Source organism: Lissotriton helveticus, chromosome 2_1 (assembly GCF_964261635.1).
Source record: "Lissotriton helveticus chromosome 2_1, aLisHel1.1, whole genome shotgun sequence".
In the NCBI taxonomy this organism is placed as follows: domain Eukaryota; kingdom Metazoa; phylum Chordata; class Amphibia; order Caudata; family Salamandridae; genus Lissotriton; species Lissotriton helveticus.
Window position 1 is genome coordinate 164,388,395 of NC_136059.1, and position 144,179 is coordinate 164,532,573.

The 144,179-nt window shown below is 46.6% G+C and overlaps 1 protein-coding gene across 2 annotated transcripts; it reads right to left on the minus strand.

Moving 5' to 3' along the window:
- Positions 1-13,634: 13,634 nt before the first annotated feature.
- On the minus strand, positions 13,635-85,995 carry DNAJB5 (DnaJ heat shock protein family (Hsp40) member B5). 2 transcript variants are annotated; one of them, XM_078674683.1, is made up of 5 exons: positions 85,867-85,962; positions 65,150-65,391; positions 60,821-61,069; positions 40,355-40,947; positions 17,224-18,093 (listed from the first exon to the last, which is right to left on the minus strand). In XM_078674683.1, exons 2-5 carry the CDS (start codon positions 65,286-65,288, stop codon positions 17,860-17,862), a joined length of 1,215 nt encoding a protein of 404 aa, XP_078530809.1. In that variant the 5' UTR covers positions 65,289-65,391; positions 85,867-85,962; the 3' UTR covers positions 17,224-17,859. The 2 variants fall into 2 exon arrangements, with proteins under 2 accessions (XP_078530810.1, XP_078530809.1); XM_078674684.1 differs by lacking the exon at positions 65,150-65,391 and having other exon boundaries at positions 13,635-18,093; positions 85,867-85,995.
- Positions 85,996-144,179: the final 58,184 nt, after the last annotated feature.

Here is a 144,179-nt window from a genome sequence, read left to right on the forward strand (position 1 = left end):
ATAAAGGGATTGGCTATAGGCCATTGTCAATATCTCCTGCAACTTCTTATGTCTAAAATAATTTATGCTTATCATTGACTGTCACTCAACACTATGAACAACACACGCTTCTGAGTGCGGATGCAGGAAAAGAGCTAATACCCAGTGGTATGTCGCCTCAATGGTTTGGTTTAGTTTGTCAGAGCCACAGGGCACTCTCTGGACAAACCAGATCACTATCGGGGACTGGGGGTTTAGAATTTGAATTTGGGATCCAATTGTAATTTCTAACAGTGACCACTAAGAGCCATTAGGGTGGCTCCAAATGTTTTCAGGATCCTTGGTAATAGCCACCATTTCCATATTTACAGGTTTGTTTTCCATTTTGAGGTCAATGATCATTGGAGTTCTGTTTCCATCCTTTTTTTAGTGCAAGACAATAGCGGCAGTATATACCCTGGTTCATCGGTACTATCTCTACCAGTGTTCATGCAGGCGGCGGCTGACCTCCTAAAACAGCGCTTTTGGGCGGAATGTCGGGAGAAGAACCCTGGATTCTGAGAACGTGATCATTCTGTACAATTTCTAGCACCATTTGACTTTCGTGAGTCAGGCATGCTACCAGAGGAGCTGAGAGCTTTCCTTCCACTGAAGTATTTAGTAGGGGCAAAGTAAGAGTAGCTTTGCTTTCCTGCTGGGCACCGCCCCCTTGCTGGTTGTTACTGTATCTGTGGATGGTTGCTGCTGATATTGGGGAAAGGCTTCTGGTGTGTTTCCCAGAGAGTTGTTGGCAATAGAGTCCCTTGAGGGATCTCTATTTGACCTTGAGAAATTCCTCTCACTTTCCAAACCCAAGCGCTTATTTACAAGCCCAATGGCCACTGATGCATCAGTTTTTTGGGCTTCACGGCGGCGCAATGGGCTTGCCCATATTTACAAAGCCACGTAAGGTCTCCCTGGTGACTTTTAATAGCCTTCTAAACATGGGCCCCTTTCACGCATTGCTCTGCATGAAAACGGCATGTTATGGGTGTTGCTGTGGGCGTTCCCATGCAACATTCATGGAACTTGATGCATTCCAAAATTTACAACATTTGGTAAACTTAGGAATGTGTCAGAATCCTACGCCTCCCCAAGGAAGCCGTAGAAATGGCACAACGAGGAGAAATATTTTCATTTCTCCTCTTTTTTTCATCTTTCTATTCCCCAGCACAAAAAGAAAAATGCCATTAATAATTGTTTTTTGGCAGGAAGATGTCCCTTAAAGCACAAAAACAAACATCCCCGTAGCGCAGGCAGCCTTGCAACATGACGCAAGGGTGCCTGCGCTGGTGCATGGCAGTCAGTTGTGCACCAGCGCAGTGGAAAGCACAGGGATCCCTTGTATTATTGTTAATACGAAGCATCCCTGTGCTTTGAAAATGATGCAGCACGGCACAGCTAAATGCCTTGTGGCGCCGCTCTGCGTCTATTTCTTGTGGATGAGGCCCTCACTGTCTTAATGCTTCCTGCCCCTGTTTCCATATTTTGGATCTTTTCATTGGAATCAGATCAAAACAGGGAATCCACCATCCGCCACAACTCAAGGATCTAAAGTAGAAGTTTTGATTGGACAGGCAGAGCCATGAAGAGCACTTTGTGGTAATTGATGGCAGGTACTTCTGGTTTTAAAAAGCCACATTTTGGAGTTCACCTGTGGACTATTAAAAATCTTCCGACCTTTTGCATGGCATCGAATACTTAGCTCTTTATTAATCCATTTCCGTGATCTCAATGTTTCGCCGGCTGGTGTCCGGATACCTCTTTGAGTTCACTCTATATACGACTATTCATTCATTTATTCTTTCAGTCCATCAACAAGCTTGAATTCTTTTGGCTCTAGAGTTGAACAATGACCGCAATAAATATTTTGATCAGGAATGAGGCTCGAATCCATGGCATTGAGAGGCTATTGTCCATCCTTGAATGGAGTTTGTCTCTAAGCTAACGGTCTTCAGCCTAGAATTACTACAGATCTCGCGCTCCAATGCTGCTTGAGGATCTGCAGCATTACACTGCACCAATGGCAGAAAGTAGCACAATATCCTCGTTACAGTGTCGCGAGCTATTAAATTGGGTTGTTCCACCCTGTTACGTCCCCTTTGAACACTTATTTGGTGTTTGACACACTGTGATGCAATCGCATGTGATGTTGTGCTAACATTAAGTTTTGGTCATTGATCTCTTTAATGGCCATCTGCAGATAATTCACCCCATCAATCCAAAATCGCATCCAACTCTGTCACTATTAAGCACAGGCGGAGAAGTCTGCTCCGCCAGCGGAGTCTGCAGAGATTTCCCTACTCTGCGCTCCGCTGAGAATGCGGAGTAGAGAAAAAACTCAGACAACGGAGCGAAGTTATCCAGCCCGCTATCCCCGCTAAATTGGCTTCCCGCCTCTACCCCGCCTAATAAAATAATAGAGTCAAAGATATTTAAAAGAAATAAAAGTCACTTACCTGTATTGCGGTGTCCCCGGGCTGCCCTCCTCCTCATCGCCATACAACTTGCACAAACTGCACTTGCACATCTCTTTGTGAGTAACGTGCATGCGCAGTTCATGCAAGATGTACGGCAAGGAGGAGGGCAGCCTGGGGTCGCCGCAATACAGGTAAGTTACTCCGATTTCTTTTAAATTTCTTTGTCACTATTATTTTATTAGGCGGGGAGGCAGGTGGCGGAGCGGAGTTCCACGGAGTTTCCCTCCACTCTGTGGACCTCTGAAAGCTCCACACGGGGTTAATCACTATCTCTGGATCCCCTTCAATAACAGCCCTGCAGTTCCAAGCATTCATGGTCATTAGCCACTAATTCAGTCTCTACCTTAACTCCTGATCCGAGATCAGGGCCGGACTGGGAACCAAAACGGGCAATGGCAAAGGGCTTGGCCAGCCCCCTGGGGCGAGGTTGGGGGTGCGACCGAGCTCTTTGCCAGGGCCGGTTTTCGGTCGATTTTGTTACAGGGCCGATTTTGCAGCTATGCTGCATAAATGGCCCTGTAACAAAAACGGCCCCCAGGGGCACAAAACCGGCCCCCACCCTTGCGGCGCACCGGGGGATTGCCCGGTGCCCGCAACGGCCAGTCCGAGATTATCCTTTGTGAGTACGACCAATCCTGTCTCAGATGTTTCATTTTCTCTGCAGCACCCGATAATAAAGAGGGCTTAGGTAGATAGCTTGTAATAATTGATGAAAATAAACCTAAAATCCCTTACAACATTCTCACTCTCATGTCTTCCTTCCCCATGAACCTTCCCAATTCCTTCTTTAGACTTTCCAATCGAACCCTTGGCAATCTTAGCTCAGTTTACACTGTGTCCACCACAAAACCCAGAAACTGAGGGTCAGATCCATCAATCTTTCTCGAAGCGCTAAGGTAAAGGGCAGGAATGCGCTGAATTTATCATTTTCCAGTGCATTCTTGTCCTTTCCTAGGGCTGGAGCAATTTTAGCTGCCTAGCGCCAACGCGGCACCCTTGCATCATGTTGCAAGGGTGCCTGCATTGCGGGCAGGATTGTTTTTGTGCAGGAAGAGACACCTTCCTGCACAAAAACAATCTCCTGAGGCATTTTCCTCTTTCTATGTGTGCTGCAGAAGTAACGAGGATACATATTATTCTGTACTAAGTGCAGGCGGGACACTGTGCCTCCTGGCCGGAGTTGCCTTTTCTCTGAGCAATCAAGAAGAAAACTTGAAACACCTTCACAGCATCCAGTTCTTGACAGTTCCAAGAGGCTTTGCGACTAGAATTAGTAGTTTAAAAAAAAAAAGATTTTGACTGTGCATCTCTGAAAAACACTAATGTTCAAGCTTATAGGATATATGTCAACATGGAGTGCCCTTGCTTCTCAGAAGGTGGCCCCATAAAAAGTGACAATTTAGCCCACAGGGGGAATTTTTTTCAAGTATGGACTAGGACAACTGAGAGCAGTATGCTGCCCAAATAGAAACCCAGCTCAGATCTGTTCTGCTCTTTGCCATAACATATGTTTGGTATACAGGGTGTAATTTGCCTTAGGAGCGAGACTTGCCTCTCAAGGTTGAGGTTCTTGCAGCTAAGGTGCCTTTGCCCTTGGCAGACAATGATTTGTTGGGCATCCTTGTGTGATAAAGGAACCCCCACAGATTGCATTGGAGGAGCATGAATTGAGCCCTCTTCCTGAGATGTGGAGCCTTTGTGGAAGACCTTAGATGCCCTGATAAAGGTGTCATTGGCTTTTTATTTCCCCTCAGCCTGGTCATTGAGTGTCATCTTGATCAGAAAGGATGATTTGACATTGACAAGCTGAACAGTTTGTTAACCTAGTTTCAGCATTGAATCCCTTGAGACCCTTTATCTTGGCATCTGAAAGGAGCAACAATGTAGGGGATGGATGGGTATTTCTAAAACCCGGCAGTTTGTCTGAAGGACTGCAGTCTTTCAGAGTAGGTTACTGCCAAGTCCCATGGTGATGCTTTTGTCTTCAATGACCTCTTTGCCAGAATGGTATTCTAAAAGGAAGGTTATTTTATTTTCCTCAGAATTCCAAGTTTTATCTCTCCCTTTGTTCTCCAGACTTCTATGTTGCATCTTCTGTAACATGTCACACTTTTCAATAGTGTGAGATACGGCGAGGAAACCCACGTCTTGTGACATAAAAGATTCTTTAGTACTACTGGAAGAAAGTTATGAAAGAGAACCATCACGATGGCCGAAAAGGCAACAGAGGAAGTACTCTCCACTAGGAAACATTGCAGAGTCCTTCCTAGTTGACACCAAAAAGTATTTATATGGCATATTTATGACTGTTGCATAGTGCACAATGTGTAATTACAATTGGATCAGTTAAAGAATAAAATAGGAATGTTGCTTCAGAGGACTGTGTTTTAGATACTTTATCTTTGTAAATGTGTTTCGCAATCCGCAACAAGGAAGGGATTTTCTAGTGTTTATGAATATCAAAGAATAGGGCTTACTTGTAATCCTAGTTCTTCACAATGGGTATTCTCTCCGAATTCAAAGAAGGTAAAATATGTCTGCAAGTGTGCAGTATCCCGGAACACATTTTTCATGAAACTTTTTATTGGGCTATTTCAGACCTAAACATCAAATACATAAGATCTCGTCCAAAGTTTTGGACAATGAAAGTAAATCTTTCCCCCCCACAGAGCATCGATTGAGCATATGGAGATGGACCACTTGGAGCAGCATCAAGTACTTCTAGATCCACCCTTGGGGAATCACAGCTCAAAGTCTTGTAACTCATTCTCCGGGGATTGGTGGGCCTTTTAATAGGGTCAAGGATGATACCTCTAAATGGGGAATATTTCGCCTAAATCTAATCATCCCTTGGCCTCGTAAACCGGGCAGGGGCTCTGCAACCTTTCAAATCATGGCCTCGTAAACAGGGACATGGGTTCTGCAGCCTTTCAAATCATGGCGATATTTCTCTTGGCCACTACAAGACCAAGCCCTAACAGGCCTGTTGATATCCATCACAAACTTAATCTAAGGATATGTGGAGGAGAGTAACCTTTGGGCCCCTAGGGTTCCTCCAACCTCCCCCCCCCCGCAACAACCAAGCACTGTATTCCAAAAGGGAACCAGTCTCTCAAATGACCCACTAACGTGAAGGACATGTCCTGGCTGTCCGCCATGGCAATCGCACCCCTTTTCCCAAAACATTCCCTCTTGTAATAAGCCGGATTCAGGTATTTCAAATCGATGGCTCTAAACTGAGAGGTGATCTGTATCTCCCCATAGGAGCCGCATGCCACTCACCAGTAATCTTCCATTAGGGGACCTAGATTCTTCTTACTACGCATCTCGCAGTCAGCCGAAGGTGCCACTAAGAACTTCTACATTTTCGATATTTTACGGTGTGACTAGATGGGCCATCACTGGCAGGACGGGAGGGAGGAGCTGGGAACAGCTCCACTTACACTTGAACAGGCTTTGTCCTGTCTTCACACAAAGGGCCTAACGAACCTGCATTGTCACTTCAGCCAACTTGGAGCCATGGCAGGGGAGGCAGGAAATTCCATTCACTTCAAAGCCACTGTCTAGAAGCTTCTCCCACCTTCCAGAACTAGGGCAGCAGTGTATAAAAGGACTTCAGACACCACCACTTCAGTACACTTCTGAACCTGTGGATACTCTGCCAGGAAGGACTGCTGTGCTGGTCCAACTCTGCCAGGAAGGATTGCTGTGCTGCTACAAGGACTGCCACTCTGATGGACTAGAGCACTTTTTCAAGTAAGCATTATTTGTTAAAACCAGCTGACCTAACATAGCAGGATTCTTTCCTTTTGTCGAATGTGAGAAGATGAAAACCTGATGTTGTACCCATTCTGCACAGGATATGCCCTTTGCACTTTTTTGAACTACAACAGAAACTCACGGGTCTGCAAAAAACACAAAACAATGCTGACCTAGTCATGGTCGAGTATCCCTTTTAAAGGACGATTTCCCTCATCCACCATAGGTGGCATACCTCATCATTGGGGAACCTCCACGCACCCTCATTCCCAGTGCAGGGAATGAGGGTGCTGGCATAGTGGGCGTCATGGGCTCTGCTTGCCTTCAGGAGTGCTTGGCACTATAAAGACTGACGGTGGGTGCCGGGAGAGAACTGGGAGCAATTGAGGCCAATCACCGGAGTTGGCAGAGGAACATCACTGCCATTGGGGAAGGTGCTTGGTGGTCCCTGCTGACAATCTGTGCCCAGGGCTTTGCTGACTGATGAAGCTCAAAATGGCGCCTGCACCCGAGAAGAGGTGCTGATTTGGAAGGGCTGCGGGCGGCGATCGATCGGCCCGGGGACCGCGCTCGGCCTTGTGGGCGGCTCGGAGCCTGGGGGCATCATCGCGGCCCCCTGAGCACGTAGGTGGCCAGCAGAGTGCAGACACTGGTGGTGAGAAAAGTCTGCATAGCAGTGGGGGGCCCGATTCGGGGCGCCCTGGGTTGTGTTGCCCTGAGAGGTGGGCCCTGATGGTGAGCGGGCATGGGGTCGGTGAGGAGCACATGGAACAGCTCGTACCGGCCTTTCCCCCTCTTTTTGCAAGGCAATGTTTGTTGCCATTATATTCTTAGCCCGACCACGATCGTGCACCATTAAGTGCCTGACCCTAAGTTGGCGGCTGAGAGGAGGAATAGGCTCCATTACACCAAGGCGCCCCCAGGACAACAGTACCACTGACTCGGACTGTGTGCCATCAATGCTGCAGCAGTCCTGGAGAAATGTGTCATGGGAGTGCTTTTGTGTGTGTGTGTGTCTGTGCGTGTATGAGGGTGTGTGTGCGGACGCACGTGTGTGTGTGCGCCTGTGCATGTATGAAAGACTATGTTAACATTTGTTGTGTGCTTGTGCATGTCTGTGCATGTGATGTGTGGACATGTATTTGGGTGTTTTTGTATTAGAGCATGTGATTCTGTGTGTGCTTATGTTTGTGCGCGCAGATGTTTCAGTTTGTGTGCTTATGTCTGTGCGTGTGATGGTGTGTGTATTTATTTATTTGAGTGTTTTTGTATTAGAACATGGGATTGTATGAATTCTTGTGCGTGTGGATGTTTCTGTATGTTTCTGTATCTGCGCCCTCTGTTCGCGTATGAGTGTGCGCACATTTGTTGTGCTTGTGCATGTCTGTGCGTGTGATGGTGTGTGTGTGTGTGTGTGTGTGCATGTATTTGTGTGTACGTCCTTGGGTATTTTTGTTCTGGAGCATGTGATTGTATGTGTGCTTGTGTTCTTGATAGTTTCTGTATGTGCGTTTGTGCGTGTCTGCATGTATAGGAGAGTGAGCGCATTTCTGTGTGATTGTGCATGTCTGTGTGCATGTGATGGTGTTTTCGTGTGCATGTATATGGGTGTTTTTGCATTAGAGTATGGGATTTCATTTTATGTGTGTTTGTGTTCTTGGATGTTTCTAGCTTTCTGCTTGTCTGTGTGTGTCAGTGCGCATTGGAGAGTGTGTGCTCTCATTGGTGGGTGCTTGTGCATGTGTGTGCGAGTGATGTATGTGCACGCTGGATTTGTTATTTTATGGCGGCCGCTGTCCTGGATATTGACTTTAGCTGAGAAAAACCAAAGGAAATGATGGACGGAGCGTTGACAATATAAGCACTCACCCCCAGTCAACTGATCTGGGTTTAATCCATCACCGTTCTTTAGCCCACTCTGCCACCCCAGTTCAGACATGGCCATATGCAAATCAGTCTGACCCTGTGCCTCATGGGAACAGTCCAGCCCGAACTGCCAAGCCATGCCTTCCCTGGACCGGAAACAAGCTACCGAGGACCGGTTTCTGGCATTTAAGCCGTCTTCAGCCCGGCTTGCTTGAATCCAGTGTCAAAGTGAGCAAGGGACTCACGTCTGAGCATACCCTGCCAACTTATGGCGAACAAAGAAAAAACAAAGGAAATGATGGACGGAGCATTGACAATACAAGCAATCACCCCCAGTCAACTGATCTGGGTTTAATCCATCACCGTTCTTTAGCCCACTCTGCCACCCCAGTTCAGACATGGCCATATGCAAATCAGTCTGACCCTGTGCCTCATGGGAACAGTCCAGCCCGAACTGCCAAGCCATGCCTTCCCTGGACCGGAAACAAGCTACCGAGGACAGTTTCTGGCATTTCAGCCGTCTTCAGCCCGGCTTGCTTGAATCCAGTGACTTTAGCTGCCTGATGCCTAACCTTAGGATGGCCACCAGAGTACCAGTGTACAGTACAGTCCCCTGCCTGACCCAAAGATGGCTTCCATAGTGGTCCCCTACACGTTGTTATACTTCCCTGGGACAACAATTGGACATTGACCAGACCTTGAACCGATCCACTAACTTGCCTACACATCAGGACTTGGAACCTGCGGAACTTACCCCAGACTGTGGAGACCTAGCAATTTGGTTGATGCTCGGTAGAGCTACCATATAGCTTAAGAGGAGATAGGTTGTGGACTCCCAATCCCTGACGTCACCTAGCCAGCCGGACCTTGGGCAGATTTTCACCTCGTCTCTACATCCTGTTTTGCTCCTACCCCTTTACCCTACCACCTTACCCTTCCTGCTCCATTCACCTTGTCCCCTATGTTCTTTAAATGCTTTTCTTGATACTTATGTAATTTTTAACTGATGTAATTTGCCACATTATTGTCCCTCATGTAAAGCGCTCTGGTTCCATCGGGTCTAGCCAGCGCTATATAAGAACTCATTAATTAAATCTGTTCCCATTTAGTACTCTTTCTCCCTTTGTCTACCTCCCCAGCTCCTAGCTCCTATCCACTCTCCCCATAATCTCTCACCTTGCCTGCTAGTCTGCCTAGCCCCCTGTCCTTTGTGCCCTTTGACTAATTACTCCTTCTCCCCTTGTTGGGGAAAGATCCAATATTTATACTCTGGAGTCTCAGTGTACCCGCTGAGAGTCTACTGCTCCTAGGGAGCCACTCACCGCTGAGGTATAGTATGGCACCCCTTGCCAAAGCACTCCTTCTCCCCTTTTTGGGGAAGGATGCAGTATATAGGCTTTGGAGTCTCAGAGACCCCTCTGAGAGAGTCCACTGCGTAAAGGGAGCCTCCGGCAACAGAGATAGGGAAGCGATACCACTTCCCCTGGGATCACAGCTTACTGGACTTTGGACGTTGCTTTGACTCGTCTACCGGTTTGGGACCCCGTCGCCCTTCCCCATCTCTTTCCATGTGATGTCCTTCACCCTCAACCTCCTCTTCCCGCCTTCTTTACCCGTCTACTTCCCCAGCTCCTTCCCCCTCCCCTGAATCTTTCCCCCTGCCTGCTTTTCCCCTTACATATTTGTGCTTATTGTTTAACTTGACCTCACAAGTAACTATGTTGCCATGCTCTAATAACTGTGTAACCTATGTAACCTGTAACTATGATCTGATGCTCATGTAAAGCGCTCTGATACCTCTGGGTCTGTCTAGCCAGCACTATACAAAACCTTTAAAATAAATAAAATAAATACCTCGTAAATTTATGTAAATTGATACTTGTATAGCGCACTACTCACCCACAAGGGTCTCAAGGCGCTTGTATGATTACCGCTGTGTAACCCATCCTGGCTTTCCCTGTGAGGTGTCTACTCCTGGGCACCCCCAAGGTGGAGGCCAGGCATCCTTAGCGTTGTGGGGGCCGTTGTGGAGATTAAGCAAGCTATTGCCCAGAGTTGCAGAGTGGGACTCCATGATTGGAATAGGCACCGAGGCGAGAATTATCAGGTCCGTGGAATTTTGAGCCCAAGACCCGCCGAGGCGGGGAATTGAACCCTGGTCCCGGGCTAGACCTCTGCATCAGGGTCTGCCGCTCTAACCATTGAGCCACACTTCTCCTCATGCCTAGTCACGGTGTAGCATATAACCGCCTCTGAGTGGGAAGAACTAAGTGGTTTTTCTAAAGAGGAATAGTAAATACCTTTTAGATTAGCAGAGCAAAAAAAAAAGAAACTTGTGATGGTTAAAAATAGCTAAAGGCAAAACCAACAGTTGATGGACAGAATGCAGAACAATGTCATACATTCACCCCAGTACAGTGATCTGGGCCTAAATCCATCGTTTTTTTGCACTCCACACCACCCCAGTTCAGACATGGCCATATGCAAATCAGCCTTGACCTGAGCCTCATGGGAACAGTCCAGCCCGAACTGCCAAGCCATGTCTTCCCTGGACCGGAATCAAGCATCCTAGGATCAGTTTCTGGCTATCAGCCGTCCTCAGCCAGGATAGCTTGACTCCAGTGGTGTGGAGAGCGTGGGACTCACGTCTGAGCATACCCATCCCACTCGGGGTGACAAATGCAAAACCAACAGTTGATGGACAGAATGCAGAACAATGTCATACATTCACCCCAGTACAGTGATCTGGGCCTAAATCCATCGTTTTTTTGCACTCCACACCACCCCAGTTCAGACATGCACTAAAAATAGCTAAAGGGTCAACAAATACCTTTATGAGTGCCATACTCCACCACAACTAGGTCAATATTGTGTTATTTTTTATGTTTGCAGACCCAGGAGTTTCTGTTGTGGTTCATATTGATACATTAGGGGAGTTAACTCCTGCTGGTCTCTAAATCTCCTTCGGCCCCCATGTGATTTGGCAATATTTTGCCATTTGATAATGGTTGGTTACTGGGATACAAAACAGTGTGGTCAGGCAGATGGAACTACTGTTTCAAGTGAAGCCCGGCTGTCACAGCCTAATGTTGTTTACGGTCTGTGCCACAGAAACAAGTTTGTCTCTAAAAGGACTGAAGCTATTGTTCCTTCTGCTTCTACTATTGGCTGTTTCAGGAAGGAATGGGAGGATGCTTCCTGCTCTTACCAAAGCCCTAAAATGGAATTCTTTTCCAAGCCCAGTGATCTTAAGGTTTTTCCTTCTGTTTCTTATTCAGAATTTCCTCACAGTAGTCTAACAAGGGTGTCAAGAGCCTTTAAGAAAGCTAGGAAAGTGGGCCCCACCTGCACAGAATGGTAATTCTAGTATCATCTGTTGGCTTGTGGAGATAAAGGCATCAGCCTCAGCTACAAGAAGCATCAGGTAGACATCACATGTTAGATGTCGACAGTGGCAAGAGCCGCTGTATTCATCACAAGTCCTGTCAGATTATCAGAAGAGAACAGGTCTTCTTTAATGATGTCTCGGAAGTTTTCTCTTATGTCCCTTTGGTGATGCTTAACAAATTGGGTGAATGAACCCTTAAAGGGCCTGTAGGAACCACTGATGAGGACCAGAGAATTGGCAGCCCTGACCATATCAGCAGATGCCTGGTACATCTGCATCCTTCCCCCAAGCATCTCATTCCCTTTTCTCTTTCTCTCGAGGATTGTATAACATAGAACATGTTGAATGGTATTCTATTTGAAACCATCCAAGAATCTGTCCTAGGATGTTCTTTCTCTTTTAATAACGTTTGGTCAACGACCGCTGCTCGAAGTTTCTTCTCCAGACATATTTTAACTGGATGAACTGAAAAAGGGTTGAGGAACCAAAGGAACTGTTGTGTGTTCTTGTGGTTTAATTCAAATAATTTCAAAGATTACGATGCTTAAACTTCAGGCTTCAGATGTAATGGTATGGATGTTGAACTTTCTTGCAGTTCTATCAGAAAGTTCATGAAATTAAAAGAAATTGTCAATGGGTGAAATTTTCAAAGACGCAGATTTTACCAACACTGGAGACCGAGCATGCCAATCAGTGGAAGATATGGACCCAGAATCCAAATAAGCATATTGCGAAATACAGCTGTGCCTTCTACCTCTCCTTGAACAGGGAGACTCACTGTTGGCCGTCTCAAGCATTTACAACAAAAGAGTTCCTCATATTCATCATCTGAACCGCGAAGAGGACTTCGCTCTGGAAGGACAGCATGCTATTAACATGTGTACCATTAATGCCATCTTGAGCCTGAATTGTGGCTTTAACTTAAGGTTGCTGCACAGGAGTTGGGGACTGGACTATTATTCGTAGGCCTAGAACCTCAGCTGCTTTATGGTAAGGTTGAGTCCTCTGCAGAGAAATAGCAAGAGTTTATGCCATAGTTTCCTCTCCAGAGGGGTCAATAACAACCACATCTTGTGTCACAGGTTGAATCTGGTTACTGCAATAGTCTTCGTGGGACATTGTATTAAAAACGTTACAGTCCTGAAATTAGTTCCAAGAGACAGACCACACATACAGTAACCATCTTTGCTGGATATTTAATCACCATGCACTGGATATATAGCAAAACGCGAGGGCGTGTTGGCTAAAATGACATGAAGGCTATCAACCTTCAGTGATAACAGCAAAACTGCTACGTTTTCCGGATGTAAATAAAAGATACAAAAATGTTGAAAGACCTCATGCAATAGCAACTTTCTGTCAAAGGATGAAAAACATGAACTGCCGGTCTCCACGCTGGGCATGATGGGAGAGTGCAGCATACTTCAGTATTAGGACACCATTTCCTGCATTCATTTTCAATTTGTATTATATTGCAGGTGTTACCCAGCCGAATGTAGCCACTTGAGTGGATATAGACAGATAAATCATTCATTAGCAAAGCGACTGGGTCTAGCTTGCATTGGAGTCCTGACTAAAAAAGCATGCTAAACTGTAACAAAAATAGATTTTAAAAAAGTAAAACAAAAAACGATTGCTGTGCGAATATAAAGGCGCTAGCAGATGAAGAAGTTCATGTGTTGATGATTCATTGTTCTTTTAAAGTAGAGTACAGTACCACATGATTGGCAAAGCAAGCACTCGATAAAGCGCAAACTGATACACCAAACAGTTAACTGCACGAGGTGAGAGACCAAATGGAGCCAATGTCCACTTTCAGTATATTTAGTGAATTGGTAACACCAAGTCATGCAGACACGTATGCTGTCAATCCACACCTAGAAAGACAGTGGCTATTGCCTAATTGGGCATTTTGCTTCCTTGTGCTATTGGTTTTGGAAAACGTGTATTTCCTGTGATGCATTCTTGGATCTCGCACACATTTGAGCTTTTATGAAAAATGTTCAGGATCCCCATGGAGCAGAATAGTTATTCGGCACCGCAGATACAATATAGGCATGCAACCGGAACCCTAAACTAAGAGTTAGGAAAGTACAGTCCAACAAAGAAAAAAACAACCAAAATAACCTTAGCAAATATTTTAATTGTGCTTAGTTTACTTATACAAGTTACAGTCACAAAAATGACCTCAGTAGTGTGTGATCCCCATTTGTTACAGCCTTTGTGGAATAAAGGCCTCAAGATAAGAGTAAGGTCCAACTTAGAAATAGCACCCTCTAGGCCAGATGTAAGTTTTTGGGGGATTATTTTTGTTGAGAAGTGGCAGCACATATAATTTGAGAATTTAGCAATGTTGCTTATTCTACGAAACAAAATTATTAAAAAGTGGCAGCCTATTTGTTCATGGCTAATTCACAATATTGACCTAAGTATCTTGCAGTTCTGAATATTGTTGGGTGGGCCCTTAAAAGTGCAATGATCTGTACTAGTTGTGGAATGTTTCAAGGCTCCCACAAATTGAAATGGAAACATGGGCCATGTTGATTGATGATGTACGAGAGGATATAAGGCTTTACTTGAAGGGCCTTTAAACGAAGCAGTGCTACCAGAATTTCACACTTCTTAACACAAAATAAAAACTGCAGAACTTCACTTTGTTTGATATTTTCGAAAATTAAAAAAAGAAATCATACTTTTCACTTGAAAAGGGTTTTAATTCTTTAAACTGTGATGTCTTACCTTGGCCTCAATCCCATGTTTCACATCACAGTGACAGTGCTGCCAGGGAGGTTTCTGAAAGCAACTCCGGGGACTAGTCAAAACATAAATTTGGCAACTAAAACTGACATGTGAATATAAACAATCAATATTATTTTTACTTTTTGTCGTTTGCGTTTTGCCCCATCCAATATGTTTCTTCTGTGTTTTTCCTTTCCCCATAGTGTTTAGTTTTAAGCTAAATGTTTGCTTTGAAAGAATTGGCTCGCTCTAACCCACACTTAAAAAGAATTGAGCAACAACTCTTAATCCTATTGAGCAACAACTCTTAATCCTCTTCTGAACCAAAGACATACTTTCTAGTGATGGGTCTGGCCGGAGGGAGACTGTTGAGCTAACTGAACTGAACGAATACGTCTGCTTCTGCCATTCAGTCTCCTTCTGAGTGGAGGACATCACACTAAAAAGGCAGGGCCTGTTCCTCAATTGCAGGTTATATCTTGAGTTGTCCAAAGCATAGAGATGAAACCCAGAAAAGTGTAGTTGCTTATATGCGACTAAACTTTTATAAAACAAGGACGAAAAGTTGAAAGAATGGCTTCAGATCATAAATAAAATTGAGTAAATTAAGCAAAACTTTCCTTATAAATTAATAATATTGTCTGCAAATCAAGACATAAGATGAGTGAAAGAGAAATAGAGAGTGGCGTTCTGGTCTAACATAGTTTTGTAGTAGTAATACCTGCAGTACAATTATGAGACAATTTCCCCTTCTTGAAACAAGAGACTTTTATTGCCCGTAACCCTTGATAAAATACATGTGATAGCTTACCAGTCTCCCAAACTAAAAAGTATAAGCGCCCCTCCAACCCTCTGAAATTTCTTTTGAGCCACTTACCAAATAGAAATCTAACTTCCTGTTGCCGTTTACCATTTAACTCTCTTTTGTTTATAACTCCTAGTTTGCCTGATGCTCCCTTTCACTCCAGCCCGTCTCTCCTACTAATATTGAACTTACTCCTCCAATCACCCCCTTGTTAAAATGTTGTGCCTGGCCACAATAATTTACTATGTTTATCTCTCGTTCCTCCTCCCATACCGGTTTGTTATTCTAGCACAAACTACTCCATGGATGAGACTAGTAGTAATCCTGTATCCTAAGTACAAGGAGACAGATACAGACATAAACGAGGATGGTGAGGACCAGTATTTTGCCTTGCACACATGGACTATCCATCTAGTTATGTACATATCCCCACCAAAGTGGTGTATTACAGGAACAGAACCTCTTCTGGAAGAAGCCAAATCTAGGACACAATTTTTATTGAAGAGATTTGTCATACCTCACTTGGAGCCCTGAACCTCCAGTAACTTACCCAGCTCAGACCTACAGGATGCTACATCTAACTAAACACTTGCTCGCACCACAAACTTTCACCTCTCTAACATAGCACTTCACCTTTCCTCCAGACAGCACGGCTTCCGCCTCATCACTCTTCATCCTCTACACATCCCTACTCTACGTCACACAGGTCTCTTCTTTTTCCTGGTAACAATCTGGAGACTTGTAGGGCCCCCTCAATAAGACCACGACCAAGGGGAGCATACATACACAGCTAAGAGGTAGAGGTGGGCAACATACTTTCCTATTACCAATCCCAAAAAAGCAGCGTTAGGCAAACATGTAAACAAAACAAAGGCTGACAGAAAGGCAAACTGAGAAAATGAAAATATCCAGGGAAAACACAAGAGTATGTATGTACTAACTGATTGGTTCGTAGGGTGTGGGTTGCACAAAATGACGGGCCTACTAGGGGTGATTTTTGCTCCTTGTTTGTGTGCCGATGTGCATTGAGCACATTAAATTTTAAGATGTACTAGGAAGCAAGGTGCCGATTGCTGAGTGCTGACAGTTTGAAATGCGGTGACATAGTGTGCGCAACAGTGCAGAACATGTTAAATGCTCACAGTGTTTTACACGAAAAGGGAAAATAAGGAAATTAAGAGAAAATAAGGAAATTAAGGCGAAATGCACAGAAAAAATAAAAAGAGGGTCACATCTGTAGGCTGGGTTTCTATTTTTCTATGTTGGTTTCTTTTGCACAAGCAAATGTCCCGGTTTTCAGAAATGGGTCTAGCAGCGCTTAACCCTTCAAGTGAAAGGTTAGGAAAGGCCTTTGGAAAACCACAATAGAGGATTTCCAAAAAATAAGTTGCACTTTATTCTGTATGAAAGGAAAGTTAAGATACCCTTTAAATGCTCTCTTAGTTGTAAACGGCTTCCATTTGTTTTAGGAAACAACGCCAGTCAAACACTGTTTTGAGAAAATCAAGCATATTGCAGGTCTGCGGCTTAAAACAACATCAAGTAAATTGTGTGACTAGCATCTTAGCTACGATATAGCCACTGGATGAGCAGGCTTGCAATCATTCACTGTAGTCACAGTAGCCCACATCAGGAGCAAGATGGTTTCCTCTGGCCAGCGGCTGCAGGTAAGGGCACTACCAGCCTGGGCTACACCCTGAAATTAGTAGGTGAACAGATCCCCTCCTACCAGCCTGGCCCACTCTCCAACCCAAAGAATAAGAGCAACAGATATTCAGGGCTCCATTCTGCTACTGATGTGAAAGAACGAAGCGGCTTCAGTGGAGCTCTAGAGTGTCTTCAGTGTAAAAAAAAATGACAAGTTACTTACGTGCAATAATAGCATAAAAATGTGCATTACAAAACAAAATATCTAAGTTTGAAAATTAATACATGAGCTTATTTGCTTATAAATCCATCTTACTGCCCACTTTTCATCGTTGGGAGTAAAGCACTCCAGGCAGAAGCTGTAGCTTTGAATTGTTTTTCTTTTCATTATGTATATTTACCACACTTAGTGTTTAAGAACAGGAGCCCTTTGGCATCGATGACAGTATCTAAAGATAGTACCTGAAAGTACATTAATACTGATACATGTAACATGATCTGCATACAGCCCTTCCGGGAAATACGAGGAAAAAGCATTAAATTATGCTTTATTTTGTTTGTTCATATAAATTTAAAATTGTAGATTCTCATAAATTATATTTACAAGGATTATAAACAAACCTCTTTACACCGGCTTTCTTCCCTCCCCAACCCCCATTGACCCCCAGCCCCAAGGAGGTAAATCTCTGTCCCGCAAAAAAGGGGCTTAAAACGGCTTCAAAGTTCGGCGCGTGTATAAATAGGTGCAGGTAAATTGAGTGATTGCAAAATTGATGGGGGTCTTGGCTTATGCCTCCATTTTGTTACTTACTACAGTCCTATGAAACATGGTCACGGCAAAGGCTTATAATAAAAAAACTCAGCAAGAGACTGGGACCAGGAAGCAGTGAGACTAGTTTCAGAATCTGCCACGCTGTACGAGAAGACGCATACAACAGACTCAATAAAGTTCAGGTCAGTAGTTTGTGATTTAAAATAGGTCAATTTTAAAAAAATCCATTAGGACAAAACACTTCATTTTAGAAAAAATAAAATGAAGAGTTGAAGAGGTGGCTACACTGCTTTTCTTTACTTGGACAATATGGCATAGTTCTGATTACGGGCTTTCGGGTACAAGCTTCTGACGTATTGCTTTTGATACATCGGCTGAGGCAGTTCTAAGAAGAAGGTAGGTGCTGCTTGAGGATTTCCCTTGTCTGCAGAGGTATTCGGTCTGGAAATCGCACCTGGAACTCCACAATCAAGTCTCCTCGTTGGGTGGGCACCTTCGGGAAAGGCATGCCTTCACCCCTCAGTCTCTTCACTGTTCCTGGCCGGATGACATCGCTGCAGGGGAGAGGGATCACACGACCATCGATGGTGGGAATGTTAACTGTGCAGCCGCAGAGTGCCTGTAAGAAAGGAAAGGAGTCAATTAGCTTAGGTGCCCATCAAGTCATCAAAGTAATCGAATTAGGAAAGCAGAAGGAAGAAAGCAAAATCAGCCTTTGAAGAAAGAAACATTGCCCCCTCCCCATTACGTCAGCAGAGACCTCAGATTTAATGGTACAGCTTAAGTAATAGTATCCACTACCTCACTGCATGAAAAAGTATGGTAAGGTGCAATTTAGGCTTGGTAATTACTACTGGTATGCTAATACATGCAATTTCCAAGGAACCCAAGATCTAATAATCCCTATTCTCTTGATACTTTATACCCAAGCATTGTTGGATTTTTTTTTCAGGTACGATGAATATCATTCCAAACACCAGGCTATTTGTAATGAGGGCCTAGGAAGTCAATATCATATTATTCTGATGCTGAAAAGCCAGTTTGGCCATCTTGTATATTCAAACCTCATACGTCTACGTCTGCAGCTTTAAAGCATTCTTTATTTCACATTACACTGGACAGCTTTCAATTTTGCTTAAAATTAAACAAGTACTTGCCAAATTCTCGCTGGACAACCCAAACAAAATCCTTTTATTAAGCAGAACCTTTCTCTCTATACCGATTCACTCCTCTACTGGCCTACACATGGATGCTAAAGTCGTGCCTGCCTTCCACCAGTGCAAGCGGACTACAGAGCCAACAAATCATTGCTAATGCTGTGCTAGTCTGAATACACAAGCCATTTGAAGTTTATTTATTTAAAAAGGTTTTATATAGCGCTGGCTCCACCCTTGGGTATCAGAGCGCTTTACACAAGTTTGAAGATAGTACAGTACAAAATATTATAAAATGCACATAGTACAGTATATATATTTATATCAATGCTCGAAGGTGTCCACCTTTGAGTAGCACGCGAACAGCAGCTTGGTTTATGTATAGGTGAGGACGGGGATCCACTCGTAGACGCCGCTCCGTACGGGATCTGCCCGCCGCGTTTCAAAGCTCCATATGCTTCTCTTCAGGGGCTTTAACGGAAGCGGTGTACGCAACCGCCGACCCACTTCCACATTTTATATATAGCACACCCACCGATGGGAGCGCAACTCAAAGGTGGACACCTTCGAGCATTGATAGACAGACAGACAGACAGACAGACAGACAGACAGACAGACAGACAGACAGACAGACAGACAGACAGACAGACAGACAGACACACACACACACACACACACACACACACAACACACAAACACACAAACACACAAACACACAAACACACACACACACACACACACACACACACACACACACACACACACACACACACACACACACACACACTCTGCAGCATTCAGACAGGGCAAATAGAGAGAACACATTAAAAAATATAGTTTGCACTGGTAAATAAGTAACAGAGGAGTTATTTGCAAACAAAAAGTGGCAAAGGAAGTTACAAGTTGTATACAGAAACAGGAGGTAAACTCCGAAGTCTGTGTATAGCGGGAGTATGTTAGGTGCGAAAGGAGGGGTGGAGTAATGGAAGGATGAGACAAGAGGGGTGGAAACGGAGGAGAAAGTGTAGGGAAGAGGAAGGGCAAGAAAGTTCGAAGGGTGTGATGGGGTAGATAGGTGGGCAGGAGAGGGGAGAGGGTATAGCACGAGAGATAAGAGAAGGTTTAAGGGCCCCAATACTTGTTAAGCAGGTGTAGCTTGAGGTCTTTTTTGAAGCGGACGTAAGAGGGGTTACAACGCAAATCTGTAGGGAGGGCATTCCAGATGTTAGGAGCATTACCAGAGAAGGAACGAGATTGGGAGGCTTTCTTTTTTAGCAGAGGGGGGGGGGACGAGGAGGAGAGAGTTGGTGCTTCTCATCGGTCGGGATTAACCCACTTTTTTGAGTGTACTTGAGAGGTAGATCGGGGTCTTTTGATGTAGGCGGATCTACCGTTAAATGACTTTAAGGGCAGGGGAGATGCGGTCAAAGCGTTCAGAAAGAAGTTCAGTTTGGTTAAAAAATAGTTCATCATATCAGGAACAATATGGGTGAATGTTTAAATGTTGACCGCCAACAAAGGCAACTCAAAATTCCAAGGAGTATATGAACGCAGTGCTATTTAGTTCCTGGCATCTGGTTCACTCAGTCCATTGGAAAAAAAATGTATATTTTTATTATGTTGACACTACACGCAGTATTAAGATCTGCGCTGTTTAGACTTGTTAAGCATTCTAAGTACAGATTAGCACTACTCTTGATTGCCAATGGCAACACACCAGGCGTCTTTCCCATATGTAGAGAACAATTGTGTAAGGATTAGTGTAAAGAGCTGTCTTGGTGGTGGAGGGTTTGATGAGATGATGATGATGGGAGAGAGCTTGGGTCTGGGACCCCAGCAGGCAAAAACAAAAGTTGATCCTTTTCCTACAATCTAGCTACCTAAATCTCGGATAATATGCACATCTAGAGAAGGGAGGGCTCCTCCTTCACATCTTTAAAGTTCAACCCAAAAACCATCTGCTACTGACAACACCACACCACAGGAACTCCTGACCATCGGGTTCTCTCTCCTAATCATCCCGTGATTAAGCAGTAAGGCTATCAGTTTGACTCCCTTTTCCTTATGTTATGGCCGCACATCTTAATGTTCATGGTAGGCAGAGCCCTGCAGCTCAAGCACTTACTGCCGGAATAGAAACATCTTGCAACGGTCATCTTCGAAGCTAAAGTTCACAAGTTTGTACAACCGTAGGTAATAAAATGAATGGAAGAGCAAAAGGCAGGCTTTATATAGCCAGCACAGACAGCATTTCGTCAGTACAGAAAACACTGCATTTAAAGAAAAATGTGAGCATATTTCGTAGTCCAGGTAGACCGATAACAAGTTTTGGATTAAGAGGGATGGCTCTTAATAAATCCTTATTGCGACATATGATTGTAAAAGGTTCTTAACCTCTTCTATGCTCATGATGAGCTGAGCTCGTCATGAGGCACAGTGCAGCTGCACTCATGACGAGCTGAGCTCGTCATGGCCGTTGGAACGTTGCACGCGGTGATAATTACCCCGCTGTGCTGAAATTTCGAAAAACGGGTGTGGTTGTGACGAGCTCCGCTCGTCATGAGTGCAGCTGCACTGTGCCTCATGACGAGCCGAGCTCGTCACAAGCACAGCGGCGCCGCGCGCGGCCCCCTGCCCCCGTGCAGCAGGAGGAAAACACCCCGCAGTGAAGGGGTTAGGTATATAGGGCTGTGAGAAGACCCACAGAGCAGGCCCGGTTCTAGCGGGTGGACCGGGTGGGCCAGGCCCACCCAACCATGACCCTGGCCCACCCAAACAGGAGCCTTGGCCCTCGCAGTGAGGGCTTGAAGGCAGGCGCGCAACGCACACGTCGTATGTGTCAGCCCGGGCCCAGACAGCTTCCCGGGCGCCCACACACAGACAGTTTTAGAGACTATTGCAGCCACAAGCACCCCAGTACTTCACAGGTCTTTAACCCCCTGGCTGCGGCTGGAATTCCACGCCTGTGTGGGACATTCCGATCGCGGGCGTGGTCATGACGGCTCCGGCCGTCGTTAGCACACGCCCACCGTAACTCATGACGGCCGGGAGCCGTCATGAGTTACGGTGGGCGTGTGCTAACGACGAGAGCCGTCATCAGCAACGAACGGGTTAAAAGACCATTTACACGTTAATGAGGGTTTGCTTATTGTTTCACCCCTTCATCTCCACATGACAAATGCGACAAATCCTTTCTTTGACAATGGTAACCTTTGCCTACTGTTCTGCTTCGTGGATCTCTCTTTTACTATGCAGCTAGGAGAAAAGACGTTTGTTTATTCCTATTCGCCTTTCCTGACCCCTGCAGCTCCTCATCACATCAGGCTGTGACACAAAGTTTGACTAATGGAGTAGGTAAGAGAACGTGTTACTATTTGTTTTTCTTTTTAAAATCTGCACAGGCCCAGCAGGACACATACTTCGTGAGTGCTTCATTTAAACAGTTTTTATCAGAATCATGGCCGTAGCAGGACAACAATAAGAGAATACAAAATGCCCAGATAACACTAGTGATTAATGATCTTGCTGGAGAGAAATCATTTTCTGTTAGTAGCTTTTAAATGCAGATGAAGTATATTTTATGTGGATAGCTCAGTGGGTTACTGCCTTAGTCACAGGGGTAGGGGAGGGGAACAAACCATACTAAAAGAGCTGTACATGAACCACGACTTGACTAGACAAGGCCTAGAGCCTGTAGAATATTATGTTATGTTATTTTATTTTTATATAGCGCAAATTACCACTGGTCTCTAAGCGCTTAAGAGAAGGAGCAGAGCACTGCAAGGCTGCAGGGCGGAGGGCTAAACAGATGTCAGCGTTTCTCTGAACAGGTGTGTTTTTAGCAGCTTTCTAAAGGGGAGCAAGGCTGGTTCCCTGCGTAAGGACTCTGTTAGGTCATTCCAGATCCGTGGCAGGAGAACCGAAAACGCTCTGCCCCCTTTGGTCTTAAGGTTGTATCTGAAAGAGGCTAATCTGCAGGTCTCTGAAGAACGCAGGGCCCGTCCCGGCACGTACTTTTGTACTCTGTCTTTTATATATTTTGGGGCATCTCCATGTATGGCCTTATGGGCTAAACACAGGCTCTTAAAGTGCACCCGCTGTTCTATAGGCAGCCAATGCAATTTAAGCAGCAGGGGGTGGCTCTCGTGCGCCTCGGGAGGCTAAAAATTTACCTAGCTGCGTCATTTTGTACAACCTGCAGCCTCCTTAGTAGCTTCTGTGGGATGCCTAAATAAAGGGCATTCTCATAGTCTAGCCGGGAGAGGACCGTAGCTGATACAATTGATTGTAGGACAGAGGTGGAGAGGAGAGGGACAAGTTTCCGTAGTTGCCTAAGTAGGCCCATACATATACCCACCACTGTCAATACCTGGCTGGACATCGACAGCTCAGAATCGATCTTCAGGCCCAAGCTCTTTACTACTGGTACTGGGGTTGGTGCCGTACCTAATTCAGAGGGCCAGAACAGTTCGCACCAAGGGCTATTTTGAGCTGGGACAATAAGCACCTCGGTTTTATCCGGGTTGATTTTTAGCGAGTTAGCTGCCATCCAGTTAACAGTGTACCTGAGAAGATTTCTCACGGATTCTTGAGCCTGGCTGGTATGGTCAAGATGGACCAGGAGTTGGGTGTCATCAGCGTAGTTAAAGACCTGGCAATCCCTGCCTGTGAGCGCCTCCAACAAGGGCTGCAGATAGATGTTAAAGAGGAGTGGAGACAACGCAGAACCCTGGGGGACTCCACAGGTCAGGGAGCCCAAAGTCGACACCTGGTCCCCCATTTGGACCCTCTGGGAACGGTTGGTCAGGAAGGATCTTAGCCACTGGAGTGCTTGTCCTTTTATGCCCAGATTCGACAACCGGCACAGCAGGATGTCATAGCTGACCGTGTCGAATGCTGCTGACAGATCTAATAGAATCAGGGCACTCGGATGTTTGTTATCGGCCCTGCATCTAAGCTCATCCAGAACCGACACCATCACCAGCTCAGTGCTATGATGTGTTCTGAAACCCGCTTGTCTAGAGTGGAGCAGGTGATGGTCATCTAGATATTTTGAAAGGGATTTCAGGACATGTTGTTCCAATATTTTGGTAAGGAAAGGGGTCTGTAGTTTTTTAAGGCGGACGCATCCGCCCCTGGTTTTTTCAACAGGGGAGTGACCCTTGCTTCTTTCAACTTTCAGGTAAATAGCCCAGATCTAAGGACTCATTAAGTAGTTCCAGGCCCTGCTTTTCCACTCCCGGCAGGGCCATTTGAAAAAGGCCCGGCGGGCAGGGGTCCATTCTCGAGCCTGATTTAGTCTGTTTGGCCACAGTGGTTAAGGTGGCTTGGTCGAGTTTTGGAAAGCTGGCCAACTGACTACTCAGGCAGTGGGGGCGTGGTGGGGCATACTGGTCCAGGAGACTATGGTCTACGGGGTTTGCAGTGATTTCTGAGACAATATCCCGAACCTTTTGAAGCAAAAACTCCTGGAAGCTATTACAGGTCGGCAAGTCTCCCGTGGTGTTTCTGTCCCCTATTTGGCTCAGTTCCTTCAGTATTGCAAAGATCTCTTTGTTTGTTTCCCGCTAAGCTAATCCTAGTTTCGTAGAATGCTGCCTTCTTGTCAAGGATAACTGATTTATATGTGCCAAGGAGAGTTTTATAATTTATTAGATCTAAAGGGTCATACCTAAGTCTCCACCTCCTCTCGGCTTGACGAAGGATTTGTTTTTTTCCCTTAAGGACTCGTCGTACCAAGGGGCTCCTTTCCCTTTATCTCTAACCCTTTCTTTCCGTTCAGGTGCTAAGGAATCAAAGGCCTGTAATAATCGGGAGAACAGGGCTGCACATTTATGGTCCAGATTATCCTCACTAAGCACATGGACGGGAATAGAGTGGAGTAAGGCGACTAAGGAATCTGCCTCGACATTCTTCCATAGTCTAACTTTCCTCCACAGAGATGGTGGTCGCAGAAGTGAACTATCCATGGGGACCCAGCATTTCAACAGCGAATGGCCCGACCAGGCACAAGGACTGATGTCAGTTATCCGTGCTAGGGGTTTAGAGGACCAGATTAGGTCTAACTTGTGCCCTTTAATATGGGTGGGTCCCTTTACTAATTGCACCATTTCCATAGAGTTCATGTTTGACTCAAATACAGATTCCGCTGGTTCTTTATGCGGCCTGTCCCAGTGATAGTTAAAGTCCCCCACTACTAGGAGGTGTTTATATCTGGAGCATAAATCAGACAAGAGTTCCAGAAAACTCTCGTTAAAGTCCTGGGTGGGTCTGGGGGGACGATATGCTACTTTAGTGGGCTAAAGAACGGTGATGGATTAAACCCAGATCTTTTGACTGGGTGTGAGTGTTTGATTGATTCAGATGCTCCGTCCATCACCACCCCCTTTTGTACTGCTTTTAGCCGCCATAAGTGTGGCAGGGTATGCTCAGACATGAGCCCCTTGCTCACTTTGCCACTGGATTCAAGCAAGCCGGGCTGAAGACGGCTGGAATGCCAGAAACCGGTCCTCGGAAGCTTGTTTCCGGTCCAGGGAAGACATGGCTTGGCAGTTCGGGCTGGACTGTTCCCATGAGGCACAGGGTCAGACTGATTTGCATATAGCCATGTCTGAACTGGGGTGGCAGAGTGGGCTAAAGAACGGTGATGGATTAAGCCCAGATCTTTTGACTGGGTGTGAGTGTTTGATTGATTCAGATGCTCCGTCCATCACCACCCCCTTTTGTACTACTATTAGTATAAAGCAGGACGATTTCAAAAAGATTTTTATCGCAAAAATGTCAGCGCTATCGCTGGGACCCCACGGAACCACCCAAGGTAGTGGCTCAGGGGACCCACAGTGGACGCGTGCAGTGTGAGAACACAACTGTGAGCGCCGTTAGCTTCTATGGGGAAAGTTGCGGTTGGAAATTTAAAGTTTAAGGACACTTAGAGGTGGACTAGGGTCAAACCCTTTTGGACTTGGATGGTTCTAGGGCCAACACCCAAGGGAGCACCGGAGTACTCGTGTTACCTATCCCAGGGAAGCCAGGCGCATAGGTGTCAAATGGTGTCGAGTCGCATCGTCGTTTTCAATGGTGAGTTGCTGCAAAGTGCTGCTGCCGGGAAGAGGAGAAGTGTCCGAAGAGATCCAAGCCTGGATTGAAGATGTGAAGAACCTGAAAGCTGAGAGGACATAGTCGGGGTCACTAGCCCAGGATCAGGGGCATGATAGATGAATGCCCACCGATGTCAGGTGCTTTAGGTGAGATGAGGGGAAGCTTGACTCTTCAGCCATGAGGACCAGGAGGCGTTGACAACAACCAGGAGCTGGATTCGAGCTGTCTCACGAAGGATGTAGAGTCCTGCAGCGTTGGTGGCAGGATTCGAAACAAGCCTTGGCAACAGCAACCCAACCAGAAAGAGAACAATGGCTTCAGTGTGGACCAGCAAAGTCCGGGGGACTCACCAAGCGATGGAGTCAGGGCACGCCTGGAGCAACCAGGGAAGCCCAAGGAAAATCAAAGTTGCCTTCTCAGGGACCCACAAGTTGATGGACAAGGGATCGCGAAGGTACCTTGAGAGGAAACACTGGAGACCAGCCCACGGGACACTCAGAGTGGCTAGGCTGGTGATCTTCAGTGGAATCGCTGCTCGGTGTCTGGACTACACAAAGTCCAATGCAGAGCCTCGGGGATGCCGGGAAGCATGTGCAGCTGCAAAGTGACGCGGTGGCCAGGGGCTCGGGTTGCACAGTCGCCACGAGGGATACGGGCCTCAGACTTGCTGTGGGCACTGATCTACCTCTATGACCGCGGAAACCCACCTCCTGTGCTGCAAAAGTCTTCGGAGTCCCTAGGATCTTCGGCGATGCAGCCTGGTGAGATGCGCCTTTGGTGCCTGCCAAGGGGGGGGGAGGGGGGGGACTCCTTTACTCCCAAGGGAGAATCTTCAGTCATCTAGTCGTGTAGATCGTCGAAGTTCCAGGATTTGTCTAGCAGAGTTTCATCCAGGTATTATCTAAAGTCCTAAGGACAGGGGTTCCTTCTTTATACCCTAGAAAGGGGTTGGGCTAACTCTGGGGACCCACTTATGGGAGCGTTTGGAAAGAGGGGTGGCTACACCCATTTCCTTTGTCCAGTTTCGCGCCAGAGCAGGGGCAGGGGCTGGTAGCCCCTGTGACCGGTATGAACTAGACTATGCACGGCGACACTAAATGTTCCCCCAGTGCAGACCTCAAAGCACTCTTGGGAGTGCACCAACCCAACCCAATGCACTAAACACTGTCTGGGAGGTGGTAACATCTCCCTGTGACAGGAAACCTACTGCACAGGCCTCCCCTGCCGGAGTTTCGGTCAGCAGCAGGAGGCCAGACTCGTGTCTGTGGCTGGCAGCATCAATTTTGTGATGCCAGGGATCTGTAAGCTGGTATCGGATATACATGTGCGGTCCTGTCTCTCCCTCTAGAAGGGTGGGATCATGCTCCCACACCAGTTGCTGGTGTTGGGGTATGATTCCAATGTGTTTGACAACAAACACGACATGTTTCGTGCAGCCATGCCAAAGTTAGCATTTACCGCAAGGTTATAATGCACTAAAGAGTATATGGTCAGGCTGCAGAGGGGCTCAGCTCATGCATGGGCACCCTCTCACACAAAACCAAGCACCCTGCCTTCAGCATTGAGAAGGCCTGCCATAGGGGTGACTGATAGGTTTATATGTGCAGTGATCGAGTGAGATATAGTAAACTTATATCTCAGTAAGGGGTGCATGCACCACCTCACTCAGGCTGCAGTAGCAGTCCTGTGGTGTCATTTTGGAAGTCTTCCCAGGGTTGGCATAATACATGCTTCAGCCCCTGGTAGACCTCTGGGGTTCCTATGTCCTGGGTACATATAGTATACTAGGGACTTATAAGGGCACCCTAGAATCCAATCTGGAGTGTACCTAAGGTACTGGGAATCAATTGAGAGAGGAAGCAGCTAGGCAGGGGTCCTGGATAGCAGGGCCCCAGCCAGACTAAAGTCGAAAAACAGTGAAACATCAACAAAAAGTCAGGGTAACCATAAGAAGCAGATCCTACTCTCCTACAGTACTAACACACACTACACTGAAATGAGTAGCGCTATACAACAAATGAAATGCATATGAGAGAGATGCTACATAAAGATGAGGGGCACTATTGGAGGGTGCCAGTGAGGGAATCCGAAGAAGAGGTCATGGGGTGGATGGGGGAGCTATTGAGAGATGTGGGGCACTGCTGGTAGTGAGGGTGTCTGAGGAGGAGGTCATGAGGGGGATACGTTTCAGAGAGAGGAGGGGCACTGGTGAAGGGTGGCAGTGAGGGAATCCGAGGAGGAGGTCAATAGGGGGGCCATGGAGGGATGAGTGGCACTGTTGGAAGGTGGTAGTAAAGGTATTTATGGAGAAAGAGGTTATTAGTGCGGTGCCAAAAAAGACTTTCACATCAGCGCTGAAGGTGGCTCTGTCATGGCCTTTCTGTTTTTGTTTATTTAATTTAATTAGCAGTTGGGTCATAAGGGCTACTGTGGAACATACTTTAAAGTGTGTGCTAATTATATTTACTGCTATATTCAATGTTTTAAGTTTGAAGGTGATTTTACAGATGTTTTTACCAGGAAAAATGAAAGTGGAGCCCAATGGTGCCTGATATGGGACTGGGGCCCAAGGTCAGCAGTGAGATAAGGTGCACTGGAGAAGAGTAGTGGATCATCAAGGCTGGAAGGGAGTGTGTTGCAGAGTCTGGGGTCAAGTGGAGGCAGTAATGAAGAGGGATTCTCCTTGAAGGCTCACACAGAGGGAGCACGAGAAGTGTCACTTGCCTGATACTCCCACCTCAGAAACCTCCTCTTCCCAACAAAGGAACATTACGTGGAAAACACACTTTTTGAGAGTGATAATATTTAGAAAGAGATTTGGAAAAGAGTGCGTTTTACTGGGCCTTGTAAGACTAAGAAGAGACAAAGGACGGCCCTGAAGCAGGCCTGCCTAGACATATATGCGACAAATTGAGCCCGCAGTGCCCACCCAAATGCACCCATGGCCCACCCAAATAAAAATTACAGGAGCCGGGCCTGCCACAGAGGCTGAAAAAACAGACACATTTGTGAGCCCACCAGGTGATATCTAACCAGTTGGAAAAAGTAAAGGAGACCACAGAGGATACACTTAATAGCCTCACTGGAAAAAGCAAAGTATGTCTGACACATGTTTACTTGAACACGAGAATCCACTAAGCATCAACCTGAAGGCATGACATTTCTGACTATCTATTCACACTAGGTCTTCCAGAGGACCTGCTGGCAGAGTCCAAAACCAGCATTTTCAGATGTTCAAGATGCAAGCCCTCGTGAATCAAATTCTGCAGATAATGAGTAAAGAAAGGGACAGGGAATCTTGTCTCTTTGCTGGGCCAATAATCTGGAAGTAATGCGCAGAAGGTATTTATATGTTGTAAACCAGAAAAAAACCACAAAGAACAGAAATCAGTTTGCCCATGTTTTGCATTCATAATCAATTTGCAATTTGGGTTTTACCCAATTTCTCAAAGGAAGTGAACGAGAAAAATTGCAAGAACGACATAAGCCTTCCTGCTGACAATTCTTGCAAGCAAGGATCACTTATAAAAAGTACTCAGCCACCCAAACAGCGAAGAACCAACATTCTGTTTTTGATTTTAAAACGCATACTATTTAAAACCATAGGTGCTAAAAATGATGTCTGTAGGCAGGCTGGTTTCCTATTGGAAGGCTGTACTTTCTTAGTTTTGCTACATGAAGCACAGCCAAGAAGCTGTAATTTGAAACGGTCTATTCTGAAAACTCCAGTGGCGCAAGTGAGTGCCAGTGGCGCAAGTGAGTGCTAGATTCCGAACTGGATACTGGGCTGTCATACTGGCTATGAATAACTGAGTATTACCAATCATTCATTTTTGTGTCAGGCACTCCGAGATAAACACTTTCAGAAATTGCACCCACATGCTCCATGCATGTATTAGAATGCTATACTGGGTATATTGGTGGAGACACAGGAATTAACAAATAAAAGGACACTATAAAAGAAATCACCGAATTTAAAATGCACATTGAGGCGAACTTGGAGCACTTCACAAGCCCTACAGACAAGTTGCACAATGTTGGGGGCGAAATCATGCACCAGCATTTTTATTCTGGATTTTCATGATGTAATTTGGTTTTATGCCAGGAATCAAGGAATATTTAAAAAAAAATAAGGACTATATAAAAACAGTAGAAGTCTTTAAAACTAAAGGCCTTCCAGGAGTCCCAGAGCTCTTTTGGCACGATAGCGATGCTTCATGTAGAGCCATGTGGCCCTTTTTTGAGACATTTTCTAATCATTTCTGTCAATCGCCATGTACTTTGTATTTTGCATGTGTGATTAAAATATATTTTTTGATCGCTTCCTACGTTTTAAATGGCCTTGTTCCCGTCTGTCCTTTCAGATTGTGCTTTTATACTCTTAAGAGGTAAGTGCCGAATATATCACACGACTTGTTTAACCTAGATGACCTCTAGAATGTCCCAAGTAAAGTGAGGAGGCCTTCGTAAGATAATGGGATATGATCGGTTGTATAAGCAAGTGGACAAGAGCCTGCCATTATTTCCTGTGCATCGGAGTGACGAGTCCTCATTAAGCATGAGCGCTAAATCCGCTCCGATCGCGGATTTTGTGAATTTTCGGTAAATTCGCGATCCGCGAACTCTCGCGAATTTGCCGAAAATTCGCAATCCGCGAGCGCCGGATTCCGGGGGCAAAAGTTCAACCATTCCTGGTCTGTTGTAACTAATTTACGATGGCGCCGGCAAGCTGCCAGCGCCATCCTAAGATAGCTACTAAATTAGCTTCAACAGAAAGCTCTAATAGATAAGATAAAGCAGGTCATCGAGTGCCTGCTTTATTTAATCTATTAGAGCTTCCTGTTGAAGCTAATTTTGTAACTATCTTAGGATGGCGCTGGCAGCTTGCCGGCGCCATCGTAAATTAATTACTACAGACCAGGAATGGAATTATACCGTTGTGGAGGCAGGGCAGGTGTGCCTTCTTCCCAAATATACCGTCGAAAATCAGCTGTGACGCTGGACAAAGGCCTTTGCATCTTTGACCTTCACGAGCGCAATCCCCGTGCTGTTATGTGGCCAGGGGCTTCTGTCTCTACATCTGCTGCTCTGATCAGTCTCTGACCTTGTATACACACAAGAGCCATGTGCACTCGCATGGAAGCGCCGTCCGTTTGGCCCCGCACACACACTCGCGGTGTGCACCGTCTTCCCGCCATTTACCCACTATGATGGGCAGATCACTCAAGGGACCCCTGCGCCCTTCGGCGCGATTGCATAGTACCACACACCTGGCCGCTGTAGACAACTCTCTGCCACTTTAAGCAGCTGTAGTGTAGTAAAAGCACTATACATTTACCCAACGAGGTAGCACTTACTGATCATCCAGTAGAAAGTACTCCAGTTGAGTAGAGGTATGGCACAAAACGGTGGTGTCTTCTTGAATAAATACGAAGGGCAGGGTTCAATCTGGCACGATGGTCCACTCCTGGCATGGAAGCCACGCCCCCAAATCCGCCGATCCGCTAAATCCGCGGATTTTGCGGATCCATGATCCGTGAATCCGCAAATTCGTGAATCGTGGATCCGCAAAATCCGCCCATGCTTAGTCCTCATACATTTCTAGAAGTGCTGAATGCATCGAAATGAAACCTACTTGTCCAAGCACCTGAGACCTGGTGTAGCAACACTGAACACACAGAATGCAGCCTCAAAGAGTTTTGTTTACTCGTTCCAGGGTGTAAGATTTCAGGGGAATTGAGGGGAATTCTATGTTATGAGGATACCATTATGACGTTTTAAAATGCACCAACGGCCTGTCAAAGCAAGCTTCCAGGACTGAGGTCAGCTTGATAAGACATTTCACTGACATGTAGGTCTTTGTAGGCAAGCTAAAATACTCAAATTTCATACCAGCACAGGTGAATTGTGGAGATCTTTGACAGAAGAGTGTTTGCGGAAAGACATTTTCTGTTTCCTCACGTACATTTGTGTAGGGCTTAGTCTTTATTTAGTATGGCCTCCGTGCTAAAACCCACGGTGTGCTGACATGACAAATATTTTTTTTAATTTTCTTTGTGAAGTTTTTGTGCTCGATAGGAATCAAAGTACAACAGTCACAGACCAGTACAAGCATAGATACTGCATGTTAAAGGCCATTGCCTTCTAGGTGGCTGATACTTTTCTTATCGAGTATGAGGAGTGAGAGCATATCTAGTATGCACATGACAAAGCAAAACTGCCTACTCACCAGTCCTTGGACATCAACTTTGGAACAAATGACAGAGAAGAGAGTTCTGCCTTCAATGCCATTAAATCCTTGCCCCACTGTCAAGCATACATACTAGTTCTGAAAATCAATGTACACAGGCCGGCTGGCTGATAACTACCGATTGAAGTCAAATTAAAACACAGCCTAGAGTGGACAGGTAAGCCAAGAGCCATACTAAGGGGGCACCCAGTCCACAGCGCAGCTGCCAGCAGGGTACAGTGTGAGCAACTTTAGCCACAACTCTGTTTGAAAGGAACCAGTAAACATCATTCACGCACACACGCACTGGAGCCTTGGCTCCGCTGCAGAAAGTGCCAAAGCATTATTAACCAGCCCACCACAGGCTAGATTGCAAGAGCTATACCAGGTTTGTGACAAAAGGCCATCTGCCACCATGCCAATGTATTGAGCATTCCGGTATGTTTCTAGGGGTCGCGACCCCTACATATCTCTTTACATCCTTCTGTGGTACACTCTGAAGAATGCTGTGCCAGGCTGCACAGGCTGCCAGTTCTAGCAGCAGTCTCACACGGGGCCTCTGCACACCTCTCAATCAATCTGAGGGATGGGCAGATCCTTTGTGAGCCACGGGCCTTAGACCACATCCTTATCCCAGCTAAAGGCCGCTGGGTGGTACAGCATCTCCAAGCAGACTCAGCCGGGGGAGGTCTGGGACAAGAGGGTACCGGCCCGGCCTTTCCTGGAAGTGTGAGAACACTAAATATAGAAGGGAAAGGTGGCTGGCCTTGATGCACAAGCCCGGGTGAGGTCACTGAAATTCAGCTGAGCTGATGGTATATTTGAGTAAGCCATCAGCTGTCCAGCTTTCCAGAGTCCCGTCTCTGCCAGCTATGGGGGTGGGTGATTAAAAAGGCCCAGAGCCTTGAAGCGAGCCAAGATCCATCAGCACAGGAGGAGTAAGCTCGCTAGGCCAAGCATGCATGAATCTGTGGCTGCAGCCTTTAGCATGCCAGGCAATCAAGTATGGCCGTGCACTACAAAGACAACCGCTCTCATCCTTAGTACTCAGAGTACAACAATTGGACCACAACTGGTCACTCTGAGAAAACTGTTCATGGCAAGGACTTAATTCAGAGTTTTACCAGAAAGGAAGCCCTCTTGAAAGCAAGATTGCTCTTCAATATTTCTACATCTGGTTTTAATCTGTGTTCGAAAGAAGATCTGCATAAGAAATCGCTTTTAGACACACGACAGAACTAATATGCACATAGTAATAGGTCGTACAATCTGCTTAACATGTCAATTACATAAAACAAAAGCAGAGATCCAAATACATCTCACAGCAGACTCACAGATACACATCTAAGACTTTTTCAAGTCCAGTCATTATCACTGAACTTCCTACCTAGGGAATCTCCTCTCCAGTGCTAGCTTGCGCATAACAAAATATAGCATATGTGTCTTAGAATAGTTGCCTTTACATCACATCCATATGATAATTTATACCACGTCTAAAACCCTAGAATACCAGTTTTAACATCTTCAACATTCTCAGCCTTTGGTCGCTAATCTTTGCTCCTCGACCACTCCGTTTCCTCTTCCAATGCTATCCTACTTCCTAATGAATGGGCAAGCCCAGTGTTAAGATAGAGGTGAATGCACTTAAGATGGCTTGGCTGTGCACAGTAACCCTAAATGTTACTTGGGCACGCCTACTGGAAGCTGCTACTCAGCTCACTAATTTCACAGGGCTCAAACTTTATACATTTTGAAAGTTAGACTCGGCATGGTGTTTGATTGAAATAATCGGAATAGTGTTAAGGAGTTCATATCAGACTTCAAAAGTAAATCCCTATCTTTTCCCTTGCCAATCAATAGGGAACGGACACTAAAAGGGACCCATTAAAATTATGGGGACCTACTGGCACTAACAGTTCTACCAAATAGGATGACTACATTTGTTCCCGTCTCACAAGGATCATGATGCTCCGGTCCTGCATACACCATGAAACCGGATAATTAGAAAAAGTGGGTATTCAATTGTTAACTGAATTACTTAAAAGTCAAAGGATCAGAATACTACCAAGTTACCAAGGAGTATATTCCAGCAGATGTGGCCAAAAACAGAAACGCCTCAACCTCCTATAAATATTAATTTAAAGAGCATTTTGTAACCAAGAGTAGGAATCCATGGCAGAGGTGTAGGTATGATTTTGGCGGAGCAGAAAGGGGCCGAATAAGGGAAGTACTTGAAAACTAGACAGCCTGGCTTACATTTGATCCCTTCTGCATGTGACAGCCAATCCAATGTTTCCTATTTTCCGTGATGTAATCCCTATTCCTAAAACCAGAGACCAATTGGACAGCTGCAATCTGGGCCCTCTGCAAGCTTATGTAGCAGGGTGGCAAGCAGACCTGCGTTTAAAAGAGTGCAGTAGCCCAGGGAGATCATCATACCTGCTCTTACCACCCATGACGCCGCAGGCAATTAAGAGGACAAATGGAATTGAATCCTATCATTTGTAAGAAGGAGCTGCTTACCACTTCACTAACCTGGCGGCTGATGAACACGACGGCTCAAAAAACCTTCCAAGTTATTATACTTCTCTAATAAGCTGATGTGGTGGACGAAAAGGCCTGATGGTGTAAGGTCTTTCAAGTCTGAACTTGTTCCCCTGAAAATAAAAATCCCTGTGTAGGAAGTATTAGGTTTGAGACTTGAGACTTCTTTAACTCATCAGTATCTGACTTCTATGAGGGTCTTTAGTAGTGTACAGTTGGAACTGAGAACTATAGAGATTTTAACATGTACCAATGTATCAGTGGCATAGGTTGGTATAGAAGCTGATTGCTCCTTAATATAGAAGGAAGACTCACAGAAGGAGGTACTACTTTGGAAGTGAAACTTCCCACATTGACAATTGTAATCTCCCGGTAAGACTGGAACCAAGCCAGTGTCTGAAGATCAGCATGTATTACCAAGATCAATCAGGCACAAAGGATGGTATGTCCCATATTCTCAAAGTCAATAGAGAGATCAGATATCACCACCAGGCTAGCTTCACAAACTGCTGCAAACCTGTGAGCATCAAACGAGAAACCCAAAAGAGACATTTCATTTTCATACCTAGTGCAAAACCCCAATTATATGGGGGAAGGATACTAATGGTTATCCAGGCGGTCTCTCCCAATCCCCTAGCCAGGAATGGCAAGTTAGAAGTGGACCTAATATTAGACACAATTGGTATAGCTGGGTCGGGATTTTTCAGCAGGGTATTGACTTTGCCTCTTTGAGTTGTGACTGACAGTGCCTTCCGGGACGATCTTTGCAATGATTGAAGAGAGAAGAGTCACAAATCTGATCTTAATAGACCAGTGCTTTTATTTGTATTAGACGATTTAATAATGCTCCATGGAAGCAGTGCTTGCAACCCAGCGCCCATGTACACAAATGACTACTTTATATGTGAAGGAGAAACTAATAATGGTAAGAGACCGCACACATTACCCTGCTGAAAACCCAATGGCGTGTGAAAGAAATCTAAAAGTTGTCAGCAAACATCGCCTTCCAAGACCTGCAATGAGTTACTGGGTTACTTTTAATCTAGGATATCATAATTTGTTATAACTTTTCGGACATAACTAATAACTGGACTACAGCGTGCCTAGAGAGCTACCATCCCCCCTGCACACAGAGCTTCATTTGTGCATTCTTGTCAAGTTTGCTATCCATAGCTTCTGTTCCCTGGTCTTACTTTGGGCCTTCAGCAGCAAACTGGGGGCTATTTAGAAGTGAAGGGTTGGGAAAGGGCTTTATGTGCTGACAGCATGCGCTAAACGTCAATGTCATTGTGTGTGATGGGACTCCCAGTATCTTTGACATTTTTGTGAACCAAAGCCCATGTTTGTAAGAAGCTTGTATTTCAAGATCACCTATTACTCTACAGTAGACTCCAGTTCATTATAAAGCATATAAAAAGTAACCACTGACAATTTTCAGTTTGTCAAAAAGGTACAAAAAAACAAGAATTCTGGGCTGTGCATGTTGGTTTCAAGAAAAATTCAGTGTAAGGATTTTTACAAAAAACTGTCAACTGGGAGGCTGTGCCAGATTCTGGAGCCTGCCAGACAAACAAGAAACGTTTCGGTTTTCTTTTTAAAGATGCTTTAGGCACAGCTGCCGCATGATATTTTAGACACAACAAAATCACCTCTTCCCTTTTACAAAAACACCAAATGTTTCCGCCCACACAGGTGAGTCAGAACCAGTTCGATTGCCCCCTCAGTTCTCCATTTTCAAAACTCAGTCATAGAACAAAAAAAAAGACATCTGTCTCAGAGGGAATTAAGTTTGAGCTTCTTAAAGATTTGGTTGAGACAGGCACACAATATCTAGATTTATTGGTATGTTGTATGTGGCACTACAAATCGGTGGAATCAGGGCATATAAAATCACAAAGGACACTGCAGGTCCAAATAGATTTACATTGACTTTGTATCGGTAAAGATACATCTAAGAAAATGAGGAGTGAATGGATGAGGTATTAAGGAATACAGCAAGGAGTTAAGGAGAGTAATTTTGCTGCATAACTTATCAATCACCGAAGAAGTTGTGGATAAGGAACGTTTTTAGAGTTCTATGAAGGCCAGAATAGTGGGTCGAGGGTGGGGAGAGTGTTCCAATTTCTTTCCACAGAGCCAGATACTGGCAGTTTTAAAAGCTTCCCCGATCTAGGATTTGGTAGTTCGGAGTATCGGCGAGGTGTTACTTCTAACACTTTGTGAGCCTGCTTGGATAGTAAGAGATGAAGATGCAAAGTTTCTTGAGGAATTAACTAAAAACTTGTGAGGAGTGCAGAGAAGCAATGGTGGATGGGGTAGGATTACAATGCTACGGTTTCTGAAATATATGAGGCACAAGAAGGACACAGATGGCTTATTAGATGTCAATAAGTAGAGTCGAGGGAGTAAGTGTCTGATTTTCATCATTAGGTGGATTCGACAGATTCCTTCCTCGATGCAGGCATCCTTTGTGAACGGAGTATCAATGACATCCCTAGAGTTTTTACTTCTTTGAGACTGTCAACTTAAAGAATCTTTGCAACCATTGATCAGAAATTATGTTTTAATTGGGTGGAGCATTAAGGAATTCATAGATATGCTGTACGTGATCTTCACCAGGAACAATTTAGGAAGAGCCATGTTGATTATTGCTTAACTACAGCTGGGGAGTGTCTGTTTAGATAATCCCCAGCTCTGCTGAGGGAGATGATAATCCATCATAAATCTTGAGAGTTCCAAGTTCAAAGTGAAAAATCTAGAAGCAAGATGGAGCTCGAAGGAACACCTCGGTCATTTTGACAGCCTTAGATTTTCATTTACAGATGCTTAACTGGTGCCTTTGTCCAAGAAGGAGGAAACTATCCGTCTAAGTCCTTACCAGGAAAGCCCGGGATTTATCTCAGGATCATGTGTAAGTCTTATGTGATCAAACTTATTGAAAGCTATAGGCTAGCCAGACAGATATGAAGACAGGACCCCAGTGTCAGTTTAGCAACACACTTCGAAATCTTTCTCTTGATGGCACAAGACCAACTGCTGGGTGAGCACTGGCTAGTATTTTAAGATTAAGTTTTATTTTATGAGTGAGTTTCATGTACCCATGACTTTTAATAGGTCATCTTTAGTGATGGGTGTGGACTCGGACTATCAACACCCGCACTAAGTAAGAAGGAAATCAGAATGAACAGTAATTTTGCTAAGTACAGTGGAGGCCGAGGTCTTGGTGAGGATAAATAATTTGCTACATTTTTTAGACAGTTGCCTGCTAAAGATGGTTATTTAATGTGATTGGGATTTGTCAACTGGGCACACTGTGGACCTGCTTTTATAGAAGGAATGACTGTTTGGCTCGGGTAATGTCAGTTTTCTACTTTTTTCTTGATTGAAATATTTGGAAGAGGAGCTGGGGCCATTGCTGATTCACGCTCGGTTTTTTGTAATCTACTTACTTGGTTACGATCTCTGAAACATGCACGGCTGCACCCTGAACTTTTTTTGTTTTTACTACGAGACAATATGTTGATTACATTTTCCATTTTACTATCGTTTCTTCTACTTGTGGGTTGATGTCTGTGATGAACAGGGTGCTGTCAAAATGTTATGTGTTTGTTCATCAGGGGGTCGATTCAAACTGATAGAGCGTTTTGATAAGCCGACTCTGCTTAAGGTTTAGAAGTTATAGGCTCAAAGTAAAAACACTGTGGTTGGACCAATCACCATTTATGGCAGATTACTGGGCCAAACAATATTATGCTGAGGATTCTGTTCCCAAAGTGCATGGGTTAAACGACTAGTGGCAATAAAAGTAATTCAAGACGGCAACTAGGCATGAAAAAAGTATGTATGTAATGTAAAGTATTTGCATACCACCAACCTAGCTTGTGACTTAGCATTTAACAAGGAAGTTGTGGCAATCATGATGCTGAAGGGGATACTGTTCGATAGTCTGGAACACATTACATTTGAGCTGATGTATTCCAAGAGGTGATTGATAAAATCTGATAATATTTTTTGAGTGGGTAGTCACCTTTTTTTTAAGAGATTTGGAAGTATTTAAAAGGTAGGGGGACGTTGTGGTTGGAGTTTGTTCTGATGTACGGCTACTAGACCTAATCCAGGTTAATCCTGCCTTTCCATAGGCAAGATGGAAAAACATCAGGGGACTGTGTAATCCTTGATGCACTAGGGAAATCATTAAACCATTACTTGGTTTTTATAGGATGTTGTGATTGTGTATGAGAAGCGGCCTTCAATTTCATCATAGTTGGAGTTGATGTATCTATTGTTCTAAAGTTTGCATTTGATGGAGAAATTGGAAACCTTTCTTGTTACGTATTATATATCTAGTCGGGTAATGCTGACGAGATGTAATTTCTTTGGGATTTTGCATACGTCAGATGCTGCATGTGGAGAAGTTCCTGAAGGTATTTACGTCCGTTTCTTATTAGAGGAAAGGGACATTTAGAAGGTGAGAGAATGGGTGAATAGAAAGCGAGCTATTGACAATCTAAGAAGAATAAATACACTGTCAGTAAGCTAAGGATGAATGCAGGGGAAGGTAGATCAGGATGGGGGAGTGCCGAAATACACAAAAACAGTGGCATCGATTAAACTTAGTTCTCCAATCCTTTCTAGTAGGTACCTTAAAGAAAATGATGGTGTCAAGTGATAATACTGTAAGTAGAAGGCAAAGGGGTGCAACTGTGGTGCTGACTGTAGGGAATAATAGGAACATTTTCAAGGTCTGGGGAGAAATTATGAGGGGGGCGGAGGATGGTGAGCAGTGCTTGTATTTGTATGCTGTAGTGGATGTATTCCTTTAACATATTCCATACAAAATGTTTTTCCAGCTCAATGAATGTCAACACAAAGTGCGGGTCCGATGTAGAGCTTGGTGGACAGGTTACTAACTCAGTACCCTTCCTGTTAAACCCTAGATCCACGTATCTTATTTCGTCGATGTGGCCCCTATTGGCTGGCTCCATTGGTAAAATACTTTCTCGGGTGGCCCCATGGAAAAGGGGCTGTTGGAAAAAGGACTATACACCACCCACCCTGTTTAATTTATACAGCTCTCAGGGTGAGGGGGCACTAGTTTTTTTTTTTTTTTTTTTACCATGCTTGGGTAGCTTTTTTGAAAAACAAAACTCGTTAGAACAGTTTGATTGCTGGCTGTTATGTCTGCCCGTACAGTCTTCCAAAACTGCTTCTACATGAATAGGAACTGCCATGATGGTGATTCCTGTCAATGCATAGAGTTATCTACGGGGCTGGCAGACAAGTCAAAATCTGGCAGGGGGGAGGTCTCTCGGGATGTAACATACCATTTTCCATTTATTAGCACAATGAGCCTAAATAATAGAAGTTATAACTTGTGGTTGGAAATTCATGAAAAAGTACACCATGCTGCTAAAAGACTGTGAGCCTGCACTGATGGCATTCTCATATTAGCGGTCCATGACATTTTTTTAAACACACTGATTTAGACTAAATGTAGTGATTAAATTGTAAAAAAATTAGCGCCTGTGCCCAAAGCTCTGCTCAGAAGTCCGAGATGGGTGCTACTAAATGTCGGCACATCGATTGTTAGTCTTTATTCCACCCCATGCGTCTTTAAGCTACTACCAGACACACCCTCTCCTGCAGGTACCTGCTTTTTCTCTTTGTGACGCTTTGCTCCTTTCTCTTGTGTTTGCTTTAATCTCTCTTACTCTCAGTCAATGAAGAAAAATAAGTGCCGTCCCAAAAATCAGTTTTGGGAACTCCACTGGCAACAACCACATCAAATTAAACACTTACTAAATGAAGCTTCCAAGAGTAGCAAATTGGCTTGACCAGAAAACAATTCCACTTACCTCTTTAAGACTGATCTTAGCCGTGTAGACCACGTTGGTTCCGTCCCTTTTGAAGTGTGCATGTGGCTTGTCCTTCAGAAGAAACACTATATCAGCAGGGATGTTGTCTGGTGTGGAGTCTCCTTCTTTGGGGAATGTGATTTTGGTTCCTTCTTTCCACCCTCTCTTAATGACAATGTTCAAAATCTTATCCTCTGTCCGCATGGATCGTCCATCTGGGTTGAGCCTGCGCCGTGTGATCTTCATCCGTTTTGTGCAGCCATGGAAGATCTCTTCGAGTGAAACCTTCAGCTCGTGCACTACAGGGGGATCCTGAACTTTCCGCCGTGAGTTAAGAGGTTCTGGGTGCCTCCGGTGAAATCCATTTACCCCAAAGCGTCCAAAGGCATTGAATGGATCATCCTCATCCTCATCAATATCCATGTCTTCGTGTTCAAATCCATTAGGCATTCGAGTACGACTGGATCCAAAGAAGATATCAAAAGGGTTGGAACCACCAAAGAAAGAGGCAAATGTAGCATGGGGATCTCCATGGAAAGTGTAGTGGAAAGTACTGCCGGAGTTGTTGGAGGACCCACCTCCAGTTTTGAGACCTAGTGCACAAAGAACATTAGAAAACATGTCAGTAGGTTTGTTCCATTCATGTATTTGTTTCTTGCAAAAGTAACTCAATATTTTAACATAAAAAAGTATCATTCATGGCATATCTTTTTAAAGTTTGTCTTGAGGGAAAGCAGCAGGCTTTTCAGAGCCTGAGTATTACAAAATACGGCTGATGCATGTCTAAAGATTTTAGATTGCTTCAATATGATGCTTGATGGTGAAGTTAAGTAGAATGTGTGAAGCAGGTGGCAGTAGATGCAGGAAAATACAGCCTGAAAGAACATTGTAAGCAAACATAATTGAGCAATATTGGTAACTCTTGAAATTGTCTTAAAGTAATTTATATCAAGCAAGGCACATAACAGAATTCTTAAAATTCTTAGATTCGCATATTAACTTTAAGAACTGTGAAATAAGACTCAAAGATCTGAGCACACAGACTCTGATCCCAAGCCCTGCCAGTCGTGCTCAAGATTGTGCTTAAGACAGAAAAATGAATGCAGAGTCCTTGGTCATCAGCACAACACCGAAGTACAACGTATTACTGCTCATATTTCCATGACAGAGGATGACACGAAAGCAATCTAGAGGATTCAGATGCCAAGTACAAGGTGAGACAGATGGTATAACAATACAGGAAAACTTCATAGAATGTCCCCCTCTTCGTTAAAGAATCTTCCAGACTTCTTGAAAATGTGATGTAGTTCTTAACAAAGAACGTTTTGCAGACTCAAAACTCAAGCCAACAAATTTCACACCCACTGCCAGACATTTCAGTGGACTTTCGGTGCAGTCTGAACTGAACTACACCTAGTGGCAGCCACCAGAGTACTCCAGGGGGTGGCATTATAATGTTGTGCTTCACTGACTCTAATGTCTCTGCATCTTTTAATATTTAGCACATGTCATGTTGGAATCAGTCATTTATGGTAGTTGTGTGTACTGTAGCCTTGGTTAAGCAATGTAGTGCTGAGATCGAGCATTATTTAATGTCATTCTCTGAACCTTTTCATTAATTTTGGAAGGGAGCCGCAATGTTAAAGAGTTGCCTTACTTGGGCAAACCGTACAATGCACAAACAGAAAGAAAGGGAGCAAAGTTATACTGCGGAGGGACGGTACATCAGCTCTCTCTCTTTCATAGCCATTTCTTCTTACACTTCGTAAAAGGGATTTTAGCTTCCAGGTCAAAAGCACAATGCCACCCGGCACAGGAAGTGGAGTGGGCCCCATGGGCTTACCTTTACTTCCAGCAGTGGCATGCTTCTCGTGCAAACGAGCAATATTTTGACAGCAGTGCCTAAGCCAGCTTCACCCCCCCCCCCCTGATTTGATAGCACTCTGAAATTAAATTGACAACATTGGCCACGGTAGCAACTGATTCTCCGGCCTAAAATCTTACCAAGAGAACTACAAAGCATAAACACTTGTTTTCTTAACTTCAACAACTGCCTCAACAAACAGGAAAGCCCTTTACTGCTCTCCCCTCGAGTCCAGTTTAACGGACTTTTGCCTAATATTTCTCATAAATTCACAACGTTAAGCCCAACTACTTTCTTTAGGTAAAAGGCACTGAAAGAAATGCACCAAAAGACAGGAGAGTTACGACCACCGTCAGCCTAGAACCTATTGCACAAAGTCACAGCATACTTTAAAAAGTTTCCCGTATTCAAGTACTTTTCTCTCCAACTCTTCAGAAACCTTCTCCAGGACTCTCTAAAAATTTGAATAGGACAAGAATCACTTACTTCTGCTGACTGGCCACTGGAGACATTCGTGAATCACCAAACAGGCTGAAATCTGCTCAAACCATAGTCGTGCATCTACCATTTGTAAATATCTACAGTTCTGAGAGTCTAGAATCTATTAAAAGAGAGTTTAATAAACAAAGATCTTAGAGACAGGCCTGTTGTAATGAAGTATTGAAAGAGGACACTGTACCAACGTCGCAGGACAGGGGTCACACACACAAGTTATTTCCACTGAGCTAAGAATAACCTGCAAACACTCCAGCGCAGAGGGATGATGGACAACCCAGTGCAGCCTGTAGCTGAAAGCTGTTTAATTGTCTGCTCTAGCTGGAACCGTTTCTGTAGGCACGATCACAGATTCATGATGGATTAACATTGTAAATAAAAGATATAACAATGTAATATGATTTGTGCTCGAAGGCAGCTGTCGCGAGAGCTTCAAAAAGTAAAAGATTTACCCCCCCCAGTCTCTTTAACTCAGTCTACCAAAATGACATGCCTAAGTCAATGAAACTAAATAATATCCCCCAAAAATTCTTACCGTCCAGAGGATTAGAAAACTCCTTTGAAGAACAGCCAAGCATTTTGAGGAATCGCCTCTAACAAGGCTACAAATAGTCCTGTCCGAAGTTCTTCTTTAAATCGGTTGACCCGAGATGTTAGTAGAATCCAAAATTATAGTGAAACTCGAGTTATCGAATGCAAATTTTTTGCCTGCCTCATATCCAATGTAGTTAAATTGCATATGCTAGGGGAGCTAGAGGGCGTGCAAACAGAATGGCCGCCTAACGGTTAGGCTCCTGCACCCTGGAACGAATATCCTGCATTTATCCTTGCCAACTGGCAGATACTAGCACTGAAAGTTGTCTCTAAAGGCAGCTTATGTGCTCAATTAGACTCGGTCTGATTTTGGAGTGAATGCTACCAGCGGTCCTCGAGTAATTGGCATCGGCAGCTTTCCCTGGGAGTGGCGCAGGAGACCCAGCACTGCGAGAGGCGGACCCGGCAGCTGGGAAAGTCAGAGGATTGTCCCGAGGCGGCAGGCCCGACACCTCCGGCGGCCTAAACACCTATGGGATCCCGATCTTGCGATCGGGCGGAGACAGACGCATACCTTTTTCTGGAAGCAGCGCTGCAAGCCTCAACAACGAAACTTCCTCTGAGGGGCTGGAATTGAGCGACGATCGTCCCTACGGACCTCACGGACGGCAGTGCGTATGCAGCGGGGCGTCCCTCCCGCCTTTGCCCTTGAGTGCCGAGTGGAATCGGGAGCCTAGTGGGTGAGACGAGCGAACGACTGGTCTGCTACAGCACACTGGACTTTTGTGCGATTATTGATGAATGCTGGGCGTTGCGACCTGACCATCGCCAGTTGGTGTCGATATATCCACGGGGCTGGGAAGTTGTGCGAGGAGCCGCAGCAGCATCTGCGCACTTGGAAAAGGCGCCAACATAGCACTATATGATACACGCACCCCAAGTAAGGACTACTGGCAGCAGCATAGCGTGCAGAGCAGCGCTCATAATTATTGGCGGAGAAGCGGGCATACGAAGCGGCCGGTCCGGGCGCGGCGGTCTAGCTTTCGCCATTGAGCAGCCTATGGTGGGATCGGTGTCGTAATATCCACTGGACCGTGAAGCGGCGTAAACGCACTTGGAAAAGGAGCCAGCGTAGCACTGCAAGCTACACACATCCCAAGTAAGGAATATCGGCAACAGCGCAGAGTGCAGGCCAGCGCTACTAATTACTGGTGGAGACATGGGCCCACGGGACGGTTGCTCCGGGCGCTCAGTGATATAGACACTGTGCATAGATTGCCCGCGCACTGAGGAATCGGCCGGCCAGAGACATCATGGTCAGGCAAGACAACCGCCAACCTAAACTGACATTCGAAGCTGCGAAAAAGGGGTCGAAAGTGCCGCAGACGGACCCAGTCATGAGTGGCGCAGGAGCGGCGTGTGCCGAATTGTCCCCAGGCGGATCGGACATCCAACGGGTCCTGCAGGAGATGCGCCAGGGGTTTGCCACGGTAGTGGACAAGGTAGACAAGATATCTTCGAGAATGGATGCCCTGGTGCACAAGGTGGATCAGCATGAAGAGCGCTTAACAGCAGCCTAACAGCGCATATCGGACGCCGAAGACACCACGGCCACACACACGACCCAACTAGCCCGGATGGACAATATTCTCCGAGTAATTGCGGCCAAGAATGAGGATTTGGAGGCCCGCAGTAGACGCAACAACATCCGCATCACGGGCATTCCGGAATCCACAGACACTGGCAGAATGGAGCTATATGTGGAGAAACTACTGAGGGCATCTGTGGGAGAGGACGCATTCTCGGCCCAATTCATTGTGGAACGGGCGCATAGAACATTGGGACCTGTCCCGAAACCAGGTACTCCTCCAAGGCCCATAATTGCGTGGCTGTTGAATTACCGCGATCGTGATGTTGCCCTGAGAGCAGCCCGTACTACCCAACAACTGACGTATAACGGCATAAACTTCTCGATTTATCCAGACTTTACCCCGCTTGTGCAGGAACAGAGGCGCAAGTTCCTTGACATCAAGAAAAAGTTGCGTGCCGTGCAGATAGATTATGCGCTGCTATACCCAGCGAAGCTGCGAGTGACGCACCAGGCAAAGCAGTTTTTTTTTTACAAACCCCCAGAAGGCGGAGGAATACCTAAAAACTGTCAGAAGAGCTCAAAGAGGCGCCCAGGGTAGAGCAGCTGCGAACGGGGCTGATCAGCCTGATACCGAAGAAGTTGCCTGAACCGCTATGTGGTGACACTGTCCTGAACACTACCGGATTATCGCTTAATCTTCTTAAATTTTCGCTGGATGCGGTTTGTGACTGGTACTGAGCGCATGCTGCTACATGAGAAATGGACATAACGGGCTGGAGCCAGTGGTAACGTATTCCAGGGGCCACTATCTCTCCCCAGCCGAACCTGAGGGCGGTACAGAAATCAAGGCTGGAGGCGGGGGTAGTGGTTGTGCGCTCTCGATGTGTTTCCCCTAGAGGGTGTAACCCACATGTGAACAATGGTTTTTGGGAACTGTTCAAAGTTATTGCAGGGCTGGAGGGTGGGGGGTGGGACGATGTTTCTGGCAAGTTGGGGATGCTCCAGTGGGTGGGGGTGGGAGGGGTGAAGCGACATCTACATAGATCAAACGCGGAATGGTTAATACACGCCTATATGGCTAGAGTTGGACAGGATGGGGAAGAAACACCTGACATGGTTGGGGTAGGTCAGGCAATGGGGGGCGGGGCGAATGGGAAGGTTTTGCAGAACAAGGCACGGCACAGACTCATGGTTGCAAGTATACGGAGGATCATATCGGCGTGGCACAGGTTGTAGCCTTCACAGACATGAGAATTGTGACAATGCTCGGTAATGGAATACCTTATCTGACTGTACTCTCCTGGAATGTCCGAGGGCTTAATGATGCCAGAAAGTGTAGAAAAGTCCTAGCTTATTTAGACCGCCATCAGGTGAACATAGCATTGCTACAAGAAATCACCTCGCACCCCGTTCGGCTCATCCCTTTGCGGGCCGATGGGCAGCGTTCAGGGTGTTCTCCTCATATTCTTCCTATTCCAGGGACACTGTTATTTTGATCAAGAAAGCCACTCACTTTACGAAATTTGGAAATTTCAGTGATGCAGGGGGAGATATGCTCTACTTTGGGGCAGGCGTGGTACTGATACGATTACCATAGTGAATTGCTATGTGGATATGCCGGAATTTTTTACAATCTTGTGGGGCAGAATTGTTGATATTGGCTCTACTCATGTACTTTGGGGTGGGGATTTCAATTTGGCATTGATACCTTCATTGGATAGAGCGGATGGAAATGTGCAATATAATACGAAGTCCAAATATGTTGTATGTGGTATTGTAGAAGAGGGGGGGCTTGATTGACAGCTGGAGTTGCCTTCACCCTGGGAAGAGAGAGGGCACACACTTCACTTCTCATCCCAACACATGGGCCCGGCTGGATTATTGCTTCCTCTCTAGAGGTCTGACTGTCGATATGGGCAGGGCCCTGCACTTAGCTAGGACTTACTCGGATCATTGCCCGGTCTTAGTACAACTGAAACCTCCGGGGTTTGATGGAGTTAGACCCACATGGAGATTGCAACCCACAGCGCTGTCGGATGCCGCCTTTAGTGCAGAACTGGGAGAGGAAATTACTAATTTTTTCCGTCGCAATAAAGGATCAGTAGAAAGCGTAGAGACAATATGGGAGGCATTTAAGGTTACTGTAAGGGGGTTCTGTATATCTAAAAGCTATGGGATTCTTCGAGATATTAGGGGTACTATATGCAAATTGGAGAAGGAGTTGAAAGCGCTGGAAGAACGTATGGCAGGTAACGGCGATATGAGTCTACATAAGGTTTTCAGACAAAAGCCGTCTGAATTTGAAGAGGAGGCGCATAGAGAGATGAAGTTTAGGGGGAAACATTGGGTGGCCCGCAGGTATTGTGAGGGCGAACGACCAGGACGTGCACTAGCGGAACTAATTAAACATCCTAAATTTGGTAATACAGTGCAAGAGATCACTACATTGGCAGGTGGACAATGCCGAAACACAGAGGGTATCCTATATGCGTTTCAGGCTCACTACAGTATACTGTACAAGACTCAAGGGCACTCAGCTGAAGGTACTGATAAGTACTTGGATGACATAGCACTGTGCTGGCTCAGCGACGTTCACAGGCAATTATTAGCAGCTCCCCTGGAGATAGATGAGATTAGAGATGCGATTATGTTGTTACAAAATGGCAAGGCATCGGGCAGTGACGGGTTGCCTGCAGAATTCTACAAGCAGTATATTGATATAATGGCGCCTGTTCTTAAGGAAGTGTATGAAGAATCCTTGGAGATTGGAATGTTGCCAGGGTTGATGCGTGAGGTGGTTATTACCTCCCTCTTGAAACCTGGGAAAGAACCAGAGAGCTGTGATTCTTATTGCCCATTGTCCCTTATGAATTGTGACGCTAAAATACTGGCCAAGGTGTTGGCCAGATGTCTCTCCTTGATCATGACTAAAATAGTGCTCCCGGACCAAGCGGGGTGCGTCCCAGGACATTCCACAAGCCATAATCTGCGCACCCTGTTTTTACTGATCCAAACTATAGCACCGGAACTGCCGGTGGCTGCTGTATTTCTGGATGCCACGAAGGCATTCGATTCGGTCGAATGGCATTACTTATTCACCATACTACATAGAATGGGATTTCCTAAACTATTTATCTCATGGATCCAATTGCTGTACACGCAACCTACCGCCAGAGTTCTGATTAACGGCCGGCTGTCCACAGATCTTTCGATCACGTGAGGCACCCGGCAGGGATGCCCCCTTTCCCCCTTACTCTTTGCTGTGGTGATCGAGCCATTGGCCTGCCGCATTCGGCAACTACACAAGACGAGTGCTTTTAATGGTTTCCAGCGGCAGTTGGGAATATCCAGACGACTTGACATTATATGTTAAAGATCCCCAAACAAATCTTAATCCCCTGTTAAGAGAATTCTTGGTGTTTGGTAGAATGTCAGGCATACAGATAAATTGGAGTAAATCGCAATTTTTTCCACTTACAGCAGCCGTTAAAGAGTTTCAACTAGACTACCCGCTACAATGGTGTAGCTCGGACCTCAGATACTTGGGAATACAGGTATCAACAGATAAGGACGAGACGCTAAGATTAAATTATGCGACTGCGATAACTAAACTGACAGACAATGTAACACGCTGGATTTCCTTGCTGTTGTCCTTGGCGGGTAGGGCCTCACTCATAAAAATGGTAATACTACCTCGTTTCATCTACCTATTCCTAAACATACCCTACTATCCAGGCGCTTTCTTCTTCGCAGCGCTACGGTCGGAACTGTTGCGACTGTTCTGGGGAGGTAAGCAGCCACGCCTCAGGTGGGCTACGGTGATACTCCCGTATGATAAAGGTGGATTTGACGTCCCTGATTTCGAGATATACTACATAAGCGCACAGGCACATTATGCATACCACTGGATGGTCCCAACGCCTTACATGCCGCAGCTAGCGGCGGAGGATTGGGTGGCGCATCCGCTTCTACTATCCGGCCTGATATATGGACCGGTCACAGCGATTGATACTAAACCCACCACTGTGGCTTGCACAGTGGATGCCTGGCGACGAGTAGTGAACAAATTACAAGTGAACCTGCTATATTCCCCGCAAATGCCACTTACGGACCATCCACTTATGCCTCTGCTACAAGAAACGGGTTTTCAGGTGATGTGCAGGAAACTCAGGATTACGAGGTGGGGTGATCCGTTTCAGGATGGGAAACTTCGAAATAAGGAGCAATTGTTCCAAGACGCCCAGCCTACCCCACTTGAAGTGTTTTATTATATACGCTTATCCCAGGGTTTGAAAACAATACTGCCGGATTATCCGATTGAACCAGTCCCAACTGCTCAATTGGATAGAATGCTACGCTCGGGAGGAGACGGGCATTTGGTGTCGAGGATATATAGGGACATAAGAACACACAGCCCAGAGACGGATAGGCCGGCTCGCATGAAGTGGGGGGTGGATATTGGAAAAGACATTACGGACGATCAATGGTACTACTGCTGTGCCATGACCGCTCACATATCAGCGAGCTGCCGGCTAAAAGTGATACATTATAAGTTCCTACAACGGCTCTACTATACGCCGGTACTGAAGCTCCGATACCGCTTGGCAGAGGACGATAGATGCCTGAGATGCAAAGCGGAAGGGGCAGGTTTCATACATTTGGCGTGGGAGTGCCCAGGTGTATGGACTTACTGGACGGACGTGCATAAGGCTCTCCAAGCCATAACGGGACACCCCTATGACAGAGACCCACTGATTATGTTGTTAGGTTATACCGAGCAGATTCCTAAACCACATCGGAAAATGTTTGATCTATCGCTGTTGCTTGCCAAACGAAGAGTAGCCTGTAGGTGGGGTCGAGGTCGAGCACCGAAATTTAAGGAGTGGATAGCAGATCTCACATACTGTCAGGAACAACATGCTGTCTATGCTGATACACTGCCAATGAAATGCAGACCTAGGGATATATGGGGACCCCTTCAAACATATTTGTTAGGCATCACTGCGGCATCGAGTAGTACGGAGGTCAATGCATAGGCTGAGACTGGCTCTCCCCCTTGAATTCATGTTGTGTTGCGCTGGTTCGGACATACTGTGTTGCGAATACCAATGGATGACTGCTGGTGTAGTCGATAATAGATGCTACACGGATGTGTAGGGGAGAAATATATGCTTAAGTATTGCTGCATCTTAATATGTCATACTGTAATGCAAATCTCGATAGTAATGATTGATCGATACCTTTGTTGAGTAGTGTTAACTAATGTTACGGAGATGTCAATGTCTGATAATAATTATGCCATGTTATAATAGATGCTGCGATTCGGCCCTCTTGATCCAAGACCACGTACTGCATTCTTTTTCCTTCTTTATTTATTCTAATGGTCTGTGAAGTGCCTTACCTGCACTATGTATTGTATTGATAAAAGTATAAATAAAGTTAAAAAAAAAATTGCATATGCTCCAACTGTAGGTATCAGGTACGGTACTACACATGCAGCATGACGACAACCCTTTGTTTTCTTAAAATGCGCGTTGGCAGTTCTTTTGCAGTTTTTGATGTATTTGAGATGAAGTATCAATAAAGAAGGTTTTCCAGTATTTCCATAGATTATTTATTATTGTTATGTCAAGCAATGCTGAAAGCAAGACATTCTTATGGATGCAGGGAACTTTAACACCTTCGCTGCGGCGGCTATTCCGGCGCAGCGCTAACGGTCGCGGGGTGTGCGCGGCTCCCCTGCGCTGGTGACAGAACCGTTCCGTCACGGCTCGCGGGTGAGCTGTGCTTGTGACGGAACGGTTCCGTCACGGCCCCGCCCGCTTAATGAAACGCGCCGCGCAGGCGCGAAATCAGCACTGCGCAGGCGCGGCGAGCGGGCCGTGACGGAACCGTTCCGTCATGAGCACACCTCATCTGCGAGCCGTGACGGAACGGTTCCGTCAATAGCGTCAAAGGAGCTAAACTAAACATAGCAGCGGGAACTAGTGTTGGTGGAAAAGGCACCAAGGTATAAATCCCTCCACCCTTAATTTTTTTTTATAAATGTGACATTGCTAAGCACACTTTTTAAAAACTTTTTCTTTATACAATTTCGTTGAAAAACTAAAAAAGAAGTACGAAAGGACAGATTATCGCTCTACATAAAAAGCAAAACGTCTGCCAATCGTATTACAGAGCTAACACCCTTAAAGATACAAACTAAATTAAATATAATAAATGCGGCAATGGCTAGTAAAAGAAAAGGCAGCTGAACAACAAGAAACAAAGAAGGCACATAGGGATGCCCACAGGAAAAAAGGAAAGCCAAAGTTGCCACATGAAAAAAACACATTAGAACACCGATAACCAGAAATTAACACTCACTCCGAAAACTCCAAAGAAGCCTCTGACCTTATGGAACACCTCCACTTCAAGTTACACACCAGCCCGATATCCACCATCAGGGGAACCATCATCTACTGCCCCCCCGACCTCCCACCGAGTCCATCACGGTCTGTATCTCCGCACAAGCCATCGCAGCCCCGAACTACACTCTGCTGGGAGACATCAACTTCCACCTCGAGAATCTACAAGACCCCCAACACCGCATCCCTCCTAGACAATCTCCACAACATAAGACTCCGACAGATCGTGACAGAGCCAACACACTATGCAGGACACAACCTCGATCCCATCTTCACTACTGGAACCTCCGCCACCTTCAGCCACACCACGTAACTCCCATGGACATATCACCGATGAATCTACTTCACCTTCAACACACCCACCATCACCAGACCCCAACTCCAGCCATCGCATAGAAACTGGACAAGAATAGCCGATGATCAGCTCACCGCCTCCCTCGCAATCGTCGCCACCACCATTGCACGCAACGATAACCCAAACACCGCAGCAAGCACCTTCCACTACTGGATCACTGACTGCACAGACACCTTAGCCCCACTCAAAAAGAACAACACCCACACAAAGAAAGCCAGCTGGTTCACCTCCGAAATCCGGGAATCAAGACGCTCATGTCGCTGCCTTGAGAACATGTGGAGAAACACCAAATCCCCAGAAGCCCACAGCAACTTCAGAGCCACCACCACTGCACACCACCAACTCATCAGAAAGAAGTCTATCCAAGACAGAATCTCCTCCTGACCTATGCGACAGACTCAACACCTACTTCCACCACAAAATCAAGACGATCTACAACAGTTTCAACAAGGACTACCCAAGCACAGAACCCCCTCTTCCAAACCCCGACACCAGCAAACCTACAATCTCCTCCTGGACACCCCAAAGATACCCTGGAAACTATGAAGTCCATACACTCTGTGGCCCCCCATGGACCCTTGCCCCCACATCTTCAACAGAGTTGCAGACACCATCGTCCCCAAGCTCTGCCTCACCATCAACTGCTCACTAGCTGCCGCCACCTACCCAGACGACTGGATACAAGCCCAGATCAACCCCCTCCTCAAGAAACCCTCGGCAGACCCTACCAACCTCAAAAACTTCAGACCCATCTCCCTGCTTCCATTTCCTGCAAAAGTCATTGCAAAAGCAGTCAACAGACAACTCGCCACGTTTTTAGAAGACCACAACATCCTCGACTTCGCCCAATCCGGATTCAGGTCTAACCGCAGCACTGAAACAGCCCTTCTGGACAAGGGAGAGACGGCGGCACTCACCCTACTTGACCTCTCTCGGCGGCTTTCGACACAGTCTCCCATCACACCCTGATAAGAAGACCCCACGAAGCCGGCATCAGAGACAAGGCCCTCGACTGGATCCAATCCTTCCTCTCGGGCAGAAACCAACGAGTGAGACTCACCCCATTCCTGGCAGATCCCACATCCACCACCTGCAGATTGCCCCAGGGATCCTCCCTCAACCTCAGAATCATCCTGGACCCCGACCTCAGCATGAACCATCAGATCAACTCAGTCACCTCCACCTGCTTCCGCACCCTCCGCCTCCTACGCAAGGCCTTCAAATGGATCCCCCTCGAACATTGAAAGACCGTCACACACGCCCTGATCACCAGCAGACTGGATTAACGCAACACTCTACGCCGGAATCAACAAAAAAACTCACCCTCAAATTACAAAACCTCCAGAATGCCGCTGCCAGACTGAGCCTTGACCTACCCAGTTACTGCCACCTCTCGCAACACCTACGTACCCTGCACTAGCTCCCCATAGAAAAAAGAATCACTTTCAAAATCCTCACCCATGCACACAAAGCCCTCCACAACACCGAACCAGCCTACCTGAAGCAGCAACTAAACCTCCACGTACCCCACAGAGCCCTACGCTTAGCCCAGCTCTCTCTCGCAGAAGTACCGCGCATCAGGAAAACCAGAACAGAGCACGCTCTTTCGCCTACCCGCAGCCACCGCCTGGAACGCCTTACCCATCCCCATCAGACAAACCTCCTCCCGCCCCAGCTTCACAAAAGAACTGAAGACTTGGCTTTTTTAATCCACCTCACCGGCACAAGCCACACTCCCCCTCTCCCCCATGCCTGGAGACCCTAACGGGTGAGTGGCTGCGCTTTATAAACTTTCGATTGATTGATTGTTGGGGGAGCTGCCGGGCTCTCGTCAATCTTTACATAAAAAAACACATTGGTGAAAATCACAAATATTTTTGGGTCTCACAATGCACACATTGCAATCGTTGTCCCTGGCACTGAAGGAAACGGCTTTGTGTGCCGAAAAGGGCAGAATGCTGTCACTCACAGTGAAATTGGCCAATAACTGAAGAAGGTTGACCCACCGCCCCATTCTGTGTGCTGTAGAGGGAAGAAGAAAAATGTGACTCACACAATTACAGACCAATGGATGAAGATGGCTGGCTGAAAGGCCATATAAATAACTATTTCATACATAGAATTATTTTTTACTTTTTTCTAGCGCCGCTATATAAGTAGAATTTAAATGCGAAGATGGCGGTCTGATCTTATGGAGTAAAGGGCTGGTAAACTAGAAAGACAAAACTACTAGTGATTTACATATCATCAGCCAACCTTCTTTCTCCTGCAGATAAAAAAATTCCAAGCACAACACCGTAGATAAGGATGGGGCTGACAGATACCAAACCTCTTTGAATTCAGATAAAGTTAAATTTCAGCATTGTGTGGTAAATACGCGCCAGCTGTGGGGCTCACATCTGGGATATGTGCCCACTAAAAGGCTGGAGCAAAACCTAAGTGCATACATTGCAAATCACTTCAAGAAAGTAGTGGCCTAAACCCATAAAAAAACAGAGCAGATCTGTGAACCCGATCGCAGTTCACAAGCAAAGACAGCATCAAGGGTGAAAGCCACAGGATAGGATAGACAAAAGGATGTCCCTTTACATCATAAAGACCAACCAATGGCTAGCATTAGTAGTTATAAATCGTTATCACTGCTACACAACACAACAGGAAGGTGAGGCAACGCAAGCAAGATAGGTCGCATTTATCCTTAATCCTTAAGGTGAATTACAGACTATTGGGATTGAAAAGTACCCATCATGCCTCTGCACCGGCTGCACACTCCCCTGATATGCCCAATATGGGTATTTCTGATTTTTTGCTTCAGCACACACAACAAACATGCATTTATTCTGATGGCCTGTGGGAAATGGATTGAGGCACAAAGTGGAGCTCTGTGGCCTAGAGGGGTACAACCTAGCACCCTCCTCCCTTCATTGGACTGAACACGAACATCTCACTTTGCTGAAGACAATTGTAGCAGCAAATGATTCTCGTCAAAGATCCAGGCCGTTTTCCCTGTGGTCTAGTTGCCTACTGGCATCGCCTGTGTGAAAAGGACTGCATGCTCCTTCTAATTGGGCTCAGTCCGTTCACGTGGAACTTATAATGCGCACATATGGTTGTTCTGGAACTATGAGGCAGAGTGAGAGTAGAGTGTGTGTACATTGTTCGATTGCAAACAGACCGTTCCAAATTTTGAGACTCCTTTGTTTGGAAAATCACAATATGGAAGCTGGAAACACTGGTAAACACTGGATAAGAATTGTAAGAAATCCCCCAGAACGTTTCTGAGGACCTTTCAAATGGACCAAGCTCCTGGGAAAGGAAGAAGGGAGACAGAGGCTCCTTTGAAATGTAGGGTCAGTCACTGCCACCTTCTTGCTTGTTTTCGACTGAGGCGTGCTGCAGACAAGTTCTGTGGACTAGTCAGATAGGCAAGGCCTGTGCCATTTGCGCTACTGTTTCATGAGCTTTTAAAGAACACCCAGTTCCACTCACATTTCTGTCACCAACTCTACAGAGCAAGAACAAGTAGCTGAGCATATAGATTTTAGTCTGCTAGCCAGGTTTAAATAGCGGGAAAATTCCACAAGTCAGTATTCCATTGATTTCTTCATGACTCGTGTTCAGGAGGCATACACCCCTGTGCTGGAGAAGATTCTAGATTTTTGGAGCCTTTGGAAACCATTTCCCCCATAGGTCAGACCCGAAGTCCAGCAGCAACGTTGTGAGGGGTGCTGCATGAAGGAGATATAACTGAGGATAAAGGGTTACAGGAGGTCACCCTTAAGTGAAAAGCTGCCTAGAAGGTCAACTTACTATACAAATGCCTGGAAGGAGGAGCTGTGCAGGGAAGACTTATCAACATGAGTGAGTCTAGCTTGTAGTACTGGAGCGGACTGCTTGAAGCAGTGATGGCAACTGCCAAGCGCCCCGCCAGTCTCACCTCATCTACGGACTACCTTCAGACTCGTGATCTCAAGAGAGATGCCCAGCATACCCCATAGACTAATAGTCTCTAAGTATATGCAACTGCTGAATCATCAGTTAACGAATTCGACAAGGTCACTGAGCGGTGTCATCTCTGAGAGGGTCGCAAATTCACCCCTTTCCACTGTTCCATGTGAACACCACCAAGGCACGGGGATCCTTGTGAGCAGGCACAAGGTGTCAACTACTGCCCCCACTGGACTACCTCAACTAAACATTAGGTTATTTTATAGAGCAGAACAAATACCCCAAGTGTGCCCTGGTGCGAAGTATGAAGAATTTTGTTTCTCCAGAAGTGTAATCCACTCTGATTACAAACTGTGCAGCATAAGTCATGAAAGTAGATTCAAAAGATCTAATGGGCCCAACTAAAGATGCAATATAAATGTTGAAAAGAGTGGAGCTTAAAGAAGACCCTTGCGTCAAGAATATGAGGTGTTGGTCATCATTTATATATCTGGGGTTGAAAGTCACTTTGAAGGTAATTTATGTAAATAGGATTTGCTAACCTCTCCTGTATAAAGAGAGTCCGTAGGTGATGTCATTATTATGTATTTTAACGTGCAACATATTTGGAGATCATCAAATATATGATTGTAATTCTCCAGGATAATCAGACTTTAGGTAAGATTTGCCATATTTACTGTGTTATGTATGTTTACATTTACAGCCCTAATGAAGCGGGTGTGTTGCTGCGAAACATGTGTTGGATGTGGCTGTAGTTGTTCTTCCAGAATTCGTTCATGGGACTTTAATGATCTTAAATATCTTATGTTGGGATGTTACTGCCAAAAGAATAGTTGATGGACAGAATGCAGAACAATGTCATACATTCACCCCAGTACCCCATCGTTTTTTTGCTCACCCTGCCATTCCAGTTTGGACCTAGCCATACGCAAATCAGTCTTGACCCTGCACCCAATGGGAACAGTCAAGCCGGAACTGCCAGGCCAGGTGCTCCCTGGACTGGAAACAAACATCCTAGGACCGGTTTCGGGCTTTCAGCCCTAATCAGCCAGGATAGCTAGACTCCTGTGGCATGGAGAGCACAGGACACACGTCAGAGCATACCCGTCCCACTCGGGTGACAAATGCAAAAAGAACAATTGATTAACAGAATGCTGAACAATGTCATACATTCACCCCTGTACAGAGATCTGGGCCTATCCAGACCAGAGTTATTTGTATATTTCTAGGAAGAATTTCTGAGAAATGCTAGCTGCTTGGACTGTGACGTTTAACTAAGATTTTTATATAAACTTTTTGAAATTAAGAAATTTTGAATTTGTACATCGATTCAGTTTTTTGCCTAGATCACTATGTAGTCAGTTAGTTGTTAGCTCCCCACAGGCTAACTACATTTGAAGGGTTCCAAGCATGTTATGGATGCTTCACTTAAGTTTTTGTTGAAACTTCCTACCACTTGCATTACATTTTGCAAACTGAACTTAGCCAACATAGTAGCTGACTATTTGCCCTATACTTGGCTGAAGCTGTACCATCATTTAAGCAAAGTTGCTAAGGTACTTAGGACCACCTAATTGGGAAGCTACAGATATCTGTGATCCATGAAACTCCAAACGGGGCAGCTTGGTCTTTGAATGTGGGAACAGAGATTCGGCCATTTTTTGGCAGAATTCTTGTAACCACCCTCTTCTACATCAGGCCGCCACTGGTCTTGAGACACTTCTTCATATAGCAGAGAGCCACCGTCAATCAATATATCGAATAGGAGGCCCAAATAACTAGCACATGCATGACATTTGGTCCAAATACTTATATCACAAAAAGTCACATTCCAACACTATTCGATTGTCAGCAGGCTCCCAGCCCTGTCAAACCACTGTTCCTAGGCAGCTGGAAACATATATTTCAGATCAAGAAATAGCACAGCTCTCCAAACAATGTTCATCAAATAGTAATGTATTACTCCAGTAAAATGCAAATTTTAAACACTTAACTTCGAGCACTGCCTGGGAAGTGCCTCGCTTGAGAGACTCTATCCAAGGCAGCCTGTGCCTTCCCATCAGAGCCAAGTTGTTCTGCTGACTCATGGCACAGCTATGCGGCTCCCACTCCTGGGTCTCTCACAGAATCAGCCACTATCGACTAATAAGGCCGTGCAGGGGAAGCTTTGGAATAACAGCTCTCAACTCAACCATGCCAACTGGGCCAAAACAGCTGTTACCTAGTTGCAAAACAAGTACCTATTGCTAAAATTGGGTACTGTCTGATTTGCTGCCAGTGCAGCACAACACGGAGGAGACAGCGAGAGAGACACGGGTTGAAGGTAGCCAGCACTGGAACCAAATAACTGCATTAACACACATGGACGTCAGTTAGAAGGAGCAACCCTTTTGTGTACCTTCTCCAGCCAGTGCTGCCATCAGTCTTGTACGATGGTTGCTGCAAACATTGGAAGTTAAAGGGTCTAAGTGGCAAGTTTTTTGTGTGGCTTACACTGCTTTCCCTCCCAGATACATTCCCTCAGCAGGAAAAAGTTGTGAGTTGATGGGCTATGGATGGGGCTATGGATGGGGCATGGTTGGTCCAACGAGCAATGTTACTGGCAAGAAAAGATTGAATGGTGCCAATTTTGCATGTCCTTCTAAATGCTTACTAGTGCCTAACCTAGACATTTTATGAAACTGGCATCCATACGTAGTGGGAGCTCCACACACTACTGGCTGGAAAACGATTCACGAGGTAACACATTTTTTTACAGTGTCTACTCAGCAACACAAGGGAGGCTAAGTTTGCTTTTTGAACTTTGCTACATCTAATTTTCACTTTTTTTCTTTGCTCGTGGGGAAAGTGGGACTACTGTGATCTGTAAAGGCCGGCTAGATCATTAGAATCCAGAGAGAGCCGTTATACAGTATATTTTGTCAAAGTTATGTTATTGGTGCATGCATATGGAAATATAAACTGGGAGGTCAACTGCATGTGCACTGCTGAAAGTACTAGCCGTTTACAGCATTCGCTACTAAAACTATGGAGAACATAATATCAAAGGAGAGTATAACGCGTTGGAGAAAGGTGTGGGTGAGAGACAAGTTTATTACGACTGAACAATTGTGATAGTACGCTCAATGACCACCTGTGTTGAACAGAAAGCGAGTGCTCCAATCAGCGATCTCCTGAAACATACTAGTTTTGATTAAATAAAGCACAGTAAGTAAGTCCTCAAACGAGTCAGTTCATGATCTAGATTAACCAGAAAGCTGGGAATGGCCACATGCTTTGAACAAACATTTAAATCTTTGAACAAGAAAGGTAAATCTACACTTTTTATTCAGAATATTTAAAATGTGTTACATTAACGGCGCAGAGTCCAGGGCTGCCCATTGTGATATATAACCCAACATTAGTCAGAAAGGCAAAACTACTAACCTAATAACTACGGGCCGAGTCACACAGTACATCTCTTGATTATTAATTTATTAGAGTTTGCCTGTATTTGCACTACTATAAAGATATATATATCTATATCTATCTATATATATCTATAAATATATATTTTAGTATAGAGGCTGTACTAGTTTAGTAAATTATGTGTGTCATTTTGTGTGTTATTTTTTACATCCATTGCTGGTATGCCTGATATTCCTACCACAGTGCATATTGGTACGGTTAGGAAATTAAAGAAATGTGGTGAATCGGCCTTGGGTCAGGAAGTGCTTGAAAGAGGAGGTCAGCCCTCCTGAAGCCAATACAACATAACCGTCCCCACAGAATCTCCAGCCAGATCACAGAAACACATTCTATAGTAGAACCCAAGGTGAGTAAGAACATAAAGACTAGACCTCTACCCCAGAGTACAACTAGAACCTTTTCAAACCTTTATGGAAAAATGATTTTTGATGATCTGCCTTGAGAGCTACTTAACAGATTTACGCATAAGGTTTCAGAATTTGTTTTGGACAGTTAACTGTGAATTGAGCCCAATATTTCTAAAGAATTACATCCTTGCAACTGTAATTTCACTTTTCCCACAGTCCGAATGGAATATTCTATATAGGTTGTTAAGTCTAGGGACCCCCGTACACCCCCCCCCCCCCCCCCCCCCGCCCATGCTTGTAAAAGCCACTCAGCTACTGTACAAATGAGCTAACATGTTCGTTCCAGTGCAGCTGCTCGGGTGGGAGCCCCCCAGGAGCCACTCCTCTGCATTCACTACATTCCCGCAGGCATTTCTGTATGCAAGTGGGAAGGACACCTTAACTCAATTACTCTCAGGGAATGTTATGGCAGAATCCACACAAACCTCAGAGAGGCACCAACTGACACAGGCTCTGTCAGAATGCCACATGTACAGTCTCCTCCCCAGGACACCGGGCTTCCTGGAACATTTATTCTTAGGAGCACACAGACCGCTCGCCCAATCCTGACAATTGCTGGTTATACCATGAAGTGATTAAAGGGAGTTTAATTCTCTGAATTGAAGCAGTCTATAATGCACTTACAAGTTCCAATATGCAGTTTAACAGCAGGTGGTGTGGAACATGTAAAAGACAAGACCTTCAATTCAGACAAATCATTCGACTGGGTGAAATGTTTGATTTCTATTTTCCTTTTTCTACTCCTTTGGTACTTAACAAAATAAGAGTTTTAATGTCAGTAGGCTCCCAAGTCTAGGCCAGCAATATGTAGGGTAACCCAATAGGTCTTTGGGCGTATGGGGCATAGGCAAGAGTAGCGTTTGAGCATCATAAAAAAAAATAGAACAGGCACACCACTTTGATGATTAAAAATAAATAACAAGGGGAATGAATTTAGAAATCAAAGAAATCTCTAGTAGCAGTTTATTAATGCAGGTAAGTCTGCAGCAAAAGAGGATGTTATATTACAGAGTTTCAGAATGCAAAACAAAGGCACACCTACACTTGACAGGCCATAATTCAACACTAATAGGTAATGCCTATACTGTATTTTCATATTCAGAAACTAGTGGTACATAATTTATATTCCTCTCAGGCATATAGCAAAACGTTTAGTATTTTGCATCAGTGCATTTCAGTATCTTAGCTGCTATATCAGCCAGTCGTCATTCAGAACCAGTGGGGCTTTTGTTAAAAAATTCCAAAGAATCTTAAAACACACCCAAAGTCCTATCTCGGTTTGCAATTATAGAAGCGTTATCTTTTAGATGGCTGGAACCCACCGTTTCTTCACATCACAACAAGTAACAGCTCATTAAAAGATTCACTGAGCTTCTACAAAATGTTACTTTTCTTACCTTCCTCTCCATACTGATCATAGACGGCTCTCTTTTTGGGATCACTTAGGACATCATATGCCTCTGCAATCTCCTTAAATTTATCTTCAGCATTTGAGTCTTTATTTTTGTCCGGATGGTATTTAAGAGCCATTTTCCGATATGCCTTCTTGATTTCATCTTCATTGGCCCCATTTGGGATACCTAAAATCTTGTAATAGTCTTTGCCCATGTCAACAAGATGTTCTTTCTGGCTGAGGCTCTTAGTTCCTGAAAAAAAGAAGACGAGAAGCTATTAACACATGAGGGTCTGACTAGGACAACTGATGGCAAGTGCCGTCTCCAGAGCATGGCCTGCATTATAGGAAGATCCAGTCCTGCTGGAATCCCATAACACAGACTGGTGACCTAGGTTGAAGAAGTCATGTTTTTGGAGAGTTTTGAAGACAGCCTTTGAGTCGGAGGAACTCAAATACTACTGTGTCAAATGATTCGGGCAAGAAAGGGGTGGGAGAAGGGATGAAAGAGAAAGACAACATTTTAGTAAATCTGTCAATCATTTCCCACTAATTCAGACAACATATATGTTTTTCTTTGATCTGAACATAATAAGGTTTTAATTTAGACATTTCTCCCCATACCAACACATTAACGCTTTTTCAGTAGAAACCTGTCAGGGAGATCAACTTTTTAATTTCCTCATCAAGTAATATACTGGGCGGACAAAGCAGAATTTGTTCTGCCTGTTTACAATCCAAAATAGTTTTCACACTTTTGTGGCACAACAGTCAGGCTGGCAGGGCCAGGACATTTTATTATAAATTATCATTTCATACACTGCGGTGGTAGAAAGGGAGAGTGGGCGCCAGAATTGGAAAGAAAGACAAATGCTTTAGAAGACCCCCTCATCAGTTTATCTCAGTATGGTTCAACTGTAATAAGAGGAAAGGGCAAATATTTAACACTATTATAAATCGGACTCAATATTTAAGTATGCTGAAAATGAACATGGCTGCATATGAGGGCTGGCCAAGTTTACTTATTTACAAGAAATAAACAGATTTAGGAAACAAAATGCCTAACAAATATGCACAGATATTTGCTCTTTTTGACTCTTCTCAATCCATTGATACAAATCAGACAGCACCTACAGCATTTTCCCACCATGGTGCAGTCGGCTGCAGTGCAATCAAAAAAGGGTGTTCAACTTATGAATTGTTTTATTGTTTTGCATATCACTACCTGCATAGAATGTATGCTTTTAATCACTTACATCTGCTGCTAAATTATAGCGAGACCCCTGAGATAGGCGAGACATTTTTAGAATAACTTTCACTGCTCTATGATAAAAACAAACTACTCACCATAGTAAATGTTGTATTTGCGGTCCTTCAGCCCTCCTTTCATACTACTGGGACATACTTCACTACAAGGACTAGAACATGTGAAGCAATATTGAACCCAAGCTCATTCGTTGCACTTTATTGCACCCAAGCCATCCTCAGTTGGCCATCCACACTATGCTTTGCTCTATATTCTACATGACTACATACACGAATGCATTTTGAGTAGAGGGGGTAGTATGCAGATTGTATTAAACAAAAGGACCCAAAGGGCTAAATATCCATGAAGTATAACCTTGGGTAACTCTAATGGACTTAACAGTCCTGCCTCCACATATGTGGAAGGAAGTAAAATACAGAGTAGATGGACGGAATTGTGTTACCTTTCACTACAACTTGGAAATCAGGAAAATATGTTTATTACCAAGGCTTAGCCAAACCGAGAATTAGCTCTCGAGTACACAGTATGCAGAATGCAGGGCAGATTTCCCAACGGGCATCTTTGCCTACCCTCTGTATCAGGACTGGTCTTAGAAACTACTTTACCCTAGAGCACAACAACAGGACGCCTCAGAAGATTAATGCCATCAGTATACAACTATCCAATGGACAAGAGAGCCTTAACTACTGCCTCCGATGGAGCACAGAAACCACAACTTAGCACATCCTATGAACTGAGCTGAGTGAACTGGTAAGCTCCAAACAGAATTGCAAAGTGTCCAATGAACAACAAAATTATTGAGGAGCGGTTGTACTTCCAAGAGAGTTGGCATGAACAAGGAGGAAGGAAAATGTCCGAATCCATCAGAAATGTTGCTCAGACTTTCAGAGGGAAATACGAGTAGGTCTGGGGGGCCACTTTATCTTCATCATACAGTGTGTGACTAGTGTGAAATAACAGACTGCAACTCACTTATTTGCCAAAATGGAGGTACATAATCTTTCATGTTACAAATGTATTGTTACTGGTTGTGTTAGGTTTAAAAGGGTTATCAGCTAAAATAGAGAATACTCAAATCTTAATCTCTTTGGAGGAGGAGCTTTGAATGTTAGAAAGTAGCAGGAGGGAGCTCATCGAAATGCCCAAATCAACTTCCTTATGGACGCTAAGTAAGACAAAACAAACACAAAAAGAGACCCAGAATGTAACACACCAAATGGATATTTTTTGCAAAACCAAATGGTAGAACCAAAGCACCTTGCTCTTTTACTACTATACTTAAAAACCTTACTAACAGCCTGAAGTGTTAATACATTCCAACTCAACAGCCCTAGATGTAAATGGTTCATAACTCCAAAGCCCCTAAAGCAAAGGTTAAGGATCAAAAGAAGCGTAAGAACACAATACATCATGAATGATTGGGTTATTCAATGGAGGCAGACGAATTGTGCAATCCAGTGCCTAATTGGCCACAGTGAGAGCACCAGAATCATTCAGCATGAAAAAACATAATTGAGGGTACAGACCTGTATGCGTTTCACATCTGGCCGAGCAAAAATAATTCTCCTAGCACAGGCAGGTCGCTACCCATGCAGAAAAGTGCATTAAGTACATTTTGTTTTGGCCTACACTATGTGGAGGCAGAGGTCAATCTTCAGTTACCCTCATTTCAAATAACTCGTTCAAACTATGCACACAAAAGGGTCATTTGTTTGGAAGTAGTCTGCATGAATGTTCTGACCCTCCATCTTCTGAGTTACAGATTAAAAGGACATAACTATTTTTGGGTACATAACCACATCTTCATTGCAAGATTAAATAGGTCAGTAGAGTGAGTGCCTCCCCACTATGTAAATACAACATTACTATTGCATTTTTTTGTGTAAAAAAGAAAAAAGCTGTTGGTAGGTCTGCGATGCTCATTCGAGATATTATTCCTTCTAAACACCACATGCAACAAACTTAAATGGCGCAATTTGGTAAATTCAGGTTACTCAGAAGAGTGTTGTACGAAATCCTTCTGGTGAGTGAAACGGACACCTAACAATTGACCTACTAGAAGAGATAATGGAACATTCAAGTTTTAGGGAGACCCCTTCTGGTATCCCTTCTTTAGTCTCAATGATGAAGGATATACATTGTATGTCCTTTTCTTGAAACCCTGCCCAAACTACGAACTCAACAACTGAGGTCATAAGGACCAAGCATCTAAAATTAGTATTACACTGTGGAAAGGTACTCTCGAAGGGAATGTATCCTGTTTGACAGAGTGAATTCTGTTTTATTTCGGTTTCCATCGATTCTGTAATAAACTGCACAATTTAAGCAGGCATCGGGTTAAAGTCACTGACACTCCGATCATAAAGGTGCCCATCACAACGCTCAATCAGAGAGGACGATGAATGCATGGAAGCATGAATAGATTGACAGCCGTTCATCACAGACTCAGGCAGTCAAGATCTCCGAGGAGACTTATGGAAAGATAACATTTACATTACCAACAGATTACTTTCAGTATAACTGAGCACCTCCTTGAACATTGAAGGTTGAAGATAGATGTCTTGTCGAATCAGGACGGGAGGTAGACATCTTGTATATGTACTGGGTGGTGTTCCCTGAGGTGATAAAGACCATGTCTTTTAAGTGACGTCTTCTAGAATCTGAGATATGCAGGACCTGTATCTTTAACCTAGTCCTACCAGAGAACTCGGTCAATTTGCAGAGAAAATAATTTGATAACGTTTCTGTTACGAACTAAAGTAATTTAGAAAACGTGTGCATTTGCATGAAGGAGAACTGGCTTTGTGTGCAAAATGCTTCAGACATAGGAAAGAGAGGCTGCAAGAATACTGGACAGCCTGGGTGCGTGGCTATACATGTGTTTGAGCTTATTTAGTGTCCTTCGAGACAGGTTATTTTTTGACCTTGCAGAGAAGATGAATCCAGGCATATGAAAGGGTGGCTTTGAATGTACGCATACAGAACAGTGCAAGTCTAGCTAACATTTCCTACAAATCGTGCATAGTGTAGCAACCCCTGTCCCAATAATGGCAAAAGCGTACCTACCCCCAAAGTGCGCCGATAGGATTCCTAAGGTAATACCCAGACTGAAAAAGGTTGTCCTACGCTTTTCTGCCACGCCGTCACCGAAAGATTTGTGAAAATACTCATTGCATTCCCTCTGTCTGTGATCACACTTAAACATTGCTTAGATGATTTGCCGCAGCCTGCCGCCGGCGCTGTGGAGCAGGCCTTTCCAGAGAAGTGAAGGTTCAAATGGTTGCTTCTTTAAGGTGCAAACTAGAATTCTGATAAAGAAACAAACAAGAGCCCAATTGGTTTCAGAATTAGTCGAAAAAAGGTACACCTCAAAGCAGATATTCAGACAGCAGAGACAAGGTCAGTTTTGTAAGAACACAATTTTTAAATTTTCTTTGGCTAAACCGATGATCCTGGTCATTCCTCTGGATGCCTCTGTTCATATCAACAAAACAATAAGTTGTTTGGAAGATGGATGGTTATGGTAGACACAGTAGGTATGGAACACACCATAACATAGAACAGTATACCGGATGCCTTTTCCTGAAATGTTTCACCATCTGCTAACCTATTGGCAGTGTATTCAGTTTGAGTCAGCCTCATCATATCTCTGGCCAAGGCATGGCATGGCTCTTATGTAAGAACCACAACTAAAATTGCATTTTTCCTTTTCAGGACTCTTGTTATACAACAAGTGCACTGTTTTCCAGCAAATAATGGTGAACATAAAATGGAGGTTTCTGCGCAACTGTGCCAGATCACAAAAACAGAGAAGCCATACAAAATAATGTGAAGAACCAACAGGGACAGAGTTGCAACACTCATGAGTGTGCATTAACTGCTCAATTGGTTCTTGAATACTTTGCCCATTTGTTTCAGACAACAAAGTCAGAAAGCAAAGTTTACTGCCATGTTTTGACGCTTGTGCACTAGCACTCACAGGCACTTTGTGAGTTAATTAATCTAAGACATGTGATTGGCCAAGCAAGCTGTGGACAGTATTAACCCATACAATGTTATATATTCAAAGTGAATGTAATACATTCAAAGTGAACAGGGTTGCTATAAATGTGGAGTCTGAAGCACACGTGCATATTATTTACATTTTAGCATAACCACTTATCCCTATCTCCGATACACCCACTCCTGTTCCAAAAGGTGAAACTACTTGGAAAAAGGCAGCCAGATAACATTCAGGGGCGGAATTCAGGTTCTCTCTTTACATCACTTTGAGTGTTATAACGCTGCGAAGAAGCCAAAAGATAACTGCCAAAGGTCTCAGTGCGGGAAGTTACCCTTTTTAATCTCCCCTATTTAAGAACACAGGATATTTGGTGAAATTCATTCGAATAAATCATTTTGTATATTTCCCCCAATTTGTTGAGGAGGGTACACCACCTTTGAGTTTGAAGGCATCTAGGACCATACAGAAAGCTCCTGTATGAGCTTGCAATGACAGAAAGCAGCACCGAGGAAATGACCAGTTCAGCAAAATACTACACTTCATGAACCCTACGGCAGCTCTGTGAATTTATGCACAAAGCGAGGAGAAAGATGTATACTTATATATTGACCACATCGTCCACACAGAAATGCAGATGGCAGGAAAAGTTGATGGATGCGAAATGAAAAGACAACTGCCACATGATGGAGGACAAACGAGGAGATTTATAGAGGGCAGACAGAACTTCAGATGTTGCTGTGGTGCTGAATCTGACAAATGTTACACTTCTTCTAATGACTTCCAACAGTACAGCACTTCAAACACAGAGAGGCACACCCAGATGCCCTGTCCAAAACTCGAAAATTAAAAGTGATGAAACTCGAAAGCTTAAGGGTCACCAAATAAGATATTTTAAATAAAATTCCACCCAAAGTCTAATGATTTCTATAATAATCAAAGGCATGTCTTAAATCTTACTGACAGTTGATAATAGCCGAACAAGAGTGTGCCCACCAGCTGGATGATGATATACCATTGGCACTAAAGAAAACTGGAGTTTTCAGTCTCAAAGAAAGATTCTATGAGCCATGACTGTCTAGCCAAGTACATTGCATACGCATCGGACGTTTTCTGGTAGAGGGGGAAGGAGGGAGGGGTGTCAAAACAAAAACATTTGAAGAAAATAAGAGTGCACTACTGAGATTTGTTAATTTCTGGCGAATCACTAGAGGCGGGGAAATTAACATTTTGGTATCTCCGCAAGAACAGACACAAAGCACACTCTTGGACGTCCATGACACCGCATCACATATCATTTTACTAATACCTATTAGCAATTCCATTCAACATCCTGGAGTGCGGCATTCAGCTTCATCGACTGACAAGCTGAGACAATGTGAATGGGCAATGTAATGGCATGAATTCTTTCTAGACAATTAGAAAATCCTATGTTAAAAGGATATGAACACTGCTGAGTCAAGGATGATAGGGTATTCCATGCTTCACAGAGCTGCACCTCATAAACCCAGTATGTGCAATGTTCCGTGCTAATGTTAATTATGGCAAAAAGTTGTTATCTGGTATGCCAATAAAAAAAACTCTTAAGCTCCAGAAGCTATAAAAACTGCTCCTTGAAAGTTATGCCACACATCTCTGCAGTTCTGAGGCAACTCAATTATTCCTAAATGTAGGGCGGTCTGTCGAGGAACTCCTCTGTCCAAAACCAGATACAGCGGAGCATCCTGCCTGACACTTTTCCAGTGCAACAAAATTGACTCGCCTTCATCAAAATGTGAAACCCTATTTCAGTGAAGAAAACAGTGCCGATACGTGGTATAACCTAAAGTTTCAAGAGCCTGGTTACCCTCGCCAACTATACAGCATTTACAAATATTCCAACCATAGCCACCAAAGGAGATATATTTTTCGCAATAGCACACTAGTCCTGTGTCAAGAACTAGCAGCATGCTCCAAAGGTCATTTGGAAAAATGCTTTCAACCTGGTTTGTCTGGCTTTCAATAACAAAGGAAGAGAAAAGGCAATGGACCCGCATGCTGGGTGGCTGTGATTCTCAATAGGAGAAGTCACATTCATCCTCTCGCACTGGGCATTAATTAGTCCTACTCATTAAATAAAAGCATGCTCTTTGGGGGAATTCTAAGCAGGCAGGTAACAATATCAAAATATTTACCTCCGACAATCCAGGTACTCTCGGAGGAAAAGTAACAAAGGAAATAATTAGCATTCCAGAACCTGCTTTTATGGCTCAATCTTTGAAAAATCCCAGATGGAATTAGAGGTTCTGATGATGGCTAATTTTAATCGTGGGGACAGTTTATTATCATAGCAAATAAGCGTGATGCTGAAAACTGAGCTATCCGGTTAGCAGGACAGGGGCACTTTATTAACAGAATAATGTTTGTATAACTTTGAATCTTGTTCCGAGTTAAAAAGACGCCTGGCAGGTGCTTATGTGCTTTGCTGGCAGTCTAGTTTTCTTTAAAAAGATGCAGTGCTAGTTCAAGTGGCTCTCCCTATTCGAATGGAGGACATGGAGCAAGACCATTAGCTGGGGTGAAGAAAAATTGAGTAAAAAGGGAATTATCGATTCAATAAATCTTCTCCACTATGACTATCTGAAACTTTAGAGTCAGACTAAACAATGTTTACTTTCATTTCATTCAAGCGCACACATTTTACAATTTTAATTTCCTAAGTATTAAGAGGCCTGGAATATGGACACAAAAGCAGGAGTCTCAAAGATCCAAGACATTCACGTGAAGCACTGACGTGACCAGTAGCATCCAAGCAGAGAAGAAGGGAACAAACAGTCCCACGAAGGGGAAAGGTGCTACAAGCATTCCTACCTTGCACGGTCACACGTGCAGTCTACGTTTGCAGATGAGCCAAGAAGTGTGTCCTGGAACAGGACGAGAGCACTAGCTTTCATTGTGCACTTTGCTTCTGCAACAACCAGAGAACCACAGGGGAGATTGACCAAAATTAACTAATGGCATATGGCGAAATCGAAAGACTGCAGTCTTAGAATCCAGCTGAATCACTTTCACAAGAAATATAGGTTAGTCTGTTAGTTGTGAAAATGATATGCTGCACTGAAGCCTGTGATGTGGGCATTGATATGAACACTGGAGGCAATGGTGCGAACAAAATAGCTCACCTGCATTTTTTGTTAAGAGATTAAAGCAAGAGCTCCAGGTGCAGTGAGTGCTCTGCTTTTTAAAGGACCGAAACAACCATAAGCAAAGGCAAACCTATCTGTATAAAGGTTAGAGTTCAGCTTCATGGCAGAGTCCGGTGTATCAGAGGCAGCCACCACAAAAACAATATGCAGACAACTGATCTCTTTAGAGGCAGCAAAAGCTTTCACTGCCAATACTGAGGTCCTTGATAACAGTAGTGCCTGTACTCCATCTTAGAAATACATTGTGCAAAAGTGGTTCTTTATGAATCTTTACTATTAAGTACACACACGTTTGCACATGTCCCCTTTAAAAGGCAGCACAGAGGCACAAATCAGGTGGGGTCTAACCAACCAATTCAGAATGGGAGGAACAGCTTTCTACAGGCAGCTGAGATCCCTGCATCCAGCGACGGACGAAACGCGAGAAGTAAAGCTGCAACACGATCTGAAAAGGTAAAGAGACAACACTATGCGCTTCTTGGCTCTCTGTCAATTTTAGACAAAGACCCTTTGCATTTGCTTGAGTCTCATTTTGTTTGGTATTGCACTGTATTAACAAGGAAACAATAAGCCATCTTTCCTATAGGGAAAGATTCTCCAGCAGGCGTCTCCTTTCGTCGTTCTGATATCGTTTTTGTACTTTGGAAAATTGAAAATGGTTGATGTAAGGCTGAAAAAACCCCGGAGAAATATATGGGGTGTAGACTGGTAAACGAGAACAGTATATCGTGAAAAGTCTATAGATAGGCACGATGTTTGTTTTCAAACAGCAAATATCTAGAAATGGAGTGATTACGTACTCTACCTAGCACCAGATTAATAATGTGTGGTATTTGTTCACATTGGGTTACATCTAAAAGACTGATTGACTACACAACTAGGATTTGCATATCGCAACAGGTGAGCTATCTTTTTCTAAGCCTGGCCGCTTCCTGACATCACCCATCTACACTGCCTTTCTTGGGAGAAAAGGTTACCTCCTACGTAGGAGGAAGAGGCTGCCGGAAGTTGCCTTGTTAGGTTTGCGGGGGTGTATGACCAATCCCACAGATATCTCTGGAGGCACACTGATGAATGTGAGCTACCAACCCCCCCCCCCCCCTTCCGCTCCCCCCCCCCCCCCCCCCCCGCTCCAAACCCCCCCTCGGGCCCATGCATGTCTCAATTCCACTCTCTTCTCTACGAAGGATTTTTCCTCGTTTCCATGGGAACAGCAATGTAGAAATTCAGGCAGCTGCTGCACAAGGCTCCCTCCCACCTGGCTCACTTCCCACCGTTCAACTATTCATCGTGCCTACTTTTCCTGTGCAGCAAACCCCAATTAATGGATTCCTACACACCAGTTATTGTGAACCAGTGCAACCTGTTGCTTGACAGATGGCTCAACAAGGAGCTCTAGACGAATTTCACATACTTAAGTACATTTAAAAAACAAATTGCCCAATGGCTGAAGCATAACTCGGGGGGGGGCGGGTCTGCCTCCCGAGATTTTACATCTGTAGAAAAGATGGCAGTGAGTAATGACCTTCCTCAACAAGGTACACCTTCTTGAGGAATTTAAAGCTGCATGGCTGCAGGTGTCGTCCCAAATTCTGAAAACTTTGTACCGTCTTTTTCATTGTAAAGGGAATTAAGAGAAATGTTCTTATTAATAGGTATCACCATGTTTATGTTATTTCTTTTTGTTAAGTATAAAGATATCTTTATTGGTATTTCGTTTTCCTTTGCAATTCAACTCGCGGTTCAAATATGTTGGTAACAATGATTATTATTTGTGATGATGGTTGCACGTAGCAGTTATATCTCAGCATTGGAAATAATCGAATGCATGTTGTAAAAGAGACATAATCTTGCTAATTACAAGATGCACTGAAAGAACTAAATTACTCGGCAGATGGGTGCACTCATAAAATGCAAACACAAGATGGCGGCAGAGGTGGCAATTCCCACGTATCAAATACAACAATTCTACTCTGCATTTGTACACATACCTATTTGTTGCTGCAACATAGGCTATTATGGTTTTCTGATGGGGTAAAATCCATTCCAATATCTGTATACATGCTGCAATATTTATCTTTAGTGTACGATGCATGCGCAATTCATCTGTTTCATTGAATAAAACTCAATAAAAGATATATTTTTTTTAATAATTGTATAGGGCATTAAGAATGAGCTGCTGTCCAAGAAAGTAAGAGTGAGGCCAACGAAGTCTTCTCTGGCTGCCATCTTTGGTCCAGAGAAAAGCTAAATTTGTCTAAAAGTCTTATCTGTCCCACCCACTGCTTGGGACATAAAACACTGACACTTTCTGCCACGGTTTTATCACGGTTCCTAAAGATGAAGCAGATAAGGGACACAGATTAATGGCCTGTGTCCTCAATGAGGAGGGGACACCCGAGTTTCAACAGTTTTATCCCATTCCTGCAGTACAGCGACACCTACCACTTCAGTTCTCTCTACACTACTCACTGGGCTGGGATGGAGAGCCCAGGCACCATTGCAACATTTTACTGCTTCCACAGAAGATTGCTACCTTTTTTAAAAATAAATACCGGCTTTTTTTAAAGTCTGATATTCTGAAAGACCCAAATCTCCCAGTTGAATAGAAATGTATGTAGAATTTTAAGTGTTCTTCCCTCTGTTTGCTTTAATAACCATTTACAAATCATTTAAACAGCGCAAAAGTTATTTTAAGGGAATTTCTTCTTATATTTGTCATTTAAAATGTATATTTCAAAGATGGAAAATACAGAATTTCACCGGTTTTCCAAATGTTTGGCATTTCTTGATATACAAATACTGGCCAGGTGACCTACTTTTGCTAGTTCGGCATCCAGGAGCTTCCATGCATTTCTGTAGATGATTTAATGCACAATTTCCTGTATTCGGACTTACAGCCTCCCAATTCACAGAATGCAATTCACTTTCTATTCTCTTCTGGTGTGATGTGCCCTGCTGTCTTAATGCCCAATCTTTCCTTGGGCTCACTTAACTTCATCTTGTATTCAAGCACCGATGATCTTGGCTGAATGTTCAACCCGTTTTTCTCTGCATAAGTGTTATTGATCAGTGATCAGAGTAGGACTCATGCTGTGTATGCAAACCACCCATACCGTTTCTAAGCACAAAACTAACAATGTTGTATGTAGTATATGCTCAAGATAGTTTTTTCCGATAATAAGGTATAGATACAGTTCCTCAAAAACAAAAAAACACCGCCTATCTCAATCCATTACAGATTACCAGTTCTAAAACTGGGTTTAATTGTTTTTTTAAGAGCAAACAACAAAGGCTGAATTGTTTGAAAGTGTTTTGACAACCAGTGATACTGAAATTGTTAAACTATTTGCCAATCTGAGCTGTTTTTGCTAATCGGGTTCCAGTTCCAGTTCTGTTCTGGTTCCAACATCAGAATTCCTCGACATACTTTTTCAGGAATTATGATCACATCGTCATCCAAGGGAAAAAACCTGAGGAGGGGGGAAGCTGAAAGCAGCCAAGTTGTGCCTCTCCTGGTTGTATAAGCAAAGAATCCCTGGAGCTGTGTGTCATCAACGAAGCCAGCTCTGATCTAAGAAGCACTATTATTAGAAGCCTGAATCAACTATACAGCTGGAGGCTATGACAGTCATGGTTTCTAAGTCCGAAAAAAACTTCCCAACTTCCAATTTTGGAAGTGAATTTTCGTTTGTGCTTTGCAGCTCAAGAATCTGTCAAACGTAATGTACACAGTCTCTCTAATCTTTTCCATCTGTGTTACAAGAAATGTGGGAGGACACAGAATTTGAAAATGAATTTCTTCATCAGATGATCTGGCATCCGGTGTTTTTTTCAAGTTTCATCTACTGTCTGTTAGAAAGCTGTTACTGCCAAAATATTACTCATACTTAGAGTAGGCTTTGGGTCAGCCCCTTGCTCATAACTGCATGGTTTTCTTATGTATCTCACTTGCCTGCTTCTGATTCGATGGCTCGCATCCCTATTCTTGTGTTAGTCACAGCCTGGAGAATTTACGTCTCAGCATTTTAAGTGGATGATGTATCATTCCCGCTGACATTAAGACTTTGCTTTACAATGCATGGGAAGGGCTCTGCCCCTCTCTCCATAATTCCCTTTTACTCCCCACACTATTTAGCAACATTTTGTAATAGGACATCAGCTGTCAAATCAGAATCAATAATACATAAAGAGAGTTGTTTCCACATTTTGGAATGATGCCTTTTACGGATCAGTAGTATTGCACTCCATCCAGGTGAACTTCAATTGAGAAACACAATTATACTTACTGAGAATCAGTCTGACATCGTGACAAGGCACATCTCAAATTTAAGGCAGAAGGAACCATCTCAGCAGATTAGAAAGAAGTACATCCCATCACTGAGCTTCATGTCTCTAGTAGATGGGTGGAAAATCAGGCTACTATATTGCCAGCTGGTGCGGTCTGTTGGAAGATGCACAAAGCTTGCAGAGTTCTCAATCAGCCCCAAAAGAAGCTATGGAACAGCAGCTTTAAGAAGAATCAAAGAACATTGCCAAACGATATCATTTTTGTCCACCTTAGCAGACTTCTTGGTCTGCACGATTTTATGGTTTCCCATTTTAAGTCCCAGGAAATAGATCTGAAATCCAAAGAGTCCAGTTGTGACACTATGGACCAAGGAAGAGATGACTTCACTTGATACCTTTTAATATAGAAGGCGGGTTCATGGGCTCGCCCATATCGAAGAACAGTTATGAAGTTTCTAGAGACTTTAGAACATTCTCCCTATAGTTAAAGGAGGATGCCTTTAGCAGCTGGTACAAAATTAAATCCTTACATTTGAAAATGTGAAGTATGTAGCGGAGGTAGAAAGTACAGAAACAGATTTTCTAAATGCCAATGGCTTCCAGAAGGCATTAAGAATAGGGTGCAAAGCAGGGCTAAAGAGGGATACAGGGTCTTCTGGTGCTACAACAGGTGTGTAAATGTACGTACTGCATGGGACTAATGAGTCTACCTGCTATGAATCTTTGCTGCATGTGTTCGCTTTTTGGAAGCGATATGCAGATTTATAATTGGATAAGATAATAATGATAAAATATTTTCACAAGGAAGGAGCCTCCTCAGTAAGCAGATACCCTAGTGGAGAAGTCCCCTTTTTGTTTTTGCCATCTAGTCTCCTAGAGGTCATGCATGTGGCCCTTTCTTCAGTCACTCGAATATGCTTCATCCCGCTTGCTCTCTACCACCTGTAGCAACACTGGTATTCTTTCCCAACCCTTCTCTACAACTATGTTTTCGTCCCTATAATACCAAGCATAAGGCTCCACACAGTCCCGCATGCTCGCGTGAATCCACGATGCATGACTGGTGGACTGGCTTTTTTTTGTCAAAGGAGGAAGTAGGGGTTTGATTGGCACAGACCTTGGGATCAAAACGACTAAAAGCAGTTAGAAGCTTGGAGTCTTAGATGACCGGGGTAGGCCAATGGGGTGGGGGACTTGCACAAGCAACAAAGTGAAAAAGATATTAGGAAAACGGAAAACCTAGAAAGGTTTTGTATCTGGCTCCATTATGCTTAGTTGTGGTGTAGTGTGACACAGTAAAGGCTATTTGTTGGGAAGACAGGATGTGTTTATAATAAACAATCCTACAGTATGGTTCCTGCTTCCTTAATGGGGGAGGGTATTTAAAAACCTTTAACGTTAAGACCATAACAACACTGGAACACAAAACATGAGACATTTGAGGGATTCAGAGACGGTCTTTATGAGTGAAAAGTTATGTAAAAAGAAATATATGGTATGGGTAATGTGTGGAAAGACCAAAAATGACAGACAACATTTTTTTACTTTTTGTGGTTTTCGTGCTAGAAATAGAAACTTTCAAAAAGCACACATTTACAACTGTATGGTAATCTATTAATGTACAGAAGTTGCACTAATGTAAATACTATGCATTAAAAGATAGAGAAATAGCACTCAAACAAGAGAAAGGATAGTGAATCTGGATGAAATTTGGACACAATACAATTCTAAATGTACAGAGATTTACTACATTTCATAATGATTTTGTGCATATCTTCTTTGTCTAGGTAATTTCTGAAGTAGCTGATCTCACAGGTAAAAAAATAATGAGGCCTTAAAAGGACAGGCATGCTTGGATTTATGACCAATATCTATATTAAAAAAACAAAGCGGTCACCTAACAAATATCAAAATTACTACTCATTGTGTTCCAGCCAACATTCACAACTACTACATGAGATTACCCATCAAACATAAAAATTTACCACTTGGATGTACTGATCCAACATCCACAGCTACCTTATGACACCATCCCACCAACATCCACATATAATACATGGAAGATCCTGCCAACATTCACACTCATATGGTAGTACCCAACCAGCATCCAGAAATACAGGCACTCTTCCCCATTGTCCTGGTATTCACAAACTACCACGAAGTCAAAATCCACAAATACAATGTGGCAGCACCAATCAATATGCACAAAAAAGCTAAAATGTAGCACACGCCCAACATCCACAGCAACATGAAATCTCCCTGCTAACTTCCACAACTATCACATGGTATTGTTCCGCAAACACTCTCATGAAAGCACTTGACAACATTCACAACCACATGGTAACATCAGACCAACATTCAGAACTGCATGGCATCTCCCCTCAAACAACCACAGCTACCACATGTAACCACCTGGCCAATATATCCACAACTACGGATGCACAGTAGTCACATGGTAGCAACAGACCAACATTCAAACTGCATAGAATTACCACTCAAACAACTACAACTAGCATACGTAACCACTAGGCCAATATCCACAACTATGGATGCCACAGCAGTTGTCAATATCCACTGCAATCACATGGTAGCAACGGACCAACATTCACAACATGGCCTACCCTGCCAATATACATAACTATCACATAGCATCACCCCACTAAATCTCAGCTACTACATGGAAGTACCCGCAATGTACACAACTAGCACTTGGATTTATCCACAACTAACACTTGGGAGCACCCAGCTAACATCCAGAAGTACTACATAGGAGCACCCGGCCTGCGTGCACATCTACAACCTGGCAGCACTTATCCAATTTGACCTAGATTCACAGAAGCTGCACAACGTCGCCCCAGGAACCTCCACAAATATCAAGCAACAGCATCCGACCAAAACTCGAAATTTCACAGGGCAGCACCGGATCCATGGCACCCAGGGTTACAGATGTCAAGTCAAATGGACAGACGGTCTGCTTTTATCTGTGGCCTACTGATTAAAAGAAAACTATTGCTGGAATTTCCACTGACAAAATTCTGATGTTAACCGCAGAGGGAGATGTGTTCCAAAAAACATAACACACGAGCGGATTTCAATTAAACAATATTCTGAATGTATTTCCACGTCTTTGGATTGTGAATCCTGTGCCAGTCAGTGGCATTTACAATAAAGGCAGATTTCCAATACAATTCACCAGGAGAAGCTGCCACTTGCAGATCTAGCTGGCCCTGCCCGCTACCATATGCCACCCCCCTTCTGGAGGCATGGCGGGGACGAGCAGTTCTGGGGCTATCAAACTGTTCTTCCAATTCTATGCAATTCTCGCTCTTGGTACAAAAAAAGGCGTCTGGGTGAAGTCACTGGATGTCTTTCAGAACAAGCCCAGCTCCCACATCCAGCCATCTTTATGCAACCGGAGCACCAAATACAGCTGCTCCTCTTCCCACTGCTGCTGCCACTTAACCGGGTAACAAGCAGAGGTCTCTTTTGTTGCTGAACTGCCTATAAAGAACCCCTGACTGGACATCTTTTCGGATGGTTCTCTAATTGTAAAATCACAGTTCAAGTGGCTGTTTGTTTCTAAGCAACCATCTGAGTGTCCCTGAAGAGCCAGTGCGTGCAGATTTGCAAGTGTCAGCAGTGCAAAGGATCATTCTTAGTGACAACCCACCCCTCTTCCCTGTGCAGCACACAGAGACAAGCTCTGGGGCGAGAATGGCTGGAAACGACCAGAGTGGCTGGCAGAGAAAAGAAGCCGTCACCAGGGGAGCAGAGCCCCCTCTCTACCACGTATCACGTGTGGAAAGAACATCAAATCAGCCAACGAGGAGCAAACTCCACAGCCTCCTGCTAAATAACAGCACACACCGACAGCAGCAAAGAGACAAGAGCAGGGAAGCCATCATTGCCATGCTAAGGCCAGAGAACACGGGCCACTGAGTGGCAATGCTGTGTACGACCAGGCCACTAGATGATTGACTCTATGCCACCCTACAGAGGCCCTTGTACACGCCCAATGCTACAAAGCAAACACGAGGAGATGATGGACGGAGAGAGTTCTTTAGCTCACTTCGTTCTTCTGCTCACGTCACCAACCCAGTTCAGACCCAGCCGTATGCAAATCAGTCTTGACCCTGTTCCTCATGGGAATGGTCCAGTCCGAGCTGCCAAGCCAAATCTTCCCTGGACCGAAAAAAGGCATAATGGGACCTGTTTTGGGGTAACACCCCTCATCAGCCAGGCTAGCTTGAATCCAGTGTCAAAGTGAACAAGGGACCCACGTCTGGTGGCGAGTGTCTGAAAAGTTTCAGCACTCCATCCATCATCTCTTTGTGTTTGCTTCGTTCGCCCCAAGTTGGCAAGGTATGCCCAGACATGGGTGCCTTGCTCACTTTGCCACTGGATTTAAGCTGGTCTGGCTGATGAGGGGTTTTACCCCAAAATGGGTCCCTGGATGCTTGTTTCCGGTCCAAGGATGACCTGGCTTGGCAGTTCGGGCTGGACCGTTCCCATGAGGAACAGGTTCAAGATTGATTTTCATATGGCTGGGTCTGAACTGTGGTGGTGAAGTGCGCTAAAGAACGATGAAGGACTCAACTCAGAACTAATGGTGACTGGGGTGAGTGTCTTAATAGTTTCAGCTCTCCGTCCATCATCTCTTTGTGTTTGCTTTGTTCGTCCAATGCTACATCAATGCAAGCTTTGCCCCATCACTGAATGCAGCCCTATAGGACGCAGGGGTGAGATTCTGCTTCCACACATCTAGCTATCCTCGCACTACACCAAGGTAGGCAGCCTCTATGTGCACCGGCTGCACCTTCCGAGTACACACACACAAACCCATCTCTGCCGCCTCGGTCTACACACCTGGACACCAGGGCGCCATGGTAGGTCCAGGACAGATAAGATGAAATCAATATGCAATTGATCTACATGTAACTAGTTTACATGGTCAACGGTTACCTGGAAAACTCAGGCATCCTTTGACCCATGTTGGACACCCCCGGTTTTAGCCAGCTTGTGCCTCAATGGCGCCCTCTAGGCAGTCCCTGCCTCCATCCTGAGTGCAGAGTCCCACGCTGCCTTCACCATGCCACACAAGGTCTCTGGCACGTACTACAACATACACAGAAGCAATTATCCCCTCCACTCTAGGTCCTGCCCACACACACTGCACCATGCACAAGATACATCACAGCATCCCTTTCTCTGCACGGTGGGTGGGTTCCATCTGCACACAGCACAGTGCACACGAGGCAGTCTCACACTGCATTACGCAGCCAATACACAGGCTGTCGACGTCCAATCACCTAAAACAGCACAGTGCACCATGCAGCCATTGCACAGGCTGTCTCCGTCCAATCACCTCATACAGCACAGTGCACACGAGGCATCTCACACTGCACTATGCAGCCATTGCACAGGCTGTTGCCACCCCCCCCAACCCAATCAACGTACACAGCACAGTGCACAATAGACAGTCTCAACACTGCACCACCATGCAGCCATCGCACGGGCTGTCTATGTCCAATCACCTCATAAAGCATAGTGCACACCAGGCAGTCTTACACTGCACCGTGTAGCCATCGCACATGCTGCCTCCTCCCCAATCACTGTACACAGCATAGTGCACAATAGATAGTCTCAACACTGCACCATGCAGCCAACGCACAGGCTGTCTCCGCCCAACCGCCTCAAAAGGCACAGTGCACAACCGGCAGTCTCACACTGCAACATGCTGCCATCGGTCCGCCCAATCACTGTACACTGCCCTAAGCAGCCATCGCACAGGCTGTCTCCTCCCAATCACTGTCCACAGCACAGTGCACAAGAGACAGTCTAAACACTGCACCATGCAGCCATCGCCCCACCCAATCTGTGTACACAACTGTGCACACGAGGCAGGCTCACACTGCACTAGGCTGTCATATCTCGCACAATCACTGTATACAGTACAGTTTACATGAAGCGGTCTCTTCGCCCAGTCCCTGTATACACTCATCATACAAGAGACAGTCGTCACATCTACACAATTACCCTTATATAGTCAATCTGCGTCCCACACTGCTGCCCATGTTTACAAGACACGGTCCGTCGCCCTATCGACTCCACCGCACAAAGACAATACACAAGCATGTCTGCAGAGGCACGCCACTGCACAATGACACAATACACAAGCCTGTCTGCAGAGGCACGCCATTGCACAATGACACAATACAAAAGCCTGTCTGCAGAGGTACGCCACTTCACAATAACACTATACACAAGCATGTCTGCAGAGGCACGCCACTGCACAATGACACAATACACAAGCCTGTCTGCAGAGGCACGCCACTGCACAATGACACAATACAAAAGCCTGTCTGCAGAGGCACGCCGCTGCACAATAACACTATACACAAGCATGTCTGCAGAGGCACGCCACTGCACAATGACACAATAGACAAGCATGTCTGCAGAGGCACGCCACTGCACAATGACACAATACAAAAGCCTGTCTGCAGAGGCACGCCGCTGCACAATAACACTATACACAAGCATGTCTGCAGAGGCACGCCATTGCACAATGACACAATACACAAGCCTGTCTGCAGAGGTACGCCACTGCACAATAACACTATACACAAGCATGTCTGCAGGGGAACGCCGCACCACAACGATCTTTAAATGCACATTCTCCAGGCGGGGCCTCTGCACAAAGAGACAGTCGGTACCCCTGCACAGTGGTCTCAGCACGGTACACGAGAGACAGTTGCCACATCCCTTCCTCTAATGAGAATCCTCCAGTGCCCATCACGCTGTCACCGGCTCCTGGCACTCCCTCGTAAGCACACATTGGCCTCACGACACATCACAGACTGCCATCACGACACAGACACACCTCTAGAACACCAAAAAGGCACCCTTCTTATCCCAGGCACTCTTTCTCCCCTGCAATTACAGCTTTTTAGTATATTCAAATAGAAACAGTCTCACGGTATGCACCACCAGAAACAGCCCTCTTTATCCCCACCAAGTCAACCTTTTTACCCCGTACATGCAGCCGCCCCCTTTTCGCTCTAAGAGCAGACATCTTTAGCACAGAGACATCTCACTTTAGTCCCCAAATTAGACAGCTCGTAATTAACCACAGAGACAGCTCCTCTTTAACACCAAGCAGAGACAGGCTATTGTATCCCTCGGCAGTCTATTCCGCCCCGAAGAGAGATGTATCCCTTGATCCCTTTTCACGACAGTCTACAACTCTCAAGTGAGACAGGCAGCCTTTGTCTCCTCTGAAAGACGTCCGTTGGCCCTCATCAGTCGACGTCATCTATGTTTCCTGGTAGAATCCCACCTCTTTATTTTGCAGCAGACATATCCAAGCCCCAACCCCGCCCTGCAAAGGCAGCCACTTAGAAGGAGCTGTCACTCGCAGCCAACCCTTGCCCACACACGTGGGTGTCTCAACCTCTCTCCCCCGCGGTTTGTCCTTGAAGCGCCAAGCACATCCTCCCACGTGAACAGCGTCCCTCGTCCCAGAGATACATGTCTCAGCCCCCAGACCGCTAACGACCGATTCTCTAAAGTGACAGAGGTCAGCTGTCAATCATACGCTGGCCTCTCCACTGACACGGGTGCCTCGTTTCATCACAGTGGCAGCTGTCGTTTCTATCAGAAGCGGTCTCTTCCAGCCCCAAGGATTTCTCAGCACTAATTTCAGTGGCGGCTGCCACCCCCTTGCCCAAGAGGCTAGCTACCTCTGTGGCCGAAGGGCCCTCAGCTGTCTAGATACGTCTCTGGTAAAGAGAAACAGATGACGCTGTTGGGGATGCTAGTGGTCAGTTCTTAATGAAACCCGGAGTCTGGGGACACCAATTCCACCAGCCAGGGCGTAATGTCACTCCTAGTACAATGACAGCTTCACAGTCCCAAAGGGCGCCGTCATAGGTAGGTCCTCTGTCACATCCTACCTCTCCTTTTTAGCGTCAGCTAGCATCTCTATTCACAAGAACGATGTGTCTTTAATGCCTAGCATCTGTCTGATCCGCTCTCCTCTTTCTTGACAGCTGTCGTTCTCTCTCACAGAGGCTGTCTCTTCCTGTAGCTTGGGGTCCGCCAGACCCCCTTTCTTCTTTAGTAAAAGCAGTCTACCTTCTCTTCACCGAGGCTGTCTATCTATCCTTAACCTTGGCGTCTCTCCGATCCTGTCTCTACGTAAGTGACAGCTGCTATTCTCTCTCTTCAAAGGGGCAGTCTCTGCTTATAACGGAGAGGTCTGTTCTGCCCTCTCTTTTCTATTTAGTGACAAATGACAGCTCCCTTTATAGGGACGGTCTATTCCTAAGGCATTACGTTTTTTCAGACCATCTCTTCTCTTGAGTGACAGATGCCACTCCACTCTCTTCACGAATGCGGTCTATCCCTAAAGCCTGCCGTCTCTCCGATCCAGTCTCCTCTTCTGTGACAGCTGGCATTCTCTCTCACATAGGCTTTCTCTGCCTACGGCCTGGGGTCACACTCTCTTCACAGGGACGAGCCTCTCTGCTTCTCACTGACAGCTACCATCCTCTCTCTTCACAGCCTTGTCTATCCCTAAACCCTGGGGTCTGCAACTCTGCTTTAAAAAATAAAAGTTACTCCTCGCTCTTCAGATAGGCTGTATTTAGCAACAGACTCAGTCAGATTCTTTCTAGGTTTTAGAGATAGCTGGCATGCAACACTAGACTGCATCAATATATCCCTGCATCCTGGGCGTATAAGTTCTCTCTTTAGTGACAGCTGGCATAAAGTACCTTCACAGAAACCATATACCATTACAGCCTGGGGTCTATGTGATCCTATCTCGTCTTCAGAGACAGCTGTCAGTCTGCTCTTTTCACTACTAATATCCATGTTTACTGTCTGGTGTCTGTCGGATGCAGTCTCTTATTCAGTGAGAGCGGTTGCTCCTGTGGCTCCATAGAGCCATCCCTACTGTCTGTGGTCCTTCATGCCCTCTTTATTCGTTAGTGATAGCTGTCACTCCAGCTTCTCAACAAAGATGTCTGTCCCTACAGCCTAGGGGCAGTCAGGTTCTGTATACCCTTTATTGCCAGCTGACACCCGTGTCCCTATACAGAGACCGTTTATCCTTACAGCCCGGGGTCTGACAAGTCCGGTCTACTCTTTAGTGACAGGCTGACAGCTGTCACTTCTTTCTATTCACAGCGGAGGCCTCTCTGATCTTCGTTACTCTTCAGTGACAATCGTCCATTCGGTCTCTCCACGGAGACTGTCCACCCCGCCTAGTGTCTGCCAGGTCCTGCTTACTCTTTGTTACCAGCTGACACTCGAGTCCCTCTACAGAGACCCTATCTGTAAAGACTGGGGTCGGGTCCAGGCCACTCTTTAGTGACAGCTGATACTCCTGTCTCTCCACAGACACTATGTATCGCTACAGTGCCACGTTCTGCCTACTCTTAACTGCCAGGTAAATAACCAGTCTCTCCACAGAGCTACCCCTACATCCTGTGGCGGGTTTGATCATATTTACTCTTTAGTGACAGCTGTCACTCCACTCTATCCACAGGGCTGTCTATGCCTACAGCTTGTGGTGTGTCGTATCCCCTTTAGTGACAGCTGTCACTCCAGCCCCTCCACTGAGGCTCTCTATCCCCAAGATTGGGCCTGGCAGACATTATACATTCTCAATTAACAAAAAACACTACTCACTGATCACAGGGGCGCTCTGTGAGCTACTCTCTCCTACTTAGTTACTGCTGTCATGTCTCTCTCCGTATGAAACCAATTCGTTTATACTCTGGTTAGGTCCTCTCTTCCGTAAAGTGACAGCAGCCATAACCCCTCTCAGCAGGCACTCCTCTCTCTCCAAACATCTTTTCTGTAGCCCAGTCCTGCTCTTCTCTATTGGTAGTCACAGTCTCAGGAACTGTCTCTCCCTGTGTATGGGGTTTGATCTGCTCTAGTCACAGTACTGACAGCTGTCATCCTCTCTCTCGTCACAGAGACTGCTTCGGTTTATAGCCAGGAGCTCACTCTCTCTTCCTCCCTTGGTGGCATGTCACGGCTCTCTTTTCTATCGCAGGGACTGACTCTCCCTGCAGTTTGGGGTTTCAGTTGTTCTGTTCCTTATACCGACAGCTCTCGTGCAGTCCTTCTCTCTCTCTCTTCAGAGACTATCTCGATCTACAGCCAGCAGCCCCCTCTCTCTTCCTCCCTTGGTAGTCAGTCACAACTCTCTTTTCTGTCTCAGGGACTGTGTGGTGCTAGAGCTGCTCTAGCCCCAGTACAAACAGCTGTCATGCTGCCTCTCTCGTCACAGAGACGGGCTCTGCCTCTAGCCAGTAGCCCACTCTCCCTGTCTCCCTTGGGGGGCAGCCACAGCTCTCTCTGCTATCCCAAGGACTGTCTCTCCCTCTGTCGGGGGGGGGGGGGAGAGCTGCTCTACCCCCAGGATGACAGCTACTGGCATCCTCTCTCTCGTCACAAAGACTGTCTCTTCCTCTCCTCCCATGGTGGGCAGTCACAGCTCTCTCAAGGACTTTCGCTCCCTCTGTCTGGGGAAGAGTTGCTCTATCCCCAGGACTGACAACTGCTGTCATCCTCTCTCTCTCTCTCGTCACAGAGACAGTCTCTTCCTCCATTGGTGGGCAGTCACGGCTCTCTCTGCTATCCCAAGGACTGTCTCTCCCTCTGTCTGGGAGGGGGGGGGGGGGGAGCTGCTCTACCCCCAGGACTGACAGGTACTATCATCCTCTCTCTCGTCACAAAGACTGTCTCTTCCTCCCTTGGTGGGCAGTCACAGCTCTCTCTGCTATCCCAGGACACTCTCTCCCTCTGTCTGGGGAAGAGCTGCTCTAGCCCACTATTCACAGCTGCTGTCATCCTCTCTCTCGCCCACTGAGACTGTCACTTCCTCCCTTGGTGGGTAGTCACAGCTCTCTCAAGGACTGTCTCTTCCTCTGTCTGGGGGGAAGAGCTGCTCTACCCCCAGGACTGACAGCTGCTGTCATCCCCTCTCTCTCGTCACAGAGACAGTCTCTTCCTCCCTTGGTGGGCAGTCACAGCTCTCTCTGCTATCCCAAGGACACTCTCTCCCTCTGTCTGGGGAAGAGCTGCTCTAGCCCACTATTCACAGCTGCTGTCATCCTCTCTCTCGTCCACCGAGACTGTCACTTCCTCCCTTGGTGGGTAGTCACAGCTCTCTCAAGGACTGTCTCTTCCTCTGTCTGGGGGGAAGAGCTGCTCTACCCCCAGGACTGACAGCTGCTGTCATCCCCTCTCTCTCGTCACAGAGACAGTCTCTTCCTCCCTTGGTGGGCAGTCACAGCTCTCTCTGCTATCCCAAGGACACTCTCTCCCTCTGTCTGGGGAAGAGCTGCTCTAGCCCACTATTCACAGCTGCTGTCATCCTCTCTCTCGTCCACCGAGACTGTCACTTCCTCCCTTGGTGGGTAGTCACAGCTCTCTCAAGGACTGTCTCTTCCTCTGTCTGGGGGGAAGAGCTGCTCTACCCCCAGGACTGACAGCTGCTGTCATCCCCTCTCTCTCGTCACAGAGACAGTCTCTTCCTCCCTTGGTGGGCAGTCACAGCTCTCTCTGCTATCCCAAGGACACTCTCTCCCTCTGTCTGGGGAAGAGCTGCTCTAGCCCACTATTCACAGCTGCTGTCATCCTCTCTCTCGTCCACCGAGACTGTCACTTCCTCCCTTGGTGGGTAGTCACAGCTCTCTCAAGGACTGTCTCTCCCTCTGTCTGGGGGGGGGGGGGGGGGGGGGGAAGAGCTGCTCTACCCCCAGGACTGACAGCTGCTGTCATCCCCTCTCTCTCTCTCGTCACAGAGACAGTCACTTCCTCCCTTGGTGGGTAGTCACAGCTCTCTCAAGGACTGTCTCTCCCTCTGTCTTGGGAAGAGCTGCTCTATCCCCAGGACTGACACCTACTGCCACCCTCTCTCTCGTCACAGAGGCTGCCCCGTCTACAGCCAGCAGCTCACTCTCTCCTCCTCCCTTGGTGGGCAGTCACAGCTCTCTCTTCTATCCCGATGACTCTCTCTGGGCTTCAGCTGTCCTAGCCTCAATACTGACAGCTGTCACGCTCCCTGTCTTCAGAGTCCGTCTCTGCCGCTGCCTGTCTGTCTGTCTCTGTAGTCACAGCTCTCTCTTCTATCCCAGGGACTGTCTCGAGCTTCATCTGACTGAGCCCCAGCACTTACAGCAGTCACTCCCCTGGCTCCAGAGACAGTCTCCCTTTCATGCCAGTCTCTCCCTTTCATGCCAGTCTCTCCCTCTCGTGCCAGTCTCTCCCTCTCCCCCCTCCCCGCTCACCGTGCGGTGCCGCCGGTGCTGCCGCTCTCCTCGCCTCTCGCTGACTCCTCTATCCCGGCTTCACCCTCGCAGCCAACGAACCCAGCTCGAGCGCCCCTGACGTCACGGGGAACCCGCCCCCGCCTCGACGACAGCCACGGCGCCGACTCCGCCCTCGGGGCAACCTCCCCGATGAGTCCCATAGGGTGACTTCCACGTCCATCTCAGCGGAGGGGCGGTGCTTTCTCATTGATGCACTTCAAAGACTTTTCAATTCACACGCGCCGGGCGCTTCCCTTGGGAAACACGCGCGCCGGTGTCGGCATAGACAGAGTAGAAGGGCGACTGATACAGCCCCCCTCACCCGCGTTGAAACTCTGACGGCCATTTTAGAATGGTGTTTCATGGGGATTAAACGAAGAAGGAGCATATTTTTGCACAGGCAATCTAGAATGCTATGGCTTTACCTCAATACGCTTTAAAATGCTGTCATTTCTTGTACCCTTCCTAAAGAGTCGTAGTCGTTGGTTAACATAATATAATTGCAACCTTTTGTGTATGTTTTCGGTACGCTTTGTTGTCTACGTTTTACTTTGTATCTCCAAAAAAGCCAAAGGTCGAGCTCTGTTTCCGAAAAATATTTCTAATGTGGCTTATGCTCTGAATCCCGACTATGGCTCGTCTCTTTTCTCTCCGCTCTTTCAGCCGAACTCGCTCGACAAGTGCCCCAGACTTTTATTGGTTAATCTCTTTTTTTTATTTCTTCAATTGATGTTTTCCCTTGTTTCCGATTGGTTATTCAGGGAGGCCGAGTGGGCGGGGCTGTCGATTAGCCAGTCTTTCTTGATCTTTCCACGAGCTGGAGTCTCGCGCTTTCGTTCTTTTAGTCCAATGGTTGCCTGGCAGCAGGGCAGGCGGCCAGGCACGTCTGTGTAGGCGAGAAAAAGGGAGCTCGGCAGTGGGAATCCCAGCCGAAGGTTCTGGAAGTTCACTCGACGCCACCTGACCGGATATTATCAGAAATGGGCTGCAAAGTACCGAGTTGATCACATAGTGCCATGTCTGCCAAGTAAAAGGATACTGACAGCCACCTGATACGCCATCTGACCGGATATTAGCAGAAATGGGCTGCAAAGTACCGAGTTGATACATAGTGCCATGTCTGCCAAGTAAAAGGATACTGGCAGCAAGCAACGCAATGGTAATTGGTTTACAGTGGGACAAAAGGAACCTGACTGCTTCGAGCGGCATGTGAGGATGTTCCTTGAGCGCAGCCCTGCACACTGAACAAAGCATCATCTCCAAGAACTCTGCGTTAAATCATGAGTTGATAAGGAGGGACGAAAATAAAGTTTCCTGCACATTGCAGCTTAAGGAAATCGTTTTCCTTTAGCGATGCTTATAAGGAAATGTATGACTACCTGCAGTTATGTAGCTGCCACATTTGCAGTATGCACAAAGCAAACACAAGGAGATGATGGAAGGAGTGCTGAAACTTTTCAGCCACTCTCCCCTCCATTCACAGAACTGGGTTGAATCAATCATCGTTCTTTAGCTCACTTCACCTCAGTTCAGACCCGGCAGAGACCAACACACTCCTGAGGCGAGTAAGCCAGGAGCTCGTTAATTTACTTTGTGCTAATTTTAAAACTGCTTTTTAAAACAAATCTTGTACCAAATTGATTGCACTGTCCCCTGAGCACTCCCCGCCCCCCCCCCCCCACCTCACCGGATCAGAATTCCCCGCGCAGCCGATGTAAGGGCTGCTGCGGGTCGGAGTTCATTTCGCCGCCATTCTCGCCCAGCTCACAGGTCACGCCCACGGACACAGGCCACGCCCACCCTCGAAACCTTTAAAGCGCGCTGACAACTAGCTGACAACTAGCCCGCATTAGAGACCAACATACTCCTGAGGCGAGTAAGCCGGGAGCTCGTTAATTTACTTTGTGCTAATTTTAAAACTGCTTTTTAAAGCAAATCTTGTACCGAATTCAAAATTTGCAAACATACGTGACAAGAATTTTCAATTCTATTAAGGACAAGGAGGCGAGGATTATGCTTTCTCATTTCTTTAATGAAATGCTCAGCAGCCAATAAAAAAATAACCAGAAAACTACATTTCCCATGAACATTAGGGAATGACCATAGAGACTACAGTATAAAAGGTCCCAACATTAGTCCTTCTTCCTCTTTCTTTGTTGTGGAAACAGTTCAAGGTCAAAATCCAATCCAATGTAGAATAACAATAACAACTCCAAACACGCCGCAGAAATCCAAAGGATCTGGAAGCAGGCCGTAGAAGAACTCTGGGTCCGTGAACCAGGAGAATGATGAACTTCAGGAGGAAGTCGGCAAACTCTACTTCGGGTCTGAACCTGAAAGAGATATAGAGCCGTAACATCCAAATAATGCAAGAGAGTCAAAAGCAATCCAGGGGGGGAAAGAACAAGGAATAAAAGATTTGCAATAACATCAAAATAGATTGCAGAAGATAACAATGCAAATCAAAAACAATGTGTGGGATAATCCTCGCCTCCTTGTCCTTAATAGAATTGAAAATGCTTGTCACGTATGTTTGCAAATTTTGAATTCTATGTCAGGACAGGAGGCTCCGATTATGCTTGTTTAAAGCTGTTTCACCACCACAGAAGCAACACTATCAATTGGCTTGTAATAAAACGTTTTGAAAACTGAATCAGAAGACCAATCTGCAGCCTTCATAATGTCAAAAAGAGTAACACCCATGGAAAAAGCTTTAGAAGCCATTGCTCCACGGGCAGAATGTGCACCAAACACAGATACATCAATGCCCGCTTCGGACATAAGCCAACGCACCCAGCGCGCCAGAGTAGCTGGAGTGACAGGGCGAAATGGTTTCTGTAAGGCAATTAACAACTGACCCTGCATGTCTGAACGTAAAGAAGCAGTACTCACCTCATAATCCTTCAGGCATTGCACAACACAAAGGTTGGGATGTGCAGGAAAAGACGGATAAGTAATGAGAGTAGTATTACACTTAGTCCGTCTGGAAAGGCGAAAAGAAACACCTTCAGGCGTGAAACTGCGACCCGCAAGAGCTAAAGCGCGGACATCCGATACACGTTTACAAGACAGAAGACACAGCAACATGGTCAACTTAGCGGACAATTGTTTACGTGACAAAAACGGATTGGAGGGCCAGGCCTCCAAGAACCGCAGGACAATGGAAACGTCCCATAGAGAGACATACTTAGAAGTGGGAGGCTTCGAGAGACGAATACCTTTAAGCAATTTGGAAATGAAGGGGTGTTCCCCAGCCGGCATGCCATCTATGTGGACGTGGCCAGCTGAAATAGCGGAACGAAAATTATTGACCGTCCTATAAGCCAGACCTGAAGAAGCCAAAGACGCCAAAAAATTAATGATCAAACAGACATCCGCTGAAACGGGATCAACTTCCCGTTGAGCACACCAATCACTCCACCGCTTCCAAGCACCTTTGTATCGCTTGTGAGTATTGGGAGACCATGCCTCACTAATGAATTTGGAAGCGTCGCTAGAAATGCCCGGGATCGTCCAGCGATCCCCGAGATTCGCCACGCCAGCAGCTGGAGAGAGCCTGACAGAATCAGGGGATGCGGATCTTCGAGAGGATCCAACAAAAGATTTCACTTCTGGGGAAGAAGGAGAGGTGGCTCGCAACACATTTCCAGGAGAACCGGGAACCACGCTTGAGCCCTCCAGAGCGGAGCAATCAGAATCAGATCCGCTCGAAACCGTTTGGTGTAAGCCAGAACGCTGGGTAGCATCATGAATGGGGGAAACGCATAACACAGAGTCGACGGCCAATGCTGAAGAAAAGCATCCATGGCTAGAGCTAGCGGATCCGGTCTCCAACTGTAAAACATCGGTAGTTGTGTGTTGAGGCGAGAGGCAAACAGGTCTATGCGACACTGACCCCAACGCCGAAGAATGGAACGGAACACTCGAGGATGAAGCCTCCAGTCGCTGAAATCCCGAAGATGCCTGGAGTGCCAATCCGCAACATGATTGCTGCGACCCGGAAGATACTCCGCAATAACAGTGATCCTCCGCTGCAGACAAAAATGCCAAAATTCCTTGGCTATCTCTGCCAACACTTTGGATCGAGTCCCGCCCAGCTTGTTGACATAACGGACTGCGGACACGTTGTCCATCCGGAGAAGAATGCAGCAACTGGTTTGACGCGGAGAGAAACACTTGATCGCAAAAGAACCCGCCAGGAGTTCCAGACAATTTATGTGGAGCGACAACTCCTGAGGAGACCAACGACCCCCCGTCGAGACAGGTCCGCAACGGGCTCCCCAACCCCATCGACTTGCATCGGATTCTATCACCAGTTCCGGCGGCGCACCGAATGGGGCTCGACCATTCCAGGCCTCCATGTGGTCTAGCCACCACTGCATCTCCCACTTCACTTCTTCCGTCAGAGGAATCTGATCCGAGTACCCGAGAGCTTTCCGGAGATGCTGGATCTTTAGACACTGCAGTGCTCTGTAATGTAGAGGACCCGGAAAGATCGCCTGAATTGAAGACGCCAACAGACCGACCACACGTGCCAACGATCTCAATGACACAGTCTGTCTGGAAATAATAGATGTCAATTCCCTCTTGATGTAACAAATCTTTTGTCTGGGCAAGAGGAGCTGGCAAGCAACGGAGTCTATCTTGAAACCCAGAAAATCTATAGTTTGAGTGGGAGTCAAAACTGATTTCGGAATATTGATTAGAAACCCGAGAGATTGCAAAAGACCGATGGACCACTCCAGATGCTGCAGAAGCCGGATCGGACAATCCGCCATAAGGAGAATATCGTCCAAATAAATAATCAGTCTGACACCCCGAGCTCGCAGATGTTCCACAACTGGTCTCAGCAGTTTCGTGAAGCACCATGGTGCCGACGAAAGGCCGAACGGGAGAACCTGATATTCGTACCAAACTCCTCGCCACTGAAACTGGAGAAACCGACGATGGGGCCCGAAGATCGGTATCGACAGATACGCGTCTTTGAGATCCAGGCGTACCATCCAGTCCCCCTTGCGCAGGAGATCCCCTTTTTGGAGAAGAACACTTATTTCCTCGGAGAGGCAAGCTCGATCTTGAAGGGAAAAACTTAAACAAGGGGGAGGACGGATCTGATGCACAGGGTGATAGAACTCTATCTTGAACCCTTGTACTGTTTCTAGCACCCATGCATCGTTGGAGATCATGCACCAGTTTTCGAGAAAAAACTGTATTCGACCCCCCAACATCACATCGCAAGCATGAATCAGGCTCACCTGCAGAGTTGGAGTCCTGGTAGTGTCCTTGTTGTCCTCCGGGACGGCCTTTTCCATATTGTCCTTTCCCCTTGCCGGAGGGATAGAAGTTAGCTCTGGTGGAGTATCCTGAGTCGTGTGCTCCACCACGATGAGAGGGATTACCTCGGTGGGACTGTTGAGCGGAGCCACGGCCGAACGAGCGTCCACGACCACGTCCGGCCCTGGCAAAAACCGGACGCATAGCCCGGCGCAAGGACGCCTGCGCCTTGTCAATGCCACTGAAGGTGGAAACAAACTTTGTTAGCTCCTTCAAGAAAGGCTGTCCAAATAAGAGACCTTGCGCGTCAGGACCAGATTCCGAAGTCGCCAGCTCGGACAGCTTCGGATCTAGTTTCAAAAGAATCGACCTGCGCCGTTCAGCAGACACAGCGCAATTGGCATTACCCAATTGGCAGATCGCCCTTTGTGCCCATTCAATCAAATCGTCCGGGTCCACAAGGGCTGAGGCCTCCTTCGCCTGAAAGCCAAGATCAAGAATCTTGGTAAGAGGCCCAAGCATGTCCAACATCTTGTCTTGACAAGACCGCCAAGACCGGTCAAGGCCCTTTTTCGGGTCCTTAGCATATTTCTTCAAATAGGTGACCATCATAGGGTCGACCTCCGGCGTCTCAGCCAAATGGTCAGCGAGGTCAGGCCTCGGACATTCTGAACGGAGTCTAGCACGGACCTTAGCCTCAAAAGGTTGCCGAATATGTGCTTGAATGTAGGCGGCAACAGCAGGTGAAGGCAACCAGGAAGATGAATTCGGATGTAAGATATCCGCTGGCTCAAAAGTGAGCACCGAAGGACGTTCCGGAGCGTCCACAAAATGCTCTTTACGGACACGCTTTTTTGGCGGGGGAGAAGTATGGTCCGAAGACGATGAGGAATGAGCATTGTCCGAATCAGTATCCTGAGGAGCAGATGCACTGGAAGGCGCAGCCGCCAAAGTCTTGGCCAGTCTCTGGAAGTCAGATTTATGGGGATTAACTGGTGACTTCGTGGGTTTTTTAGGAGGAGGCAGCCAGCTTTGTTGCTGCGCATACATATTTAAACGATGCTTGAGAGGATTAATTGCACGTACCAGTGCTTTATTAACCGATTGTTGGACTCCTTTGTCCAATTCCTCCACCAAATTATGCTCTAAAGAGCCGTCATCCTCATCCCCATAATAGTAGTCATCATCTGCGTCATAGTAGTCTGCCATTCTACCCAAAAGTAGTTATAAGAGCCCACCAGATGACCACAGGAATATGGAGTGTCAAAACACAAGTCAAGGGGGAGTGTGATAACCCCACAGCAGGCTTATGAAAGAGCAGGCACAAACCTGACTCCAAAGGAATTCAAACGTGGAGGGAGCAAAAAGCCTGCGCAGTCCAATACACTCTAGGCAGAGCCTATGCTATCAGTTCCAACCGAAGCCTTCACCAGACTCCAGTGTCACACGGGGTTAAACTGAGACAGGCTGTGGGCATGGGCGTTGAAAAACGTCTTCGTCACTCAACCGGCACTGAGGAAAATGCTCAGAAGCCGGAAAGAAGCAGCGCGCATGCGCGACCGCCGCCTGACACCAGAAACCGTCTCGAGAGCGCTCGCGCTCCCAATGCGAGTCGGAACCCCTGCTCCCGCTCCACAAAGTCCGTAGGCATCAGCAAGCGCCCGGACAGAAAACGGAGGTGTCCACACGCTCCCAACAAATAAACGCCGAACGGACGAAGAAACCGAAGCTCACACAAGAAACAGCTGGAGCCGGAGCGTACCAATAGAGCGCGAACGCAGCGCGCTGCGGAAAGCTGCCAAACACAAGAATGAAAACACAAAGGCACAGCAAGCATTGAGCAAACAAGTAAGCAGAAATATATAAACACTTAACTGGCTGCGGAGCAGCAAAGAAAGAGGAAGAAGGACTAATGTTGGGACCTTTTATACTGTAGTCTCTATGGTCATTCCCTAATGTTCATGGGAAATGTAGTTTTCTGGTTATTTTTTTATTGGCTGCTGAGCATTTCATTAAAGAAATGAGAAAGCATAATCGGAGCCTCCTGTCCTGACATAGAATTGATTGCACTGTCCCCTGAGCACTCCCCCCCCCCCCACCTCACCGGATCAGAATTCCCCGCGCAGCTGATGTAAGGGCTGCCGCGGGTCGGAGTTCATTTCGCCGCCATTCTCGCCCAGATCACAGGCCACGCCCACCCTCGAAACCTTTAAAGCGCGCTGACAACTAGCCCGCATTAGAGACCAACACACTCCTGAGGCGAGTAAGCCGGGAGCTCGTTAATTTACTTTGTGCTAATTTTAAAACTGCATTTTAAAACAAATCTTGTACCGAATTGATTGCACTGTCCCCTGAGCACTCCCCCCCCACCTCACCGGATCAGAATTCCCCGCGCAGCCGATGTAAGGGCTGCCGCGGGTCAGAGTTCATTTCGCCGCCTTTCTCGCCCAGATCACAGGCCACGCCCACAGACTCAGGCCACGCCCATCCTCGAAACCTTTAAAGCGCGCTGACAACTAGCCCGCATTGGAGACCAACACACTCCTGAGGCGAGTAAGCCGGGAGCTCGTTAATTTACTTTGTGCTAATTTTAAAACTGCCTTTTAAAACAAATCCTTTACCGAATTGATTGCACTGTCCCCTGAGCACATCCCCCCCCCCCCCCCCCACCTCACCGGATCAGAATTCCCCGCGCAGCCGATGTAAGGGCTGCTGCGGGTCGGAGTTCATTTCGCCGCCATTCTCGCCCAGATCACAGGCCACGCCCACGGCCGCAGGCCACACCCACCCTCGAAACCTTTAAAGCGTGCTGACAACTAGCTGACAACTAGCCCGCATTAGAGACCAACACACTCCTGAGGCGAGTAAGCCGGGAGCTCGTTAATTTACTTTGTGCTAATTTTAAAACTGCTGTTTAAAACAAATCTTGTACCGAATTGATTGCACTGTCCCCTGAGCACTCTTCCCCCCCCCCCTCACCGGATCAGAATTCCCCACGCAGCCGATGTAAGGTCTGCCGCGGGTCGGAGTTCATTTCGCCGCCATTCTCGCCCAGATCACAGGCCACGCCCACGGACGCAGGCCACGCCCACCCCTTACTTTATAATGGGCATCCCCCGGACGCGCAGCGGACGAGCGCAGCGGATGCGCCGCCAGCACGCCAAAGGCAAGCCCGTCCGCGCCTCGCCCGTGCCCAGTGCCCCCCCTGTTCAAAAACTTATATATACTAGAGAAGCCCTACTGACGCTAAAACCAGGCCCTTCGCCCTGCTCTCAACCATTTGACATGACAACCTGGACAGGATCCTGGAGTTGTAGACTCTGCAGGCATAGCCTTGGCCCCAACCACCAAGCTACAAATCAGCCACAAATACAGGCAAGGAATATACGTTGCGGACTGATTAACGTTAGGTCCTTGGGAAAGCACGCTGCACATATCTTTGATTTGATAATGGAAAAGAAGCTAGATTGCCTCTTTATGATGGAAACCTGGCTGACTCCTAATAGTAACCCAGATATAACCAACTCCCTCCCACCAGGATACCTAATCTCTAGAGAGGATAGACCAATTCAGAGGGGTGGAGGTATTGCTATTGCCTACCGTGATACCCTTAACTGCCAAATGACACCAATACCAGGCCTTAAAGGGGCGGAAAATGTTGGTTTTGCGCTAAAAATACATGACTCCTTCACATTTTCAGGGGCATTAATATACCGACCACCTGGTACTCATACAGGCTTCATAAACCGCATCGGTGAAGCTATAGGAAACCTAGCCCTCAAATCAGCCAATTTTACCATCTTGGGAGACACCAACATACATCTTGACACCCACTCAGATCAGGCCACAATCTCCTTCACTGATAACATGAATGTCCTTGGCCTAAAAATTCTTACAACCTCCACAACGCACAAGGCTGGACATATACTTGATTGTATCTGCTCCAATATCGAAGCACTTAAGGTAGACACCCCACAACCATTAACGTGGACAGACCATAGCTATATCCCGTTCGAATTCCCAGTGACTTTCAACTCTCGGACCAAAAAAGATAACAATATCCCTGAACCCACTATGGTAGTACCCTGTTGGAAAGATCTGACTGGGCAATCGGACTTTCTGTCAAGAGCAGCCAAATCTAGACCGACTCCGTCAGGAGCTCCCGACAAAGACAGCCAGGCCTTTAGGGAATGGATTAACAAACTCATAAAGGACCAGGAGTCTGTCCCTCCATGCCTGAAAACTAGGAGAAAACAGAGACCTACCGCCCCCTGGTTCTCTTCCACCTTAAAAGAGGAACAAAAGAAGGTTAGGGCGATCGAACGGAGGTGGCGGCTTAATTATGCAGATCTTGACCAAGACATGTACAAAATCGCCCGTCGCCAATATCATGCTCTAATCAAAACAGCCAAAAGGGAATACTATTCCAAAGCCATTAATAAAAGCAATAACAAACAAAAAGAAATTTTCAACATTGTAAACACATTTACCAACCCCAAAACCATGCAAAAAGACATCCCCCCTCTCAGACCCTCTGCAATACCATTGCAGACTTCTTTGAGGATAAAATCTTAACGCTGACCAGAGACTTTCCGCAACCCCACAACTATGAGGAGAACACGGCAAACATTTCCAGCGTAAAATCACCTACCCTGACCTCTTTCCAGCCTGTCAGTCAAGAGGAATCTCAGATAGAAATCCTCCAAATTAAATCAGGCTCCCCTTTCGACCCCTGCCCACCGCTGGTTCTGCACACACTAATAGAGACTGCCAACCCATTCATTAACAGCATCGTTAATTCCTCACTCAACCATGGTCTTGTCCCCGAAGAATGGAAACTCTCAGCAGTTAAACCTTTGCAAAAAAAATCACTACCGGACCCCACTACTCTCACAAATCTTCGTCCCATCTCCCTTCTTCCTGCCTTCTGCAAACTTACAGAGAAGGCTGTCAATAAACAACTTACCGTCTTTTTGGAAGCCAACAACATCTGGCATCCCAACCAAGCAGGTTTCAGATCCCAACATTCAACCGAATCGGCCCTGATTTTCTCCTCTGAGACCCTCCCTGCAGCACTAGATCAGGGAAAGAAAGCAGTACTGGTTCTGTTAGACCTGTCCGCGGCGTTTGACACAGTGTCCCATACCATTCTGTTGGACCGTCTAGCCGCGGCAGGAATTGCCGGAACTGTACTGAGCTGGATAAAAAGCTTCCTCGCAAATAGGAGACAAGTGGTGGTCTTAGGACAATACAGGTCGGAAGAAAAGTTAGTAGGCTCAGGAGTTCCCCAGGGCTCGTGTTTGAGCCCAACACTCTTCAATATATATATGGCCCCACTAATCACCCTCATTTCATTGTTTGGGATAGATACCACTGCATACGTAGACGACACACAGCTCATTCTGGTTATGGAGAATGACACCTGTGAAGCCGAAACAAAGCTACAAAACTGCCTTACGGCCACGTTCAAATGGATGCACTTAAACCATCTCAAGTGCAATACTGGGAAAACTGAAATTTTACCTTCAACCCCACTTCCTGGTGGCCAGAGAACGCTATTGTCCCCCCAAGTTCTGCCTCCTCAGTCCGCAACCTAGGGATCAAATTTGATCCCTCCCTGAGTTTTAAACAGCAAGCCACAGCCGTAGCAGGGACCTGTTTCGGACTAATAAAAGGGCTCAGGAAATTCTTTGACCTAATCCCCATCTCCGCAAGGAAAACGGTCACAGTAGCCCTCATCACCGCCCGCATCGACTACTGTAATAGTCTATACGCAGGGACTAATAGAGAAGTCTGCCACAAATTACAGATGGTACAGCATGCTGCAGCAAGATTAGTGTTAGGATGGAAAAAGAGAACCTCGGCCACGGCAGCAATGAACATCCTACACTGGCTGCCCATCTACAAAAGGGTCCTCTTTAAAATCCTACTGATCACTTTCAGGGCTTTCAATGGAAAGGGACCCAATTACATACTAAAAATGTTCAAACACTACAGCCCCACACGTTGCCTTAGATCTCAAGGGTCCAATCTTCTCACCATTCCCAAATTTAGACTCAAGACTAAAGGAGGAAAATCCCTGGCGGTACTAGGTTTCAAAGCCTGGAACTCCCTCCCCCTTCATTTTCGTCAAATCCCCACGGAAGCGACCTTCAGAAAAGCCCTCAAAACCTGGATCTTCACTCTCTCTGAAGAACAAAGTAAAAACCTAACCTAGGTGCCCCCCCACCCCCCTCCCCACCTTACTCACCGGGCGTATCTTGAATCACTTCTACAGCGCAAAGATGCTCCTTGGAGTGCAGCCTGCGCTTTATAAAAAATCATATCATATCATATCATATGCAAATCAGTCTTGACCCTGTGCCTCATGCGAACAGTCCAGCTCGACCTGCCATGCCAGGTCTTCCCTGAACCAGAAACTAGCATCTTGGAACCAGTTTCGGAGTAAAACCCCTCATCAGCTAGGCTAGCTTGAATCCAGTTGCAAAGAGCAAGGGACCCAAGTCTGGGGGTGAGTGTCTGAAAAGTTTCAGTGCTCCATCCGTCATCTCCTTGTGTTTGCTTTGTTCGCCCTAAGTTGGCAGGGTATGCCCAGACGTCGGTCTCTTACTGAACTGCCTAGTCAGGTCCTCCCTGGATCAGAAACAAGCATCCTGGGACCTGTTTCAGGATATCAACCCTCACCAGCCAGGCTAGCTTGAATCTGGTGGTGTAGGTAGCACAGGACCCAAGTCTGAGCATACCCTTCCCACTTAGGGTGACAAAGCACTCCTGCAGGCTGTGAAACAGATATTTCTGCTGCCCAGAGGGAGCATGCAAAGAGAGCGGCTCCCTCCGTACGGGAGCAGTGCAGGGTCCTGCACCATGCGGGGAGCCAACTGGGGCCGCAGGGGGCCTGAAGCTCTACCCGCAGCCTCAACTTGAGGTTTGTATGTGCCTCGGGCTCAACACTGGGGCACCCATCTGCGCCTCTGGGGGATGGGGTCCCCGGGGCCTGAGATGGCTCAGAGAGGGGACTCATGCCCCCTTCCCTTAATAATGTAATTCGAACCCAGGGCATGGGGTCTCCAGGCCGAATATGCTTGAGGAGGTGGTCATGCGGCCATCCCCTCCCCTTTTATATTGCATTTGGACCCGGGGGATTGGGGTCCATGAGGCCTAATAAGTCTTTGGGAGAGGATTCCTTCCCCTTAATAATGTAATTCAGCACTGGGGGATGAGGTTGCTGGGGTCTATTAAGGCTCGGGGAGTGGCAGGGTGCTCAGCCCTCCTCCCCTTCTATATTGTATTTGGCCATAGGTGATGGGGTGCCTGGGGCCTATTAAGGCTCAGGGAGGGGAGAGCTATACACCTGATGAAACAAATGTATAGCTACCTTGCTTGTGCTTTGTTCTTATGTTAAGTTAGCATTCGTGGCACCATTTTATGTTTAGCCGCCATTTTGAATCATGTCGTCAGCTGCATATTCCCTTCTCGAGAGGCAGACTGTGGAAAGTCCCATTTACCCAAGGTTAGACCTTGCTTTGCTAATGAATACACTATTCTTATTAACACATTCCTTTCCCATAGGTAGAGGCTTTCTCCCACTAGCCAAGCGGTAGACACAAACAGAACGACCTTGGCATAAAGATAATGTGTGCCCGGCCTCAGAGTCGAAACTCATCTTTCTGTACTTCTTTGTTTTAGCTGCACCTGCTAGTAGAATTCCATTATGGGCGGGTCTTTCTTGGTTCAGAAATGTACATAATGTATCTCTGTGTTTGCTGAAGTCAGTCCCTCTGCAGCAATCCTAGGAGGCTGGTCAGACTGGACTCCGCTGGAGTGTACCTGAATAAAATATACCTGGTTTGTATTCTCTACTGTCTGACCGACTCTTCATTTGTATGGAATGCTGAGAGGTGGTCGTGAGTGACAGGGCCGGACTGGCCATAGTGGGCACCGGGCGTTTCCCCGGTGGGCCGCTAGGGTGGGGGTCGTTTTTGTTACAGGGCCGTTTTTGCACTGTAACAAAAATGGGCAAAACCAGCCCTGGCAAAAAGCTTGGCCTCTCCCAGGGGGGCCGGCCAAGCTCTTTGCCAGGGCCAGTTTTGGTTCCCAGTACGGCCCTGGCGAGTGACCCGGGTAGCCTTAATCGGGACTACTTCCTTAAGTTGGCTCCCGAACAGGGACTCCATCGGGTGACCCATCCTCGCCCGCGGATCGGTCTGGAGGTCGGGGCCATCTTCGGGTCGGGCGTGCGGATCAGGGATCCTTGCACGAGAGAGTCCTGAACTCGCAGCTGCCCCGTCTTTCTGGCCTGTCAGTGCCTCGCCCAGCGGTCATCCTGACTGGGGTCCTGAACGGCGATACCCTTGAATCTGACCGTTTGGTCGGCAGTGGAGAATACATTTGTTTGACCTGTGTGCACCGGGTGAGTTTATTTTGGTTCTTTGTGGATATGGTACACATTTGGTTTGTCTTTGGCACGGTCTGAGGACCGATTTTGGTTTGTTTTGGTAGGGTCCGAGGACCGGTTTGGATACAAAGTGCTTCTGAATACTTTGCCTGGCAACATACCAAATTTGGCTTCGTTTTGAAAATACCTGTGTTCAGTCGCTTTTTGGTTTCTTGTTGTGGTCGTTGTTCTGCTGATGCTCGACTGGAAGAAAGTCAGCCAGTGCCTCCGTAAGGCACTTTGAATTTTTATATGTGTGTAAAATATGGCCTTGGCCCTATTATGTTTAGTACGTTATGGCACAAATATACTAGGGACAGTGGCGAGTTACAGTGGCCGTTGACGGGCACTTTTGATGAACAACAAATTGTGTTTTTACAGGAGAAGGTATTTGCGAAAAGAAGTAGGCAGTCTGTTTGATTCTCTCAGAACATGGCAAAAAGAGGCTAAACAGAGGTGGATGAAAGCAGAGAAAGAGGCCCGGAAAGGAAGATTGCAAACATTGACTCAGAAGCTGTAGCGCATGATAGAGAGAAGCTGGAGATAGGAATTGAACCTGAAGATAGGAGGTTTCAACTGAATATTGATAAATCGTATGTAGCCCGAGAAGAAAATTATACTTTTGTGGAAGAATTGCTAGATGCTTGACCTCTACCTCTGTATGCCCCGCAGAGGGTATATCCCGCTCTTCCCTCACAGGCCCAGCTACCCGGTTTTCTGTCTTGCTGTTTCTGCTTCTGCTACTGTTGATCAGACTGTCTTGGCCACGGCAACCCGTCCTTTCTTTGTCTTCGCCGTCTGTGGTAACTGTGACTGTTAGCCCTCCTGCAACACCTATTGCTTCGGCATCCCTTTCGCCAGCTCTTACACCCATGACCCAGCCAGCAGCGACGTTAATGCCCTCTACCTTTGTTATCACTCCCACTGTGTTCCTCCTTTCCCCGACATTACAGAGTGGTGGGACACCAGTACGTGACCCTTAGGATAGAGACTGGACGAAATTTAAGGAACGTCTGGGCCGAATGTTGGTGCGATTTGATATGGGAGAGGCAGAGAAAAAGGTAGTGGCTAATCAGGCTGCGCAGTGGGCCCGAAACCCCATGTATGGTGTGGAGGATGTTTGGAGTGTAATAAAAGATTATGAGCCTTTTGTACAACAGCATGCCCTTAAGCTCATGTCAGCTACTTTGATTATACTTCGGGAGCGATGTTTCAATGACAGAGCACCGCAGATTATCTATGATATTAAGGATAATGTATACGTTGCTGATATGGTGACTGGTCAAGTTTTTGGTAATGTCCCGACATTGGCTGCTTATCGGGGTAGGATGCTTGAGAAGAGCCCGACGACAGTATCTCAGTTTCCAATGAGGGAGGTCCACCCCATATATCACCCTGAAATACCAGAGCTACGGGATCAGCACAATGTTGTTACTTGACCAGGGGTAGCGTCCTGTTTCCAGGAATAGTGGGTCTATACTCCATGGAAAAGGAGTGAGGTCTTGTCCCTTAAAACTAATTTATCTGACCCTAGGAAAAATCGTACTGCATATTATAAAGAATTGACTGACGCAGCTTCTTCGACAGCAATGACGCTTGCGGGTATTTAAATGTTCTTTTGGTTTGTTGGTTCCTGTTGATATTTGGAGACAGGTACACACACAGGATCACGTTGCTGAATTGGGTGGTACTTTGGATCAAATTAGAGTATGGGACCAGGACAGGAAGCCTGGTGAGAAGTCTAAGACAGGGATACCTGCTTTGCTTGGCCGCATTATCACATATATGCATTCCCTTATTCCACCAGCAAGGTTGATTGGGACAAGCTATTGGTTTGTCGTCAGAAGAAAGATGAGTGTGTCTGATTTTTTCACTCAGTTTGAAAGTGTGTTTCTAGATTATAGAGGGCAGGACTTGTCGATTGAAGGTGGTGTTCGTTTGTTTGTTAACAGATTTGTTTCAAACTTTCTCCCCGAGGTCACAACTCGATTACAAGCCTCCAAGAGCACCATGTCCACATCTTCTCCTCTGTTACCTTGAATATGGCACAGTATTATGAGCACAGGGAGAATGAGGATAAGGAGAAGACGGAAAAGAAGAATGAAGGTGTAGTTGCTACAGGCTTCTCGAGAGAATGGTAGAGGACGTGGTGGTGTGGCCCGACCGCTTCCCCGTACTAGCCGGAATACTACACCTGTAGGGCAGAATCAGTGTGCGTATTGTAAGGAGGAGGGGCACTGGCACAGCGAGTGCCCTGTGCTTTTACAGAAGTCGGTGGTTCCAAGACTGTGAGGGTCTCGTTGAGGGGTCATGAAGATGGTGGCCAGGACAGGGCTCAGAATGCTGTGGCATCTCAGGGTCGTACTGATCAAAACTACTTTGACGACCCTCGGGGGAAACCGTATTATCATGATGACTATGATACAGCTGAGGTGAAAGGGATGTCTTACAGCTAGGACAGCCGGGGACAGGGTGAGGGCCCAGGTTTGATACCTGTAGACCAGCGAGGTCCTTATGTTAGTGCAGATGTGCATGGTTCGACTAAGGAATATTTGGTGGATACAGGTGCAACAAACAGCTCTATTTCTCATTCCTTGATCCCTGCGGCGGCTCTGTCTGGCCATAATAATGTTTCAGTAGATTTTTCTGGTGTACTGGTTCTGAGCCCCATTTCAAAACCTCTTGCGTTGACTATTGGTCCTTTCACTGTGGATTCGCCATTCGTGTTGATGTCCATTTGTGGAGAGAATTTGATGGGTTTGGACTTGTTGAAGAAATTGCATGCTACAATTTACTTCTCCCCAGCTGGCATCTATATGACAGTGGGTCCTGCTGTGGTGTGGGCTAAGCAGTGTCTGGCCAAAGATGCGCCCCTCCCTGCTGAATTTAAATATGTGCCACGCAGATTGTGGGCAAATGGTGACACAGATGTGGGTTTGTTGCAGATATCGCCTGTTTCGATACGTGTCAAGGAAGGTGCTATTTTACCCCGTACTCCTCAGTATAAGATACCGCAGGCAGGTGAGCGAGCTTTGATAAAGATTGTGCAGGATTTGATTGAGAAAGCAGTGGTTGAGGAGACGACTGCTAATGTTTGTAATAGCCCTATTCTTCCCATTCTTAAAAGGATAACTTCGGGTCCCTCTGAGTATCACAAAGATGTTTATGGCTTTGTGATTGACTTGCGTGAAGTTAAGAAAATAGAGTTTCTCCAGTTTCTGGTGGCCCCTGACATTACGACTCTCTTGACGATGATTCCTTCTGCTAATCTCAGGCATTGAAAGTTCAGCAGGATTCCTTGTCACTCCCTATGGGTAATGTATTGCTTCAATATGTCAATGACTTGCTCATCGCTTCGGATACAGAACAAGGTTGCAGAGACAGTACAGTTAAATTGCTGCTACATTTAGCTCAACATGGCCATAAAGTATCCCTTTCCAAATTTCAGTATTGTCAACAGGAGGTCACCTACTTGGGTCCCCTACTGTCGAAGGAGGGTAGGAGATTGATCCCTGAGCGCATCAGTACCATTGTTAAAATGTCTGTCCCACAAACTCAGAAAGATGTGCGTGCTTCCATAGGTATCACTTACTATTGCAGGCAGTGGAAACCTAGCTATTCGCTGCTTATTAAGCCCCTTCTTGCGCTAACACTAAAGGATGTGCATTAACCCTTGCCTTGGACGCCAGAGTGTCAGCAGTCTATTGAGCACTTAAAAACTGCACTTTGCTCGGCTTCAGTGCTTGGTACCCCTAACTACGCTAAATGCTTCGTATTGTACATCCATGAGATGGGTGGTTGTGTGCTTTGTTTTAACACAAAAATTTGGAGATAATCAACGACTGTGTGCTTATTGCTCTGCTGTGCTTGACCCTGTTGCCCAAGCCCTCCTGAGCTGTCACTAAGAGCGGTCGCTGCTTTGGCCGTCTCAGTAAGACAGTTTGCGGGACTCGTACTCAATACTGACCTCACAGTTATGGTACCCCATGCTGTGGATACACTTTTGAATAAGACCAGGACACTGCACTTCACCAGTGCACGTCTGACAGGTTACGAAGCTAACGCTCTTTCAAAGGCACATTACAATCAAATGATGTGCCACCCTGAATCCAGCCACACTACTGCCCCTCCCTTCTGACAATACGGACATTGACATACATGATTGTATCTTCCGGATGGAAGAAGAGACGAAAGGTTGGGTAGACCTGACTGATGTTCCCTTATCCGACCCCCAAGGAGAACTATTTGTCGAGGGCTCTTGTTTTAAATTACCAGATGGCACCACAACAGCTGCATATGTGGTTACTACGCTGCCCACGCTGGTTGAGACATCACAAGTTCCCTATCAGTCATCCCAAGCTGCAGAGCTAGTTGCCCTAATACAAGCCTGTGAAATGAGTGAGGGACTGGTTGTTAATATTTATACTGACAGCCAGTACACCTTCGGAGTCGCCCATAATTTCGGGTGGCTCTGGGCAGGGAGAGGGTTCTTTACGTCCCACGGGACGTGAATACAGTATGGCCCACTTATATATAGGCTTTTGTCTGCTTTGGCACTCCCTAAGAAATTGACGATAGTAAAGTGCAGCGCCTATAATAAAGTTATTGAGTATGTGGGTAACGGGAAAGCTTTCACAGATCAGACAGCTAAGGAAACAGCCCGAACTAAGATGAAAAGAATGTTTGTAGCAGGTCACGCTAGGTGGGTGCCCAAGGCCTCCATGTTTGAGGATACACTTGACAATGTGAAGGAAATACAGTGAAGTGAAGTGAGCCCACAGTGGAGGAATTAGCAATGTGGCAAGAAAGTACAGCAAACGTTAACGATGTGGGATGTTCGATTGATAAGTCAGGGAAGCAAAGATGGGTGTTGCCAGACGCATAGGTTCTTCCTGTTCTGACAATGGCCCATGGCCTGGCCCGCCCATATCAGTGCTAAGGGTATTTGGAAGTTGTTAGACCCCGTATGGCAAAATAACAACATCTCAAAGACAGCTACACATTTAGTAAAATACTCCATGGTGTGCATGATGCACTATCCTGGCAAGGGTACCCCTACACCACCCGGTAATTTTGCACCTCCCTCTTTCCTTTTTGAGATCCTTCAAATGGACTTCATAGAGATGGACAGGGTCAATAATTTGAAGTAAGTGTTTTTTTTTGTTTAAATTTGTTGATTGGGTTTTTGTTTGCATTTTACAACTAGCATGACAGTGATTATGTGGTACAGTAGTGCATGACCATAAGTACACAGTATCAAAAAACGCCGAGTAGCCTTCCCCATACAATAATCATGTGTTGATCGACCATACCAAGCTGTTCGGTCCATTAATGTTTACCATATAGTCCCCTGCAGGGCCAGTAGCTTACCCCTGAGAAGAGCAAAGACTGTCCGTGGTGAGCGGTCTACCATTCTGAACTTGGTGGTGACCTTATGGTAAGTTGATCGTTACTCAATCGTCTCAAATAGTGCCGACGAGGTCGGCATGATCTGTTCCTGCATGTGTCGTCCTGACGTCTTTGTCTATAGGTCTTTCCAATAAACCATTGGTAGGGGGGATACCCCCTCCAGTCCAAACTTTCTAACTTTTCCAACCTTTGGGGTGAACCTGGTGTGGTGGGGGGGAGTGTAGGGGGGAGCGGGGGGTTATCTGCTACGCCGGGGTGGGGTTTCAGTGTTCCTAGGTGGTATAGTACGACAGCGTGCGGGGAGCTAGTGGCGTGCGCCAGATAGCAGGGGTCGCAGGGTGCGGCCTCTTGCGAAGTTCGGGTAGTTTTGTGGCCGTGTCATTGAGGTGCAGGAGCTGGTGTGGCTGTTCGGGTCTGGGACTGCGAGGCCGTTGGTGACTCTCGGGGACATGTTGCCTGTGTAAATCCGTACATTAACTGGGCCCAGTCTAGGAATATAGGGTGTTTGCGGTGCCCCCTCACTTCCTCCTCCCGGAGTATCTCCTCCTCCGCTTTACCCCATTTATGCATGGCACCTATCCAGTCCGCTTCCGGTGGTCCCGTTGTAAAAAAGGGTCAGGGACAACCAATATTTGCCCGGCGGTATCGCCTCTTTAACCCACAAAATATTAATCGATGAAGAGGCAGGCGCTGGAGACTGGAAGGCAGGAAACAAGGTTTATTCTCTCCGGAGGAGAACACATCAGTTCGGACAGCCAGTATCGTCACGAGGTGCTCTAACCGCATCTCGGAGGCCTGGCCTCTTATACACAGGTTTATGATTTTTATTGCAGGTAACACATTCTTGAAATGCTTTGAAGTATGAAAGGACATCCTCGGAATCTCCCCTTCAGGCCCGTTCCCACACACATTTACAGTTGAAGTCCCCACCCCGTTCACAATAGGTGATGATTATCGCGCAGCTGGACATTCCGCCGATTCACGGAATGTGTGGGGTTGATCGGATATCATAGGGTGGGGGCTTTGATCAATTCGAGGGTCCTTTAATGGGGGAAGCTTCCTACTGTACGGGGGGGGGCAATAAATAGTATCCGCAGGGCCAGGTGGCGGCCTGGGAGCGAGGAAGACAAACGGGCACACAGGAAAAGGGGGTTTGTATCAAAGGGTCTGGGACCATGAAAGGAATGAAGGGAGGTGTCGCGCTGGGAACAGGATGGGGTTCCGAGGCAGAGCTGCGCTGAAGAGGGGTTTACGACCCAAGGCATGTGAGAGCGGGGGGGTGGCCAGTGCGTGGGGGGCTTGTGAGGGCGAAGGGCTGTGCTGGGGGCCAGTGGCGTGCAGAGGGTGGTTCTGATCGAGGCACCTAAAATGGCGGGTGCGTATGACAAAAAGTGTGGCATCAGGGGAAAAGGCAAGATGGCGCAGATAATGTTTACCAAACCGTACTAATTTTCCACAGTCCTCCCTTTAACATTCCCAAGACATCTTGCTGGCCTATTTCCTATCCATGTCTACTGTGGCGGTCATAAGTAAAGAAGTAGGAACCCAGGTGAAGGAGCGATAAACATTACATTTAAAATCTTTCATCTTAGGAGGCGGGCCTATCGATAAGCTCGTTTGCAGGAAAGTCATAGTAATGCAATATCGGACAAAAACGATTCTGTAGTGAGTGCGTTGGGTACATTTCATAGATGCTTATAGTCATTCGGAATATGAACTGATAGGTTATTACATATGTAAGTTCTTTTCGTATTCGGTTGGAGCATAATCAATACAATGGTGGCTGGGAGAGAAATGAGACGTAGTAAAAACGATAATCAGGGGTGTCATTGTTCGAAGGGGAAGTCTTATTGTCATGGACCATTATTAGTGAGTTCTCAGCATTCTTTGTCGTCTTCTGTTGGCACTGTGGAGCACCGGCGGTGGAGCTATGTGTCCAGCTCTATTCTAGGTCCCGCGTTGCAGGGCATGACCTTTTCCTCGCTTTCCTGGTCAAAAAGGTCCTTTTCGCCCTGTGTCCTTTCGAGTCGATTGTCAAAGAGTTCAGGTGGAAGAAGGGGGTGTGTGAGTAGTCCTTAGGGTAGGTCGGAGGAAAAGGGGATGGAGCAGGGCCAGATCGGGAACAGACCAGGGGGACGGAAAATTTTAGGTAGGCGGGCCCATGACCGAGTTCAGAGAGCGGGGACTTTTCGGCACATATTGATCATCGAGCAGGGGCATTCAGGTCGGCCCTTTCGGAAACAGTGCCTCGCCCTGCGACTCCTTACTGTTGCGGTCTCGCCTTGGCCAATGTCGCAGATGTTCCACGATCTGCAGTCAGGCCGTTCTGGGAAGATGGGGATGTTTCGATCACTTTTACTGTTTGGGTATTGAGACAATTCGGGACGGGGAAGGTCGCGTTATCTGAGGCATTTTGTTTATCATAGAAGCCACTGACATGTAGTTCCCTTATTACGGGTCAGATTAGGGAACCTCAGTCGTCTTACCTGTCCTTTCCTTTTTGGCCAATTCTAGGTTTCATCAATATTTAGCAGAAAGGAGAGGTAGTGACACGGCATCAAGGTGATTTTATTTAAGACAAATTTGTGCAAATACTTGCGGTATTTGGAGCCAATTGGGTGGTGCACCAGGGGTGGCGGTTTGCCGATTAGGTGCTAGTCGTTCGGAAGAGTGAGAGTGTGGAGCAGAGAGAGAGAGAGAGAGAGAGAGAGAGAGAGAGGGAGAGAGAGAGAGAGAGAGAGAGAGAGAGAGAGAGAGAGAGAGAGATGTGCAACAATAGGCTAAATAGTACACGTGCGACATGGGGAGTGGCCGTGTATTAAGATAGGCTATTCAGCGCATTACACAACATGAGACATTACGGGTCTGTGTTAGAATTTCGAAAGCATGCAGTTTGGGATGGACGAGCATTAGGCCGGGTACAAGGGACATGCATTGAGTAAAAGGCACCATTGTGTCGCACTTCTCGCACTCTCGGTCCATTGACTAGTTAAGTCAACGCTTCAGTCGCATAAAAACATTTTCTCATAGTTTCGGACATACGTGACATGTGCTCATTCACGCAACACGGATTAGGGGTGATCGTGTTTCATCATATCATACAACTTATTGGCTCTTTCGTTACAAGAGTAGTTTGTGGGTGTCCTTAGGTGCCACCTTGCAGCGTTAGTCCGCTTCATGTATCAGACATGGCGAGGCTTCAGATCTTCACCATACCTCAGTCGTGATTCCAATGTAACCTGTAGAGGGAGGAAAAGAGGGGAAGGGAGGGGGACAACATTCGAGCATATCAACTGCATGGGCACGAAAGTCCTTTACTTACCACATACTCGTCTTATCTCCTCGGGATAGAATCCCTGGGGTCTTGGTTTCTGAAGCCAAGGGGGGGGGGGGGGCAGTGTGTCCTTATAGGCCGTGTGTAGGGAAACGTTAAAAATCAGAGGCGCTTAGTGCGAGGTATCTAGTTTGTAGATGTATCTAGCTATCGGGGTCCTTAAATCTTTTCCAACGCTGTGATGTTCTAAGGCATATCAGCTCTTCGGCCAACTCTGTTCCCTAGTACCTTTGAGTGCCGTACCTTTATAACATTCTATCATTTACACCACTTCACTTTACCCGTCCTCAGAAGTCGAGGTCCTTCTCCGTGCGTTAGTTCCTGAGCCAGTCGCATATTTGGAGGCAGAGTATCGTGTCTTAGATTCGATCCTCCATCCGGGGCTGAGCAACCATCTTCTAATAACCTTAAAAAGAGAACAAAGCAGGGCGCACAGAAAAACTCTCCCGCCGATCCCACATTTTACAAAAGCATGCTATACCTGTTCATAGTTTGGAAGACCTTTATTTGCACAATCGTTCAGCATGTAGATATGAGAGTGCAATCGTATTTCGCCGGACACGGCGATGGCTGAAGCGCGTACAGTAAGGGGGGGCTATTTTGCAGCATTAAAAACATTTAAAAGGGTTTATTCAGTCATTTGCAGGAAACTAAAAAGGTCTATCAATAGGTGAGGGATCAAGGGGCATTCATTTCATAATTGGAAGCACAGTCAGACTAGTTGCAATCAAATTTCCTAAATGCATACCGTGGGCGTGTGTCACAAGCGAGGTTATGTATCAGTTACAATAATATCATAATAAATCGTACATTGAAACCAACATTTTTAACGGGATCCTTTTACATGTTTGTCGAGTGAACCCTCCCTCTTTTTCGTCAAGTGTACAAAGGATCATATACATATCTCAGAACATCAAGTCTTATTAGCTAAAAACACCACGAGGTGTTCGTAAGTTCTTATTGACACCGGCGCCATTTTGGGCGGGGCCGGGTTAGTCCGGAAGTAGCATCAGGGACAAAATGTTTCCCACAACCGGCGGTTGGACCAGAGTCCCTTTCGGCAGTTTAAAAAACTCGTGCTAACAGAAGGGGTGGCTATGTCGTGGTTATTTCGTTAGCGATCAAGGCAGTTGTTCCTCACCGGAAGCCTGCAGGGGCCGAGGGCTCCTGGGACTTTTTGTAGAATCTTCAAGGCTGTGGGGATGCTGTCGGAGGTGGGGGCTCGTGCCCCGGTGGGCAAGCGTCCGAGTTACATTGCTGGTCAAAGTTACTCTAGCGGCCTAGTCCCGCCTTCCAGGGGGCCCAGACGCCATTTTGAGACCCCGCAGCAGCCGCCCTTCGTCGAGTCTGCAAGAGTGGAAGAGACTTTTTGGGGTGAAAAAAATGGAACACCGTGCCGTAGGAGCAGGACATTCGGCTAGGGTGCAGCTGTGGCGCCCCCACCTGGGGGGGCGAGGGAGACTCGTTCGCGCCGCCTCCCTCTCCCAGTGCACCCCACGCCGCCCCTTTTCACGGGCATACATGATGGCCACCCCACATCCCGTGCTCCACAAGTACACTTGAGGGCCATCGTATGTCTTGTGCTGCGCAAGTATGGTCGCCGCCATCCTATGTCCTGTACTGCGGAAGTATGGCCGGCGGCCGTTGCATGTCCTGTGCTGCGGAAGTATGGCCGGCGGCCGTTGCATGTCCTGTGCTGCGGAAGTATGGCCGCCTGCGGTGCATGTCCTGTGCTGCGGAAGTATGGCCGCCGCGGTGCATGTCCTGTGCTGCGGAAGTATGGCCGCCGCCCGGCTGGAGGATTTCGGCGCCGGGCCGGGGCTGGGAAACCTCCTATCCGGGGAGGTGGGAGAGGCTCGTTCGCGTCGCCTCTCCCTCCCAGCCCACCCTGTACCAATTCTTCAGCGGAGGTATTTGTGATGGCCGGACCAGGAGATACGAGGGAGGGGGTCATCTGCATCCGCCCCCTCCCTACTCGTGGCCCGGGGTGTGGAAAAGTAAATTTTGCCATGTTCTGTGTCCCTACGTGTTCCCCATCTTATGTTATGTGTGCATGATTAATATGCATATGTATTCCCCATGTTTGATTAAAGACGCAATTACAGTTGTGTCCATCCCTAGTATGCCAGTTCCCAGTTCTCGTGAATACTACGAATATCAGGCCTATGTAAAGTTACGTTGCCACGTTTCTCAGTGTGCACGTTATTTCATTGTAAAGTCCCCGTTTCTAGGCCTCAAAAAGGCCCGGACACCAGATTCAACTCCTGTCTCCTGAGCCCTCGCTGAGGAGCGATACAGCCCCCACCTGTGTTCCTGACCCTTCACTTACTTCCTGCCTCACAGTGCCCGGTTCAGCCTGGCTCTGCCTGCTAGTCTGCCAAGAGTATGTTATGCTTCTAGTTATCAGTTCAGCCCTCCTTCTCTGCATTCCTAAACTACTGAATCGCATCAATAGTTTCCGTCATCGTCTAGCCCTTACGTCTCCATGTAAGAGAAATACTGTATTTATGGTCATTTAATATTCTTCATCACGCACTACATGTAGAATAATGCATGCTCCAGTCTTAGAGTCTGTTAGCCTCTCCCCTCCTGACTCTTAGTTTATATCAACATGTTCTCTAAACATCAGATACTAGATATTGTTTAGGCACATGTCGCCCTGACTCTCCAGACTCCAGTCTCTGCTCCTAGTACAGAGTTCATAGCCCCCAGCTTCTCCTAGTAACACGTCATTGTCAGTTTGCGCGCACTATTAGGTTAGAGGTCCCGGCTCCTTAGGTAGCCCCCTCCATGTTTCCGCCCCATTTATGACATATTCTGTTACGTTTACATCACATGTCTATGTATACGCCTCCTGTTACACCCACTTTCACCCTTATCTTTCGCGACTGCTATTGACCACACCCACTGCTCCGCCTATTGTATGTATTGTAGTGCAACTGTTTTAGTATATATGCTTGTGTACTGTTATTAAAGTTAGCGCGCGCTCATCCCAGATCCAGCCCCGGCAGCTGCCGGGCTCTGCCATCCTATTCCTGTGCAGGTTGTCCTGTTCCTGTCCTTTATGCTGTATTAAACCTGCAAACTCCTACTACCTCGAATCTTGACTCTTATTTATTGAGCTATCTGTTATTGCTATGTCCAGTCAAACCTAGATCCGGTATTATTTATTTATATACCACATAATGGCGCCCGAATAGGGACTTGCCCTTTCCCCACGCGCCGGTGAAGCCACGTATGCCCCCTGACCCTCTGCAGCCGTGACGGAACCATACCGGCCACGTGCAGATATTTCTGCTTCAAGTATCCCTCAGGCCCACGGAGGAGACGGAGGTTGCGGTCCAGCATCCAGACGAGGCGGTGGAGGAACGCGGCGAGTCCCGACCAGAGCCCAAGCCGAGAGTCCAAGGTCCGAGGTATCCGGAGGCCCACCCGTAACAGAAGTCCGAAGTCCGTCTGTCCGGCATCGAAGCAGTCCAGTCCAGTCCGAGGCCTTCCGTTCTTGCTGCCCGGTGAGTACCGTTGCTAGGGTAGTATCTAGACAGGGTCAATCTAATTGTCTCTGGTCCGTGGGGTTTGGTGGTACACAGATCCCAAAACGAAGTGTCCACTTCGGTGGATGCGGGTCCTGACGTGTCTCTTTATGAGACCGGTAAGTTTCGTACTGTTTCAGCAGTGCATCTAGTCTCTGTTCTAGCCAGTTCTGTTCTCGAGAAAATTCATGTATTCTGTTTTCCGTATTCCAGGTAGTATTTTGTCAGAACTGTTATTTTAAATGTTCTTCATTTATTTTAATGTCGTGTTATGAGAGTGGTGTAATTATCGTGTTCATTTTGTATTGTATTGTGTCTAGATTACAGTTCAGTCATGCCTTTATTTTCTAAACTACGTCAGTTAAAAACCAGAAAAGGTCTGTTAGAAGCAGCAGTTCCTGTCCCGCCTAGGGACAGTCCAGGTCATTTTATGTATCAGAAGCATGGCATAAGTGCCATATTATATCTAGATTTATGGGTAGAGTACACCAAAGAGTTAGAAGAAAAGTATAGATGGCCCGTATCAGGTACGTGGGATGCCGAGTGCATCATGCGAGTAGAAGAAGCATTATGGAAAAAGAAAGCCAGACAGTCACAGAAAGATGCCATCGAGTTATGGCGCAAAGAATCTCATAAAAGAACCGAAAAAGAAATCAGAAAGTCAGAATTAAGTAGGGAATCCTTAGAACGAGCCCAAGAAATTAATCGAGATAGGTGAACGAGTTAAAACCGAACAGTCAGACAGACAGAGGAATGCCCTCATTAAGGGTATGTATCCTCTTCTTGCCGAGGGCTTGCCAAAAGCGACCCCGGAGGCATCCAGTAATTTTCCGCCACCATTAGTTCCGACCAAGCTACGTCACAAACCGACCGCAGCTGATATTTTCATCTCGTCCTACTTGGACGACACAGTCCCAGAATATGCAAATCCTGTTCCGTCAGTCCCTGTAAATCATGCAATTCCTGCTCCTCCAGACACCGGAGTACCTGCCACGGTACCCCCGGTCCAGCCTACATTACAATTTCCCACTCTGCCAGCACGAAGAGTATCAGTCGACGATTCCAGTTTAGGGGCCGCAGGAGGAGGTCCTCCTGGTACCCCGCCACCACACCAACGAGTAACGTTAGTCGAGTTACATGAATGTGCGTTACAGCGTACGCACAAATATAAGTCCGTTGCAGATATCCGACGAGCTCTTACTGAATGCCGCTATGATCCAGTTGCAGGTGATGATAGTACAGTTATATATTCCATCCGTGTAAGACAGGTGACCGGGTATTTGGACACCCTACCGAATATGAAAGAAGATCTAGACAGAATATATTGTTTCATCCGTACAGGGGATGATCCAGAAAGTATTGGCGAAGCCATGTCTCAAAGGAAAGCTGAGATCCAGCTCATGCTATTAAAGTTTCTGATTAATTGTTTAATAAGAGAACAAGATTACCCGTCCAAAGATCCGGCCGAAATGAGAATCCTGACAAGGTGGAGTGATAATATAGCCGAGGGTAAACACAGAACTATCAGTAGTATAGAGAGTATGTACAAGAGAATTCGTAAGGAAATAATAAAGTTACACGAACAACGTAAAGCAGCACAAGTAAGCGAGAAAGAGAATGACTCTTCTACTGAAGAGGTAGACGACGAGAATCCCGCCAGAATAGCGTATGTAGGAAAATCTAGATTTCCAGACCGCCATTTACGCCTAGAACACAAGTCAGTTTTTCCTCTTCCAGCACCAGAACAAGGTTCTCTAGAACAAGTATTTCAAGCTATCGATCATATTCTGAAATCACGAATCGGTTATAGTAAGTTAAGTACTATGCATGAACAAGAACTAGCCCGATCAGCAGTCCGATGGATTACTGATTCTACCACTTTTCCAGACGAAATAGTGGCACAAATGTTTCTGAAACTGCCCCCAGCCGAGCAACGACTGGTGGGTATGTATATGATCCAGCACCTCATTACTCTGTATGAGGGTCAACATTCTGATCCAGGTCCGTTACACGATGTCCTGAACGAGTTACTCCAGTATAGATGGAAAGGTTTAGGTACCGATTTAATTAGTGTCATTCTAGAACAGCGCCACAAATATAGAACGTTCCTGAAACCGCATTTTGTTCATGTCTCACCTCCAGAAAGTAAACCCTTTTACATAGACAGACAGAATCCGTTACGAGAAGTACACCCAGTCAGGACAGCAGATGGTGAAATGCAACGAGTGTTTGTTTACACTCCGATTACAAAGATGGAACTCTTAGAGATGAAGAAATTAATTCCCTGTCATGACAAAGATCCAGCAGGGTTCCACCGAGAATTAAAAGACATGCTCCGTATGGGAGAATACACGTATCCAGATATTATTAAAATGCTAAAGGTCCTGTTGCCCGCAGGGGTATACGAGAAACTCAAGGAAAAAGAATGGGAGGTGGGAGAGAAAAAGATCGATTGGGCAGTTCTAGAAGCTGAAGATAAGATACGAGTACCAGGTACCGGTCTTGGAGAGAAATGTAAAGAATTACCAGAACTGTTAATACAAGTTTTGCCCAGATTGTTAGCCACTAAAAAGGAAGACTGGGATGCAATCTCAGCCTGTAAACAGAAACAAGACGAAGACACTAGTGATTTTTATTCTAGATTTGAGAAATGCTTTATTATAAACAGTGGCTTGAAGACGAGTAGCGAGTCGTACCCTCATCTTTTTGTTACTAAATTAGTCGAGAATTCAAGTCCACAAGTTAAGAATCGAGTTTTGAAAGTCGAAAGTACATGGCAAGCTAGTACCCCGTCCCAGATGTTACAGATGCTCCAATATCACCAGAATAGAATCAGAGAAGAGCAAGATCATGAAAGGAAACGTATGAAAGACACGAAAATGAAAGTACTAGTTGCACAATCTGTTCCTCAAGACAGTCAGAAGAGGGGTCCGAATCAAGCCAGTCATCCTGCAGCTCCCGTTAAAGGGACATGCAATTATTGTAAACAGCCAGGTCATTTCATAAACGAGTGTGCAGTTCTGAAACACAATATAGCTACTGGTAAAACTAAAGAAAGACCACGTCCGCCTAGACAAGAACAAGTTTCACAGACTTCTCAGCCACAGAATGCACAACAGACAGTTCCAGCACCGCAGCCTATTGCTGCAACACAGCATGTTACACAGCAGATGTACCAGTATGCACAGTCTGAGTATCCAGAGTATCAGCAGTACTCATGAAACAGCCTAGAGAGGGAGGTAGGCTTGCCTCTCATCGAGATTCCTGTAGATCAAGAAGGTCCCTATGTTCATAGTCAAGTACTAGGGAAAGACAGAAAGTTTCTGATTGATACAGGGGCAAGTAGGACGACCATCAGACACGCCGAAGTTCCAGGGGCTCCGCTCTCAGGCTCTAGAAATGTTTCCCTTGGATTTTCAGGAAAGCCTATTGTAAACGAGATATCTAAGCCAGTTACTCTAGAAGTAGGTCCATTGTCCCGCACTACTGATCTGTTACTTACGAAGTCATGTCCAGAAAATCTGTTAGGTATTAGGACACTGAAAGAATTAGGTGCAGTTATTTGCTGTTCCCCCGAGGGAATACGACTGTTTCTACGTGACTTCAAGGGTCACTATGTATTACGAGATTTTGATCCGAGATTGTCTAATTTTCCGCAGCATCTATGGGCGCAAGGTCCAACTGATGTAGGTCTTATGCAAATCACACCCCATCGTGTGACTCTCAAGCCAGGTGTAGTGTTACCACGAATCAGACAGTACAGATTGCCACCTGAGGCTGTAGCAGCCTTATCCAAAATTATTGACGAGCTCATCGCTCAAGGAGTAGTTGTAGAAACTACTTCCAATGTATGTAATTCTCCGATCATTCCAGTCATGAAACGTACTGATCCAAATGCACCCCCAGTATATCGATTAGTGATTGACCTTCGAGAACTCAATAAATGTATTATTCCCCAGTACCCAGTTGTCCCAGATATCTCTTCCCTATTGACAGCCATTGATTCCGAAGCCTCATTTTTTACAGTCATAGACCTCAAGAACGCGTTTTTCAGTGTCCCCATTCATCCAGACAGCCAGTTTCTTTTCGGATTTTGTTTAAATGGAAGGAGCTATATGTTCACACGAGCTCCTCAAGGTTTCACAGAAAGTCCTAGCATTTACAGTCAAGCACTTAAGAGACAACTAGACAACATTCACATGCCAACAGACACTGCCCTGCTCCAGTATGTCGATGATCTACTGATCACAGCCCGTTCTGAACGTGCTTGCGAGCGAGCATCACTTACAGTCTTGTATTTCCTTGCCGAGATGGGGCACAAGGTGTCCCCTTCGAAGCTTCAATTCTGTGTCCAGCAAGTGATCTACTTAGGCCACTTACTGTCCAAGTGGGGTAGGCAGTTGACACCAGACCGTATCCAGTTAATAACGAGTCTTCCTCAGCCCAAGACCCAGAAGGAGGTACGTGCTTTTATCGGCCTTACTTCTTACTGCAGACAATGGATTCCTCAGTATGCATTTCTAGCTAAACCACTAATACAGTTAACGACACAGGAGGCAGCCGTATCGACTGTCCTCCCTTGGACATCTGAACATACACTTAGTTTCAATGAGTTGAAGAAAGCCTTATGCCAAGCTCCAGTTCTAGCTACACCGAACTACAGTAAGCCTTTTACACTTTTCGTCACAGAACGCGAAGGTACAGCATTATCTGTTCTCACACAAGATCAAGCAGGACAATACAAGCCCTGTGCTTATTTTTCGAGCACATTAGATCCTGTAGCCCAGGCTCTGCCTGCGTGCCTCAAGTCAGTTGCAGCCACAGCACTAGCTATCAGACAAAGTGATTCCATAGTATTAGGACATTCCTTGACAGTACAAGTTCCACACTCTGTGGAAGTTCTTTTAAATCGAACACAGACTCAGCACTTGACAATTGCACGTTTAACAGGTTATGAACTGACACTGTTCCAGCCACACATAGAAATCAGACGCTGCAACGTTCTAAATCCTGCTACACTATTACCGTCAGTTAATTCGAATCCTGCCACACATGACTGTGTGGAAGTAGTTAACACCATGACAAAGCCAAGACAAGATCTGACAGATATTCCATTACCAGATCCCGACCTGACACTTTATGTGGATGGTTCATGTATGAGAACAAGTACAGGAGAACTAGTAGCCGCGTATGCAGTGACTACTGACACTGAAGTTATAGAAACACACCGTATTGACACCCTGTCTGCTCAAGCAGCAGAGCTAGTTGCTCTGACACAAGCCTGCATACACGCCAAGAACCTGAAAGTTAATGTTTACACAGATTCACGCTACGCATTCGGAGTTGTACACGACTTCGGAGTGCTCTGGCAGGAGAGAGGTTTCATGACTTCTCATGGAACCAAGATTCAGCATGGTCTCCTTATTCAAGCTCTGTTAGACGCCATACATTTACCGACATCTATTGCTATCATGAAGTGCAAAGCACATACGAAAGTTACTGACATTATTTCTCAAGGTAATGATCTAGCAGATCGCACAGCCAAGCTTACAGCACAGACTCCAGACATTTCAGTTAATCCGACACAGACACGTACTCCAGATCCGACTACTTGTATGACAGTTAAGGACCCCACTCAAGATGTCATAGATATCCAGTTACATGCTTCTCCCGAAGAAATCAAGAAATGGTCCGAACAAGGAGGGGTCCAGACAGATCAGGGATGGGTAACGAAGGGTAGAGCCACATGGTTTCTCCCCGACTCTATGGTTCAAGTCATTATCAATACCGCACATAGTCCAGCCCATTTAGGAGAAAAAGCTATGTTAGACAGTATCCAGAACATTTGGTTCAACAAGCATTTACGAGCTGCAGCCAAGCAGAAAGTCCGTACCTGTATGATATGTTGCCAGTTCAATCCAGGTAAAAGTGTTCCGGTGGAACAAGGTGGATTCCAGCCCCCTGACCACCCTTTTGAAGTCCTCCAGATGGATTATATTCAGATGGAGCGATGTCGAGGTTTCAAGTATGTCCTTGTAGTTGTATGCGCTTTGTCCAGGTGGACAGAGGCATATCCAGTTCCAGATTACACAGCCGCGACCACTGCCAAGCAGTTGGTTCGTGAATTCTTCCCCCGTTACGGACTCCCTAGGGTCGTATATTCTGATAACGGCCAGCCATTCTCATCTGAGCTCATGAAACACATCTCCCTGTTGTTAGGGTACCAGTGGAAGTTCCATTGTGTACGCCATCCTGAAGCAGCCGGTCTCGTAGAGAGACATAACCAGACCCTGAAAATCCGCATTGCCAAAATATGTAAAGAGAAAGGTGTGGACTGGTTAGTAGCTCTGCCAGTCGCTCTGTTTTATATGCGCATGGTCGCACATTCCAGATCAGGTCTGTCCCCGTACGAGGTCGTATTCGGCCGCCCCCCTAATATGTGGGGTACACCTAGACCCCGAAGTATTACCGATGTTTCAAGTAATATGCTGACAGATTACCTAGCTTCCTTGATGTCTGCCCTACACTCTTGTCGTTCACAGGTTTCCGCCGCATTTCCAGACAATACCGAGGTGGCACTGCATGACATAGTTCCCGGAAGTTTGGTTCTTGTGAGGAACTTTGATCGTTCAAGTCCGCTGGAGCCTCGCTGGAAGGAGCCAAAACAGGTCCTCCTGGCCACCCGTACTGCCGTCAAGCTGGAAGGCAGGAAGGGCTGGGTCCACCTGTCTCACGTGAAAAAGTTTTATGGACTAAAGACTGTTTCCAAGAACATTTCCGAGGATTTTAAGGATTGCCAAAGTACTATTCTTAAGGACTGTCCCGCAAAAGACAATGATACAAATCCCTCCCTGTTAGAGAAAACTCCGCAACAGGAGTATAAGCTAAAATTAAGGTCTAGTAAAATAAGTCAGCCAGTTTGATTGTCTAAGTCCTCCCCTAGGTGAAACGGTTAGACCGGTTTCTGACATGTATAAAATAGACCCCCATAGTGAGAGAGTTAGTCAAAACTCAATCCGATGTATCGTTTTTCTAAGTTTCATATTGTTTTTCAGCCTTATGACTACCTGCACAAGTTATGCATTTTATTTGTATTTTCCTATTTCTCATGTAAATAAGTCATCTAATGCTACAATAGAGCACACGTTTAGTGATCTGCCTCCTCATGAACTATCTTATCGTCTTGCTATGCGTAATAATTCCTTTATCCGCATGTTACATTATTCACACCAGACCAGCAATGCCACTAATTGTTGGGTGTGTGGTCGACTCCCCCCTTTCCAGACACCGAAGGGAGTTCTGCCACTGTTTCCTTATCCATTTTCACATAACGGTTCGTGTGGAGCATGGTCCACGTTAACGTCATCCTCAACAGATATGTCTTTTCTTAACAGTACATGTTTTCCAGACAAGCAAGGTCTTCCCCACAGAACAGGGTTAGATCTAGAAAATGAAGTTTATAATTTAGGTAATTATTCTTCGAATTTCATGGTCCTGAATGTTCAGTCTGATACTACTCCAGACTTCCCTGCTATGTCAGTATTACCAGTCAAAGGCGAATTATGTGTCCGAAAGAATGGTTCCGTACATGTAGGACATAGTGATTGTACTACTATTGTCAAGTATAGTGACAGTGGGAAATCTATTTTTAAAGCTTCACGTCATTCTTATTTTGTTTGTGGTCAGACCGCATATGTTCGTCTGCCCCTCGATTGGGAGGGAACCTGTTACATTGCCTTCCTACTGCCACCAGTTTTTCTAGCCCCACCTGACTATCATAGGAATTCCAACCTAGTACATATCAGACACAAGAGAGACCTCCCGATTGTCGATTATACTGAAACTGCTATAGAACAATATATAGATATCAATAAAGGTGTCTTCCCTTATTTAGGTACTGTTGTGAATAGTAAACTGATACGTAGATTAACCAGAACACTCGAAGCAGTAGTGATTGAGACTACTTCTGCTCTAGGTAATTTAACCGAGGAGCAATCCTTTATGAGAATTGTCGTGCTCCAGAATCGTCTCGTCCTTGACGTCATACTGGCCGATAGGGGCGGGGCATGTAGAGTCATCGGATCTAGTTGCTGCATTTTCATTCCTAATAACGCGCCGTCTGTTTATTCAGCTATAACCAGACTCCATAAAATTGCCCATATGTTACACCAAGATCCAGGCACCTGGACATGGTCCGGTTGGTTCTGGAATATGATTTCCGCCTGGGGATGGAAAGTATTGTCCTTTCTAGGTATTGCAGTAGCGATCATATTCAGTTGTTGCCTTTGTATACAATGTGGCCCTGCGATTTGTGGCATTTGTGCTACCTCTTGTATTCCTAGTCCCAAGTCCCGTTCTAAATCCAGTCCCAAGAAAATTCGAGACGAGCAAATGATACTGTATGAAATGATAGATGGTATCATGAATATTGATGTTTCCTGATGGAAACGTAGTGACAAGGAGGGAATGTGGAAAAGTAAATTTTGCCATGTTCTGTGTCCCTACGTGTTCCCCATCTTATGTTATGTGTGCATGATTAATATGCATATGTATTCCCCATGTTTGATTAAAGACGCAATTACAGTTGTGTCCATCCCTAGTATGCCAGTTCCCAGTTCTCGTGAATACTACGAATATCAGGCCTATGTAAAGTTACGTTGCCACGTTTCTCAGTGTGCACGTTATTTCATTGTAAAGTCCCCGTTTCTAGGCCTCAAAAAGGCCCGGACACCAGATTCAACTCCTGTCTCCTGAGCCCTCGCTGAGGAGCGATACAGCCCCCACCTGTGTTCCTGACCCTTCACTTACTTCCTGCCTCACAGTGCCCGGTTCAGCCTGGCTCTGCCTGCTAGTCTGCCAAGAGTATGTTATGATTCTAGTTATCAGTTCAGCCCTCCTTCTCTGCATTCCTAAACTACTGAATCGCATCAATAGTTTCCGTCATCGTCTAGCCCTTACGTCTCCATGTAAGAGAAATACTGTATTTATGGTCATTTAATATTCTTCATCACGCACTACATGTAGAATAATGCATGCTCCAGTCTTAGAGTCTGTTAGCCTCTCCCCTCCTGACTCTTAGTTTATATCAACATGTTCTCTAAACATCAGATACTAGATATTGTTTAGGCACATGTCGCCCTGACTCTCCAGACTCCAGTCTCTGCTCCTAGTACAGAGTTCATAGCCCCCAGCTTCTCCTAGTAACACGTCATTGTCAGTTTGCGCGCACTATTAGGTTAGAGGTCCCGGCTCCTTAGGTAGCCCCCTCCATGTTTCCGCCCCATTTATGACATATTCTGTTACGTTTACATCACATGTCTATGTATACGCCTCCTGTTACACCCACTTTCACCCTTATCTTTCGCGACTGCTATTGACCACACCCACTGCTCCGCCTATTGTATGTATTGTAGTGCAACTGTTTTAGTATATATGCTTGTGTACTGTTATTAAAGTTAGCGCGCGCTCATCCCAGATCCAGCCCCGGCAGCTGCCGGGCTCTGCCATCCTATTCCTGTGCAGGTTGTCCTGTTCCTGTCCTTTATGCTGTATTAAACCTGCAAACTCCTACTACCTCGAATCTTGACTCTTATTTATTGAGCTATCTGTTATTGCTATGTCCAGTCAAACCTAGATCCGGTATTATTTATTTATATACCACAGGGGGACGCCACCCCAGGAAGAAGAGGATGGGATGGCCATTTCATGCCGGGCCCGTGGTGCCTCCTGGACATCCCACTGGCGATCTTTTCGATCGATGGCTGTCAGCAGGCCCCGCCCCACACGTGCTGTGTGTTTCACCTTCCGGATGGGCGTGACCGGTGACCTGCGGCATTTCGGTAACTTCCGGAGTGGGGGTAGGTATTTTGTTTGGACAGGCATGTCTGGGTAATGGGGGGTTGTCTATGCAGGCCTGTAATTGCTCCTTTTTCACAGAGTGGGGGGGCAACAGAGAGTAATCAGTCCCATTGCACTCGGAGTTTGAGTTCATTAATGGAATGTATACTAATCTGTCCGAGACTACTCTGTGTATTGTTTCTGTAGGTTATCCGAAAAGGGTGGTTTTTGTGTTCGGGAACAGTAGCGGTAGTACGGGGTTCGTCACTGGGTAACTTAGAGCTAGACTGGGTTTCCCGTCTTAGCGTTGTTCGATCTATGAGGACTCAAACATGTCGCTGAAATCAGTCTGGCGAAATCTGTGCCATCGGGCGTAATCAAACGTGGTGGTTCTATCTGGCCTGTCCGTGTCAGTCTGATTCATCTTTGTCTCACACCTTTTCCCTTTCTGCCGGCCTGTTATTTCTGTCGGCCCTCTGCTCTTACCCTGGTTCAGTAGAGTCGGGCATTGGGCTTTCCAGTGCCCGGAATATTTACAAAAAGCACATTGGTTTTGCCCTAAGTCTGGTCGTCCTGCGCGTAGTGTCGGGGGATTACTTTCGGGTCGTTGTGTCTTGGGGTTGTCCTGTCGATATATCCCTTTACACCGTTCCCTTCCTGCGTTTACTCCTTGGAACCGTGTTGCCGCTATCCCTTCCTTTTGCCTACCAGATGCTTGGAAGGTTGTCTGTCGCGTTTCTTTACCTACTCTGACTTCGTCTCTTTTCTTTCGTTGCATTGCTTCTTTGCGCCACATACCGAGACTGTCGAGCATAATAGGCGTTGTCTTACTACTACAAAGGGCTATTTCTAACGTTTCTATTTTATCAAGATCGAAGGATCCTATCAGTGGCCACTGTTTCTCTTGATTTTCTTTGGTATACTTGTGCCACAGCTTACTATAGGCTATGGCAACTAATCCATACTTTGTGAACATGTCTTTATTAGGGGTGCCTTCCAGCGGAGCTAGATGGTCCACCTCTAATAAACGGTCCGGGCTGAACCAACTACCAATCAGTGGGGAGAAGACAGACATGACGGCTCACAACGAGGACAAAAGTCAGCACTGCCTATCTTATCACTGCGTGCAAAGACTAGACAGAATATTTCTATTCTACGTTGTTTGCAGGCAGTGAATACCTCATGAACCAATATCGAACAGTCAATACTCGGTCAATCAAACAATCAGTGGGGAGAATAAGTAGGCCCGCAAAAGGTCTGCGTCCTCTACCCTTTCACTATCTGCAAAGAGGAACCTGTTCTTTCCAGTTTGCAGACAGAGAATCTCCAGAAAACAATCCGCGAACAGTAGTTCGGGGTCAAAAACAATTAATCAGTGTGGGAGAGGGAAATCTCCCGAGAACAATCCACGAACCGTAGTTCGAGTTCAAACAATCAATCAGTGGGGGAGAAAGATAGGCACGCTGGCTGCGTTACCTATCCTTCACTGTTTGCAAAGAGAGAGAGCCTGTTGTTTCTCCGTTTGCAGACAGTGAATCTCCAAACAAGTCAACAAAGAGTAATACTAGTATTTTCCGAACAATCAAACAATCATTTCGCAATTCGTCGTGTTTACACGACCTTACCCGGACCGTATGGACAGTTTCTTGTCTTCCGAATCCAGCGCCCGATCGTCCTCTTTTCCTCGTATTCCTCGCGGCACTCCTGATGGTTCCCAGTCAGGACCGTAGATCACTCGAGAGAGGTCTGTTCGGAACCAGTGAAGTTCGGATGATCGGCTGCCAGACGAGGGTCTATTGGGCAGGAGCTCTCCCGATCGTTGCAGTCGTTCACTCTGTCGTCAGGACCTCTCCCACTGGATCCACGTGTCGCTGATGGGCCCCACGCTTGGGACGCCAATTGTAAAAAAGGGTCAGGGACAACCAATATTTGCCCGGTGGTATCGCCTCTTTAACCCACAAAATATTAATCAATGAAGAGGCAGGCGCTGGAGACTGGAAGGCAGGAAACAAGGTTTATTCTCTCCGGAGGAGAACACATCAGTTTGGACAGCCAGTATCGTCACGAGGTGCTCTAACCGCATCTCGGAGGCCTGGCCTCTTATACACAGGTTTATGATTTTTATTGCAGGTAACACATTCTTGAAATGCTTTGAAGTATGAAAGGACATCCTCGGAATCTCCCCTTCAGGCCCGTTCCCACACACATTTACAGTTGAAGTCCCCACCCCGGTCACAATAGGTGATGATTATCGCGCAGCTGGACATTCCGCCGATTCACGGAATGTGTGGGGTTGATCGGATATCATAGGGTGGGGGCTTTGATCAATTCGAGGGTCCTTTAATGGGGGAAGCTTCCTACTGTACGGGGGGGGGGCAATAAATAGTATCCGCAGGGCCAGGTGGCGGCCTGGGAACGAGGAAGACAAACTGGCACACAGGAAAAGGGGGTTTGTATCAAAGGGTCTGGGACCATGAAAGGAATGAAGGGAGGTGTCGCGCTGGGAACAGGATGGGGTTCCGAGGCAGAGCTGCGCTGAAGAGGGGTTTACGACCCAAGGCATGTGAGAGCGGGGGGGGGGTGGCCAGTGCATGGGGGGCTTGTGAGGGCGAAGGGCTGTGCTGGGGGCCAGTGGCGTGCAGAGGGTGGTTCTGATCGAGGCACCTAAAATGGCGGGTGCGTATGACAAAAAGTGTGGCATCAGGGGAAAAGGCAAGATGGCGCAGATAATGTTTACCAAACCGTACTAATTTTCCACACCGTGGGGGTCCTTCAATGCATAGCTATTGCCCGTTTTGCCAAGAGAATGGCCAGTGAGAGGAAACGATACTGCACTTTCTCGGTTTTCCGCCTGTGGAAGATCCCGAGCGCGCATGCTTCCCATGTGGACATGGTTGTGATGGCAGTAACCTCTTCGAGGGTCCGATGGACTGTACCGCAGAACCACTGGAGTGTGGGGCAATCCCAGAACATGTGCTTAAAATCTGCCTCCGGGGTTTGACATCGGGGGCAAGCAAAGTGTGTATCCGGAAGGAAGCGATGCAGTCGGCGTGGTGTGAGATAGGCTCTATGGAGGATGTTGAATTGTATGTTACGGAATCTTGCATTTCTGGATACTTTTTTGGGGTATTCCAGGGCTATGTTACATTCTTTGTCGTGGACCACTCTGCCTATGTCCGTCTCCCACTTCTGACGTAGGGGTTGAAGGGATGGGAGGAGGAGTGTACGTACTGCCTTGTAAAGCCAAGTGACCAAATGTCGCCCCACTCCCATGTGTAAGATCGTGTGTATCACTGGGTGTGGTGTGGGCTCCCCTGTGTCAGGATTCCAGTATTTACGACTGCTATCTATTAATTGCCAGTGGAGTAAGAATTGCCCGGGGGGAGATCATATTGCTCCATCATCTGATCGTATGTTTTCAACTGTCCCTCTTCGAAGAATGATTCTACCTCCGTGACTGACAATTCTGTCCAGACTCGAAGTGCTCCCTATGGGTAGTATGTGTCTCCTCGTGGGAAGCCCACCAGTGAGCAGGGGTGAGTACGGCGGCTGTGTTTTGGACATGCGGTGAATACGCATCATGCAGGTGCGGGCTATGGAAAGCTGTAGGGGCCGAGTACGTATAGGTTTAGTACCTGGCAGCATCATCCGATGGATTGCTGATTGTGGTGTGGGGCCGTCTGCACTGATGGTCTCCCCTATGTGATGCCCTGCCGTCCAATATGACAGCCATTGGAGCTGGGCCGGCAAGAAGTACGCCTCGAAGGCCGATGCTCCCAATCCTTTCTCCGTGGAAGGCAGGTAAAGTGTGAATAGCGCTACTCGTCGCCGTCCCCGCCCCACACTAACTCCGTTAGGAGACTGTTCAATTCTTTAAAGAACGATCGTGGCGGAACCACTGGGAGGTTTACGAAATGATACAGTAGCCTGGGGACCATGATCATTTTTGCCAGGGCCACTCGGCTTGTAGGTGCTAGCGGTAGCGTTTTCCAATAGCTCACTGCTGACCGTAGCCCAGCTAGGGTTTTACGATGATTTCCCTCGTATAGGTCCTCTGGGGTGTGATACAACCGCACTCTCAAGTAACAGGGGGCCTCTGCATTCCACGCAAGTGACCGGGCACCTATTCGGGCCTCGAATGGGGCCATACGGGGGCTTAGCGGGTACCACGAGGACTTCCCCCAGTTGACCTTGAGGCCCGAGATGTCCGCGAAGTCCTCCAGCGTTTTCCAGATAAGGGTCAGGTCGCTGGTAGCATCCCGAACATAGATTAAGAGGTCGTCCGCATATAAGGACACACAGTACCATGTGTGCGCTAGGGGAATTCCCAATTTCTCGCCTTCTTGTCGCAGGCGTGTTGCTAGGGGTTCGACCGCTAAGGCGAATAGGAGGGGTGACAGCGGGCATCCCTGCCTAGTCTCTCTCTCCACCGCGAACTCTGACGAGATGTAGCTGCCCAACCGGACTCGGACGTGAAGCACGTCTATAGGAGCCTTGTGTATGCTGCCAGGCGTGGGCCAATGTTGTTCTTTCTAAGGATCTCGAATAAGTACAGCCATAAGAGAGTGTCGAATGCCTTTTTGAGATCTAATATGAGGCAGGCTGCGTTAGGGAACCGTTCCTGTGTCGTGTCCTGGATAGGAAATAGTCTACGGAGGTTGTGGGACGTGTTACGGTTTGGAACAAACCCACATTTGTCTGGGTGGACTAACTGGGTTAGGACCTGGGCATATCTCTCCGCTAGCATTTTACCTAAGATTTTGCAGTCCGTTTTAAGCAGCGTGATCAGTCTATAGGACGATGGGAGCGTGGGGTCCCTGTGTGGTTTCAGGAATGTAACTTATCGACTCCCTGAGGGATCTCGGCAAGACCCCTGCCTCAAGTGTGTCATCGAACATGGTGATCATTCGTGGGATTAAGTGAGTCGAGAAGGTACTGTAGTACTCAAGAGGGAAGCCATCCCTGGGGCTTTGTTTCTGGCTAATGCACCTATCGCTTTTTTTACCTCGGTCGGTCTTAGCTTTTGTTCTAGGTCTTTCTTAACTACCGGCGAGACTTGGGGGATTGGCAGAGTGTGGAAGAATCTGTCCAATGCTTGGGGGGTCTCCCTGTCTTGGGGCTTGGTATATGTGGGAGTAATATGTGTAAAAAAACTTGCAGGATTGCGAGTTGGGAGGTTTGGAGCCGACCAGTCCGATCTTTAATTTCTGTGATGGGTTTCAAATCGGGGTCTTGTCTAGCTAACCAGGCCAGAAGTGTTCCTCCCCTATTGCCCTCCCGGTGTACCTTGGCTGCATAGGCTCTGAAAGTATATTTGCGCAGATCTCTTAATGTTTCCACGTACTTTGTTTTGGCATTAGCCACGCGTTCCGGGGTGGCCTCGCCAGGGTCATCTGCTTTTAGTAGGGTTGCAAAGTGCATTCTGCGTCCTGTAGTGTGCGCTCTAGGAGCCTACGCACACCCACCACTTGCTGTATACAATGACCCCTTGCCGCCACTTTGTGCGCGTCCCATTCCATGAGCCTAGAGGATGCCGTCCCTGCATTGAGTGTGAAGTGTTCCTGTTGGTGTTCCCCGTGATCATGTGTGAATACCTGATCCGTGAGACACTCCCAAGGGAGTTTTCACATAGGCACTGGGGGGTGTGGCAGTTTCCATCTAAGGGTCAGTAAGTGGGCATCGTGGTCTAAAAGTACCCTTCCCAGATAGTCCGTGTGCTGTACCTTAGTGTGTAGAGCTGCCGAACAAAAAAATCTATCTAGGCGCACTCGGAGGTCATGTGGAATGGAATGAAATGAGTACAGTTTTGTGGAGGGGTGTAGCGCCCTCCACGTGTCAATCAATGCCCAGTGTTGCACCCATATATTAAAGAGTTCAGTTTGTTTGTAAAGTGGTCAGTGTGCCAGTGGGGGGCCGGAGCAGTCGAGGGCTGTATCTAGGACGCAGTTGTAATCCCCTCCCAATATCCAGGGGGCATGGGTGTGGTGCGCCTGTGTTTTCGTGAGGCGGCTCCAAAACACGTTCTGCTCTATGTTAGGGGCATAGATACTGCTTATTAGAATTGATTGCCCATCTAGTAGTCCCTCCAGTAATACAAAGCGCCCCTCCTTATCCACCACCCTGGTCTGCTCTCTGAATGGGACGCCTGGCCTGACCCATATCAATGACCCCCTGGCAAATGCAGAGTTCCCAGTAGCGCAGACAATGCCTCTCCATTTTCTCTGTAGTCGCCCGACCTCTGTCGTCGTCAAGTGGGTCTCTTGCAAAAGGGCTATATGTGCCTGCTGTCTTTTCAGGTAAGCATAGACTGCGTAGCGCTTACTCGCTGTGTGTAGCCCCCTGACATTTAGTGTGATGAATGTAATGTCTGTGTTGGGGATTTTCGTCTTGTCTGACAACTAGTCACACGGGTCGGCACTCCACCATCCCCGGCACATGACCAGAGCCACCCCCGCCCGTATAATCATTCCACACATGCCCATCTGTAGGCCAGCTGTCCGCTCCCGTAGGGGTATTAGGAATGGATGGGAAAGGGGGAAACTTAAGAACAATGTCTGGGAAACTGTCCCAACTAAAGGGGCCTATTGCTTGGCACAATAAGTCCAAACCGTACATTTCGTACTGTCTCTAGTTCATTTGGTGCGGGGGTGGGCCGGCGTCGCTGCCGCGGGCTCAAGGCCTGGCTGCCCACTGCGTGATGTCTTTGTAAGTGGATTTGCAACTGCCATTACCTTCGTTCGTGATTCTCGATGCCTTCCGGTGTCCATCTTGCTGGAGTGCCCTGGTCTTACCGCAATCTGTGCTCATTGTCATTCAGATTAGCGTGTCTGCCGTTTGCGGGGTTACCAGTGGCGGGTAGACTGAGCCCTCTCTGGAGGTGCGGGTGTCACTATGGTCTTCGTCTTCAGACTTGAAGAGGTGCGGGCCCCGATCCTCCCCCGATTCGACCTCCGCCTGCTGGGCCTCTGCCGCCGCCCGTAGGGCCTTCCGTCGATCCGCTATTATCTCTTCCAGGTCTGGGGTGTTTCTGGTGTTGGGAACTGACGGGCGGTTCATCTGTGTGAGGGTAACCTTGGAGCGCAGCCTCCGTTTGTTGGATAGGGAGCGCGATGGTGCTCCCTATCCAACAGGTCATGGTTGTGGTGGTCCAACCAGCGCTGCGCCTCCGCTGGATCCGTGAAGAAGTGTGTTGAGTCTCCATAGATAATTTTTAGGCGGGCCGGGAAGAGGAGTGGGTACTGTATCTTGTGTTGTCGCAGGGTTTGTTTTACTGCCTGGAATGTGGCGCGCTGGCGTTGCACTGCCTGAGAGTAGTCCGGGAACAGCATCACGTGCTTGTATTCCACTCTGAGTGTTCTCGCTTGCCTGGCCGCCCGTAAGATCGTGTCCCTATCTTGGTGGTGCAGTAGTTTAAGCAAAAACGGTCTGGGTGGGGAGCCTGCAGGTGGTCGCCGAGCTGGAACCCTATGCGCTCTCTCCACTGAGAAGAAGGGTGTGAGGTCCTAGGCCCGGGTGAAAGTTTTTATCCAAGTTTCAATATATTGTATGGGGTTTGCCCCTTCCACCCCTTCCGGCAGGTTGAGAAGACGTATGTTGCTCCGGCGGGAGCGGCCCTCCAAATCGTCAGCCTTGTGTTCCAGGAATTTGACTTTGTTCTGAAGTTCTTTGATGGCCTCTTGGTGTAGTTGGACCTGCGGTTTCAGTTCTTGTAGCGTTTTTTCCTCTTGGCTCACCTTGTCTGCTAGTTTCCTGTGGTCATCTCGCAGGAGGGTAATGTCTGAGGCGAGTACTCCGAATTTGCTCTCCATAGACATCCGGGAGTGCTCGATGGCTGCTAGCACTTTGTCTAGCTTGGTCGACATATCTTCTTCCCGTGGTGGCCCTCCGGTTATCGGCTTACCCGAGGGGCCCGGGGAGGGTGAGCGCCTCTGGGCCGACGCCGGCGTCGTGGTCAATGTCCGCTGTGGTCTCCCCATTATTGGCACTGGTGGTCTACTGGCTAGATGGCGAATTTGGCACTGCTAGGGATCTTGGGGGGTCTTCCAGAGATGCTGTGTCCTGTCTCTGCCTTTTCTATGGGACTGCGTGTCCCTGATTCCGTGCGCTAGAGGGGCCCCACGCGGCAGTTCATGGACTGGTGGCTCTGTTCATCCCCTCCGACTGGGTAGTACTCGGAGGTGGAGCGCCCTTGGAGGAGGCTCCCGTGGAGTCGGGGTTCTCCAGATGCACCCGGGGCCCCGTTGTATTTGTGACACCGGTATGGCACTTCGGCACGTGCCCTCTGTGACGGTGTCGCTAGAGGAATCGCTTGGCTCAGGTCGATTGTCGCTGCACGGCGGTCAGGAGCAGCTCGTGTCCACCACCATTTTATGAAGGCTGCTATGGCGGCGCGCCTCAGACCGCCCCCCCGAACTGTCACTGTGGTGGGGGGTCCCGGGGAGGGCCGAGCCCGGACGTCAGCCCAGCAGAGAATGTCGTGGTGGCCTCCTGCGCTCTGCCGCGGGTCAGCACCATCGTTACCTTCTGCGTGGGGAAGACGGGACCCTTTCCCTCTTGGAGCGCTGTGGTGATCCTTCTGCGGGCTCTTATCAGCTCGCTGGAGGTTGCTGCGGGTATGGTGGGATTTGTTGGCGATCTCGGCCCCCACCACCCGTAGGGGTTCAGCTCATGAAAGTGATCGCACGGGCCCGTGTCCGGTGGAGATCATCCATGGCCGTTAGCGCCGCCGTTTATTGCAAGTCCAGGCGGGCTGTCGTGGGGCCGACCGGGCTGTTAGACGCCTTACAGTTTTTCCACGGGGCCTCCCTCGCTGGCGCGCGTCGCAGTATGGCGTCCCCAGGCTCCCCTCTGGCAGTTTGTGAGAGGGGGGTTGTTCGTCCGGGGGGTCCCGGTGCATGCATTGCTGTACACGTTGTTGTATTATCCCCTGCAGTATCTCTCAGGGGCGAGCTCCACCCTCTCCGGCTGTTTTTGGGGTTGCGGGGGCCACCGCTGTCGTCGGCGATGTGCAGGGCCATCCGGCCGTCTCGGATCCTGTGTGGCGCACCGCCGCCGGGCCCCCGAACCCACACCCACGTACTCACTGCGGCGGGGGCGGCCCTACATGTATGGCACTCGGGCGTCTCCGAAGTCCACCTTGATCGTCTCGCAGTGGCTCCGGGCGCTGGGCTTCACCCCCCCCGGGCTCCCAGGTATCAGGAGCTGGGCGCCGCCATTTTGGGGGAACCTGGGCGCCCACTGCCGCACGCCACCCCAGGTCCGTGGCAGCGGCTTGGTGGTGTTTTGGGGGCACCGGAGGTATCCTCGGGGGTCCTTCACCGGGTCAGCAGATGTTTCGGCCAGTGTAGGGTCGTAGGTGCAGTGCCAGGTAACAGTTGTGACCCCTCAGGGGCGGACCGGCATGGCGCGCCGTCTCTGGGCCTCTGATTCCTCACCCACGCTCTCACTGCGGCGGGGGTGGTAATGCAGGCAATGTAGGCTCGGCGTTCAGGGTGTCCCCGGAGTTCACCAGGACCGCCGCACAGTGTCACTGGGCGCCAGGTTCCCTGTCCCCGCACTCTGCGGTATCAGGAGCTGGGTGCCGCCATTTTAAGGGAGCCTGGGCGCCAGCTGCAGCGCGCCACCTCTGGCCCGTAGCATCGACCCAGTGGCGTCCGGGGGCATCGGAGGTGTTCCTGGGAGCTCCTCACGGGGTCAGTATCTGTTTCGGCCTGTACATGGCAGTCTGTGCGGTGATAGGCGGCAGCTATGCGGGCAGCCGACCGGAGCACTAGGGAAGTGCGTCCACCATATTGGTTGGCTCGGCCACGCCCCCAATTTGAAGTAAGTGTTGATGGTTGTCAGTGCGTTCAGTAAATGGGTTGAGGCCTACCCCACTAAAGAAAATACAGTCATTGCGACTGCAAAGATGCTCCTGAAGGAGTTCTTTCTCTCTACGGCCTGCCCCGTCTGATCTGGATTGATAACGGAAGTAATTTCAGTGCCAAGGTTATTCAGTTAGTTTGTAAGGGACTACACATCATACAGAAGTTTCATGCTGCGAATCACCCCCAGTCAGCAGGTTTGGTTGAGACGTACAATGGTAATCTCAAACTGAAATTGGCAAATATTCAGGAGACCACCGGGTTGCAGTGGCCAAATGCTTTACTACCAGCTCTTTTGTCCACGAGAACAACAGCACATTCTAGGACAGGAATGTCACCCTACGAGGTCATGTTCAGACGCCCGGCGAATGTCTGGGGCGTCCCGCAACGGTTTTCAGAGATTGAGTACTCTTTATTGACTAATTACCTGTGTCAGTTAACTGAAAATGTGCATTCTATTCACCAACAGATTCGAGAATTGCTTGCGGCCATACCAGAGGGGCCCTGTCATAACATCCAGCCGGGGGACTGGGTGTTGCTCCAAAATTTTCCGCTGAAGAAGAGATTGGAGCCGTTGGAAGGGGCCCGAGGAAGTCCTCCTCACTACCAGGACCGCTGTGAAAGTCGCTGGCTGAAAGAATTGGATTCATTCCAGTCACTTCTGCAGGGTACCCTTGCCCCTACTCATGACTTGTAGGTGAGGGAAGGTATTGAGGATGCTGAGGGTGAAAATATACCTTAGTTCGTCTCCTTTAGTGACGTGCAGCTTATATGGACCCAAATGGATGCCGAGAACGACGATGTACTAAATGCAGCAGTCCCTCTGGAAATTTGAGCTATAAAAGAGCCCCTCTTCGTTGACTCCTCTGTGCTTGGAGTCAACAGGTACAATTTGCATCCTCGGTTGAAGAACGGTGCACCAAAAGAGAAGTCAGATTAGTTATGGATGGACTGTGCAAGTCAGGGTGTACTTTTTCATAGTACCAACGGTGTTAGTTTAGGGTGAGGCGAGATTGGTACATTGTTCTGACATTGGACAGGATAGGTCGAACGTGCTCCTTTGGAAGCGGATACATCCTATGCGACGTGGGATTCCTCGAGAGCTAGGACTGAACAGCTCCACCGCTGGTGCTCAAGAGCACCATCGTTGATGAACATTAGGAGCCTGTAACAGCGAGGCTCAGACGGACACTGGGAACAATTGCCTTTGTTATTACTTTTTACTGTATTTCCTTTTTGCTTCATAATGCACCCGTTTGGTCAACCTATTAACCTATTAATGAGCATGAATAGCCATTTGTACCGCCGCGTCCAGCATAGGGTCGGTCTACCAAGAGTAAAATAGTTTTTGCATTAATAGTTGTGATTGCCCTAGTTGCAATACTTAGAATATCTTGGTTTCTAGAGGAGAAGTATCCCGTATATTCCTTGGTTGGTACAACGCCCATTCCCCCGGAGTACATTTTTGTTACTTTGGCCCCTCACAAAGGAGCACCAAAAGACTTACACGGATAATGTCTTTATACAAATGTTGCATCAAGGTCATGACGTGTCCAATACAACAAATTGTTGGGTTTGTGGATTGCTCCCCTCAGTTACTCATAAAAGTGATAATTTGTTGTCCATGCCTTTGTCATATCTAGGAAGTTGTGAGGGTTGGTTTGCATTGTTTGTCATGGTACACTACCATTTCCACCACTCTGCTCAGGTTATGACACCTGCTGATTCTCGCACTATGGTTGATTATATACGTTTTCATCATGGGTTTACTCCTATAGGTGAGGCAGGACTAAACATCTCTGGTACTTTGTCCTCAAACACCAGAATGAGCAAATATGACATGGTGAAGAACAACACATGGCTTCGAAAGGAAATGGCTGATTTCCAGAAGTTTAACACCTCTGAGTATTTCCAATCTTTCCAAGATCGTAATGTCACTAAGGACAAACCTATACCGGTGTCTGTGGTCAGCTAAGCAGCTGCTTTCTGTGTCGAGGGGAAAGGGAAGATAAAGGTGGGGGAAAGTAAATGCAATTTCACCTACCAACTCCGCATGATCAATAGTCCTCCTTTGATCTTACCCCCTAACGTCTATTTCCTCTGTGGATCCCAAGCTTATGTCTGGCTTCCTATGGCATGGCCAGACAGTTGTTACCTCTCTCTTCCTCCCCCGCTGTATGTTGCTCCGCAAAATTACCATAAAGATCTTCAGCTGCAGTGTAGGGTCATTAACACAAAGGATATAGATCAGATGGATACCACCTTACAACAGTTTGAGGATGCCATGAAGGGTATCATACCGTTTTGGGGCCCATGTCCAATAGCCTTAAAATTCATTGGTTAACAAGGGTTGTTGAAGGGGTTATTAATAAAACAGCTGGTATACTGACAAGCATCACTGCTGAGCTTCAGGATACTCAGTTACTTACCTTGCAGAACCGGATGGTGTTAGATGTCATATTTATAGATAGGGGTTGGACTTGTCGCGTCATTGGCAGTAGCTGTTGTGTGTACATACCTGACAACGTCCCAATGTGTATGCTGCCTTACAGAAATTGCGTAGACTCTCATCTGACATACACCAAGAAAATGGTACTTAGACTCTATCTGGGTGGTTCTGGAGTATGCTCTTGCCTGGGGTTGAAAGATCCTTATCTTTCAAGCTGTGATTGCTGGTATTTTCTTCACATGTTGCCTTTGCATACACTGTCTCCCGACATGCTGCACTTATTCAATACGTGTTCTCACCCCTGAACCGAAGAAGTCACTTCATGACACTAGTGCTGCGATCACGTTGCAGAAGGACATTAACCACATGTTGCAGATTGATGAGGGCATCTTTGGTCCTACATCGTCCCTTGCAACTTCTATTCCTGATACTGAGTATATAGATCGTTCTGGGTGTCTTCTCAGTATATTACATCTTTTCCACCCGCAATCTAAAATGAGTTAGCGAATGCTAAAAGACTGGTCTGATGAAACGAATATGTTTAGCTACCTTGCTTGTGCTTTGTTCTTATGTTAATTTAGCATTCACAGCACCATTTTATGTTTAGCCGCCATTTTGTATCATGTTGTCACCTGTGTATTCCCTTCCCGAGAAGCCGGCTGTCGAAAGTCCCTTTTACCGAAGGTTAGGCCTTGCTTCGCTAATGAATACACTGTTCTTATTAACGCATTCCTTTCCCATAGATAGAGGCTTTCTCCTACTAGCCTAGCGGTAAACACGAACAGAAGAAAACCTTGGCATAAAGATAATGTGTGCCGGCCTCAGGGTCGAAACTGTACCTCTTTGTTTTAGCTGCACCTGCTAGTAGAATTCCATTATGGGCTGGACTTTCTTGGTTCAGAAATGTACAAAATGTATCTCTGTGTTTGCTGAAGTCAGTCCCTCTGCAGCAATCCTAGGAGGCTGGTCAGACTGGACTCCACTTGAGCGTACCTAAAAAAAATGTACTTGGTTTGTATTACCTACTGTCTGGCCAACTCTTCATTTGTATGGAAGGCTGAGATGTGGTAGCGAGTGACCGGGGTGGTCCTAATCGGGTCACTTACTTCACACACCCTCATCTTAATGTAATTCGGCTCCAGGGGAAGGGGTCCCTGGGGCCTAAAAAGTCTCAAGATGGTGGGGCTGCTTTGCCCCCTTCCCCTTTTTTTATTGATTTTGGTTTCAGGGGTGGTGGGTGAGGGGGATGTGAGGTTCTGTAATTCTCGAGTCTGACTCCATTTTGTTCTGTGCCACTATTTTGTGTTGCCCTCACGTAGGCCTGTAAAGGTAACCTGGCGAACGAAGTGGCCTGGCCTTCTTAGTTCATGTATACATTAACTAGGTTTCTTTTCGACTCTGAAATGAACTGTAAGAAACTGACCTCTTCACCTGAAACTGACCTCGCAAAGCCAATTTCCCTGATCGATCTTTATCTGAGATTGCCAATCAATGTTCAGGACATCGTTAACTTTTTAGTTTCCTTGCACATGCTTTATCTTGTTCAGCATCCGTTACTGTTTCATTTTTATGTTTCTTCATTACATGGGTTATGCTTTCAATTATAGGTTTGTCCGGCTAGTAGAGATTGAATTTGGGACATTCTTAATAATTAACTTTTGGGTTGGGATACTGTAAATTGAGTTTTTGCTATGTGATACTTTGTTTGAAAATGTATCTTATTGGTTAGAATTTTGTGCAGTGGGTGTACATTTATAATGTGAATATTGGATCTAAAAGGAGACGTCTCGCCTTAGTAAAATGAGCAGTCTCCTGAGAATTTACACTGTGATATATTTCTAGGATCACTGTTACTAGCTGCAGCTAATAAACTTGATCTCTGACGCCATCCAGAAGTATTCCGAGTCTTTGAATACCAAGACAGGTGAACTCGAAGATCTTAGGCGTATCCCTGACGCCGCTGGGTTAAAACCCGGTTCTTCAACTGGCGCCCAACGTGGCGCGACTTCAGCGGTACTGTTACAAGCCCGAAGATTATGAGGAGCCCCGTGAGGAAAATCTGGAGGATGGCCGCCACTTCATTGACCCCTGCATGTCGACGTGGACCGAAGGTTTTTTTTCTGCAAGGCTTCCCCTTTCCGACGGCCGCGAAGGACTGCTGCCCTGACTGTCTCCCTGTCTTGGACCCTCTTGTGATGGTTTGTAAGGCGAGACGTTAGACGGTCTTCTGGTGGCGTGACAGACATTTTGGTTAAGTATAAGTGGATCGCTCCCACGACTTTGTTTTGTTTCTTGGTTTTGATTCGGCCATTGCAATAGTCGAAGCCGAGGGGTTCGTATATTTACGAGCGTATCATTTTTTGATAACCCCTTGATGTTTGAAGCAAGACTAGCGAGCTAAAGATGCCTGGTTTTGGCAAAATTAGGAAATGGTTTTGTTGTAGTTGTAATAAGGATTCCCGATTGGAGGACTCGTGTCCGATACCTCCGGTTGGAACTCCAACCTATGAGCTCTATTCAAAGCATGGTGTGGGTCCCATTACCTATAATGAAGTATGGGTCCGTTATACAAGGAAAGATGGTGTTTTACGATGGCCCCAACATGGTAGATTTGAATCAGATGTTTTAGATAACCTAGAAGTTGCGCTATTTAAGAAGAAAGCCCGGCCGGCGATGTTTGACTCTTTCTGCCTTTGGCGTAAGGAAGCCAAACAGCGAGAAATTAAGCAAGCTAAGAGAGATAGGAAGGAAAGGAATATGTCGGTAATGCAAGCTGCTAGGCAGTTTAAGGAAAATGAAGAAGATTGTGCGATTGAAGTGTTAGATAGACAACATTGTATGGCTATTGACAAATGTTACCCGGCTTTGCCACCTCCCCTTTCAGATGTGACTGAAGACCATGAAAAGGATCCTTTGATGTCACATTTACTGAACCTCCCCTTTATGTGGAGGGTGCTACTGCACCTCCGTTACCTCCAGTTGTTGCACCCCTTGTTGTCGTTCAACCCCCTGTTGTTGTTCCGCCACCTGTTGCTTCACAGGTGGTTCTTCCTTCCGCGGTGCAGCCCCCTCCAGGGCCGCCAGCTTTGCCACCAGCCTTGCCTCAAACTCCTTTGCCTTACACTCCTTTATCTTCGACTTCTCTTATTTCTGTCCCTACGTCTCTCTTGCGTCAAAACACTTTGTCTCCTGTCCTCATGTCAACTTCTCCTTCTGCTAGGCAACGAATAACTGAGACTGTCACTAGTCTTTTGTCTCCTTTCTTTGGGTCACTGAATATGACCCCTGTTTCTGAACGTAAGCTGAGACGTAGTCAGCTTCCTGCTCCCGAAGAGCGGGCAGTGTTAGATCTCCTTGCTCGTAGATGGGTTTCGAATGCCTCCAAGTACGGTCCACAAGTGGTTATGGATATCTTCCTACAGTGGGAGGCACCAAAACACAGGTATGTTTTTGATGTCATGGGTACCTTCCTTCGTCAGGAGTGGGAAGATAATGAGTTTGGTTCAATTCCACTGGAATTGATTAATGTTCAGTCTGAATTTGCTAAAGGAACGATTGTGGGTTCCGATGTTGAGGAAGCGGTAGAGACACTACTCACTTTTAGGTCTAGACTTCCACCTCAGTCATTGTTCGAACCTGACCCTTCTGTTAGGAGAAAAGTGAAGCAGTATCCTATGAGAGAGGTTCCCCCTGTATGGATAGAAGAAGTTGTGGCTGATGCCGCTCATGGTATTGCGGCTGCACCGGCTCATTTTCAGCGAGTGTGGGTGCATGTCCCTTGGAAGAGAGCTGAGCTCTTGGCTCTTAAGCAGACCTTGCCTGACCCCCGTAAAAATCCTGCCGGTTATTACAAGGAATTGTCTCAGACAGTTGATGCATGTGTTATGAATTTAGCTGACATAGACATGTTGATGGGTAATGTAGTTCCTCAACCCTTGTGGGCGAAGATCCGTCACGAGGATCACGCGCCAGAGTTAGGAGATACATGGGTTAATATTACTGCTGCAGATGGTCGGCAGGTAGGAGGTGCCAAACCTGAACCCTTAGTTGCAGAACTACCTGGTAGAATTATTAATTTAATGAAAATTATGATGCTTCCTTTGCGGGTGAATTGGGACAAGTTAGCAGCATGCAAACAAAAGAAAGATGAGAGTGTGTCTGATTTCCTCACTAGGTTTGAGGAAACATTCATTGATCATAGTGGTCAGGACATGAGTACAGAAGGTGGTCAGAGGTTGTTTGTAGATAAGTTTGTTTTTAATTTACTTCCTGAACTTTCTATTAAGTTAAAGGACTCTGAGAGTTCATGGGCTGTTTCTTCTTTGGCCCAGATATTGGCTACTGCACAATACTATGAGAATAGAGATAAAGATGAGAAGGATAAAGTAGAGAAGAAGACTAGAGAATTAAAAATGAAAGTTCTTCTGCAGCAGGCTTATCCGCCTCGCCCTAATCAGCATCAGTTTCAGCAACCCCCACAGTTTCAGAAACTGTTGCAGAAGCCTGAGTCTTTTGCGTCGCGGCCCCGGCTAGACCCTAATCAGTGTGCTTATTTTAAAGAGGAAGGTCACATCAAGAATAGTTGCCCGATCTTGCTACAGCGTGCGAATGGTATGTCTGGTTTGAGAGGTCGTGGTGGTTTCCAACAAGTACCTAGGGTTAGGGGACGTGGTACGTTTCCCCCAGAATGAACGTTCCTTTTCCCCTCAGAATTCCATAAATTATTTTAACCAACAGAATGTTCCGACTGTCCAGTCCACTCAGTACTACACTGATGATTATTATGTTGGAAGTGAGAGTGCTGGTTTTAATGATAGTTAGGACAGCCATGCACAAAGCGAGGGAGTAGTGTCAGTTCCAGTAGACCAGAGTGGACCTTATGTTGAAGTGATTCCTTCAGGTGTGGCAGAACCTTTTCTTTTGGATACTGGTGCAGCAAAGAGTTCTATCATGCACTCTAAACTCCCTGGCGCACCCTTGTCTGGCTTGACTAATGTTTCCGTAGAATTTTCTGGCGCCCCAGTTCGTAACCCGGTTTCTTGTCATTTGCCCCTTTCTATTGGTCCTTGTGAATTGGAGGCTCCCCTTATTCTAACGACTGGCTGTGGCGAGAATTTGTTGGGTTTGGACTTGTTGAAAAGATTGCATGCGACGTTACATTGTTCTCCTTTGGGAGTACCGATGTATCTGTCTAAGGATCGCCTTCCACTGGAACTGCGTTCTCTCCCTGATACACTTTGGGCTACAGGTCCTAATGATGTTGGTCTTTTGCAGATTCCACCCTACGTTGTTACCCTTAAATCGAATGCTAAATTACCTCGCATTCCTCAGTACAAAATTTCCAGTGATGGCGAAAGAGCTCTTTTAGCGATTGTCTATGATTTGGTTGAGAAAGGTGTGGTTGAAGAAACGAGAGGCAATGTGTGTAATAGTCCTGTTCTGCCTGTCCTTAAGCGTACTGACTCTTCTCGGCCACCTGTGTATCGGTTTGTGATTGACCTTCGAGAGGTCAATAAGATTGTTGTGCCACAGTTTCCTGTTGTCCCAGACATTACTGCTTTATTGACTATGATCCCTGCCTCAGCTGCTTGGTTTTCTGTTATTGATCTGAAGAACGCTTTATTCAGTATTCCGATTGCTGAGGAAAGTAGGGATATTTTTGGCTTCTCTTTAGGAGGCCGCAGTTTCCGGTTTAAACGCGCTCCTCAAGTTATTGTGAGAGTCCCTCCATTTATAGTCAGGCTTTGAAAACTCAGCTTGATACTTTTGCATTGCCTTCTGGTGCTACTCTTATCCAGTATGTTGATGATCTGTTGGTTGCTGCTGATGATGAAGAGATTTGTAAAGAAGTTACTCTTTCTTTGTTGCGACACTTGTCTGACCTTCATCATAAAGTGTCACCTTCGAAGTTGCAATATTGCCGGCAAGAAGTGACCTACTTAGGTCATCTCTTGTCGAAGGAGGGCAGACGATTGACCCCAGACCGTATTCAAGCGATTGCCCAAATGACTGTGCCATGCACACAGAGAGAGGTGCGTGCCTTTTTAGGTATCACCTCGTATTGTAGACAGTGGATTCCGAATTTTTCTTTGCTAGCGAAACCTTTGTTGGCACTTACTTACTTACTTACTGTAGGACACACCACACCCTCTTCCTTGGTCTGACGAATGTCAGAAGTGTTTTTCTAAATTGCGTGATGCATTGTGTTCTGCTCCGGTGTTGGGTACCCCCGACTATAGTAAACCTTTTACACTTTATGTACAAGAGAGAGATGGTTGTGCGTTGTCAGTATTGACGCAACAATTTGGAGACAAGCAGCGCCCATGTGCGTATTTTTCAGCCACTTTAGATCCAGTAGCTAGGGCATTGCCTAGTTGTCTAAGAGCTACAGCGGCAGCGGCTGTTTCTATCCGACAGTCTGCTGGTTCGGTATTGGATAATACATTGATTGTGATGGTCCCACATGCAGTGGATACCCTATTGCATAGAACAAAGACTCAACATCTTACAAGTGCACGTTTGTCAGGTTATGAGTTGACGCTTTTGGCTAGCCATGTGCACATCAAGCGGTGCAACACATTGAATCCAGCTACATTGTTGCCAATTTTTGAAGAGATAGATGCTCAGCAACAGCATGACTGTTTTCTCCGGACAGAGGAGGAAACGAAGGGTAGAGTTGATCTGAAAGATACTCCTCTTTTGAATCCTGATGGTACCCTATGGGTAGATGGTTCGTGCTTTAAGCTTCCGAATGGAGAGACGACTGCAGCATATGCTGTCACAACTTTGCACACGATTGTTGAAACAGCACGTATTGCACAGAATTCAGCACAGGCAGCGGAGTTGATAGCATTGACTAGAGCGTGTGTGTTGTCAAAAGGAAAGAGAGTGAATGTTTTTACGGATAGCCAATACGCATTTGGCGTGGCTCACAGCTTTGGTCGTTTCTGGAAAGAGAGAGGATTTCTTAATTCCCACGGTACGAAAATTCAGCATGGACAATTAGTGAGTGAACTTCTTGAATCACTTACTTTGCCGACTCAAATTGCGATAGTAAAGTGTAGTGCGCATAAGAAGGTTACGGATGATGTGGGTCGAGGGAATGCGTTTGCAGATGAAATAGCGAGAGAAACAGCGAAAGATGTGACGAGTCAGATGTATGTTGCAGGTCCTGCCAGTTGGGTTGTGGAAGCAGGAATGTGTGAAGATACAACAGAAAGTGTGAAGATGATTCAGGCAGAAGCTACTGAGAAAGAATTGAGTATGTGGAGAGAGAGTACGGGAATGTTGGATTCAACAGGCTGTTGGGTTGAGTTGTCAGAGCACCGGCGATGGTTGTTGCCGGATGCATATGTGCTTCCGGTGGTTGCTATGGCTCATGGGCTGGCTCACATTAGTTCAAAAGGGATATGTAAGTTGTTGGCTCCGGTATGGCAGAATGGTGGAATTCCTAAATGTGCTGAGAATTTGGTTAAACATTGCATGATTTGCTTGATGCATAATCCTGGAAAGGGAACACCAACTCCAGCGGGTCATTTTGCTCCTCCAACGTATCCGTTCGAGGTGTTGCAGATAGACTACATTCATATGGAAAGATGTAATAACTTGAAGTATGTTCTTGTGGTTGTTTGTGCCTTTTCCAGATGGTTAGAGGCCTACCCCCTAAAGGATAATACTGCCTTGTCTACAGCCAAGGTTTTGCTCAAAGAATTCTTTCCCAGATATGGTTTGCAAGGGATGGTATGGAGTGATAATGGAAGTGAATTTGTGGGTCAGATTATGAAGAAAGTATGTGAGGGTCTGGGTATCAAACAGAAATTTCACGCTGCGAATCACCCCCAGTCAGCAGGCCTGGTCGAGTGCTATAATGGCACTCTGAAGCTGAAGTTGGCCAAGGTGCAAGCGAGCTCTGGTCTTACATGGCCCGATGCCTTACCATTGGCACTTTTGTCCACGAGAACGACAGTACATTCTCGCGTGGGACTTAGCCCATACAAGATTGTTTTTGGACGCCCGGCGAATGTCTGGGGTGTGTCGAGGCCTAAGAAGTACAGTGATATCGAGTACCCTATGTTGGTTAACTACTTACATGATTTCACTGCTAAATTGTGTGTTCTTCACCAACAGGTCCATGACACTTTGCCTTCAGTTTCTGTAGACGCAGGCCACACGATTCAACCTGGCGACTGGATTCTAACCAGGAATTTCCAGAGGGCAAAGAACTTGGAACCAAACTGGACCGGTCCATACCAAGTCCTGTTATCAACTCGGACTGCTATTAAGGTGTTCGGCAAGAAAAACTGGGTACATGGTACCCATTGCAAGAAGATACCTTTGCCCTTACCGTACGATAAGTGGGTCCGGGAAGGTGTTGCCGATTCCGAGAGTGAAAAGGTTCCGAGATTTGTACCTTTTAGCGATGCACATCTGGAATGGACTCAGTCAGAACGTGCGGATAATGAAGTCTTGCAAGAAGCTGTGCCGCCGTGTTTGAGATTTGATACTACGTATACAGAGACACTCTTTCAGGATCAAACTGTGCCTGGTAAAGAACGCTATAACTTAAGGTCTAAAAAGGACAAATAAAATCTGATTTTTTGTGAATTACACTCTTTCAGACAAGAGACTATTTTTCTTTTTCTTTTTTGAACCACCATACGGGTTCAGCTGCAGGGTCATGGTATAAGACTTAAGGGGTGGCCCGCGTATTGACGAAAGGTCTGCGGTTCTAGGGACGTCTAGGACGCCTGGACGCACACTTGAGAAGGAAAATTGCCGCGAGCAGCACATTAGAGGATGGAGTCTCTTGTAACTGAAAGAGATGTTAAGAGAATAGATCTTAAGACAAGATTTTGTACATTGATATATAGCAAATGTTTTATAATATTGTGCTTTTTGATGTTTTTAAGTATCACATTAGCTTGTGTGGGTTGGATTGTCTATGTTACACAACAGACATCTGCACCCACCTCTCAACCTATGCTTTCTTTCACTTCTGTTTCTTTGCACCAGTTTTATACGTTGCCTGAACATGAACAAACAAGGAGATCAGAATTTGTCAACAACTCGTTCATACAGTTGTTGCATCAGCATCAGTTAGTAGTAAATACCACTAATTGTTGGGTTTGTGGTCTTATGCCTCATACGACAGATAAAGGTATGCCATATTTGGTTTTGCCTTTTTCTTTTAATGGGTCTGTGTGGGCTTTTCAGACCATGTTTATCTATGCAAATGAGGTACGCCCCTTACGTTCCCTTAAAGATAACTCCAGCAATAGTGCCTTAATAAGGGGAATAGTAGCTATGATCCGAGATATTGATGCATATAATACTATCCCTAAGGATGAGGTGCAGGCTTATGTTGGTTGGAACGTGACTGGATATAGTACCAGCTTGACAGAGAAGGAGAGACAAAAAAGGTCTCCCCCTATTTGGATTGTACCCCACCGAGGCCATTTTTGTCTGCAAGGTACTGGTCGGAATCCGAAAGCTCAGCTAGTTAAGAGTGTGTGTGCTCAAACCTATGTCTATTCATCCCGGACTTCTCCACCGTTTGTGCCAGCTAAAGGCACAAATTTTGTTTGTCATGACAGAGCCTACACATGGTTGCCACCTGAATTTTCAGGAACACGTTATGTGGCGTTTTTGCTTCCCCCTACATACACTACTGCTTCAGACTATCATAGAACGAGATATGGTAGAGGTGTCTTCAATCAGGAAGATACTGCAGCACATGAAGTAGAAGATTTCTTCAAGGGCTTCCTGCGCTTTTGGGGTCCAATGATCAATAGTAGGCATATTCGACAGCTCGTCCGCGTTGTTGAAGCTACTATTAATGAGACAGCAGGTGCTCTTAGTAATGTTACAGCTGAGCTTCAAGCGGACCGCCTTATGACTTTGCAGAACCGTATGGTTTTAGACATCATACTTGCAGATCGAGGAGGAGTATGTAAATTGATTGGATCTAGTTGCTGTGTTTACATACCAGATAATGCCCCTACAGTGTACCAAGCCATCTCTACGTGGCATAAGATCTCTGAGTCTATCCATGTAGACGAAGGAGACTGGTCATTGACGGGATGGTTTTGGGGACTGCTGTCCAAATGGGGATGGAAGATTCTGCCATTCCTTGGTATGGTTTTAGCCATCTTTTTCTCTT

Coding starts and splice junctions, on each gene's coding strand:
- DNAJB5 (XM_078674683.1), bottom strand. CDS start 65,288: ATGTTTAAGTGTGATCACAGACAGAGGGAATGCAATGAGTATTTTCAC. Junction 61,070..65,149: donor CCTATCGGCGCACTTTGGGG/GTAGGTACGCTT, acceptor TCTTTTTTTCAG/GAACTAAGAGCCTCAGCCAG. Junction 40,948..60,820: donor TGATCAGTATGGAGAGGAAG/GTAAGAAAAGTA, acceptor TTTGTGCACTAG/GTCTCAAAACTGGAGGTGGG.